A 144,179-nucleotide genomic window follows, 5' to 3' on the forward strand; every position below is an offset into this window, starting at 1 on the left:
CAGCAGTAGTGCCAGCGCACCAAACTGCTCATCCTTTACCAAGCAACGGAAGGTGCTTTTCCAAAAAGCATTCTTCAGCTGCCTGGGTCACACCTCTTCCGAATCACGCAGCACCGCAGTCAAAGACTTTGTAAGTACCGCAAGACCGAAGGCTTAACTTTATTACAGATTTGAAATACAGTTATACAGGACAAATGACAAAATGACAGACTTAATAAACTTCACCTCATGCACATCATCTTTATGCACACACACACTCAGAAGTTATTTTGACCCAACATGTAAACCAGCACAGACATCTCTTAACTGTTGTCATCGGATGCAAATGTTCCATTACACAGTCTCAGCCTGCGCAGCAGCTGTCGTGAACTTCTGGTGGTCGCTTCTTTGAAGCATTTGAGAGGAGAGTATGTTTAAGAGCCAGCATCATCTTGCATTCTATATCCCAAGCCTAGAACTGAGGGTATACAAAAACCTAGAGGAACTGTGGGGTTTGTCTAAAGTCACTATTTAAATATTCCCTGCAATTCAATTGTGAATTTAGGCTTATGGTGTACTAGCACAAAGTAACGCTAAGTTTTGTTACTTAGGTTGATTTATTTTTACTTTGTTGCAAAACTTTACAAGCATAGTCAGAATTCTGATCATATACTAATCACTTGCCTAGAATGAAAGAAAATGTGAAAATAGCTAAAGAAATGTATCTGTTTAACTAGCTGTGTTTAGAAACACAGTATAAGAGCTACCCAGGCTATTTTCTTTCCTGAACGAATCAGGAGCTTATTTAAACCGTATTCCTAAATCCATTCCCAACCAAGCAGAGATGAGGCTCCCATCCTTGGGGAGAACACAAGCCACAGAAATGATAGAAAACTGCTAATGGAGACCTCCGCCCAACTGATCTGAGTTAAAAAAAAAAAATAATACTATTACTACTACTACTAAAAATACCAAACAAACCCCAAACCATAAATAAGGAAACAGCTACAAATTATCCTTCCCATTTTAGGATTGATAACTTTCAAAATGGTAACTTAATTCTAACAATTATTCATACATTACATACATGTACAAGTATGTCCAATACGGTAAGAATTACCACTTTCCCCTGTTCTTCAAGTGGACTATATCACACCGGTCACCATGAGGCACAAAACACACCAGGTAATACAACGCTGTTGCCACTTACAACTTTATATGGACTCAACCACCTAATGATCATATCTGTGACAAGTCTAACTGTTGGCCAAGGATTGAGACAGCCCTTTCTGGCTTTGGCTTCCAGGCAACAGATCTGCTGAACTACTGCTCTCTAGCTGACTAATTACAACTTCTCAACCCTTGACAATTACAGGCCACAGATGCCATAACCTGGCAAGAAGTCACCATCTCTGTCTCACTTCCCGTTACCGTAATTCCCTGAGCCTGAATGCCTCCCCCCAGCCAGCCCTGCAGCTACTTCCCACGCTTGGGCATCCAGCTGCCTCACTATTTCTGCACGCTATGCCCCTTAATTTTGAAAGGACAAAAATCAAAGTTACAGTTTTTCATTATTGGACTTTAGCATTTCAGTTTAAAGAGAACAATTTTCTTGACACTTCCTAATTTGTCTAGTTCACCACTAAAATCAGAGTTGGAAGGTTATTTGTTGAACTTCAGTGTTTCAGGTCCTTTGCCTTCATTTTACTAAGAGTTTTCAACTGCAATTTATGGATAAAACATAATGGATAATGGTCATTACTCAATACTTTTTAAGTTAGAACTTGTTTCATCACCAGTTTCTCCTGGCATACCTTATCAAGCCTTAGAAGAGTTAGATGTATTTGTGTTTCTTTTAATTATTTGTAAATAGTTGCTGGCACTGACATTCTGAAATAGCCTCTTAAAAATTATGACAAACTCCTTTGGTGGCATACCCTGACAATCAGGATGAAATTATTTTTGCTGTGAGAGCTTTGTAGTCCAATTCTTTTTGCTGTGCCAACACTGACATTCAACCAGCCACATGGTGAGTTATTTCAGAGGGCAAAACTTGTCAGAAACTTAAAGTTCACAGTGTTTATCTCCTTAAGCCATCTCACCACAGCACCAGCAAGTGTCAAAGACGGCACAAGAGAAAGCTGGACTACCCACTCTGCTTTGCCATCCCGTATAAATGCATGCCAATTCTCCAGGAAGACAAGGCTCCCGAGAAGACAGATAAATGCTGACTTCATTATCCATACAGCAATATCAAGTCTTATTCAACCTATATTCCAAGTTGACGTGAAAAGCACAACACAAAACAAGAAATCACTTCTCAGTGGAATTAACTTTTATTGAGGGGAAAAAAGGTTTACATGTAGGTTTTTCCATCCATACTTTCAAAACTCCAAAAAGGACTGGAAACAAAACTTGTTTAATCATTATTGCAATACCAAAAACTTGGTGGTTTTTGTTGTTTAAATGAACAGCAAATTATATAACTAATTGCTACATTCAATAAATATTTTTTGTACTGCACCGATTAAGGGGAAATATTCAACCAGGTACAATAAAAACCCCTGGGTTTTTACAGTGCTATCTTCAAATGTTATCCACTGTGTAGCAGTCCAGAAACTTTATCTATAAAACAGCCTTAATTTTGAATGTACAAGGATCTATTTCTCCCAGTCAGTCAAATACCAAATTTTGCTCTAGCTCAAATAGTCTACACTCAAAGCAACTACCTGACAAAAAAAAAAAATAATAAATCCTCTGGTTCATGACTATCTAAGTAAATTTGTCATTACAGAAAAGGCTCAAGGGCGTTACTTGTTTATCAAAGTAATAGGTAAACATTTTAACAGAAAGATTAACGAGTTACTTGGAAATGCAGGTTTATATTGAAGTATCCAAGTGTGTATATTACATATGACATGCAAGCTTTAAAAATATCAATCCTCTCTTCTGATTAGTCAGGAGTCCAATTGTTTTTAAAAAAAAAATAGGAATGACTTCCAAAATGTATCAGCACTTTGGGTTCTCTATTTCATTTTGCTTAAGATGTTTTACTACACAAAAACTACAACAATTACAATATTTAAGAGTATTACAATAAGGAGGGATGGAAAATAGGAATACTTCAACTGAAAATATGTATATTCTAAACGAACCAAAGATTTGTAAAAGAGCTGGATGGAGGGCAAGGAAGGGAAGGAAAGCAGTAGGGAAGCTAAGATCTGAACTTTGTATTTAAAAATCATGTCCTCAACTGTAACTCTTCCGATCTTCAGTAGCGCCCTGGGGAAAAAAAAAAAAAGATGACACAATTACTATAAACTAACTGTACACAGAGCAACTCAGTTTTAATGTGCCCAACTTTTTAAATTTCACATTCAGAATTTCCATTGATCAATTAATACTAGTAACAACAACGTTTAAGCCAGCCAGATTCTATTTATTCGCTTGTAGTTACTTACTCGGACTATAGGAACGGGATCTTGATCGTGATCGGTATCGACTATAATAAGGCGATGGTGATCGTCTCCTTTAAAGGAAATTAAAAAAGAAACCCAACAACATCCATTATGAAAGAAGCCTTATTCACATCACTTCTACCAAACAGAACCATTTCCTTAGCACTGAAAGACTTGGCCTGCATGAATGATTTCAGCTTTATTTGGCTGTGGCTTACAGCTATTTAACAAATGCTTTTATATTTCTCTATTTGATGTGTTTAAAACTAAGATATTTCCAGACACAGAATTTAATAAACTCTCACTAGCCTTGCAAACACATGAAGTGCTTTTACAGATGCCTACAATTTGTGTTGAACAACATTCTCTGAAATCAGATAACTTTCAGAACAGTGAGATGGTTATGAAATGTCAAGCATTAAAAATCCCATCTACAAATAACCCCTTTTTAAACAGCACTGTGTGTCAGCTGTCCCTGGTTCTATATACAGCACGGAAAAATGAGTTCCCTTTCTATCTGTCCACTAGATTCGTAGGGCACATGCTCTACCTCCTTCAAGTAGGAAAATTAACCCATTACCCAACTGTTTACTGTAAAACCAAGTTCCATAAACACTGAAGATTAACACTACTTAAATACCACAAAACCTAATGTAAGGAGGCTCTAACATGTAGCAAGCACGTATGCAAAATCTTGCTACAAACTGAGTAACATCTTTTATCACCTAACTTTTCAGTTTTCCCAACAAATCCACTGTTCTACAGAAATAAAATAAAAATAAGGTACCTGTATCTGTAGTCATATTCTTCATATCTGTCATATCCTCTATCATACCCCCTATCATAATACGAGTCACGGCGACGACCTGCTCCACCGCCACCACCTCCTCCACTGCTATTAGAGAAAAAGCAAAAAAAAATTACTTTAGACAGCTACTCTTCAACTTAATTTCAATTGTTTAAGTTTTTTGTAAGAGTTCTTGTAAATCAGACACTTAAGACTATGCCATGAAACAATGAAACGTTTAAAAACACCCTCAAAAAACCCAGAAAACCCACCAGCAATTCGAGCCCTAATTCGCATTAAAATCAAAGGCAAATGGGCACCTTTGTATTTCAGTAAGCTAAGGATGCATTAACTGACTGTGCTAGATATATATTTTCAAAATAACTCCTGCAGCACTTTTTGATAAATAAACTACAGTAGGATTTAATAGTATAGGTGAACCACAGTAACGTGTTCTTTAGATTAATAACTTTGGGGTAAAATGCAATTAGCTTAACTCTAAAATATAAAAGAAGCATCGGTAGCTCTATTTCATCAACCAGACTCCAAACATTCATTTTATATCAATTTTAGTCCCATTACAGGAAATGAGTGAACTCCTTACTGTGTTGGCCTGCCCATGTAGATGCCTGGGGTGGGTGTATGTGCTCTCTTGGTGATTGAGTAATCCACCCGAATCCTCCTGCCATCCAGCTCCATACCGTTTGCATGCTCCATTGCCTGCAGGAGAGACAAGGAACAGGGACGTGAAACCTGCAACCTACTGGTAACTATGGAAGGCTATGTTCAAATCACATTATTTTCCATCAGAAAACTAAGCCCCATACTTGCTGAATTTAGACTGGTTACTAGTGCCCCACTGTGGCGAATGGCTCCTCTCTGTCCCCAGCCCCGTTTCCCGGCTCTGTTACAGGACTGCACTGGGGTGCCGGAGTAACGTGACACGCAATCCCTTCTTAAGAGTGCACGGTGCTAACCACTAACACGGTCACTTTCCCTAGACTTTCACCTTCTACCCATCAGAAAGGTAACCTGAAAGTCAAAACAGCTTTTTCCGAGAAGTGCATCTTTCTTACCGCCGTCTCTGACCCAGAGGGGACGGGCGGATTCAAAAGCTGTGCAAAACAGTGGCTTCCTGTAGGGTGCATATGGCCGGATTACTGCTAGTCGGCTGCCATTTCATGCTCTCCCAGCCTCCTGCCATCTCCCTTACAAGGACCTACTCCAGCAGAGCTTAGTAAAATGGCGGGTTCAGCCTACATGGATACCTAATTACAACCTTCCTCCCCACTCACTCTCACAATAGCAGCTCGCTAAAGCGATACACATAAGGGTCTGTGCTTGAGAAGCCCGTGCCTTCAGACCCGCCTGCAGCCCCTGCACACACTCACTGGGTGTTCCAGCCCCTGCTTCTCTAGTCTTTGAGAATCAATACAATGGCCTTTCACTAACTCAAAAAAAAAAAAAAAAAATCACAAAAATAGTTTTTTTAAAGGAGCACAGCATACTTTTGAGAATGATAAGCATGCAGCAGCAACTTTAAAAACAAAAACCCACAAAAACACACCACACAAACCCACAACCTTAAGAATTTAACAAACAGTTAATGCTGGACTTACAAGCTATTAAAATTTGCAAAGCAAAATTTTTTTGATCCTTTCATCAGCTGCTCTAGGATCTCTGAAATACTAGTGCACACCACTTAATTCGTGACACTAAGCACAGCATTTAGCCCAATACCCATTATTTTCATTTGTCATGTTTGGAGAAGAGACACTCTTGAGTTAGAGAACACAACCACTTTGCTATTATTAAAATGTGGGGAACAATGCACAACCTCAAAACATGAAGGTGCCTCTAAGCAAAGCTTCCCCACCCTACCCCTTCTTTTTTAAAATAATGAAACAAACAACTATTTAGAAAGGCAATTTTTTTTGCAGCTCTCTAACAGGAACCTTATTGAATTAACATACAAGTTATAGAGGAGGAAACAAAAACCTGACAGCCACATGATTGAACTAACTGTGATGTTCCCAAACCGGGTGACTGAATTATCACTAATCTACTTAACTACACTTAGTTTGTGTTTTAATAATGCTCTTTATATCTATACTATGTCGCCACCTAGTGAGTTCTGTTCCCATACAAAAATAAACTACATTTAGGTAACTGCAAGCCAGAACCAAAGCACATTTCAAGTCTTTCAACATACACTAAAGTATGTTTTGTGAACAAAACGTGATCCTTAGCTTTAGTTTTCTAGCCTTTATTTTTTTTTTTTTTTTTTTTCAAGTCCTGTTCCACAAGGATGATCTAAATGAAAATAAATCTGTGCACACATCCTAGGAACATATGTGGGCACAAACCTAAAAATGAAGGCTGCAAATAGCTGGCTGAAAAATTAGCTTTGTGATGAAAAAGAATTTTTCTGGAAATGCAGCAATATGCAAGGTGTCTTGAAAGGTATGGAATTTTCTGCTTCATGGCATTTTTATGTCAAATCAACAGCTTGCAGAGTAATAAGCTTAGCTGACAAGAAGCCACCTCAAATCCAGAACATCTGGTACATGTGTCTTAGTTAAAAGAACAAACACCTCTAAGAGGAAAAGTTCATTAACATAGGGAGCAGCAGAGAGAATAAGAACATATCAGCAAGACAGATTAATTGTTAATTTTGAGACTTAATCACTTGTTTTGGAAGTAACAAATATGTTACATTACAGTAGCTAAAGATTAGTTCATAGTTACCAGTCTGCATGAAACTCAAGATATTCTGGATATAATGTCTAATGACCTACCCAACATTAAAACTTCAGTTTTCTTAGCTTTCAACAGCTGTCAGCAATAACTGCCAACTAAAAAATTTAAAATAATAACCCTCTTTAATAGATATACAGACATAACAAAGCCTTTTACATTTCTGATGGCATCCCCCAAATGCAGAAAAGCCAAAACCTACAATGAGCCACTAGAAATCTAACAGCAATTGATAATATCATTCACATTCAGTTATTAGCAAGTGGAAATTCCTTCCAAAGAGGTTTTCAAATTCTCTGTATCATTCTTAATGTGCACATCTCAAGTCTTTGAAAACCAAGTACTTAATTTGACATTTTTAGCTAACAAACTTCTGCAATATCACCAAATACCCTATTTGAAAACCTGGTTTCAAACAAGATATATAACAGTATTTATTTTGTACAAAGGCTGTAAAAACATATTAGCGATTCTACTGATATTTCTGCATCTTCTTTAAAGTTAAAACAGTTTATAAAAAAAAATATCTGGATTTTACAATTTTGTTAGACTAGTATGTCATATTAAAAACGAATTTCAGTTTGCTTTTCTTGCTCTTTTGGGGTATGCATGAATGCTATGTTAAGAACATTTGAATGCCAAAGGGAAAAAAAATGGCACATTCACTCTAATAATGCAGAAGACGTTCTGAAATACTGTTCAAAAGATAGAAGTGTATTTTCCAGACCATCAAATGAAAAATTTTCAAGAGAAAAAAAAAAAAAAAAAAATCAAGTCACATTGAGGTTTAAGACACTCAATACCCTCTCAGGAGCTTTTAAGTGTCAATAGTCCACTTTCATTTCAACCTGGATTTTCTTCCAAATATCTGAATGTTGTTAAAAGACTTGCAGGCTTTTGCAAGACAACCGTAAGCAAGCAAGCAAACAGGATTCCTATAAACATGCACTATTAGATTCGGTTGCAAATTCTAAGGAAAAAATGACTTTGTAGGCCAGAATACACATCTACACATCTGCAGTCATAAAACAGAGAATAAGCATTGGGAATGGCACGGGTAATAATTAAATCTTAGATTACAGTTTTAAACCTGCAGCATTCCATGCCTAATAACACAACTCTTTTCAAATTATTATCTGTAAGGTGTTAGTTTTACAAAATAAACATTTCCTAAACTATGGGGTCACAGCCTTCAGTGGCTCAAAACAGCCAGAAAGCAAGCATTAAATTTAACAGATTTCAATTTCATTTGACATTTATTTCAGTATGTGGTGTTTTCTATGTGTAATAGCATTTAGGTAAACAAATTTGAAAATACTGAACTTTTAATTGTATGCACAACTTACACAGGTGACTGTCAGTAGTTAAGCAACCAAAGATTCACTGAAAGAAATTAAACAATCTTTCAGTCTGGATAATGTCACAAAGGGCAGCCTGGACAAGGCTGAAAAATTTCTGCAACCTGTACTGCAGTCACAGGGGAAAGGGTGTGGGGAGGAAGAGGGGAGAAGTGAAGAGAACTTGACTTGGCAGGGCTGTTGTCACAGACACTTTACACTTCTACTACGGAGTTCAAGATACCATTTGTATTGTACAGAAGATCATCAAGCCTTCATTTCAACTGCACCTAGCTGCTTTGAATTACTTTAATACCGTGACATCACTGTGAAGTTAGTGAAGTACAGACTGAATACACTTGAATAGTCAAGAGCAATTCATATTGGGACTCATTTTGAAAATATATTTTCATGATTTAAAAATAACTGTATAAGATACTGGGGGTTTTGTTCGCTCTTTTTTTTGGGGGGGAGGAGTTTCTTGTTTGGTTGGTTTTTTACCTGAAGTCCTTCCCATATTGTACTTAATGCAACCAATAAAAGCATCATCTCCACTGTATTACAGGTACAGCGTGGGATGAACAGACAGATTAGCTTTCCCCCTCCCCAGTAGACTGATATCACTAGTTCAGGTCTGCATTTAGGGAGGACATCTGAAAGGATATTCTGGGGAAAAAAAATAAAAATCTGATGGACAAAAAAAGAAATTAAGAAACCCAGCCCTTTACACTTACTGCAGTCTGCCAAGTTGAATTGAAGTGTCTGTTTCACCTTTGAACAAGAGTCAATTTATGTTCTCTAGTTTCAGGTTTTGTTTTTAAAAATATTAGAATACTGTTGTCCTGGTTTGAGTGACACAGGACTAACTTATCTTCTAATACTTGGGAAGGCTGCACTTTTAGAAGACTCCAGTATCTGAATTTCTGAAAATATTTACTTTGTACCAGCCATGGTATGTGGGTTTCAAGGTCTCAGTGTTTTTGAGCTTGCCAGGTGCAGGGATGAGAAGGAGCGAGACAAGACCTGAGCACTTGACCCAAGCTGGCCAACAGGATTATTTCACACCATGAATGTCACATTCAATATAAATTAGAAAGTTTGCTGCAAAGTTCTCTCTCTCCCTTGATGGCTGCCATCCTGAGAACTTCGTGCCCTGGTGCCAGACCCGTGAAGCCTTCCCTTCCTCCTGAGGCCATAGCACTTGCAGTGTCCCAACATTCACTGCTGGGAGTACACAGCTTCCTACTGATATAGTGGGCTGGGTACAATCTTTGTCTATTTGGTACTGGTATCAGGATCAATATTGGTTCTTCACTGCTATTAATGTTAATAATCTAATCTTATTCTATTATATCTGTTTATATTTCAACTCCTGGGTTTCCATGTTTTTTCCCCTGATTTCCCTTCCCAGGTGGGGAGGGGTCAATGGGTCATAGAATGATTGTCTAAACAACAATAAATTTTTATGGGTTTCTCAAACCATAACAAATGTCACTGATTTTTTATATATATATATATATATATATTAAATTTCTGAGCTTAAACATCTATTGATTAAATGTAAAGTATGCTTTAAAGAGAATAAAGAGTTTCAGAGTCAAGAAATACAGGATTTTAGAGAACCAGAATGAGTAACTGGATGTTTCTGCAAGTACTAGCAACGTCATGGTATTTCAGAGTCTCCAAAAATCTGTAACTTGTAATTCCAAGCATTTGAGACCTTCTTGTGTTCTTTTCTGTTATGTCAAGGGTCCCTTTTGGTACCACAAACAATACTTAAAACATTTCTTCAACAAGCTGCAGGAGAAGTTTTGGTCAATAACAATGCTTCTAAGCTGGTCCGCTTGCACCACAGATTAAATGCCTTGAAAATTAAAGTGAAAAACCCTGTTATTATTCTGGTGGTCTTTGGCATTGAATTATGTTAATAGTTCAGTTTGCCTATATAAAGTTTGTCTTGATTACTAACAAACACTACTTCAGAAAAGGGGCTCTAAAAGATGGTCAAAACTATACAGAGAATATAACTAGCATTAGAAAAATAGAAAATTCGGTATTGCCAACAGCTGCTGTAGCTACTGCTTCTCAGACAAGTTCTCGCTACAGACATAGTACATTCACAGTAGCATCAGTTTAAACAACAACTAATACTTCATATTCTGAGTTACTGAAAAGCTGGATAGTAGGATATGAAATTCCTGGTAACTGTACCAAGAATCATCTCCCTAGAACAACCAGCACTTTTTACTCATAACCCTCTCAATTTATTGTTAACCCTGAGATAATCAATCCCCCCACAATTTTTTTCTTTTTCCTTTCATCCCAGTACATAAAAGTTTGTGTTCCTCTAACCACAGGAAGAAAATCCTAATGTGATGGACAGAGGAATACACCCTACAATTTAGCAAAAATACTGCACAACTGCAATATTACAACACTGGCTCAGTGCCAGCATTGCCAATACTGAAAACTATATAAGAAAGAATGCTAATCCTGAGAAATAGGTCTTCAAGAGATGTTTACAGATCTTGCCATTTGCACAATGTTGCACATGTGGTTCTGAAGACTTAACAGAAGGGTGGCCAATGTAAGACAAGACACTGCAACACACAAGGCCAAAAAGCAGTACCAAGCATTACTTTGAAAAGTTTTGGGTTGTTTTTTTAAGAAAAACAACATAACTTCACAAAAAATGGAAACTTCTACACCTGTAAGAGAATACCCTTTCTTCTAGAAAGAGGTAGATAATACATAAGCTTTCCAAATAGGTTTTGAACAAGCACACCAAAAAACACTAGCACAACAAAAGCTCAGGTTTTCTGGACAAACAACTGTCAATCCTCAACATTTATTGTCTGCTATCGCATTTTGAACTAAAGACAGTGTCCATGACCATTTTTAATATGGGTCAGAACATAACAATCTAGCCAAAAGCTATCTTGCAAACACTAGACCACTGCAATAACAGACACTTGATGGAAAAGGAGCCTTCTGTCAGACTATAAATTTTCATCTCCATCTCAGCAGAGTTTCAAAACAGAGTAGAGGAGGTTCCACAAGAAATCTCCTTTGAAATGGATATGTGCACCCAACATTTCTTTCCCAGTCCTGTTAAGGCAGAATGATTGAAGCTATTGTGATGCTGTGGCAGCTGCTCTACCTAGTAGTTATCAAAAGCTAAATCTCTGATCCTCTTTATAACCAAGATGATCATAAGCAGCTAATGACAAGGCTGCTATAGTGCCATAATCAATCTGAAGTTCTGAAAGTCTAAAACAGCTTAAAAAGATACTTTCCTAAAAATAACAAAAGGGCAGTAGTAAACTACAAAGTATCACCTTTAAAAACCCACTATTTTACATTGTCTTTGGATTTCCACCTCACTGAGCCAGCTAACAATTCCGAATATCTTAAGCACCATATAGAGCTAGAAACATTGCATCACTTGGTTTCAGAATGTTGACACATTTTAACAAGCTCAATAACTGATTCAATTTGGAAGAATGATAACCAGTGACTACAAAGATCCTGAGGGATTTCAGCTGCAACAGAATCCACACAATACTGATACTGACCTATCTTAAACCAAGTTACGGAAGTTTAAACACAACTACTCATAATTCATTTGGTGTCAAATTTTAATATTAACGGTGTTTGAGAACATGTCAGCTGAGAGGCTTCCTAGTGTTACCTCTCTTGGAGGACAATAGTGAAGATAATGGGAAATATTAATTTTTTTTTTTTTTAGAGTTCTACATGTATTTAATCATTCTATGACTGCTTTAAGAGGGCTGGAATTTAGTTCAACATCTCATCTAGAGTTTTATATTATCTTTATTTGGAGGCTTAGGGTTTTTTGGTTTGTTTGGTTTTTTTTTTTTCCCTTTTTTTTTTTTTTTTTTTTTAGAGGAAAGGTATTTACTCAGAACAAAAGTAATTTAAGTGTCATTGCTCTTATGCATACTCAACTTTTCTGATTTGGTCTATCTTCCACACAGAGGATCACTTCATGTCCTTCAGTGTTCTCCTACAGAGCCTGTCAAAGTTTCACACCTATAGCTGTATCTCCTTTTTCTACACTAGCTGCCACTTATTGCCATCTCCAAATCTATCCTCAAGGCCCATGAAATCAAGTCAAATAAACAAGTTTTTCTCCTGTCCTCTTTGCCAAAGTATTTCAGTTATGTAAATTCCAAGCGTTGGGAGGTTTTGCATCCTTCCCCTCTCTTCACGCACCAGCCCATTGGGGAGAAAAAAAATAGGTTTAATTACATTCCCAATTATTTAAGTTCCTGCTTAATATTTCTGTATTTCTGACTGCAAGTAATATCCCATTTCTTTTTCTTTGCATTCCAGTTTTGCAGTATCTGTCAAAACAGCTTTATACTAAACAAATCACTTCATGCTATTTACACGGAACATTTTAAGAAATGCATGGTGTCATGCATGACCATTGCCCATGGCAACTTGGAAAAACCCCTACTTCTAAAGACATACGAAGTTGTAAAGTACACAAGACCGGCACATGACTGTGACAAAAAATACCGTGCAAGTATTTTGGATGTTAAATGTTCTACAAAAAAAATCACATTTTCAAAATCCAATGGAACTCAGAGTACAGAGAAATAAAGAGCTAAAAGTTAGAAGAGAGTAGGCCACTAAAGATGGATATACAGCTATCCACTCCATTAACTCCTCTCTCAACCTGTCAAAGTGACAGTGGGAAAATACAGAAGGGACAGGAAGTTTTCTGTCCTTTTACTTACCCCTATACACATATATACATCTACAAACCCTGCTCTTCCCATAAATTGATCCTCTGTTGTATCATACCAGAAATCAAAGATCAGAACTGAGTCTACTCCAACTCATCCATGAAGCATTTTTTTTCCCTCATTAAAATATCAACTAGCATCAGTTTTCATTTTTTAGCTACTGATAGTAGCTGTCACCCTCCCTTCCTTCGATGGTGAGAAGAATCACATCCAAACATTATGAATATACTTATCTAATGTAAACAGAATCAAACAGCAAATCTGAATACAGGCTGCTGTTCATATTCTTTGATTCTCTCCTTATAGATCAATTATACTAACAACCCAGTCCAGCTCTGAACAGCTATCTGTATAACCAGCAAAGTCACTGACCAAGGAACAAATCAAGACAAAACCCACTATTTTTCAAATGTACAATGACATGCTTTTAGAGAAGAAAATGGAAAGTAAAGAGAATCTTCAGAATTTTAACAGATACACAAACCTACTTTGAAAAGTTAACTTTCAAATTATTTTCAAAATACTAGGAGGCTTCTACACCTAGAATTACTTTCATTTCGAAGTAACAGACTAAAATCAAAGCACAATGCTCATCAGTGATTCAATACAGACAGCTCAATCAAAATTTGCCCAAGTATCTGAACATTGAACTAAAATGTTTCATCTGTTAAAAAGTGCCATGCTGTTTAAATAAAATATTCTAAATTAATCTCACTGTGAGAGCCTGCTAGTGAATACACAACATTTTGGGCTTTTTTTTCCCCAGAGATATTCATGAAGACAATGCACAAAGAGCACACCTGTTAAAAGTAGTAAAGCATGAATTTACCTCTTTAGAATCATCAATTCTCTCAAAATAAACGAAAGCAAATCCTCTTGACCGTCCAGTCCGTTGATCATAAACAACATTGACACCAGTCAAAGGTCCGTAACGGGAAAAGACTTCACGCAAATCTCTCTCAGTAGTATACAAACTGAGTCCAAACACTCCAAGACATGTATTAGGATCTGGGTTAGCCTGGAAAGACAAAGGTTCAACTCCAATTAAGTTTATAAAAACCAAGTTACATATTGTCATATCAAAAGTTATCAATTACTAAAAATTTTAATCCGAAGAAAACTAAACACACCGTTTATTACAAAGCCTACTACTTCAACAGTTATCATTCCAGTCATAAGATATTTTCAAGAAGCAACACTTTCATGACTTTTATTTTAGAAAAAAGACAAAGATGAACTTCTCATTGGTGAAAAACTCAGTTGATAAAAACTAAGCATTCTGATTACAGAAAAGCTATAGAGTAACAGGAACCTATCTTATTAATATTTCACATCTGAATCACCAACAAGCTGCAGACAATGACATACAAGTCTGTGCTAAGAAAAGGTCAGCCAAGCGCAACCACCACCTTCAGCTATTCTGCATGGTCACCACTGGAACTAAGGAGTGCATGCTGCCTCCAGTTGCACACACCAAATGCATTTGAGCCCCTAAGCACGGAAAGCTGAACTATAAAATTTAGCTTCTAACAAAACTTTGCCCCCCCTCAACATTGCCTACACAACTATACTGAAAGTCAATATTTACATTTGAAAGTTTATTTTGTGTACTTGTAAACTGGATGAAAATCACCAGCTTCTTTCATCTAGATAGTAAGAAGTGCCAAAGGCCAGTTCTGTGAAACTGTAATCCAAAAGTGTTCACACTTTTCTAGAGCGAGACTCGATTCTTTAACATGATGTGGGATACAGATCTACTTAATACATTTCACTTCAACTAAAGGAAGTCAAACATGAAATTGTACAATTGTACAAGGTACAATTTCTCTATTAGGTTCAAAGTTTGTCTACATTCCAGAGAGTTCATCTAATGCCCATTCCACTGTAAGAATTATTTCGATCAAAATTAACATTTTTTTCAGCTAAGCTTCTGGCACCTCTTATACTAGATGCAGCAATTTACAATGGCAGCAACAGGCACAGGGATTTAATGTTTCTGCTAAAATAATAACTGGAAGTTGACACAGCTGAAATTTGTATTTCAGTTACAGATTTTCAAAGCCACTGATGAACAGTAATTTATGCCTCAGAGCTTGCCTTTCAAAGGCAGCCTGATTCAAAGAATGAACAGGTTTAGATCTTCTGTCATGTTCTTTTCAGAGCTTTTGTTCAGGAATCCATTGTGAAAATAAGATGCCCAAACTACTCATATATTTGAAGTTTCTTTCTTTCCATTTGTCAAAGTTCAAACTTTTAAGACATGAATCCTCTACAATTCCTCATTATAGTTGAAGAGCACAAAAAAACCTGGCAGTTTGTAATTTGAAAGTTCTAATTAATACAGACTTAGGTTTCTTTTTCACTCCGCATTTCAGCCTATCTGATAATTCAGTGGCATTAACAGCTATACTTCTTTTATTACTGAAACTCTTAAGTCTTAATGAAATCTCTGTGTCTTTTAAATCATCGTTTGGACAAGTCCCTCCACACAGTACATACCAGTATTGTACTTTTTTTACATGTTTTACACTTAAACCCTATTACCTTTTCTGAGGCAAGAGAAGTACCAAGAATCAGTCTGCACACCCCAAGTGACAGTCCATCACCACTGGAAGGACTAAACTAACTGTGGAGGACTAAAAGACAGATTTTTATATTAGGTTTTCATACTGCCTCCCATCAACACACTATGCAAGCTCCCTCTACAAGATCAGACATGGTAAAATTGCTACAAATTTTCTTGGTGTCTTTAGGACCTCGCTATTTAGGGGATTCAAATGTGGTTGATTTGAGTTTCATTTTGACACTACTAGAACTACTCCTTACAGTTAATGTGAAATTTATTGTGAAGAGAATTTTTTCACAGAGTAATTTCCAAGGCAAAAAGACTTCTTCAAAGAGCAAAATATTCTAATATTTCCTAAAGTAGTAAAGTGGACTCATGTGGGGACTGAGGCAAAAAAAGGGTTAAGTGTGGTAGAACTAATAGGGAGGAATAAGCAGCTGCAGCACTGTTTTGGCAGACTATGAAGTTGTGTGAAGCTACTCCCTAGATAAGGAGGTGCTGCTCACAGGGAAGAGAGATTCCCTTTTCGGTGGGAACGTGATCTTTTAGAGTACATGATGGTGTAAACAAGTAAAGTAGAAAATTATTGGCCTTGGTAGAAAACTATATAAAGAGCACGCTTGCTTAATAAAGCTGATTTTGATTTCGATCTTGCATATCGGAGTCTGTGCATTTCAATCGCCACAAATGGTGCCCCAATGTGAGGCTAAGGAAGAAGACGACTGGAAATAGTTGTGGGGAAGGAGCCCAGTGAAGCTGAAGACAGCGGACAGAGCTGTTGACGGACCCGGATCATATTTAAGAAGACACCTGTAGTAGGTGAGCCACTGAGGACATGGGAGGGAAGTCTGGCTGTCCCGACAGCAACAGACTCATTCATCTTTCACCAGGAAATCTGCTAACCCTTTTGAAGTTCAGTTATTCCTGCCAATTTTTCAAGACATTAGATTTATATTTACTACATCATGATTCCACACTGGCAACAATCCACAAAAAGTGTTAACTGTGAACATTGCTTCACAACGGCTTAAACCACTGTACGTTAGCAATGGTGTAGTCTACTCTTGTCTTCTCTCTCACATTGGTATTATCTGGTCCTGGTGAGTCACTGCACCAAGGTAAGCTTGCAAAAAAAACTAGACTCTTTTTGACAGGTTTAGTAAAAAACTCAGAGAACTAAACCAGATTAAAACAAAAAGTATCAGGAAAGTACCCTGGCCCTCACAAAGGAAGAGGCAGACCTGTGTGTAACAGCACTAATTTAGATCTGCCTGAAGTGATGTGGAACCAGAAGCTAAGACACTAAAATGGACTATAAGGAAGGCCATAAGGAGAAATCTCTCAGAATGACACAAGATTAGTATCTTAGATCTGGGTTGGTGTACCTATACTTCCCTCCTGTCCATACAGGGATAATTCTCATTTACATTTTGAGAGGCTTACTGATCCTTTTCATAACTGTACATTTTTCTAGCCTATTAAGATTTACACATTAGCTAATAACACATGGGTTTATTTCTCCAATTTAAACCAAATTAATTACTCAGAGGTATAAAATCACAAGCAACCTTCAACATGATATGCTATATGTTATAAACAAATAAACAATCAAGAATTTTATTCTTTGGCTCCTCTAGTCAGTCTCATCAATACTGTCAGGTTGCAAGCACGCACAGAAAAGGTCTCGGTTTTGTGAAGGGTACATACACTTGGAACTGTAACAACAACAAAAAAAAAAAAAAAAAAGAGAAGGGAGAAGGGTTCAACTTCCGGAGCAGAGGGAAGCAGATGTCACCCCATCTGCACATACTGACTTGCAATGGTATGGTTTCCAATGAATTTCTACAACTGCCCTGCCAGTTGCAGGTCCAAGAAATAAGTGCCCAGGACAGATACTGCTGTCCTTCCTGCCTGCCCCCCCCCCGTTCCCGTATCCTCCAGTGACAAGACAGCAGGCCAAATTCAACCTGCAGGTAACCTGAACTACACTGATGCAGGCAGCAACCGTTTTGTTGATACTCAGCCTTGATGAACATGACATACTCTGCTGCCAGTGTGCCTTCTCCTGTTGGACATTGGAGAATGACTACGGCTCCTTCGACGACGGTATTCTGGCGTGTATGATCTGCTTCGAGAACGTCTCCTATGGGAATGAGAATGGGAATGGGATCTGGAACGAGTATAACGTCTGTGCGAATGTCTTCTGGACCTGGATCTTCAACAAAGAGAAAGCTTTTAGTTAGGACATACGCACTAATGTATTGAATTGTAAGCCTCACACTTCCTAGAGGAAAAATGTATTTTTGAGAGATTCTCTACAATTAAAATAGTTAAGTTTCTTCTACTTTGCACATCTAAGGATTATGCGGATCTCTAATAACCTGGTTGGTAGCAAAATTTTTAACTTTGTGAGTGTGCTTCTGGCTTACAGTAAGGATTATGACAGTTTTCAGGAAGTTGAAAGTTTAAACTTATATATATCAGCTTGGCTGCACACGTAACTAACACTTGCTCAGTGATACAGAAACCAGACATGCCACACTACAAAATACCATCTTGGCTGAAAAACGGAAACGTCTAGCAGCACTGCTAGATTTGTTAGATACTGCTGCGGTATCTAACAAATGAAGCTCATCTAGGCTTGAAAATTATTCAAGACCAAAGATACCCTGCTTAACTCCTCAAGTATTTCTTTGCAGACACCTAGCCAATGCTAGATGTTCAAGATCGGTTTTAAACAGCCATCATTTCATCAAAGTTGCATGATTTCATACAGGCATTATATCCTAACAACAGGTAGTTATCTGGCTAAACACTGCAAGAAGAGAAGCTGTAACATTAGGCTGAACTTCAGGAATTCAGAGCACAAGACTTCCTTTTCAGCTGCCCTGGTATAACTGTATAAACAGGGAAGACGGATTACTGATCTCCCCAAGAACTGGGGAAGAGGAACAACATAATACTGTGCAATTCCTCTTCCCCCTCCAGAGCTACAAATGCTGTTTTCTGGTTTCTCTCTCCATTAATGAAAGAAGGATGCGGTAGCTCTCTCCAGTTTCATGGTACAAAGGAAAAGAGAAGATAGGTAGTATAACCCAGGTAATATTTATTACATATTTAGAGGAAAAAAGACAGACATTCCTCCTCTACTCTGAGCAAGCTCTCTCAGAACTGAGAGCTATAAAACTCTGCCTCTGCACATACACACTTGGGCAGAGAGAAGGACAGCACTGAAAAACTAATTTAAATCTTAAAGCTCTCATAAATCAAGAAGCTATCCATGCCTAATTATCTGTAGTTATCAGATTTTGTTTTTAAGCCTCCAATGAAGGAACGTCAGGAAATTCCCGACGTAGCATTTTCCAACACTTCCAAAGCTTACTCTTTTTATCTAACCCAGACTACCTTTGCTGAAGTTCTCACTTCCCCCCCCGCCCCTCCCCCCAAAGGAGGGGTCCACACAAGAGTTCCCCCCCAAAAGATTTGGGGAGAAAAAGCATAAGATTTTACAGAATTGAGATGTAATCCCTTTTGAATTGAGATGCAATCCCTTTTCTCTCTTCTGGAAGAGATAAACCTACAAATTTTTGTGTGATTTCTACATTACTACTTCTATTTATATTACTTTCTCTATTCATACCCATGTTTCACTACTCATGGAATCCTTCCCCAGCTTTGTCCACTAACGTGCAAATTAATACAGTCCTGTTAATACATCCCAGAAGGTTTTTATATATCTATAAAAATATATATATAATTTTTATAACAAGCAGAAATCTCATTGATATACCAAAAGAACAAGCATAACCAGTAACACTGAATTAGCATTAATAACTTCCTGGACATACCTTGATTTTGATCTTGACCTAGAGTGCGATTCAGAATGTTTGGAAGCCCTCGATGGACTGCGAGATCCTGACCTGCTCTCCGATTTTACACGAGCAGGACTCCCAGCTGGAGATTTTGACTGGGAGCGAGACTCCTAACAAAAAAGACAGTATTAAAAATGGTATTGGTTGTATAAATGCCTAACTCCTAACATTTAAAGTACAGTAATTCTATTATATTGATTGCTCCTGAAAAACAAATGGTTAGGCAACACCCTCCAAAACAAATTTCATTTTGCTAACCCACTGTTAATATTGTATGCTTTCCTCAAATAGGTCCCTGCTTGAACCAGATCACCAATTCTCTATTAACTAAGTAATCATGCAAATTCATCTACAACTTGATCATACAGACACTGGAACATAAACCATACATTTACTTAACCTAGGACCCATTCATTCTTCCAGATTCTTTTAATTCTACTTCACTCTTGCTTTCTACTTTTCTTCATTCTTCATTGAGTTTTTCATTTTTCATACTTCGTGTATTCTTCCCCAATTCAAACAATTCATTATAGCCTTAAAAAAACATTCAAGTGCTTCTATCTGACCAATCTTCTGTTCAATTTTTTCCCCCATTCAATTTTAATTTTCTGATCTTTAATACTTTTCATTAGCCTTCTTTTATCTTGATTTATCTTCCACATTCTTGGAAAAAACTCTTCAATTTCTTCACGAACATTAACCTTAATGGAAAAAGAACATTTAGTATATTTAAGCACGTGGGGATTATAAAACTCTGCTGGAGTTCAGATGTTATCTACCAAATTGAAAAGCCAGCAGGTAAAGTGCAAGAAACTATTTTATAAAACAACTTTTTTTTAAAAAAAATCTTTAAAACTGTATAAGTGTCTATGTTCTAACAATGAGCTTACTGAGTTCTCAGTGTTTTACTGTATTTTCAAAGCTACCCTCCTCCCCTTTCAGATTTTTTTTGTAAGATAGATACACTAAAAACTAATTAGCACAAATATATTAAAGTATTGATAGCAATAACTGTGATTTCCCCCCTAAAATAACTATGCACTTTTCAATATTGAATATCCCAAATTCTACTCCTACACATTATTACTAAGACACTCTCAGTTCAACAGAATGGCCAAGGAATTCCAGTCAAACTCTATCTATGCACATACTTACTCACATAATACATGTACATAGATATATACAAGACAAATTATTTTTCTTCCTACTTTTTCTTCCTCATTGTTATCCTGTTTTCCTTTCATACAACTTAATCCATATAAACCAAGATGTATAATAGTGCAGTTCAAAGCAATACAATAGAAGGCAAGGGGGGGTTTTGTTTCATGATAATGCACACAGGAGAAAAACTAGGAAAACAAGCAAACAAAGAACAGCTTAGGATTTCCTCACATTTTATAGTCTACAGCATTTCTAGGGAGCTCAACTATATAAAAAAAAAAAAAAACAACCTCCAGAATAGTATGCTACATACTTCATAAAAAACATGCAAAATTCTTAATGAAAAAATGCATAGTAAATTCCCCTCCCATAAGTGTTACATTTTTATTTGCATTGTTTCTCCTCCTGCCTGTTCTCACAATGTATTACTGAATTTATTTCTTACTCCGCCTATGTCCAGAGTTGCATAGTACTCTGAGCTGAAGTTAGTTTCAAAGGATGCTGCCCTCGCATTTCAAGACAATAAATCCACTGGAAATAGAACCTGAGAGACCCTTTACTAACAAGTGTTACAGCTACACTACCTTTCCCCTTTCCCCTCAATAAAAAGGACACGGGACATATGGAGAATGTCACCTATTGGGATGATAGGCCTGACAAACCTATCAATGAAGGCCAAATTCAAAGCTGGACTGTGACACATGGACCACAGAATCAGGTCTGCATTAGAGGTTACCCTTATTAAGCTGGCTATCTGCTGATCTAGCTACCTGACTTTCACTGAAATAAAGGGATGTGTGTGCACTTAAGTATTACCAAATTTTATTTGGTATTTTTAGTTTTTACATTTGAAATTCACTCATCACTATAAAAAAATTATTTCCTTTAGACCTCCTAACATGCTTTTTAATTACCTCATCTTTGGTTTTGTACTTTTCATTGTTTGATAGCTTCCTTAATTCTTCCCTTTACACTTCATCCCCTACAATAATTACCAGTTTCTCTGGGAATTATTTCCACTTCCCTCCCTAGTAAAAGTGATAAACACTATAGAAAAATATGATGTGATATCATTCAGATTTAGAAAACATTCTTCAATAAAAGACAAAGAATTCACCCTCCTCAGTCACTCCTTCATGAGGATACTGCGTTGTCTATGCTTTTCACATTTGAGAGATCAATTCTTGAACAACAAGAACTTTGGAAACTTGAACAAAACAAAAATAAAAAAACACCAGATACTGCACAATGTAGAAGTACTGGGAGTTGCCAAAAATACCAAGGACCCAATCACTCCCATACAATGTAAAAGTTAACTAACTTAGTGTCCTTATCTATTCAGCTGAAGCATCTTATGACACCACCCACAGAGTTTCTAATAGTATCAGTTATAACAATGAATCTGTATTAAGTTGCCAAAAGTAAAAGTTACATCATTTCTTGTAGGTCAAGTCCTTTTGTAACTATCTGTCTAAGCGCTTTTAGGGGCCTGCACTCACAAACACACAACTTTAAAATTGAAGTGACAGAGGCGACTGCGTAAGTTCTTAAACATTTCAAACTTCCTCAAACAAAATCCCTGTAGATGTAAACTGCAGCTAAAGAGAGATTACCTGTTAGCAGTTGCATACTGTGGCTGTCATTGGCAGGCAATTACATCTCATCTTCTGATGCAACATAGATCACCTAGTTATATCTCCTACAGTGCTTCAAAAGGAGAGACTAAGGGAATCACAACAATCTGCAAGAGTTTAAGGACTTATGGATGACACCAAAAAAGTACCTAATAAGATTTAGATGAGCAAGACTACAGGCAGGGATTAAGAGATTCAGAGCTTCAACGAGTCACAAAGGGAGATTTTAAAGAATTTTCCTCCTCTGCTTTCTACTATAAGGAAATAATTAGCAAGCTATATCTTAGTCTATAACACAGACACACCCAATTGCTCTGCATAAACAATTTATAGCCATTCTGCGATATGAATGAGAAAATGAAATAGTTAACATTCTCTTAGTATATCATCTTTAACGAGAGAAAAGAGACATCTCTGCTACCCAAAGCATTAAAATATCTCAATTCTATACTAGTCTTTAAGCAGTCCAGACATTCTGACCTCAGATCCATCGTTATCACAGAATTTAATTTAACTACTGCTTAAGAGAAAAAAAGACTAAAATTTCTCTCTGGATCCTCAACATTTTCTTATCTTTCTGTTCTAAAGATCCTCAGTCATTTAAGGGGCACTAATAACACTGCATTTCTTAAACTCAGCTTCTCATCCCACAACTATCTTATAAAACTTCATGTATTTTAATGCCTTCTGCTTTATTATGCAACTGTCCAGTCACTGCTTTCACCCTTACAAACTTACAGGCAGATACTCACTGTTACCATGTCAAATTATCTAGATCTGCTGTCACTACAGCCTATAGGAAGATACAGTCAGCTAACTTCCTAACATTCTTCAGATCAGATTTCCCTTTCAAAACAAATGCTACATCTGTCAATAACACTTTTCCCCACAGCAAAACTAAAAGAAAAAAAAAAACACTAACAAAATCACCCCCCCAACCCCACAAAACAAACAAAAAACCCACCTAAGAAAAAAAATAATCTCAATCATAACAGCATGCTTCCTCAGAATCAGATGCAGTGGCTTCCTCAATTACATACCAGGAAATGGGATTAATGATTCACCAAGAAGTGGAACTTGGAGCCAAAGAAATTATTGTAGCTGAACACAAAATCTAAAGATGGCAGCTTCATTTACTGATTCTCTAGATAAGAAGACACGCAGCTAGAAGCATTTGAAGAGAGCACTGAGGAGTATTTTTCATCCTTTCTACCTTCTCTCTTCCCAGAAAAAACAACATGAAATTAAGTGGTATGGAAAGGATACCTCCCCCACCCCCCGTTATCTCATGATCACAAACCCAGTCATTGAACAACTACCAACAACTTTAGATGATCCAGCTGAGCAAGGTGTCAGTCATGTCAATGCATTTCATCCATACTGATACAACTGATGCAAGTTGTATCTGTCATTTATCTTCCTTGCATCCTTCAAAAGAAATGCTACTTTCCAATATAATTACAATTTTACAAGCATTCAAAATACTTCTATGCAGAGCAGAGTTGCAAAAGTCTTTAAGAAGCATTCTTTCAGTTTTCCACCTATCATGAGAGGGTATGATAAAAAACATGAGGGTGGGGGAAAGAAGACAAAATTGTTTTCTTTCATACCACTCTTCTGTCCTGAACTTCTGCCATGCTTTACCTCTCAGCTTACTATTTCAGAGTATGACAGAAAAGCCATGAAAATTTAGAGTGAGACACTAAATAAAAAGACTTGAATAAGCTTAAATTAGGCTTTCTATAGCAAAGCATGAGAAGTGAAATGGGAGGAAAAAAGTAACCATTAAATGACCCAGAAGTTTCATCTGAAATTCATTTAACCTTGTTAAGAAGGAATACCTATTACACATGGAGAGGGGGGGAGGACAGGGCAACAAGTAATCTAGCAATACCATTAAGCCAGCAAAATGATAGTTCAGGCTTTACAGAAATCCTGCTGAAAACTCCTGCCCAAACTCAAAAAATAAATTAAGCCCAACTTCATAAGGAGACAGAAAAACATAAACAGTCAAGAAAGAAACAGAAGTTCAGTAGCAGCCTACATTCACTGGACAAAACTGTCAATTTAGTGATACCTCATTTATGAGAAAGGACAAGGTTACATTTTAACCACTGTTTTGACAGGTATTCACCAACTTCTCCTGAAACTCGAAAAGAGAAGTTAAATAATTTTTGCTTTATACTAAGTTCTGTCACTCTATATGAAAAATAAAACTGACCCCTTAATTAGCTGTTCTACAAATATTTCATTAGTATACCTAATAAGCTTCTCTATAAAAAGCAACTTGTAAGTTGTGCTATCTGGAAGACAGATATATTTTAAAAGTCACCAACATCAGCAAACTTCATGCATTTCTCAATGACACTGCTCTGATTAAAAGAAAAAAAAAAAAGGAAAAAAGGAAGAAGCAGCTTCAGTAATAAACTTTTTGAAGTTACACATTAATCTTCTCACTGAGGCTTGAAAACATGCCTCTTCAGGAAGGGGTCTGTAGCCACTCCTTTATCACATATGGAATATAGGAAATGGAATTTGTTTTCAGAAGGAGCAGTCTTCCCAATTGACATGCAACTAACATGGTTGAATTTATTAAGCTTGATTAAAAAAAAAAAAAAGAAAACCGGACTTCGAGAAAAAGTCTCCTTTCCAACACTGGCCATTAGAAACCACAGGATGATCACAGCACTCTCAACACAGAACACCTGAGTGTAAGCAGACCATTGTGCTATATTTCAAAAGGTATGGAAAGCAATGTGCCTTCCTTTCCACACAGGTGGCAGATTGCCACTGCAGGAGAGGTTGAGTACAATAGTGAAACAGACTCCAACCCCAATTTATTTATAGCCAAAGAAATTATCTGGAAAGCTTCATGAAGCAAATACAAGACACATTCACAGTTAACCTAATCCAAAAGTTGCTTGCATACATCTGAACTACACACACTTCCTTCAACAAGATGGATCACATGCAAAATCATGTGTTTCTTGAAATGCCTTATTAGAGATCACTGTGAGATTTGCAGAGAGCAGGAAAAGGCATCATATTAGAACTCCAGATTGGTTGTCTTTCTTCATTCTATCTTTGTTCTGATAAAAAGTTTTATCTATTTAGCAAAACAGCACATTAATATTGGTAGAAAATTACTAAACTTTTAAGATTACAGAAATTAAACAATATCAGAAGTTAAAAAAAAAAAAAAATCGATCAAAGTTTCAAGCGGAGCTTCTAAAATACAGGTTTGTTCAGACTCCCAACTTGTTCACCGCTCTGGGAAACATTTTAATAAATTTGCATCACAGAATGCATACCAAATGAACAATCTGTTATTAAAAATAACTGAATAAATATGAAAGGGAGTAAGAGCTGCCTGTCACCTGACAGCAACAAAAGATAAAAAAGCCTCATTTGTCTAACCTGCTCACAAAGAACATTCAATGGTCATAAAATCCTACGACTTTTCCAAAATTCAGGTCACTGGATAAGAAGCACTCCTTAAAATCTTTTTTTCTTCTTAATGTCCATAAACTTAACTCTAGCACATCCACTATATTTCTAATTATTCTGTCAATTTCTTTCCATTAAATCACAATGCTTGCTTGAGGGGGGGATTTCTTCTGTTCAACCAGCCACATTCTTAATACAGAACTTGCTTAAGTTGAAACAAAATGACAGAAAAACAGAGCAGATGTTTATTAGTCTGAGCATATTTGATTAACATTTGCTTTAGAAAAAAAAAGTCAATAAAAAAATGGGTAAGCTCCAGAATTAAAAAAAAAACCACCACTCTACAATGTCTAAAATGATTTTACTCAACACTTTAGAAATGCAAGTTTTTAAACAGTGCAAATTATGCAGTCTCATTGGAAAGTTATTTCCAAAATTATTTGAAATTTCCTGTTCATATTAATTAACATTATCATTTTAAAATCATAAATTAGAGGCAAAACATATACATGGGCAGTAGCTAAATGCTGCTAAAATTATGCTTTTTTTTTTAAAAAAAATAATATTTCTGACCATATTGTGGAAAGACTGAAAAATTTAACCAAATTACCATTATTTACATATGAACATTTTTTTTCTTCACAAAGTGACAAAACAGGAAAACTCTTTCTAATTAATCTCTCTTTAAGATGAAACTTCATACTTATCAATAAGCACTTTTATCTTGGTATTGGACTTCACCACTACTTGCAAGAACTTTCATTGAAGCACTTCTGGGACAATATGCATCAACATGGATAGGATATAAAAGGACTTAAACTAAACTTAAACTCCCATACTCCTTTGGCATTTATTTTTTTAGAAGTACATCATGCTTCTTAGTATTTAAACTGAATGGGGAGGTAGGGGGAACTGAAAGGGTACTCAGTATTCTTATTTGTGGCAACTTCCAGGAAAGCAGGATCTTTACAAATGTTCTTCCAGTTTCTGCAGTTCTTTCTCCCATTGAAAGCTTATGCCATACTCTCTCAGTTCCACGTGCCTGCATATAGCAAACCAAAGCACCAAGAACCAAGAGTTATCTATCTAACCAATTAGGAATGTCACACTAAAGCCCCCCAATTCAACATGCCTAATTTTATGCCTGTGAGCACTTTCAGTGAAAATGAAATATAATTTCTTATTTCAAGTATTTAGTGTCAACAACAAAAAGCATTACTGAAGAAAAAAAGAACTGCTTACGAATGTTCATTAGTAGAACAAAAACCCTAAAACTATAAATTAATCAAGTACCTGCCATTATGTTCTGTTATAAAAAAATACCAGTAGGTACGACACTGCCACATGCCAGATTGATTGAGAAATTTCAGTATTAGGGAGAGAAAATAAGTTTTCCAAATGAAGACTCAACATAGTCAGCAGCTCTTTCCAACAGGTAAATTTTCCACCACAAAAAAAAAGAACAAGTCAACTGAGAAGTAGCAGTCACAGAAACTGCTACGTAGGACTCTTCAGATTTCACATACTCTCAAATATTATTTTACTTCTACATTTGGCAGAAAGCGGTGTGCAGAAATACTGAAACCACACAGCTCTATCAGCTTTGTAACATGAACAACAGATCCATCAAGGAACCTAATACAAACGTTCTGTGGATGATAAACCACAGTGGGAATACAGACAAGAAAATAATTTTTAAAAAAATCTTACTGTAAAATAAGAGACTGAAGTAAAGGACTTTTTTAAATAACAAAGCATATTTGTTGCTCAACTTTCTCGGACTTAGTTGGTTTTCCCATCAGAGATAAGTTCATTTAGCTGAACAGAGCTTAGCTATATAGCCACCTTTGTCCAAGCAATCAACACAAGAACAGATTTTGTTTACCTCACCTGAGGAACCAGCAGCAGTCACTGCACAGCCAGGTACAGCACTCAGCCTAGGGAAGGTTTTTTTACTAACACTACAAAAGAGTAGAATATCCTTCTAAAAATAATCACTGGAATACGACACTGCTCTTCCAAAATTTCATCGCTTGTTTCCCCAGGCAGTAAGCCTATATAACTGCGAAGCTGCTGTCACTGGTTCATCAGAGAAAGTCACCAAAAGGATGCTCAGGTGTTCCTCTAAAGCACCTCTTAAAGAGTGGAAAAAAAAAAAAAAAAAAACTCTGCAAAATTAAAAAAAGCAAATAGTGATGGAGTGAGGACAAAGCACACATTTCATTCCTGTTTCAAGCAGCTTCCAATTCCTGCTTACCCTGATCATCACTAAGAAAAAAAAAAAAAACAAACAACATTGAAAATGGAAGGGATCGGTCATACGTGTACACGAAAAAACGCAGCAATCCGAGGGAAGAGAGAAACAGGCCTAACGAGGTTACAAAGCCACAGCAGCTTGTTGAGAGAAAGCCTTCAGCTGCGTGATCAATGAGTTTCAATGGTTTAACAGCGAAGGCTGTACCTCCCCGATGGCTTCAGGAGCCATGGCCCGAAAAAGATCCTGTTTGCAGGCCAGCAGCCAGGAGAGGCAGCGCACCTCTCACAAAAGGACCCAGTCCCTCCTCCTTCAGGCGGGCGGAGGCCTCGGCTACACCGCGCGGGACCGCGCTCTCCCAGCCGCGGCCGGAGACGGGCACTGCCCGGGGGCACAGGGTGGAGGGGAACGGGGAAGGGCCAGGACAACAAGACGGCTCAGGACCACAGGAAGGAAAGAAAGTAAAGAGAGAAGCGGGGAGAAACGCCGGGCTACAGCGGCGCTCGAAGCCCTGTTCTTAAAGAAAAAACCTGAGCTATCAGGGTTGAGGCGAACCCGCAGCACCAGAGCTGAGGGCCCGCACCCGAACGGAGGGGGATGGGGACAGGGAGACGTGATGGGAGAGGGGAGCGTGTGAGAGAGCGGAGCCCCGCTCCGCGCTGGGCCAGTTCCTCAGCGCCAGGTCGGCCAAAAAAAAAAAGAGGGAGAGAAGGAGAGGAGAGGGAGGCGAGTCGCCCACGGCCCAGTCAAGACTCAGGCGCCCAAAGAAGCCATTTTAGAGAGAAGCTGCGTTGCCCCCACCCCCACCGGGCCGGAGGAGGAAGAGCGCCCGCCCCCCCACACCCCGCGTCAGGTCACCCCCTCTCAGCACGGCCCAGGTAGGGACGGCCACTCACCCTCCCCTCGAAGTTGTTCTCCTCCACGTCGCTCATGTCGGCAGAGTCCTGGCCACGGGGCTGGGCGAACGGGGACGCTAGTCCCGAGCAGCAACTGTACCCGCGACCGCTACTGTTGTTATTGTTCCTGTTAATACTACCGCTACCAGTATCGCTACCACCTCCCTCCCGCCACAGCCTCCCAAACCGTCTCCCGCAGCAGCGCAAAATGGCGCCTCAGCTCCGTCTGCGCCCGACACCGCGCGGGGGGCGGGGCTCGGCTCGGCCCGCCTGTCACAAAGGAGGCGCCGCCGGCGGGACAACGAGCGCGGCTGCGACAAGCTTCGCGGGGGCCCGCCGCGCATGCGCAGCACTCTCCCCGCCCCCGTGCGCGCGCGTGCCCCCCCCTCCGGCGTGAGGGGAGCCGGGGAGTGGGGGGCAGGTCACAGCCGCTCCCGGGGGCGCGCCGCCGCGGGAGCGAGCGGGATGTCCGCCCCGCCGCCCAGTACGCGGGGGCCGCCCCCCGCCGCTCAGCGTACAAAGGCAGCCTCTCTCGCCCAGCGTGAAAATGGGGTTTGCTTCTCATCTTTCACACTCAGCATGTTCCCCGGGGTTCTGCTTGTGCACCGCGGGAACGGATTTGAAAAAGTTAATACATTTAGGTCGCCGTTATCGGTGGTGTTTTGTTACAGCAAAAGGTTGCTTTTATTGTACAGATTTGAAAATGAACCCATGTGAGTCAGTCTCGAATACTTCTAGGAAACAAAGGCCTGAATTTTCACTTGGAACCTTGAGAATTTCCATTTCACCGGGATTTTGCTGAAAGGCTTGTCTTTTCTGCTCGACCACATCACAAGGGTTTCCCTGTACCCTCGGTGTCCTGTGCGCTCTTGGCGCCTCTTTCTCCAGCACGCACCAATGACTACAGCAGCTCACACCTTGCAGGCAGCAGAGGCTCAGCACCGAGGCCAAACAGGGAGTTCCTTAGGTCAGAAAATTTCCACAAATTATAAAACCGCTGGACTTGCTCTGCATGCACCAGAGAGCCAGGAGAGCGGCTGAAGACGAGCAGTCAGCAGCTGCAGATCGCCCTTTCAGAAGCAGCACTTTTCCCCCTTTCCCAGCCTCTTGCTTTTTGTGGTAGCAGAAAGCTCAGCTGCTGCTTCTGCCCCAGCTCTGCATCTCCCCTGTGCTTCTTCAGAGGCAGGACCTTCCCTTTGTGGCTGAAAAGCTGCTCTGCTCAAATTCCTGTGCTGGCTGAGGCTGGTTACCTTCAGTTCACCACAGTTGTAATCAAGGAATAACCAGCCTGAGTGCTCGTGTGAGTATTCCCAAAAAGGAATAAGGAGTTCAGAGGGTGATTCACAGGCAAGAGATGTTTCCCTAGAAATCAAATGCCTTTGCTACGTGAAGCAGGATCCCGGGGCTTTAGGCAGCAACCACGTCCCCGGCACTCGTTGCTGCTTCTTCCGCAGCCCCGTGCCACTGGGTTTCCAGCAGCTGCTGGGGTAGCACAGCCCCATTGGTAAGATTTCCCAGCGGAGAAGCCACATTCACACTGCTCGTCCATACACTGCTTGACTCACAGCTCAAGGTTCTAACAGAGCCTTGACGTAGGCTCGTCTTTATGGAAACGGTTCATACTGCTTCCTACCTGGACCATAAATGAACTTGATTATTTCTTGAGTCTATTGTAAATGGAATGCTGAAACTGTACATGCCAGCCTTTCCTTTTTGGTTGGTGAATCAGAAGTAAATCAATTAAAGAGTAAATTATCTCACAATGGTAAAGAAGGCAGTATCGGGGAAAGATCTTCCTTGTCTTCTAGGTTTGCAAAATATTTAATTTTGGTTGGAAGTTTCTTGCATGTCACTTACTTCAAAAGTTTTAGTCAACTTCTTAGCCAGTTCTGGTTTAATTATAATTAAACTTTTATTCCTAGGAGGCTGGCCTGAGTTTTAGCCTATGCTGATCGCTCGCTTTCCAAAAGCCATTCTGAATCCATGTCATAATCTGTCTTTTATACCAGCTCTACTCCATTTGGCTCCAGTAGATAGATTTGCTCATCTCCCTTTTTAAGTGTAACTTTAGTAATAAAGCACTTATTCTACTGCAAAACCGGACTGTTCTGGAATAATCTGGTTCTGATCCCAGCTGATGTTGCCTGTAATCTAATTCCAGGAACAAAAGGGAATGAGCATGAAGGGCATGCTTAAATTCTAAGATGAAAATCATTATCAGTCTTCTACTATAAGGTGGATCACTGAAAAAAAATGGAATATGAAGAACCCATTGAAAATACATAATGGTTACTAAAAGAAACCAACCAACAAACAAGTGGGGAAGGGAGGAAAAAGGTCAGGAGAATGTAGGACATGATATACTTTTTGTTAACATGTACGTATATAAGATCTAGCTACAGCCCACATTGTGATTCCAACTCCTGGGAGTTACACCAATATTAACGCACACATTCAAGATGTTTCATTATTCTAGCAGGATTTTTTCATTGCTATGATCTTAAAACATTCTAGCAATTCAACCTAAAATAAAAATGGCACTGATACAAATACCTATATTTAAAAAGTCTAATCAAGTTTACATTTTAAATTAAAAACTACAAGCTCTCTTCACCATTTTTTCCATAACTCTTCTGCCTTCACTGTTCTCTACAATAACTTCACCGTAGTTTCCTGGAGTACAAAGACAATAATTATTTGATATTACATTTCAACTTTCACGATTTATTCGTTAGTAAGACTGGAAAGTTGATCTGCATCTTTGGGAGCTTCTCTGCTAAATGGAAGATGGTTCAAACACAGGAAACTGCTAGATATGGCCTAAAGGATACACTAATGTGACATAATTATATATACTTCAAGCATGCCTTAGGGACCTTTTTCAAGCAATATTAATATACTATTGTAATACACTGTTAAGTTTAATGCAGTAGTGAGTACACAGTATTCACAATTTGGGGGAAGAGTGCACTTTGGGGGGAAAGGTGGGCCCAGATCAGACCTATTCCCGGAACTGAAAGAGTATAAACTACTGGTAAGGGATGAGGAGGAGAGAAAAATAGGAGTGGCAGTAAGGAAGGTATAAGGTGGCATAAGTTCTTATTGTCTCTGTATACAGATTAGAGGATTAATTGGTTAAGTAAGAAGGCAGCAGGTACACTAATCACAAAGCATAGTAATCAGAGTGACATTCTCTAGCATTACCATTAAGTAGTTTAAATATATAATGAGAGAGGAAATTCTTAATACATATTTGTGTCCTGGTTTGAGGCCCAAACCATGACAATATGAAAAGGACAGAGCAATAGCTATGCAAATTAATGTCAGAAGGACAGTCTACAGATAGTGAGCAGCACAGGAAAGGAACAAAGACAACATTGCAGCAGCAACCAATTTTTTCTTTTTTGCATTTTGAAAAGTAATACAGAACACTGTAGCATAGCAAGTTTTTACTCCTGCAGTCCTGAGCTTTATCTGTCCCTTGAAATGATCCTGAGAATATTATTACCCACAAATATGAGGACCATGTAAACACTGTCAAGGTTTGATTTTCATTTGTCACTGAAGAGAAACAAGGTGCTTGCTATTATTTTGTGATACAATTTTTATCACATATCTTGGATAAGTGGGAAAAGTATCACATAATATTGTGAGATGCACATTCATGAAAGATGGCCAAATACATGAGACCTTCAGGCAATAGAAATTAAGAATGTTATTAATAGTTGAGAGCTCTTGTCAACAGAGGGTACATTTATAATGGAGACAGATTTCTTAATACAACTTTGTGACCTCCACAAGCAAATCAAGCAAATCTTCCTGTGATTACACCATTGGCAGATTTCCCTTTCTCTCCCTAGTAAGCTCTAAATACCATATAAATTATATTTGCAGATATTACAGCTGTTCACTGCATGTCTGTGAAAATAAAGGATTAATCACTGAGCAAATAGTACAGTAATAAATGGCAGTAAATAGCTGCAGTATGTTTGTTATGTGAAGTCCATTTCAGACCATCTGTTTTTGATCTTTTCAAGAGGAAATCTTGATGAGAAAATATTCACAGAAATGGATGAGGTGATTCTGCTTTAGAAAGCACTTCTAGCAACAATTTTATTGGTGCTGCACAGTATACAATCAATCTATTTGCTCAAAGGCTTACTTATTAAGTATTTAAGTTTTTTTTTTCACCTGTCTTCATTCAACCTTGTATAATTTAGCAAAATACTTTTGTCCATGAGATCGATTGCATAATCAAATAAATATATCATTCATTTAATGCAGCTTCTTCTGAATTCTCTGTGGGAATACAGCCTTCTATCCAGTTCAACGTTTGCCTAATTTTCTCAAATTTAAATTAACTCTCAGTTGAACATCAATATTTTCCAGACCAATAAAAAGAGAAAAAAAAAACTTTTCCAAAATATGCTTGACAAGATTCTGAAATAAGGGACTGTAAACTAGTCAACATTAGAAAAGTTTTATGTGGCTGATTTGCTGGCTGACATGATATCACCTGCCAACAATTTTGTCTGTCTACTTAGGTCTAGGCCACTAACCCCTCTGATGTATCAGTATCCTTTTTTTCTGTTAGAGTAACAGATCTAAATGCTGAATTTTCCCGCATCTAATCCGTGTGGGAAAAAAGTCTGAAAACTAGAGAGGAGCAAGGTAGCCTCTGACACCCACTGGAAGGGAGGGAAAGGTGCAGCTCGGTGCTGGTGTGGAGGTACCGATGGGGAGGTGGAGCGGTAGTGGGATCAGCAAGCTGTCAAGGGAACAACACTTGCTGTAACTGTGTCTATTTTGCAGAGGATGTAATGTTGCAAGCAGAACCTTGTCCTACACCCACCTGCAACATCTGACCTGTAACCTGTACCTCAGCTTGCCTAGGTCGGGCAAATCCAGAAGGGATTGAGCTGGGGTGAAGAACAGATACTCCTGAACACTAGCAACACTGCTGCTGTTGAACATGCCCCTATGTTCACCTTTAGCCAACTGATACTAACTTCCTGTAAATATCACCTTGCAGGAAGAGCCTGAGGTAATTTGCCAGCGTAGTCCTATACCCACAACGGATTTTATTTAATTGACTATCGCGGTGGGAGTTTAAGTACTATCCCTGCCACGAACGGTCCAGCTTGTGCAGCTGCTGTTTACAAAAACAAGAGTGCGGTTGAGGGCAAACGGGCCCTGCACCAGAGCAGCGCTCATTTCTGAGGCCACTGTCAGAATTCACTCACGCCGTTAGAGGGCAGAAGCGATACCTTTCCCGCTTTGTACTTCTGAACGTAATCTTTACTTATGGATGGCAATGGGCTTTCACAGCTTTCCAGCTTTCCCGGGGGCGGACGAGGAGTCCGACGGTGAATGTTTCCGGGAAGGACTGCTAGGCCTGCAGTCACCTCAGTCCACGCTCACGCTCCCCCCCCCCCCCCCACTTCCCTCGCTCCCCGACAACACCCTGCGGCTCTCCCCACCGGCCTGGCGGCGGTCCTGCGGGAGGCGGTCCTGCGGGCGAGGGCCCTGAGGCCTGCCCTCCTGGCCCCGAGCGAACGGCGGGGGCAGCTGCGGTTACTGGCCGTGGCGGTTAACGGCTACGGCTGCAACCACCGCGCCTCGCGCTCCCGCCTCTCCCGCGCACCGCTGGTAGCTGGCGAGGCGGCGGGAAGGGGAGGAGGGAAGCAGCGCCCAGCCGCGCATGCGCCCCAGGCGGCGCGAGGCGGCGCAGGGGGGTGTGTGGTGTTGCGGTAGTCCTTTTGGCCGGGGCGGGGTGGGAGGGGGGAGAAAGGGGCGGGGTGTCAGGTGGTGCGTCGCGCCGCGAGGCGGGCGGAAGCGGAGGGAACGGCGCCTGTCAGACGGCTGTGGGCCGGGAGCGGAGGTAGCGGCGGGCTGCCGGGGGCGGGGAGGATGTTCTGGCTCCGCTAAGGGGCTGCCCCGTCCTCCTGAAGTACTGTGCCGGGCGGCTCATGGGAGCGGGGTGTGGAAGAGCTGTGCCCCGTGGCTGGGGAAAGGTCGCGGGAAGGCCTCCAGCGGAGTGAGAGAGGCGGAGGCCCGGCAGTCCGTGTGAGGAGACGGGGCGGCCCCGCCGGGCGGGGGTGATGGGGGAAGGAGGGGGGGGGAGCCGAGCAGTGTGCGAGGAGAGGAGCCGGGTACCCGCGGCCTGGCCGTGGTTACCAGGCGAACCCAGGTTTTCACTTCGCCTGAGCGCCCCGCTTTGTTCTCCCTCTCAGGTTTGCTCCCTGCTGCGGGACAGGTTCATTTTCCTTCTGGCTTCGGCCATGCTTCTCGCCCCCCACCCCGCCGGGGTTTGTGCAGCCCTTTAGCTTTCTCTTCTTCTGCCCCTTTGTCCTTCCGCAGCGGGTCGTGCTGCTGGGCTGCCTGAGCGCTCGGTGGTGCCTGCGGGTCGGTGTCCTTCCTGCTCTGCGAGCTCCGGCTATCGGTAGCGGCGCGGGTCCTTCTGGTGGCGGTGTTATTGCAGGCCCCTCTTAGAGGGGCTCGGGTGTGGTATGTTCTGCTGCCCGCCGTGGGTAAATGTTCCCTTCGGCTGGATAACCATGTTCCAGGGCTGTGATGCAATGTCCTTGGATGGTGAGGAAGCAGTGAAGGAAACAAGGGTTTTCTGGTTTCTCTCCTCATTTGCAGTGGCCTTCCTGTCATAAACTGTGACTGCAGTGACTCTGCAAGATTGATGTCTTTCTTGTACTGTAAGGACCTAACTTTCTCAAAGAGGCGAAGCATGCTTACAATGATGTGATGGAACTTAGAAGGAAGAAAAAAAATGTTTGTTTAATCCATATTCACGCAAAGGTGGAATTCTTAATAATGTTAGGTTAAGTGATTTCCTGGCACTAACAGGTTTGCATAGAATAATGGGGCAAAACATTTGTTTTAATTTTAGGAGATTATAAAATATGAAACAGTGACAGCAAAAGTTGTGGAATAATGCTTCCTTCTTACAATATAATAAAATTGGTTTTGTATGTAACTGATTACACTTTAACTACATTTTTAATCTTCCATTGAATTTATTTATGTAAATATTTATAACATGTTATCGCTACTTTTTTTCTGTAGCTCTGTTAATCATTCATTATTAATAAACTTACTTTTCAGTTTTCTAATCTAACATGATAGCATCCTCTAAATTTTCTTTTATGTATCTTGTCATCTAAAAGATGCTTACAGCTAGAATGGAATGTAATTTCTGTGTTTGTGTGCCAAAAAGCAAAGCAGACAGAGTTTTTGTTCTGTCCTGTGACATGATGTGCAGTTTAGATAAGGTTAACAACTGGGAATTTTTGTTCTTGTTTTGCCCCCTCAGTGGGTGAATTTGGGGGGGGACGGACAATTTTTCACTATGAAAAGTGAACTTTGTAGGAATTGTGACTTTTTTTTTTAACTGATCCTTCAGAATATGAACATGCTGAACCTAATAGCTAAGTATGCATGTGATTTTTTTTCTAATTGTAATGTAGTGTTTATTTTGGAGCAAATGTCACAAATTGGTGTTTCAGTCTCATGAGAATATCAAAGAAAGGAAAAAAATATGAAGATGAGAACAATATACTGTAAGTAGCATCTTGTTCTAGTGTCACAAGTGGAGCGATTGCAGTTTTAGATCAAATGTGGAAATTTATTGCTACCTTTGTTCCCTTTTTGACTGCTGGAGATACCCATGTGTATAAAGCCTAAATTATTCTGGCCTCTTTCTGTTATTGTATGTGTTACAATATATAATTGTTTAATAATTCATTTCAGGTACTTGAGAACTCCAGAGAATTAAGCAATTATTCTGGAATTCCTTTGGTCTAGTAAAAGGGTCTTCTTCCTAGAGCTTTTACAGTTGGAAGTAAAGGTCTTTTTTTTTTTTTAATCTTTTGTATTCTCTGTTTTTAGGGATTCCTTCTTGAAAAAGGTGTTGGTATTAGCTAATCACATATTGTGATTTAGCTTGAGGATTGGACATCATTTAACTGCCAAAAATATTTCCACTGGAGTTCATGATCACTTGTCCCTTTTCCAAGAATAGTTAAGGGCAGTAGTTCTTGCATCTTGCCCAAACTCTAAGATAGGATAAATGGATGCTGTCAGCTTAAATTGTCAGCCTTGTAGTCATATCTGAAGACTAGTAAGTGTCAAAAAGCCATTAAATTGATTCCAGTAGCTGTCAAAAATCTGCAGAGCTCATTCATACAAATGAATGTGTTTTGTTCTGGTACAAGTTTACTGCTAAAATGTAATTTGTATGGTATTTGTTATTTGTCAAGCTCTTTCACCTGTGATTGAAAACTTGTACCATTAGGTGGGCTGGGTTTCCTCAACTAAGCTTTACTAATAGTCCCCTAAATTTTCTTTTATGATTGTCAACTTATTTAAATTAACATTTGTCTATGTAATTTAAAAGAATAATTTTGGATTGCTCAGAACTAAATGGGTACTTTGCCTACATAAAACAGGGTCTAGACTAGAGGCCTAGATTAGAGGACTTAAAACTTACTCCGCTGAAATTGGTCTCTTCAGTAATAGCAAAGAAATAAGAGGCTACCATGATATAAATAATCCAGTTAAATTTCTGAGTACCTTCTAACAATAAAGTATTTTGTAGCGTACACCATTGTGGTGCTATGGTTAACTGCTGTCTGTCATAATCCTTACTATGCTAAGATAAACTGACAGTCAATCTGGAAATAATAAAAGACGTAGAAGAAAAGAACTGTCTTTAACATTTCCTCCAGTGTTATTTTTCTAAAATCTTCCTGGGAGGGAGTGTGAATCTCGGGCCTGGTCTGTATCGTAGTTTTACCACTGAAACATACTTTTGGTGGACACCTCAGTTTGAATTCTGCAGGTTTCTTGTAATAAAACCAGACAAGTTAAATTCTTCCTCTCTCCCCAGTGGTACAATCCCTTTTTTGGTACCATTCTACGGGAATAGTGTTTGTGTGGATGCTGCACTGTGTGTACATGTATGACCACTTCTGCAGTGGCAATCTCTCCATCATTGCAGCTGTCACTTTGCTAGTTGACTCCCCTTTTGGTTCTCTTTAATGACACCCCCTTTCCTTTTAGTTCTCTTTAAAATGTTCAGTGAAAATCCCTCCTTTCTCAGTAGCCTAAATTAATGAACTTGCAGATATGGCTGTCTGTAAAACTACCTAAAAGTAGCTATACATTATCATCTCAGAAGGAAGTTTTGGAGTCCTGGGGGCTTTGGACAGAGTGGTGCAAACACACGTATGAAATGTCACAAGGGAGTAGAGGTACTAGTTAGGAATTTGCAGGGGAGTACCTGACATAGCATAGCATTCAACTGCAATTAAAAAATTGTGGCAATCTTACCATGTAGTGAGAAACTAAGTAGGTACCTCATGTTCTGTCATAACTGTGGTTCTTATGAGCAAGGGTCCTACTGTGACCTGGATGGCAAGAATAAAGAAAAGATGAAGGAAAGTGTCCAAGACAGAATGAAGCTGAGATTATTATTTTTTTTTTTTAAGAAGCTGATATATAGATGTAGAAATGTTTTGAGGCCCAGATGGACCCAGTGGGAGGAGGGGAACTTCAGCAAGTATAGTATACTGTCCCCATTGATATATGCTTTCTTTAATTTTCTTCACAACCCTTGCCAAGTCATTTCCCCTCTCAAAATCTTGACTCTTGGCTGACTGCCCACAGGCAAGGAACAAAGAATTTCTGTTTTTAAATAGTTGGTTTATTTTAAAAGAGTTCACTGACAGTAGGCAAAAGGGGGGGGGGGAGGCACTGAAAAAAGGTCAGGATACTTTAAGGTATCAAAAAGTACTTAAGCAGACTCCTTAGACATAATGCAAAATAAAAACAATTGTTGGCAGAAAGTATAAAATAAAAACAATGCAAATAGGACTACTTGCATTCAAAATAGAAACAAGTCATCAGTATTTCTAAAATACTGAAATACAAAGATATTCTGGCATTTGGGCACTCCTGATTTTGTACCAGAGCCCCTGTAAACTTGATGCGTGGGTTTTCAAATCAAAGTGATACGTTTCTGCTTTCAACTCAAAGTCCAGCTACAAAACAAATTGATTGTGTACTGTTCTTAGAAGCCTGTAGGAGGTAAAACCGTTCCTGTTTTAAGATATGTTTGAGGTAGTTCCATCAGCTTGTCAGCAGTGACAATACCTGTCTGCTTGGTGAGCTGTGACTTTTGTTGGCTGAGATATGCTTTGGCTGCATTGACAGACAGGGAAGGGACTGGCAGGAGCGCACAAGATTTTTCCTCTTTCTTTATTGCAGCACTGCAGAAGAACAGGTATTCTTGGTAGTTACTTACCCATTTTTGCTATTCCCTTAAACCTCATGTCTTTCTATGATTTCACTTGGAACATCCATTAAAGGTATTCCCCTAAAGACAGGTAGCAATAAGGCAAAGGGCTATTTTTTTTTCCCCAGCGTTCCTTGGTAATTGCAAGTCTAGGGCACACAGAGGCAGGGAATGAAGGAATGTATGCTATGGGAGAAGGTACAAAGATAGATGTCCTGGAAAAAACACCAAACAACAGACAGACTCCTTTGGCAGTACATTCCAGAAGTGCTACAGAACTGCTAAAACCTGCAGTCCAGCAGCCGTCATATTGATAGGGCAGCCTTTTTTTTTTTTTTTCTTCCTTCCTCCAGAAATATGCCTTACCTGTTCTTAAGATGGCAGTGTGTTGGATGGTGCTGTTCTTTTCACTTGAGCCTAGCAGGTATTAATATAAATTCTCTCTTCTATCGGCTGATCTATGATGCAGTCTTGAAAGACCCTCAAGTCTCATCAGCACATAGGTATAGCATTTTGATGGGCTCTGTTGTGTCAGGCATTGCTGAGGTTTTGTCAATAGGGTATGCTTCTCTTTTCCCTGTCTGCTAGTGACATTTTTCTGTTGACCAAATTTTACAGCAACAATGATGGGGTTACTTAACAGGCTGAGAGTTGATCTTGTCAAAAGACAGCTCAAATGTGGTTTTGCTTGTCTGGGGACATGCATTGCTGATAATTGTTTGCTTCCCAGTAGAATATTCTGCTCTTTTATGGCGTTGTGCAGCTGTCTGAGTGAACCTAATTAATGAACCTGGGAACCAAAGGGCAGTGTTGGTCTGAGAAAGTCACCAGTATGAATGTGCCAGTACAGGAAAATAGTTTTATTGGCATCTCTTCAAGAACTCATGTGCTCTTAAAAATATGAGGAATGTGATTCTTCCTTGGGCACCAGCTTTAAATATTAATTATGTGGGTAAGATGATTTGTTAAAGAGGGTTTGTGTGATGTGTAGGAAGGGAGAACTGAAGTTTCTGTCTATTGCCAGGAATTGTGTTCCAGTGTAACAGGATATACTTAACTTCTTTGGGTGCCTCTTTGTAAGCTGCACTTCATGCAGGTTTTTTTCCTACTGCCAAACCGGTAGCCATCTGAGACTAAATTATCAGAATGCAAGCATCATTTTTGGTGTTCCAGAAAGTCTCAGCACATAGGTCCTGGGCATCTATGTGCTTATTTCATTGTCCCCGTCTTCAAAGACAAATTGGTCAGTGAATATGTTCTACGCTTTTTTTTTTTTATGTCAGTCATTCTTTAGACTTCCCATTTACATTGCTGCACAGCGACTGTGCCAATAGGTTTCCAAATAACATAGAACCAGCCTGTCTGCTCTCAGAGTGGTCAGTGCAATGTCTGCCAGCTGAGTGACCGGGATGCTCAAAGCTTGTTGTTGGAAAATCAGAAAACAAAAGGTTTTGGAGGTCGTGGAAGTAAATGGGCCAGGGGGAGCACACTCTAAACAGATGCAAAAAAGAAAACTAATAGGATAGAGCTGATAGAACTGTGGAAATATTTCCAGGTATTCTGTAATGCCCTGTGATTTTTGTCTTCCTGAAAAGTTCGTTGGCTATTGCAGGGAGGTATCATCATGCCGGTTTACAGCACAGCTTATTGTTTACTAATACAGTACCCTTACTGTACTGAGAGAAGTTTGCTGTCATGAATTTAATAGAAGTTTCTAATATAGACATAATTTTAGTATGATAATTTTAAATCCTTAATAATTTTGTAAACTTGTTACACTCCCACTGAGATTGTATTGTACAATTATTTTATAGTAATTATTAATGTCAGCTTTTATTTGTACTGTCCTAACTTCTGTCTGCTGTCTTCTGTTACAAGATTTTTTTTTCCCCCTTCCTCTGTAGTTGGATTCAGTCTCCTGTGACTATATCTGGCTTTTTTTTTTTAATCTGTCTTGATAAATCACTTCTTGTGTTCATACGGTTAATAATAATAATAATAATTGGTCGCAAAGCCAGACTTGCTTTTGAATTCACTGTGTCACGTTGTTGTTGATCATAATTTGGCAGTGAGGAACAGATAAGTATTATCATAGTAAGTAATAGATTGAGTAAAATTCCCATTTATCAAGGCTACTTTCTTAATATATTAGTTCATTGGAGACCTACATAGGTCTCTAGGGTATCATTTGAAGAACTACTGCCTCAGTATTTGGCATTCTGTCCTTCAAAATATGTAACCAAAGGGGTGACTTTATTGGATTGTATGTTAACAATACTATTTTCAGCACATTTTTATTGGCTTTATCCTTAAAGTCTTTTTGATCCATGAATGGAATGGGATTTTCAGGCTACAGTTTTCTCTATTCTTCAGCTCTTGTTGACTCTGTTTTGTTAATTTTTTGCTAAAGCTGCTTACTAAGTACTACAAAAATACTTGATGGGCCTGCTGCTTTCTTTTTCTCTTGGAAATAATCATCTTCATCTGTCCTGTACATTTTTGAAAACTAGAAGCTACACAGCATTCTGCAGCACAGTTTTAAATTTGCCCTGCTGATGTCAAAACCCACTTCTAGTGGTTTAGAAAGGCTGGGATCTCTCGGACAGACTAGAAAAATGATGACGAGTATGTACTGGTCTTTCATGAACTGACTGACTAGCAGAACTGAGAGTGCTGTAAGGTGTGTTGTAACCTTTTAAGGATTTGGGTTTGCCTTGTTTTCATGATACCTGGGGATTGTTTCAGAGGATGTACGAGACATTCCTTTGCCTTAGAGACTGTTGTATTTTTTTTTTGCATTACATGAATATAATCTTTGCGTTTTGCTGAGAATAAGTAAAGCAGAATCCGAGGAAGACTTTGCAATAAAAATCAAGTATGACGTTTTGTAAGTATGGGCTGGTTTCCATGGAGAAGGGACAGTACTCAAACTGAAGTCTACTTAACTAAACTACTGTTTAGTAGTTAAGTAGCATCAGAGATAGTAGAACTTTGCTTTATTACAGAACATATAATGGATTTTCTGTTGCGTTTTCTTTCGCCCTTGTTCCTTTCGTTTCATGCACTCAATGAAATGGCCTCTAAAAATGCATAGGAAAAGTGACAAGTACAAATAGTTCCCTTCATTTTGGTACACTTTACTCCCAGTTCCTTTGCCTAGTGACAGTATTTGGATGTTATGCCATTTGCCCAGCAGGTGAAGTCCTTGATTTCCATTAGTTTCAGTAGTCAGTGTGTGCACTGTGAATCAAATATACATGGCAAAGACGCAGTCTGCAATTCCTACTGCTCCTTGGCAGGAGTTTATTCAATCTGTTCCTCTTGGCTAGGACTCTTATCCTGGTTTGCGGTCTTATTTACAGTGTGATGGCAGAGTTATTTCCACTCCAAAACTCTGTAGTGATATCGTCTAAGTGCTTCAGGATGAGATATGGCTAGAGATCTGTGGAGAGCTGAACTTGATTTAAATTCTACAAGACCTATCTGTTATTTTTAGACAATTATTTTTTTAGTAATATAAAATATAGGCTTTTGGGAATGGGGGTTGAAACTTGTGGTCTCTCCTTGAGAGATACTGTTTGGTCATCTGAGCCATCATGTGAATACTGTACTCCTGGACCTCATATGTAAATGTTTTCCATCATATTTGATACTATTCAGGGATTATGTAGATGCGTAATGATGTAGGTGCAGTTTATGCTTTAAAGTCTGAGTCCAGAGCCATGGATTTGGCAAAGAGCTAGGGAAAAGAAGTTTTGGCTAGCTCATGTTTAGGGAGGATCTGTTTCAGGAAATCTCTAACCACACAATTTCAAATATTCATGCTGATACTGTAGAATATGTCTTTATTGTTTTCTCTCCTCTTTTATGTACTTAAGACAAATTTGTGTCTTAAAAATAGTTTTTTGGGGGTATAAGCACATTCTTTGAACAAAGAACATCCCACTGAATTTATAGTAGGATTTCAAATTATTGCATGTTGGCTAGCTGTCCATATGCACGGTCGTATCCCACAGTTAAAGGTGAACTAAGCTGTTCCTTATTCATTGACTTGTGATTGCCGCTTGCATTAGTATGCCCAACAGTAAAAGTAAGACTTCATTTACTGGCTGTTACTATAGGGCATTTTACACACAATAACTTGTTACTTTACAGCAACTTTGGCATTCAGGTCCTAATATTGTCCCTGCCTTAGGATGATAATTTTCAGAATAATTTAGATATACATGTTGATTTTAGAGCACTTTGAAAATTTGCCACTTGAATCAGTCGTGTTGGCCTGCCTATTGAGAGGATTATCTCAAGGGTGAAGGTAAACGGTAAGCGACAAGCACAACTCAGAACTCTGCTGGTGGTGACACTTGTGTTTGCAGCAGACTGTGGTGTGTCAGCATAAGGCTACTTGGACAGGTCAGCAGAGGCAATTAAAAATACCATGGAAGAGGAATTAAGTTTAGATGAGTGCTTAGTAGGATAAGAAATTCAGTCTCAATATTCTAATAAAAACAGACCTAAGTCCAGTGGGGAACTCTAGTAAGTAAATGTGTAACTTCAGTCTGAAAAGCACTTATGTCGGGTAATATGTGGGGAAGAATGGGGAATAAGAGGGAAAACATAACTCTTATGTAAAATGAGTAGCTTTATCCAGGCTATGTTAAATAATAGAAGCTCCCTCTCAAAAAAGTATTGAATAATTGGAGAAGTTTCAGAGGTGGCTGAAAAATGAAAAATACAAGGTATACACATGTAAAGACACTGAAAAGATCGGATTCATTTGAGGGGGGGAATTAATAAAAGTAATACATATGTAAATATACGTATCGATACATATATGATGAATCTGGAACACCTGCTGTTACTGTCTTATAACACAAGAAGAGGGACACATTTCAGTGAGATTTTTACCGAAATTTTTTGAAGTATGTTGAAATCAGTTATTGGGCATTCAAATGTATGCATTTATAACAAAGTGGAAATGGATTCTATGTTCTTCCCTAACAATTGCTTCACCTTAGCTTTAAAAATGTATTTCTGCTTTAAAAGCATGTGGCTTGAAGCCCTCAACTTCAATCAATCCATGTGAAAACGAAAGGTTTCTTTAGTCCTGCACTTTACTTTATACCCCCCCAATACAGAGCTCCCTGAAGATGTCTGGCTCATACTGCTTCAAACTGTCTGGACATTTGCTGTTTTACTGCTGAAGCTTTCCTACCATTTGTTTTTCTCCTGAAGCCTTAATTTATTGAGGGATCAGAATTGGCTGCTATGGTAAGACTTTTTTAAAGTGGTAGTAAAATGCTAAAAGTGGGTGTAATGCACCAGTTCATTTTGGTTTTATTTCTTTATTTATTAGCAAGACACATGGACACACACAGAAATATCTTAATGTTGTACAAAACTAGAAGAGGATGATGTCCAACTTTGAACTAACCAACCAACCAACAAATTTTGTTCTGCATGTTATCTGTTTATACTTGGCCTATGTTTCTAAGTGAGGATTAAGAATCAAGTGAATAATTTCACAAGATCTCTTCCTTGCGTGTAGATGTACATGTGTATCTCATCAAAATGTTGTGTCTAAGTGTTTTACAAGTCTCTTCTAGATATTGCATTTTGTTTGAAATGCATTTGGTTTTAATGTCAGTTCAAATTACGGTATTTAAAATACTTAAGGTGATTTGTAGAAGCACAGAAGTTTTTATTTTTGAAGAATAAGAATTGGTAAAAGTAAGAAAAGGAAACCTTGGAAACAACAGATGAAATACAAAAATGACTGCATCTCTAAGCAGATACAAATCCACAACCATTTGCTAGATTATGCAATAATACTGCATTTGGAAACTGATACTTGTCCTTGATCTCAACAATTATAGCAGTTTTGAATAACCAAGTGATATTTTACAAATTTCAGGAATCAAGACCAACTAAAACATGAGAAGATGTATTCAAGATGATCCAGCCAGAAGATTTTTCACTTCATAGAAATCTTATTTTTGTTTAATATGTAATATAATTTGACAAAGCCAAGTTCAATTACTTCTATTGGAATTAAGACACACCTGTGGCCTTCATCCAAAATGTTTCTAACATTTTCAAGAAAAAATATGTCCCAGAAACTAAGTATGTTTTTACTAGTTTTTGGAATCATTTGGGGTTTGATGTTGCTACGTTACACTTTTCAGTATCCAAGACGCCAAAGCAGTGCTGAGTTGCGTGGACAGATACTAGATCTAAGTAAAAGATATGTCAAAGCACTGGCGGAAGAAAATAAAAATCTAATGAATGGTGGCGGTGGAGCCTCTATGGCAGGATATGGTAAGAGGAAAAAAACTGTACTAGTTATTCAAATATTTTTTTTTCCTGAAAACTTTAGAGGCTTTTTTTTTAGATGCGTCACTTTAGATGCTTTTTTCTTTTTTAAAGTAATATGTACTGCTCTTTAAGAGAAAAAAACTCTGTGTTAACTGATTTGATTTTAGTTTATTCACTGAAGTTAAGATTAAGATGTGGTGCAAAATCAACGTTGAGACATGAGATTTTTGTTTTCCGGGAATTCTTTAGATATCTCCGGGTATATGACTACTGTTACTTACAGGATTAACAGTAACATTGTGCTTTTTCTCAATCCTAAGCTATTGAGGTATAAGCACGTGCTTGAAATGGGAATGAAGTTTTAGATTAAGTCAGTTTAAAATTCCAGATTCCTCTTGTGCCTCTTTGCAAACTTTCTGCTTTTATTTCTGTAGTTTTCTTCAAGTAGTAAAAAAAGCAGTGGAAAGCAACATAGTAGTTGAGTTTGCAGTCTTGAGAGTGCAAGGAAAGTATGAATTCAGCAGAATCTCCCCTTGCTTTAGAAGTAGCCATAAGATAAGGTCCCTTGTCTCTAGAGCTTTGATACTTGCTGCATTGTATCTCTCCATCTAATTTACCTGTTGACTTGATGAGTATGTGGCCAGTATCCACTGGTAATATATTACTAGAGCCTGTGCCTGTCTTCTAAAATACTGAAAAGATAGTTTGAGGCTATAGTTTTGAGATCTTTTTAGCAAAGCTATAAAAATGTCTTAATTTTAACTCTGGTGCCTCATAGCTTCTCTTGAGGGCTGCAATGAGCTCTAGTTAATCCCTTGGGGATTAGGTTTGAAGAAACTACCTGTGTTCTGTCATAGAGGAACATAAGGGTAGTACAAGGCTTAAAAAGAAATATTTTTAAAAAATATGTAAAGATGTATATTAATGTACTTTGACCCCTTCTTAAAGAATCCTTAAAAGGGTGTACTCTTCCAATTGTAGGGTGCCCTTTATAGGCACTCTGGTAAGAGTACAAAGAGAAAAAAATGTGTCTGAACTCTTTTTGCTGCTGCTCAGGAAAAAGGAGACAAGTCTGCGATGGCAAAATGAGCAGGAAGCAACCCAAGAGGAGGAGGACAGTATCAAAATATCTTAACCTTTAATTTTTTCATTCATTAAGTTAACATTTTTACCACAGCAAGAAACTACTTTTTCTTTTCTTTCCCCTTTTCTCCCCTCCTCCTTTTTTTTTTGTCTTCAGGGATTTCCTGCCTTTACTGTATAATTACTTTTCTGTGTAATTTGCTTTTAAAACCCCTTGTGTACTGCAGCCTTCTACTGCTGTATGAGTCTTACAGTGTATTTCCAAATGAGATTTGCCTTCTGAGGTTCTGTCTGAAATTTAATAAAAAAATTAAGTCAACTCTTGATCCTACATGCTGATCATCAGACTTACAATTTGAGTAGACAATTCTTTCCATCAGAATGTTGAGCACAGAATGGTACTACAGAGTACATGACCCACAGCATGATTGACAGCAGACCCTGCTCTGACTTATGTAAGAAGTGATAAGATACTTTTTCATAGCAGGTTTTCTGTGATATATGTCTGTTATTTAGAGGAAAGCTATTGAGGACTACCTTTTTGTGTTGGAAAGTATTTAAATATGTTCTGTTGCTGTCTGAGGCTAAAAGGTGTCATAGCTGGGTATTCTAGTGCTGTTGTCTAGATGAAATTTGAAATGCTGCTTTTGAGTAGTCACTAGTCTGCTGCTCCAACTAGTGGTTTTGTTCCTACACTTGAATATTTAATTTGCTTCATTCATTGTTTGCTATTATGGTGGTATCTTCCTTGCCTAAAATAACAAAGAAACGGTATTAAAGAAGAAGCAAACAGCTATTTAATTCTATACTTGTATACTAATCTGCACTCTTTCCCCAAAAGTATAGTAGGAAGGATAGCAAGTCTTAAGATGTAAATATGTTGAAATAGCAGTTCTTTTCCACACATAGTAAATAATAGGAACTAATTTGTTTTTTCCATTCTCTTCAGCTGATCTTAAGAGAACAATTGCTGTTCTTCTGGATGACATCTTGCAACGCCTCGTGAAATTGGAAAACAAAGTTGATTACATTGTTGTGAATGGCTCAGCAACAAATACTACTAATGGAACTAGCAATCAGGTGCCAGTAAATTCAAATAAACGTGTAAAACCAGCAAGCAACATTAGATAGCAAACAGGGCCGCTTCGTGTTGCTACACCTATGATAGGTAATATTTAAGATAAGCTTTTTATCTCTGGCTAGGGCAAAGCAGTAGTTGACTCTAAAAGAAGCATAAATCTATTCTGTTATACAATGTGCTGGATCTATGTAGGCCTAAATTATGTGCATAGGTTCTCAAAGCATTATTTCATTGCCTTTGAGCAGTACTTCTGAAGTGATCTTTGTTGTCTTTAAAGATATTTTGATATGATTTGATGTAGTATGCCATTTGATAATAACAATAAATGGAAAGCAATGGGGAACTTACCAGTAGGTTTCTGAATATATTTATTTAAGTATAAATAGAACATATCTTTTGGCTAGGTGAGCAGCATTGTAGCTTATTAATTTTTTGTGATCTGCATTAAGCTGAGGTAACTGAGAAAAACACATTTTTAAACAGATGTTAGAAAATGTGTATACTTAAATATTTTGTTACTCATTTACTAAAACAATATTAAATTGAAGATAGCATTGGCAGTAGTATTTTAAAATTGTGACCCAAAGAATGTCTTTATTTGCACTATCTGTCATAATAGCTAGAGAGAATTTACTGTATATTTAAGAAAATTATTATAATAGGAAAACATCCTAGGTAGTAACACTGTCCAGGTATATCTTTACGCTGGAGTTAGGGCAGTTAAGATTATCAAAAGCAAATCATAATCTGTGATATCTTAGATGACTATTTCTTACAAAGATATTTAAGTGTATGTATTTTGTAATTGCAGATAAGATTATTTAAGTGATGGAAATAAGTTTTGTATACGTGAATACTGTTTATTTTTATTCATTGCTGTTTCTTTTTAACTTTTTAGTACCTTGCAATTTGTGATGAGTATAGCACGCCATCTCCCTGAATTGCTTTTTTTTTTTGATCAGGAGGAAAAGCAATGAAGGGAAATGAGGTATCTCTGCATTTAACAGAGATATATGTACTAAGGGTTTCTTATCATGGAATATTTGAGAGCTAAGGTAATGTTTGCCTTATGTCTAAGTTAGCCTTACAGCAAAGTGAATTGCAGTGTGGATGCACTGTATTTCAAAATGTTACTGAAGTCATATTAAAGAGAAAGTGCCACTGAGCCTGTTTTTTAAAATGTACTGAATGTTTGGGGGGGGCGGGGGGGGGGAGGGGAGGGTGTATTCAGAGACTTTTGCCAAAAGTGTGCTGTGGGTGGGGGTGGTCTAATCCTATATTAAGGAAAAAAAATCACCAGTAAAACTAGAGGTGCTGGATGATATACCATCCAAAGTTATGTGGGTTTTCTTTTCTTGTATTTCCCTGCTGATATTCTGGACTGTTATAAAGGAAAAATACACTTACAACCTTAGTTAGTATCCAGATGATTTTTTTTTCTGTCACATTGTGTGTAAACATATACTCACTTCAATGCAGAAAGAGAAAAATAAATTTTTAATTGTACTTGTAAAGGCTCCTGTTCTTTTTTTCTTTAACAGTCTTGTCATTCTTGCTACATGTGCTCTAGGTGTTTCTGGATTGGAAAATTGTATGCCTCTGAAGTTTAGTAGTAGTCTGTCTGGTATTCTTCCTGCTTGATCACTGAGTTCTTTTGCTCTTGAAATTCTAATGCCCTGAAACTTTCCTCAGGTTAGAGGTGAGGGGAGAAAGAAATGAAAAGAAAATAAGCTGACTGGTTTAGATCTTTAAAGGTGAAGACTTCACTCTTTAAGCTACGAGTGAAGAAAACAGGTGCATAACTTATTTTGAATCTGCAAGTCTATCGACAATGTGAAGATAGGTTTTTATATCTATCTATCTATGCTTTTTATTCCCTGGGTACTTGATTGGTACCAACCAAAACCTTGATGGGTGGTGTCCCTTTGTGCTATAAACAGTAACATAAGTAGTTCTTGTGTGTGTATGCAAAGTCACTTTCTTTTCTTGTAAGCATATGCAAAGTCTTAAAGTTATTGAGGATTGTTAAAAAAGTGAAACAAAAGTCATAAGGTGAATATTTGTTACTGTGTGCACATGCAGCTTGCTGGGAATTTTGGAGACTGATATACTAACTTACATGCAGTTATGTTCTCCTCATAGTAATTCATGGTGCCGTTAGCAAATAGTTGCTTTTCTCTCAGGTTTCAGTGGTACAATGGCTCATTGGAATTAGCTTGTACTTGACAAATACCGAGAGAGAACTGCGAACTACCTATATCTCATAGCATAAATGTTCCATTCATGGATATAGTTGAAACAACTGTTTATCAAGAAGCGAGTTAAAAATACTCTAGTAGCATCCTACATCTTATTTTACATGAAACCAGCATTATTAGGGGTTGATACAGCAATACGTTAGTGTCTGGGATACCTCTTACCCCTCTTTTCATGGCTGGTCTTGTGCTGTCCTTTATCACCATGCCATGCCTCATATCTAGCACAGTACTACTTCCATGATTTCTGTGCCCCAGCAGTCCAGAGGGTGGAAGCTGAGCTTCATCCTTTCTGCTGAGATGACAGTACTTTTCAGAGTGGCAAAACTAAACTTCAAGTACGTGGACTAAGGAAAATTGGGTAAGGAAGGGATAAGGGGAGGGTCTCAGCTGCCTTTTCTATCAACAACAGTAGCAAGAAAACATCTGCATGTTCTGTTCTACCCTGCTGCCTCCTTTATAAGATATTTTGAGAGGTGTGGCAGCCCTGCAATGGCAGGAGGTTGTGTGAAGAACCCAAGGGCTTGTGAAAAAGAAGGAAGAGAGAGCCTACAACGCATGCCAGGTCCAAAACGCTTGATGGGATCACACCATTTATTTGTGTTGACAAACATTTTTTTAGATTATTTTTTAAGACATATTTAACTAGTATTTCTGCTGTGCTATAGTTTTTATGATGCAGCTATGTATTTCCCATTTTAGATGACATCACAAGTCCGTTCTCCCCTCCCCAACAGCGACCTGCTTCAAGTTTTGTGAAATACAGAATCTCCTTAAGGCTGGTTGGTTCTTAGGCTGGATTGGGTTTGTGTTTTTTTTTCCCTTTTCTTTTTCTTTGGAGGGCAGGAGGAAATATAGCCTCCCCATATAAAGAATTTCTGATTTGGGGGGTGGTGGTGTTTGTTTTGTTTTTGTTATTTAACGCTTTTGGTAAATTATAAGACTTGAGTTTTCCCAGCTGTAATTTGCCTAATGAGTGTTTACCAGCTGATTTCACTAGGTAAGTGGTAGTACTTCCTGTGCTTATGAATGATTGTTTAATGTAGGTAGCAAAAAATGTTAAAGATCCACTCCCGAAAAAAAAGTTCTAATGAAATAAAATGGAAAGAAAAGAGTGTATTTATTGCTGTCTAAACAGCTAGAAGCAGTGCAGGTTTCAATACAGCTCTCAAGTTCCACAACCAAATAACTCACAGGCAAACATCTTTCTTTGGGAAAATTGTTTTGAATCCCTAGTTCTTTTTGTTGCTTTCCTTGTCTAAATAAATAATTTTTGAATCTCACCATAGTAACCTTAATGTAATTAAGATATCCAAGCATTGTCTCACAACTGTGTGTGAAGAAGAAAAAGTACTGAGTGGTCCCACAGTAAAGAACCTTTGGGATGGACAGGCAGACAGATACTCCACTGAAACACGCTGAGATGGCTCTTAACAAGCTGCTTATTCGCTGTTAGGATCACAGAAGTTTGCTGATATGTTTTTAATGAAATAATTTAAAAAACACAGAAACATGGCACAAGGATGTAGAGGTTCTTGTAATAAGTGTGGTGAAACATCAGTATCCTTGGCATTCAGTGTGCCTAACATATTGCCTAGTTGCCTGTTTTTCCAAAGAACTGCTAAATACTTGTTTTTCATTAACACAATCATTTAAAGAGGCTGGCTAGATAGATCTAAATTCTAATTGAAAATATTTGCTGATGCAGAGCTTCCCAAACTGCATCGTGTCTGTGATGTGTGCAAGTTGCCTAAGTGACCAAGTGCCTCCTGTGCAGGTACATATTCTGGGAGTAATCACTGCTGCTGCGGCCCTTGTTTGTGGGAATGCAGAAGCAGGGTAAATTTGGGAACCTCTACACGAAGTTTGTTTAGAAAGATGTCAACATAAAATTTCAGATCCCAATTTATTTTCTAAAAGGTTTTTAAGAAAACATAATACTTCCTCAAAATACTCAAATTAATGGAACGAGCTAAATCTCTAAAACATTTTTACTTGAATGGTGTGGTTTTTTTAAAGGTTAGGTAGAGAGTGTCTATCTTTAACAATTAATCCAAATATAACCTTACCTGGGATTATGTCCTTTCATTTGTTTGTGCTTCAAAACCAATGCTGTCTGCTATCTGTGGGGTTCGATTTAATGTATTTGATAGTATGTAAAATACTTTTTCAAAGGCAAGAGTGAAACAGGAGACTTTATAGCAGCTAAGAAGGTGAATTTAGACTTTTGCAGTGTTTCTCACATAGAACAGACTGTTACTGAATGGATATTTCACTAAATCTCAGTTTGTCTGTGATGATGCACACGTGCATCTGTATCTGTTTAAATTTTTAATCTTGGTTATTAAAATGAGGCCCAAGTTAAAAAACCTCCCATTACATACATATATGAAATCACATCACTTAAGCAGCAGTGGCATCGCGTGCTATGGAATTATCTTATCTGTAACTGATCTTAATTACTACAAATTTTGCAACTATGTATGTCAGTACCTCCAGCAAAAACCTTTCATTATTAATTGATCCTTGCTTGCATATTCCTTGTGGCATTCATCAGCTTATTCTGTTCAGTAGATGTGTAATCATGTTCTGTTTCTCTGATAGCAAAACTGAAGAGAAACATGTTGACATTTTAAAATGCCTGTAAACTAGGGTTAACAATACGCAAACTTAATTTTTATTGCAGCATTGTCCTGGTTTGAGGCCCAAACCACGACAAGCATAATGTATGGTCATAGTTAAAAGTTTATAATAAGTGAGTACTGCTTGCACTTGCTTTTAAGTATATCAGAATATTGATAACAAATGTGGAGGGAGGAAACAATTTGGAAACTCTCTCCATTATTCTTTATGCCACTTCAATTCTTCCCGTTTTCGGAATAGGTAATTAGAGATAGTCATTGACCAAGCGCATAGAAATAGAATGACTAACTACTACTTCAAAATGATGACTTGAGGTCTAAAATATTTAAAAAGTTATTTCTAAATTATTTATTCTTGCATTAATAAAGTGGCTATCTTCAATTTACATAGATACTTCACTGAGACAAATTTTTAAAGCATTTGTCAAACTTGTAATGATTTTAAAAAAAAATGTAAAGGGTCACACATTTTATTGTTAACAGAGGGTGTTGAGAGAGACTGTCAACACCCTATGCAGCATTAAGCTGTTGCCTTTGATGTGTAGGCAGCACCTTAGGTCTCACAGAGCTGTACTGTAAGTGAGTGTCCATATGTTCAACCCACTTTGATGTGTTCAGAGATCTTGGGCCAGCAGTGTCCGTATGCTACATCACAACCATAGGAGGTGAAACATGCCATATGGGTTTCCGTTCCTTTTACTTACCTTGTGGCACGGCCTCTTTACAGGCTTTTTTTTTTTTCCTCCTGCTATTCAAAATTATTTGGTAGTTTACAAGGGAAAAACTTGTTTTGACTCAGTCTTTAATGAATATTATTTCAGATACCCGTTAACAATCTTTTAGAAGGGATGAGAGACAGGAGAGGGTTTTCTGAATCCAAAATTCCTCATTCCAGTCCTTATGCTATGACAGTAAAACAGTGGGTGCTTGAAATATCTCTATGAGCCAAGAACTCAATTTCTTAATTACAAAGTCACCTTTTATATCTGTTCCCAAATAAGTCTATGAGCACAAATTTGGATCCAAGCAGATACTGAGGTGCTAATAAGCTGAACGCTGTCTCTTTATCGCAGAGAACACTTGCTGTGATCAAATCCAGGAACAAATCCTCAATTTTTAAGATGGGCAGTAGTTCATAGGACAGATGCCCCGCAAAAAACTACTTTTGATTTTCCACTCAAAACCTTCACACTGACTGTTCAGAGGTAACCTGATACTAAAGTTCAACATAGACTAACACTTGTAGCCTTCACCAAAAGCTGCCCAATTCAGAAACATGGCTCTGCTCTCCAAACACAAACTGTATCTCAGAGCACTGTTTTTAACAAAGATCTCGCACAGATGAGGTATATCAACCAATGACAAAGGAGCTCAGCTCATTCTATGTGAACCAGGCTTCCCAGAGCTCTCCCCCATTTTATCGGCAGTGCTGGGATCTCTGGCACCAGTGAAATGTGCACACAGATAAGGCATCTCAAAGATCTTCAGTTTTGTGCAGCTCCTGTGCAGCAGCGTGTTCCTCAGTACATTCAAATTCCCTGTTGGCAGAGCTTCTTGTCCTGCTTTCAAGGTCCCCTTTCCCCATCTGTTTCTTTTTCGAAGTTTTGATCACAGGAGGAATTTTTATTTTTCCTGGAGAAACAGTCCTGACTGTGTTTTGTGGGGTTTTATTTTCCTCAGCTAACTTACTTGTAGTTGTATTGACCGCAGTAATGACTTGTGCCCATGTTTTTTTCTGCCTCTAAGAGGGACCTGTTCACATTGAGATCTCAGTGTGACAGAACCCACAGTGCTGGCTGTGCTGCTGAAATTTCTCATACATGTGGCGCAGCCACACAACAAATGCCCAGACCATATGCCCCATCACCTTATTTAGATACTGCTGGAAACCTGAGAGTTGCCCTGTTGTTTCAACTCTCTCTGGGGGATGTTTTGGCAAAACACTGCCTTGGTCCTTGTGACGTCTCTTTTCACCTTCTGCTTTGTTGCTGGTGGCTTGCCCAGTGAAAAACAATCTGGAGATTTCCTTGAATTGCTGTACCTTTTTTTGACAGGCATCTGTCAATTTTACTGTATGGAAAAGGCCTGCCTTCTTGGGTCTTGTTTTGCCCATCTGTGGGCTCATAGCTCATGCTAACACGCAGAGTACAATTTAAACATCAACTTCCTAAAGCTCAATTAAGGAAAACATAGTATGTCTTTTGCTCATCTGTGCAGTCACTAGGTGACTAGTATCTAGTATGACTAGTATGACAAATATCATCACTAGATGACATTTGTATCAAGAGGAAGTAGTCAATTTGCACAGAGAGTGCAGTACCAGAATCACAGAATGGTCAGGGTTGGAAGGCACCTCTGGAGATCATCTATCCCAACCCCCAAGAAATAGCAGCCTATTGACTACGGCCTTGAAATATAGTGGAGGAGTTGTTCCAACATAGTCAGTGGTGTTTGTGGCACAGGGAGGGGAAGTGGGAATTGCGGGTTGCCAATCTAAGAACCATCTTTGGTGACAAGTGTTTCCCAAAGTTGGCCTCCTTTTGTCATCAACTATGAACAAAACATATATTTTTATAATGGAAGAGCTTTCAAAAAACATCAGTGAGTTTGAGGCAAGATTTATGATATCAAGAGACAGCTTTCATGTTCTAGATGAACTAAATCTTTCAAGCCGTTCTAGATAAATGGCAACAGTATATATATATATTAGGATCAACAGCTCTGGATTATCTCTAAAACACAAAGATAGGGACCATCTCTGCTCTGATGAGTTTTACAGTTGAGCTCCTTGATGCTGTAACTGGGTCATATTCTTCACATTCTCTGTAGATTCCCTCATGCACGAAGAATGAAACTCTCCATAGGTCTAAACTCACCCATTGAGGTAACTTTGAGATTCAAGATCTACAATAACAAGTGAAGGGTTGGCATGGGGTGTTGCGAAATCCAGGGGAGGTGGTTTCTTTAAGTGTATACATTATGGAACAAGACATAAAATACATTATGCTGATCAAGAATTAAAGAATGTACATGGCTTCTGATGCTGTTTGATGTTCTTTACACCTGCCTCAATGTTAACTATTTAAGCTGTGTGTTGAAAAGTAAATATTTGGAATGCATTTGTTTACAAAGTCACCTCCTTTTACTTAAGCTAAAAATTAAAAACACTTGGAATAGGGAAAAAACATGGAGAAATGGTCATGCTTATACCAAAATTGTGTTTTCAGACATATCTTTTCAGTAAGCATTATACAAAGGCTGTAACTTCTCTTTGGTGTATATTTTTTTTGTCTAGTTAATAAACTGAAGACTAAAATTTTAAGACATGAAAATAATTTAATGTCTGAGTTATAGCTTTTCTTTTTGCTAGTATCTTTGCCATCAACTCAATCTGTAAAAACTAAAGAACCTTTCTTCTGCAGTAGGACCTTGTCTGTGAAAGCTAAACCTGAAGAAAGTCTTGTTTGCCATAGAGCTTGTCTGGTTTTCCCATTGTATAATTTGACCTAATAAAAGATACTACCTGTTCTCAATAAACTTTGCAAAACTAAACATGATCCACAACAAAGGGAAGACTTGTCACCTGGCAATAGTCAACTTGGTTATAGCTCATCAACATCGTTACAAACCACACCCTGTCTTTCTACCCCTAACAAACACGATATTGCTTGAATAGGGAATGAAAGCCAAGTCATGCATGATTTTGTTAGCCTTTTTTTTTTTTACATAGTACATTCCTGAAACCTTTTATTTGTGTACAGCACACAACAGCAGAATCAGAAGCAAATGGGGATATATAGGCACGGAACTGGTGAAAACTGGTAACTTACAAGATTTGCTTATTTAGCTTGAGTGGCAATTTAAAGGCCAAACAAGACTATGGCAGCAACTGGAGCCTGAGTAAGCCTTACTGACACACACTGATTATTCCTAGTGGGACTGAAGTGATGGCAGTCCATTTACCTTCCAGGAAGATAGCCATGGGGCTGTAGGATAGGCTTGCTGTTTATGTACAGGAAAAAGGGGTAACTGAAAAGAGGAAATTCACTCTACTGCTAGAACCAAGTGATCACAGGTGACAGCATTAACATGATTAACGTTACTGTTGTTGAAAACTTGGGCCTCTGAGCTAACACCTAGTAGCAGAACAAATATATACTGCTTTGCAATGAAGAAAAAACCAATCCTCACTTAAATCACACCACTCAGGAGCACCGGCACATGGTGACACAAGACTCATACTATGACCTTTTTTCAATGCAGTGGTATCACCTGAGAGCAACTGGAGCTCATCGCAACTGTGCTTCTGGAGCAAAGGCTGTTTTGGGTTTTTTTTGAGTTCAGGCAGGCTGGAAGAAATTTTTGTAGGTAAAGAATACACCTGCACTTTATACTTTGCCAGGACATCGTAGAAGCATTCCTACACCCACAACATACGTCTTGTCTGGATTTGGCCTTTCTGCGTGCTCCAACCTGGGCATGCAGTTGCAGGGCAGCGAAGGTGAGTTGTCAGGGTCTACGTACAGTGATCTACTGCAGGTTCCCTGTGCCAGAGGAGGTCCTGAGCTCTCTCTGTCTCCAGCTTGAGCATTCCTGAGGTTTCCCTCCCTTACATCTGCCAGGGAGTCAACGACCAAAGAAAAACACCCCATCAGAAACGCAGTACCATAAGGTCTAAATAGCAGCAGCTGCTGAGGATGACGTAAGTGCAGGTGCAGAAGACAGGAGGGCTTGGGGTGGACACCCTGTGTTGGGTGGTTGGTTTTGTCGGCAGCTGTGTCAGTGCCCATTCGGAGGCACCGCACCTCTGCGTGCGCCTGTGCCCCAAACACTGCGGTTCACCGGGGGTGCCTTCTCCCCGCCTTATCACGGGGTGTGAGGGGGGGGCTGACCACCCCCTCCGCGCCCTCCCCAGCCCCGTGGGGGCTGTGCGAGCATCCACGCGGGGTTCGCCGTGCCGGCCCGGGCTGGCACACAGCTGGGAGCCGCCGGCACGTTTCTCCGCCGCCCACCTGCGGTGCAGGTGCGGTAGGTACGTGCCGCTGCGGGCGCCCCGCCTGCCTCGCCCGGCGCTCCGGGCAACGGCGGCGGCGGGGCCGGGCATGGAGCGGCTGCAGGTGGAGGAGGCGGCCCTGGAGGAGTACGCGGAGTACCGGCGGTGAGAGGGAGGAAGGAAGGGCCCGCCGTCGCTGTGGAGGGGCGGTGCGGAGCGGGTAGCTGGGGTAGGGGCCGGCCGTTTTCCCTGGGGAGACCCCGGCGGCCCTCCGAGCGTCTCCCGCCGTCCTGAAACCGCCTATTTCGGGATCTGCGGCGGCTTCGCTGTGCCACCACCACCACCACCACCAACCCTCCCCCGCCGCCAGTCGTCGGCGAGATGGGAAGCGGCCTAACTCCCTGCAGGTGCTCGAGGGCACATCTCCGCCGGGCGTCTCTCCCCCGGGGCCTGCAGCAGCAGCGGCGAAGGGGCAGGCCCGGGGGACGCGAGCCCTGCCTGCCTCACCGCTGCGAGAGCATGTCGTGAGAACTGACTGTCGGCCCGCGACATAGGGGGTCGTTTCACACTCCCAGGCCTGTGTTCCTGCCCGGCGGCGCCTCTGCCTGATGGCGGGCGAGGGGCTGCCCCGCCGGGAATGGCGGGCTGTTGGGCCTGCTGAGTTCGGCCTTGCTGCCTACGGGGGCCTGCCCTCCCCCTCCACCGTGGCTTGGCTAATCTCGTCGCTCCTCTTGGAGAGGCGATCTTGAGGAAAATAAAACGCGAAGTTCCCGTTGTACGGGAACATGGTCTCAATTTCGCTTAGGAAGACCTTGAGTAAAACGTCAGAGGTAGGAGGAGGCACAGTGGTATTTCGTGTGTAGGTAGTTGTGGATGGGTCTGGTAGGTGTCAGCTGGATTGACATGCAAATGGCAGCGATGTACTGACACGTTATTCTGGTGATGTACAGCCCTGGCAATGTACAAACCTACAGAATATTTGATAAAGAATCACTCATTCAGTATGCTTTGGCACACCTGACAAATAATGACTGAAATATTTACAGACATGAATAAAGTAACCTTCAGTATAGTTAAGTGCTGCAATTAAGTCTAAAACTGTATTTTACAGATTTTACTTGTTGTCTTCAGTTGTCTCCATAAATGTAGAATTTGGATGCTGCTCTGGAGATCCAGTTATTTGGTGACTTTGAATTTGAACATAATGATAGCTTAAACAAATGGGCCTGTCCGAGGTGTGGGGTACGGCTGCTATGAACTTTATGTACAGAGGCTAGCATAGTCTTCTTGCAAAGTAGAAGACAGCCTGGATGTATTGTTTGTTAATTGGATGGCAGTGTGGTTACCTACTTGCAGTTGAGTAATCTTACTCATACTAGGCTAAGATTAGATAACCTGATACAGGGCTGCATTACAATTCAGTCTGGATGGGTGAAGTGACTTGCCAGAGGTCATTCAAGCTGGCTGGGTACACAACCCTTGATGCCCATTGTTTTTTCTGGTGTATGAAAAGAACATTTGCTGTATTAATTTTTTCCTTGTCTCTTACAGCCCTGGTTTTCAATACATCAGAGCAAATTTTTTTAAAGGAGCATCATTCACAAAATTTCTCTAAAGATCAGCTATAGTTCTGTTAAATGGATATCACTAGAACAGTATTATGAAAGATTTTTTTTGTGTTTACAGCAAAAGCGTTGTTATGTATTATTTGTAAAATATCTTGAGAAAGCTACTTTTATTGTCTTTGTTTTCTTCTGGGTTTTTTTTATGACATGCGTACAGAATTGTAGGTGATGATGATGGAGGAAAGTTCTTTACCCCTGAGGAATATGAAGAGTACAAAAGAAAAGTATTACCAATTCGGTTACAGAACAGGTTGTATGTGAGCTGGAGATCACCAACTGGCATGGACTGCAAGCTTGTGGGACCGGAGACACTGTGCTTTTGTACTCACCGGTAGGAATCTTTTCATTTTTTTTTGAACTGTTGTATTTTTCAAAACCAGGAAAATGTAAAATGTTTCCAGATACACTACAATACAGTACAGGCAAGTTACTTTAAGGTCTAACTGTTGAGAAAATTAGGTTTTAAATCATGAGAACTGTTCTTAAATCTAAATCTCAGTACATTTTTTTAGACCAAAATGATTTTGTAGTCTTCAATAAATTAAGCTTTAAGGCACGAGTTATTGTAGATCAGCTTGATTCTGATTGTGCTGTAAAAATGAAACATGAGGTTTTGTGATATTTAGGTAATGATTTGATGTAAAAGCACCTGATGTTATACATATGATTGAAAATTAACAACAGTAATATAGTTAAAGATACTTCAAAACAGAACTTGTAAGATAAATTATAAGCCTTTCAGTTAGTTTTCTGATGAATACTAATAAAGCTATAAAGGTTACTATTTTTGCCTGTTTTAGGTATAAACAACACAAAACGGACTATGAAGTGATTCCCGAAGACCGTCCTATTTGTGTGCCTTGCAGAGTGAGCCGTTGTCTGTGCCAGTCCTATCACTATGTCCCTCTAAACGGCACACAGCCCATCCGATGTAGATGCAAACACTTTGCTGATCAGCATAGTGCAGCACCTGGATTTTCATGTAACTCTTGTAAGTTACTGACGGACTTGCAGCATTCTTTGCTAGGAAACGTAACAGGAACAGCATGTTAGCGACATGTGTTCTGCCCAGAGTATTAGGTATGTGCTGATCTCATCACTGATGCGTATTTTGGTCCTTGCAGAAGGATGGGAAATGGGAAGGAAGATAGCAGTTTTTGCACGGGTGAGTTTAGAACAACATCCTTAGCTTCTCTGAGTTCTGTGAAGGAGCATAAGTTTCTGAGTGATTTGGTTAGGCACATACAGAGACAGCCACCTAAAGTTAGGCTGTATGAAAGCACCCCATTTGCAGTTTGTCGTTTCCACTGCTGTATGCACATGACTTTCGTACTTGAACTTGGTAGTTTGAGAGAGAGAAGCGTTGATCTCTGTTACTCTATTGCCTGGTTGAATATAATGTTAATGTATTTTTATATATTTTCTCTACTCAATAGGAAGTAGTGTTCTGTTCTCAAATAGTGCTATTGTTAGCACTCTTAACAAAGCAGCTCCCAAGCATACATATTGTGGGTCCAAAAATGCAAGCAGAAGGTTTGAGAAGGCATTAAGAGGAAGCTTTTTGCTCCAGTTGTTCGAGGTTATTGTAATGAAACAGCAGTAATTATTAACCATAGAAACTAAATAATGCATAAAGATGTTTTAGTTTGAAACCTCAAGTTACTTAAGCTGAAGATTTTTTTGTTACAGTTCCATGCTGTTAGTAAATTTCTTTCATGAAGTCTGTCTAATTTGTACAGGAACAATCACAAACAGCTTTTCCTGGATGAGAATAATATCCCACAGAATAAAACGTAAAATATTTATATGACAGCGTTTTGAGAATTTGCGTTAAGTAACGTGAAAGTCTTAAATGTGCAATTGGATGATTCAGACTGAATCCTTAGAACACAGTGTTTTTAATCATTTACATTATGCAGTTTTTCTAGCATTTCTCAAAAATACCTGACACTTCTGAGGGCTTCAAACATTACACAGAGAAGTGCCAAGACTTGCTTGTGGTTTGGACTTGTGTTGTTTTAATGTACTGGTGTTAGTCTAGCCCAGTGCTGTATGAATCTAATGTGATAGAGAAACTAAAGGTGTACTGTCTTTATAATTGAAAAAGTATTGCTGTTGCATTTTATATATTGTATATACTTTATTCTGTATCCAAACACAGAGTAAGAACTCTGTTACTGAGGAGTACCTAAAATGATATGTAAAATCCTTTAACATTTCCAAGAATGTGATCCTTGAACATATTACACAAGACAAATAAAAAAACCCTTGGTGCTCTGCAAAATGAACTGTAACTGGGAGCTGGAAGCAGGGTAATGCGTATAATAAAACATTTTCAAAATCAGTTCCTCAATTTCTTGTTCACATCATTGCTTCAGCAGGGCTTTGATGACAGTCTTAGCTGTAGCTAGGGCAGATATATCACTTCACTGTGTGTTTCTGAATGTCACATGTCATTTGTGTAACTATTTCAGTTATATCTTGTGGCTATGTAAGCTTAAAAAAAACCCTGAAAGTCAGTCTTATGGCACTCTTGCATAGAACCTATTTTGCTGTTGCCGCAGCCTCTGTTTACTACCCAGATAATTTTGCTAATTTTAAAAGATATTTAAATTGTGATTTGTATCATAAATTGCTATTTGAAGTTTTCTGGCCATGCAACATTGGCACGTGCTGTACACATTTGGAAATGATACTGCCAAAATGCTGGTGTTACTAATGGCAATGGCCACAAGTTGCATCATAGGAAATCCAATTAGGTATTAGGAAAGAAATGTCTGCTCCAAGGGAAGACCAGCTGTTGTGGTTTGGGCCATGTGGTTTGGTCCTCAAACCAGGACATCAGCATTGGTCCAGGCTGCTCAGAGAGTGGAATCTCCATCCTCTGAGGTACTCAAAACTTGACTGAATGAGATCCTGAGACTGAACGACCCCTATGATCTAATCCCCACATTCATCTTTTCTCCTGTTTTATACAGCATTTTAATGTCACGATGAAAAAAGGCTGTAAAAGGTTTCAGCAAAGATAGCTGATTGCTTTGCACCGGATCATGTACATGCTTCCAAATAGAAAGCATAGCTGGATGCTTTTGCAGGGAAGGAGCTCTAGTTTTTGACAAGATCAGTTTAGGGGAGCACTGCTTTGTCTGCAATGAAGTATAAATTCCGTTATCATCTCACTCATTGCACTTATTTATTTATTAGGTTCCAAGTGTTTGGGCTTTCATAGTTGCTTTACCTGTGCATGTGGTCAGCCAACATACGCTCATGAAACAGTCGTGGAAACTAAACAAGAGCGCTTAGCCCAGGGAAAGCCCGTGGGGCAGGATGTTCCTTATGCTGCTATGGGAGGACTGTCTGGTTTTAGTTCACTAGCAGAAGGCTACATGAGACTCGACGACAGTGGAATAGGTAAGTGCAGCTGAACTGAGATGAAATTTTAATCCTCCCAACTATGTACTTTTGAAAAGTAGTAATTCAACATAGATTTTCAAAGTTCGAAGGCAAACTGGATCAATAGGAGCAGGACTTAAGGACAGATCTTTTTACTTTTTCCAACAGTCCTTAGGTGTGAAGAGACCACTGTGACCATCTTGTCCAACTTCCTGTAGTGAATTGATAAAAGAACTCTTTATCAACAATTCTGATGTTCAGCCCAGTAGCTTCTGGTTGAAGTGGAGCATATCTTTTAGAAAGAACTCTGTAACTTCTGTTTTTCTGTTACTTCCATGTTATATTTGCATTAATCCTTTAGCCTAATACTGCCCAGGTATCTCCTGGTTATACAGTTACAGCATTTTTTTTTCCCTGAACTCAAAGGTTAATAGCTGTTCAGCATAAGAAAAAGAGGTCATTTGTAGAACTTTGTATTTGACAGGCATGTTAGTTGGCCTTGATACCTCTGCTGCTCTGTGATTTTGTGTCATTTAGTAATGGACACATTTTGTCCTGAAATACCATTTTATTTATTATTGCCATGTACTCATTATTTCTCTTCTAAATTCTGACCTGGTTTCATGGACTTGCATGAAGTTTAGAAACTATAACATAGCCATAGTACTTAAAGAAACAAAGCTTTTCATTTCTTTTGAAGCCATCCTCTGTCATGCATTTGTTAACTCAAGTTTATGGGGTCTGCACTGCATGTTGTAGATATGAATCTGTAGCCTTGTTTTGACCCCATCATGTATGTTCTTAATATATCTCACGATGTTAATTTTTGTTTTCATTCAACTTATTTTCTAACAGGGGCTCCTTCTGCTGAACTTTTAGAATCCCCTGTTACCAGCATGGATCATCCATTTCTAAAAGCATTTCAGGGACCTTCTGGTTCTGCTCAAAACATCTCACAGATAGCAGGTGCTACACTAGTAGGATAATACTGTTTTACAAAAAGTATTTAATATAGAATTAATTTGTTTTAGTTATGAGTTGAAGGATGCTTAGGGCTAAAATCAAAGTTAACAATTGAAATGAGTATTGAAGCCTTGTTATGTGAAAAGTTAGTACAACATTCGTGTACTTAAAGTGCTTAGAAAAACTGTTTTGTTACTGCTTGTTATTTTGGCTCATGATGTCCTTTTTAACTTTAATGATTTTTTTCTAGCATTTGTTATTGTCCCCATTAATGGCATGATTTATTCATTGGATGAGTTTTTTAAATTTTTAATTTCTACTAGAAGCTCATTATATCTGAATGACTCGTACATATTCAGTGTGATCCTGTGAAACTGCCTTCTGCCAGAAGGTCTTTCCTGCATGGAATTATGGATCAGTTATGCTTATTTTATGTCCCTTATTTAGTATAAGAGTTTAGCAATTAATGTAACTGTTGAACTCCTCCAAGGCTATTTATAATAGCTGCTAGCCCAGACTTAAGAAGGTTACTCTTTGGTCTCAATTGCTGAGGTTTGTTACTTGCCTGTAAAGGTGAGTTCTCATTTTAAATGTGTTTTGCCAACTGTAAAACATAACTAATGGAATAGCAAGTATAATTAATGAAAAATGTTTTGAGTGTTTTTTTGTTTTTTTTTTTTTTTCAGGTGGTTCTAGTGCCACAAGGCAAGTATCTCATGGAAAGCATTTGGAAGGTGATGACATGGCTTCCTTTGAAAAACGTTATCAAGAACGGGCAAGTTACTACATTTATTGCTTAATTCAAATATATTTTCACAAGAGGATGTCTAAAAAAGAGAAATGTATTATTTAAGTGGCATATAAATGCATTATATAATTTATTCTCTTCCTGAGAGAACACTAGTATCTTAAAATAAAGTTTTAAATACAATTGTGAGCTATTCCAGGATTTCAGAGGTCAGTCATGTCTGGAATGGTATTTACCTTAACTGGGCAGATTTTTATTGAGGTAACTCTCCATTACAGGAAAAAAAAAATTACTATCTGACAAAAAGAAACAACAAAGTAGACTCACAGAAAATCCCCTCTGACATTTAGGAATGTGGGTTTGCTACCTCATTCATAAAAATTTATGATGTTCTTTTCCTTACAGATGTCTGTGTAGTTGGGCTAAATCTGGTGTGTCTTTCTTAGGTGATCTGACTCATCCTCTTAGAGGTGCCTCCTCGACCCCACTGACTATCTTAAATTTAAATGCCCTGTGGTGTAGGTTACTTAGATGCTTAAATACACATTAGCTCCTTAGCTTGACCATCTCATCTGGAAGTATGTCTTGACTGTTCATTAATTCTTTTGTAAGGCAACATTGGATAATTAACATCTACAATCTTAACTGCTGTTATGCTTGCTCCTTGCAACAAGGTGTTTGTTAATGAGAAAGCTGTTCTAGCTTTGTGAAATTTCAAATAATTTTCTTTATTTTGGAAGGCATCACAAAATATGGTGAGATGTTACAAATATAGTATCAGTTTATAGGAGAAAACATGTTATCAAATCCAAATCACTATGTTTCTTTTCCCCCCTAAGATTTTCCTTCCTTTGCAAAAGGTAATAGGAATTTCAGATACAAACCTCAAACCTCCAAATATGGAGAAATGTTTTAAAATGAGTTCCTGCATAGACCAACAACAGAATTGCTTAGCAGTGAGTTCACTTGTAGACATCCAAATCGGGACTGGGGGCTTGCTTCCTTTTGATTCTATTTTATTGGGGGGGAAAAAGCATGTTAAAAACATGATTTTATTTTTCCTTCCATTTTTGATAGCAACATGCTATCTTATGTGAGATGAGATGCAAAATTCCGTGCATCCGTTTTCACTAACGTAACAATACAACTGTTGCTTCTAAAAAGTTGAGAACAACTGTTGCTTCTAAAAAGAACAGATTCTTTGCTTGGATGAATAGTCTTACTACAAAATGGCAGAGTTAAATGTATGTGTGTTTGTAAATCATACCATGCTATAAGAGCCTGCTGTGTAGAAAAATCTTATGAGAAGAAGACATGACCTTATGGGTCAGCGAGGAGACACTGAAACGGAGGTTTAGCATCTACCTCAGCAACAAACTTCCTATGTGATTTTGTGCATGCTGCTTAGTCTGTGTCTATTACATGTCTGTAATAAAATTTCTTTACCTTTCATTGACATAAAGATAAAACCGTGACGTTTTGTGAGGCACTTTGGCCTCAAGGGATACATAAATACCTAGATTGCTATTATCAGAGATAAAGGCATTCCTGGTTTGAATAGGGGAGGAGCTGCAGAGCTGTGGAAGTGCTCCTTTGTCCTATGATGCAAAAGTAAGCAATGCTGGCTTGGACTAATAATGATCTGTAGCTCTCTCCATTGCATATATCACTCTGGTAAATTTATGACTGGATGAAGAGATTTAATATTGCATTACTAGCTGACTTGCAAATTAATGCTTGAACCACTGTTGGTGTCTTTCTTTGTTACAGCTGAAAAAGGAGAAAGCTGCTAAACGGAAAGAGAAAAGTCCAGTGCCATCAAAGAAACCATGAGATTAATAAAGAAATTATAAGGCACAGTGTTAATCGTTGTATTGGGGAGTATTTTTTCGCTGTGCCTACCTGCATACTTGCATTTCTTTATTTCTTTATTCTGTGGTTTTGGTCTATTGCTGAAATTAATTTTTAATTATCTTGTTGTAATAAAATTGGTACTTTAATCAATGCATTTCTAATCTCCAGAATTGTTGCACAGATATTCCTTTGAGAATGGAAAATCATATTTAGGGATTTACAGAACTGTTCTTTAAGATCTGAGAGAATAAGCATGTATTAAGTATTACATTGTAGTAGGGCAAAGAAAATCTGTCCTATTCTTCGACTTTTATGACATGCTTTCTTTATTTGTAGAGCCCTTGGAACTCATCTTGTTCATGGATTTTTACTTGGTGTGATTTGTTCTGTTAATATTGACATTTTAATCTTGTCCTTAAATCTTTTTTTTCTTTCTGTTGGTTTCATCGCCTTTACGTAAAATTCAAACATACCCTCCTCTCACACTTCTCTAGGTTCTATTCTTGACAATGTATAAATATTTTTTACATGTGAGGTTCTATACGCATGTAAACCCAGTTCCACACATACTTACTGGCTACTTGAAAGGATCCCACTTGTATGCTTTATCGCAGATTTCCCTAGGGATACCATTCTCCCGATTCTGTTTGTCTGATACTGTCCATAACAATGGTTCTATTACACTAAGCTTCTGAAAATGTTAGGTGGGAATGGATATGCTATTTATTGGATGTAAACAAATAATTATATAGTGTTTGATACAAACTTATTTATCCAACAGACACTCTTTCATCATGTCTAATCCAACATGGGCTGAGTCCCTCAAGAAGGGAGATGTGCTTTTGTATTCTTTGTCCATATTCACAGCTGTGGCAGCATATGTTGTGCTAAAGGTATGGGACGGTAAAATTTAAAATTTGGTAACTTTGTGTGGTGGTTTAAATCTGCAAAGCAGCACAGCAAGAACTTGGTACAGAATACCTAGCAGAGGCTGCAGTTTAGGAGACAAAAGCAGAGCCTGAGCTAAGTGTTTGTCTCCTTTGAAAACAGAGAGGTGTAAGTCAGTTTGTCCTTAAAAATACTCGAAGATGTCTCTTGGACAGAAGACTTTTGAGGTGGTATGTTTGTACTGAGACTTTATAGCAAGAGTTGGGAGAAGCTTACAAAGCTCTGATTCCCGTCAGAGAGAATGACTCTATGTGCCTGATCAGCAGAAGGAAAGAGGTGAGGTCAAACACGTTTGGTGCAGGGCAACTTGCTTTTTTGTTCATATATCAGCTGTGGGAGGGAAGGAGAGTTCTTGGGAGTGCATGCAGGTTGTATGGTGACTGATGGAGGGGTCTGGAATCCGAGTGAGAAGGGAATGGGAGGCTCAATTGCCCAAATTCAAAGATTAAAAAAGGCCATTTACCTTAACTCTGAGCTATACTGCTATTACTACAGATACCAATCACAGAGGTTAATCTGTTACTTAAATGCATAATATAGCAAAGTGTCTAATTAATGTTTTAAAAGTACCTTTACCTTTAAATTCTACACTGTAACATACTGCTTCAACTTAATAAAAATATTAATTTGAGCTCCCTCTTCTGGACATAATAAGCAATCATTTCTACAGATACGTAAGTCTTATAAGTAAATGGGGATTTCACAACAGAATTACAAGAAACAAACAAATGTAAATAACATTGTTAAAAAATGGGTAAATATAGAAAAAATATTTTTATTTCAGCCTTCAGAGAGGTTATTACAAACTTGATAGCAGTAGTTTATTCTACTTTCATATTTATCCCCGTGGCTACACCCATTAGGTAATGCAGTTCCGGAAATGTGTGTATTTCAGAGGTGAGGTTTCTCACAGCAAAATATTGTTAAAGACAGAGGTTTTAACAGTTACAAAAAACACTTGTATTTTGTGTTTCTTTTTATACTGATAACATAACTTTTTACTTTTAGGAAATAATGTATTGTGCTTTTATTGACATTTTCAGTTAAAAATACTTGTCAGTTTTAAATTCAGTCAAATTCAGTCTTACTAAACTGTACTTTGATCATCAAAGTAAATTTTTAAAAAATTTTATTCTGTGCTTAAACTTATTTAAAATATCCACTTAAATGATACTAAAAAGTTATTGCATTTCTTTCATTATATTTCTTTTTAGTTGTAAAATGGGTGGGATTATAAAAACATCAACTGCATTAAATATTACTCAGGATTTGTGATCACTTTTCACCTACGTTGATGATATCCAAGTAAAAGAAACTCACTTTCCTTACTAGAAGGTGTAGTTTTGAATTCTTTGTATTCATGTAGTACTTTTTTTGCATTATTTTAATTTATATCTATATGTGAGAAATTAGGTACAATATATCTCCTAATGTTGCTGGCTGTGAAAACTGATCACTGATGTCATGTCTTAAGTGAAACTTAACTTAGCTGGAATTGCTTTTATTTTTAGCCTAAAAAAAAAAATCATCATTTTGTAGGATCAAAATTGCAACTTCCAATTCTATTGAAAAATCTCTTTATACTGCTGTTAAGAAAATGTCTGGAAAGGTAAAAGCAGAAACCAAATGCTAGTATGTTTGCTTTAAAGAGTGGTCATTAAATAAAGAGCTCAGTTTAACACGTACTTGTTGATTGGTTTATTTTCCTGAGAGCAGTCCTGAACTTTGAATGTAATATCATGGGACAGATAAGTTATTGGTTCATCTGTATGATTTATTTGTGGGCGTATAACTGTCATTCAGCTAGACACATTAACTGTTTCTGACTCTAATCCAAGGAACCTCCCCATCCCTGGAGGTGTTTAAGGCCAGTCTGGATGTAGCCTTGGGCAACCTGGTCTAGTGGGAGGTGTCCCTGCCTATGGTAGGGGGAGTGGAACTCAATGATCTTCAAGGTTTCTTCCAACCTAAGCCATTCTATGAATCTGGCACAGGAGAAATGGTTTATTGTCATACAGAGTGTGCTCTGAGCTGGTAAAGTCTAATTGCGTAGGTCTTGGGCAATGCTTAAGCGCTTCTAATTTTTTAAATAGCTGGCTTTCAAATCAATATGTTGCCATTATTATACCACTCCTAGAGGGTAGAAGAGCATTTTTTCACTAGTTTTAATCATCCTATGGAAAGGCTTAGATGTACCTTGGCTGTTTATGGTAGTAGAGACTGGTCAGTGATCCTAAGTGGAGGAGAAGGGTCTCCTTCCCATTCTGTGCTGCCCTGATACTAAATATAAAACGCGTCTGTCTGTCTCAGGTTTGGGAGGAAGGGGAATGTGATGTGTGAATTCACAGCCAGTAACAAAATCCGTGCAGAATTGCTTTGTCAAGTTGTCAGTGTCTTTACAGCATGTTGTGCATATTAAACAGTTTGCAGGTCTTGTGTCTGTATGTCCCAGGAATCTGTAGCGGCACTTTTGTTGTAGCCATATACCTTAAGGAAAGAGACAACTTTGTAGGTGGTGAGATTATTTTTTCTTAGCACAAATATAATTGAAAGCAACAACAAAGGTTCTCCAGTCTAAAAGACCTTGCACAGGTCTATGTGTTAGGGTTTTTTTTTGTGTGTAAGAAAACTTTTGTCTAGCAGCCTACTCTTGCTTTGGTGCCCTTTGCATTTGTCTTCTGGCAGAGTAGCTCATTATTTGCTTTACACTGGTTTTAGCTCTAATTTTACATTCACTGAACCTGTGTGGTCATCCCTGGCCGGGCACTGAGCCCATGTGCTCCTTCAGTCACTGCCTGAGGGAAAGTCCCAGACTCAACACTAACGCATCACCTGTGCAACACTGGCACCCCTGCCTCCCGAGTGGCTTCATCAACTTTCATTTTTATATTAAACAAGACAGGAAAATATCGCTGCATGTGAAACCAAAAGATGACCACTGACACATCGCGTGAAGGTAGTGGGATGAGCACGTTCAGAGGGTGTGTCGAGGTTGGTGTTGAGGATGTCATCAGCGCGGGGGCCTCCCTGCTGCTGCTTCGCTTACGCTTCAAACCCGGGATCCACAAGCACTGATCACCACCATTCTGTGTGAAGGGCGCATCTGGGCATACAGTTACAGTTTTGTAGGAAAAGCCTGGTGCCTACGAGCTTCCCAGAGCATTCAAGAAGGCCAAGTGCAAGGTGCTGCACCTGGGCCAGGGCAATGCCAAGCACAAGTACAGACTGGGAAGAGAGTGGCTTGAGAGCAGCCCTGAGGAGAAGGACTTGGGGGTGTTGGTTGATGAGAAGTTCAACACGAGCCAGCAATGTGCGCTCGCAGCCCAGAAAACCAACTGCATCCTGGGCTGTATCAAAAAGAGCATGGCCGGCATGATGAGGGAGGGGATTCTGACCCTCTACTCCACTCTGGCGAGACACCACCTGGAGTACTGCATCCATAAGAAGGACATGAACCTGTTGGAGCGGGTCCAGAGGAGGGCCACGAAGATGATCAGAGAGCATTGGAGCACCTCTCCTATGAAGACAGGCTGAGAGAGTTGGGGTTGTTCAGCCTGGAGGAGAGAAGGCTCCGGAAGACCTCACAGCGGCCTGCTAGTATCTGAAGGGGGCCTACAGGAAGGCTGGAGAGGAACTTTTTACAAGGGCATGTAGTGATAGGACGAGGGGGAACGGCTTCAAACTGGAAGACTTAGAAGATATTAGGAAGAAATTTTTCACTCTGAGGGTGGTGAGACACTGGAACAGGTTGCCCAGGGAAGTTGTGGATGCCCCATCCCTGGAGGCATCCAAGGCCAGGCTGGATGGGGCTTTGGCAACCTGGTGTAGTGGGAGGTACCCCCTGCAGGGGGGTGGAACTCGATGATCTTCAAGGTCCCTTCCAACCCAAACCACTCTGTGGTTCTATCCTACACCGGGTGGGGTTGTTCGGGCTGAGGTACGCGGCTGCCCGCGGGCAGGAGAGGCGCGGCCTTCACTGCGCAGGCACAGGGCGGGCGCACGGCCCGACCCGCTGCCGCCTCACGTTCCCCGCTGAGGGAGGGGAGGTACCGCCTGGGCGAGCAGCCGCTGGCGGGGCCGCGGGGACGGGCGGCGGTGCCCGAGCAGGCGGTCACGGCGGCCGCATGCGCAGTGCCGGCGGTGGCGGGTGGCGGCAGGAGCACGTGCGGCCGCGGCGGGGCCCGTCGCCCCGATCCTGCCCAGCCGCCTCAGGTAGCACCGCGGCCGCTCGGTGGCGGGGAGGCGGTACCCGGCCCCTCTCTCTCGGCTGGTCCCCAGGGGCGCAGTGGGGAGGTGTGGGGGGCCCTCCGCTGCTGGCGGGCAGTCGCGGCCCTGCCAGCCTTACGCTGGGCTTCTACGCGAAAAAAAAGTGTTTTTCACTGAGGAAGCGGGCTTCTCTTCCTTGGCGGGGAGAAGGGCTGAGGAGAAGCTGGGGTGAGGCGGTGGGGGAGCGGGAACCCGCGAAGCCCTTAGGACAGGGACAAGCACAAGGACAAGCCGTGTTGGGCCTGCGAGGCAGGTATCCTATCCTGTGCAAAGGATTTTTTTAACTATCAATGCCGTGTGATGTTTCAGAATCGGTTGCCATGGATGGAGGTGCAGAGCATGACAAAGGTAATGTGAGGTGGTTTGAAAAAAAAATGTTCGCCACACAACCTATAATCTTCATTTAAATCACACTCGAGAATAATTTAAATATTTTCTTATTTTTCTTTCCTTCCAGTTGAAGACATTGTGGGCTGCCATGTTGAAGATGCTGTAACATTTTGGGCACAGGTGAATTGAAGAACTATTTGATTTTAACTGAGGTGTTTAATCTTACCTCACACTACACCTTCCCCACAAGTTTCTACAGAAGTGAGAATAATTGATAACATCGGATCTTGGGGGAAAAAAAAAGTTAATGTAGATTTCAGAATTGCAAGTATTATTGTGCCCTTTTAAACTGAAATTAGTTATTCTTTCTGAAATGACAAAGAGTTGTTTGTCATCATTTGAATGGTAGCTGGCTTTTTGAATATTTGGTAGGCCAAAAAATAAATAAATTGAGAGTTAAAATACTTGCTGTTGGCTGAAGAATACTGTAGGAGGCAGCTGGAGCTCTGCTGGGGGTGATTTCCCTGCCCTCTAACAGCTGAGCGTTTGGGACAGTTTCAATGAGGCTTGACATGGAGATGGTTCAGAGATGCTAGGTCCTTTGAAATTTTGTGTAGATGGGCAGGGGGTGTGAGGAAAATTAAAAACCTCAAAACAGTCAGTAGTTTCCATTAATGGGGAGTGGTGGTGCAGCATGGAGAGGGGAAAATCCAGGAGTACCAAAGCTTGCCTTTTCTAATTTTTCTGGTGGCTAATTGGTGTGTGCATATTAGTCAACACCTGTGTAGCTTTGAGCCAGTTGGAGGAGGTAATGCTGCTTTGTCATGTCCCCAACAGGAATTTGGGGAGGGGGACCAAACTTTACTCATTCTCTTTATGGAATAGCTTCTTCTAATAAAGAGATTTTTAGATGTAATAGTCATAGGTAATTCTGCTTTAGATTCTTACCCTGGCATTCTGAGACTCAGTCACAGTGTTTTATTTAATATTGTAAGTTACAGAATTTAGGAGTGTACTTCTAAGGTTAACAAAATGTTTAGTTGCAGTAGTGTTTTCTTTCCTGCTCTGAGCTCTGGATCATTTCCTTTGAATTAGGAGTAGAATGTTGCCTAATAAATGCCATGTTACTGAAATTGACCCAGTCTTACAGTGGTTCAGATACCAAGTTGTAACTGGCAAGGCTCTGCTCTCAGCTGAACCAAAACCCAAGTGTTGCATGTAAGGAGAACAGGGGGCATACCAAAGCTGTTGTTTCATTGTATTAAGGAGAGAAAGAAAAGAGAACACCAAATACACACTGAAATTTGTGAGGAAGGATTAATAAGTAAGATCTGCCTAGTGCTCACAGAAGCTGGTTATTAAACTGTTAAAAAGGTTCATTGCAAACTATTTCTTTGGTGTACATTACCTGCCCCTGATATGTGTAATTAATTTTTTGAAATAAAATGAGACCAAACTTACAAGTGCAACTAAAATCATGAAGATTGAAAGCTTAAGGTGGGGCATTACTTGTCTCAACAGCAGTGCAACTGTTTTGATTTAATTTTTGGCTGTTAGAATCTATCAAGCATCTGTTAAAAGTGACAGTTAATAACTCATACCTTCTCTTCACACTTCTTAGAATGTCAGTAGATGTAACGACCTCTTGAAATTAAGTTGTGCGCTGGCAGAAGCTTGTCCTCAGGCTAATGCAGTTTTTGGCAAACCTGATTTTAGTAAGGTGAGTAGGTTGTGTATATGTGGAGTTTGTTTTTCAACTGGATGTAAAAGCCTTAATTCTGTGCAACCTTTTTTTTTTTTTTTTTAATTTTCTTGATCTTTGATAATGCTGTGGGTTATATTCTTTTAAGGTCTTGTTAAGAACTGCTGGCTTTCCTAAAGAAAAGGCTTATTTTGTGTGAGCAAGTTTAAATCTTTCTGAACTTCAGACTTCAGTTAAATTATGCAACCGTATGTTTTTTTTTAACACTCAGGAAATACTACAAGAAGGTAATATGCAGAATGCTGAATTCTCTTTTGTTGTCTGGTATACATTGTGGGTTATCTTTAACAAGAGAGCAATGCTTTTTGAGAGAAGTGATTCTTTGCTCCATCTCATGAAGTGTGGAAGATCTTACAAAAGCCTGTAATGTTAAATGCAGTGGACAAAGTACTCTTAGGAAGGTAACAAGAACATACTTACTAGCAGTTCTATAACAAGCATACGAAGGGCGATGACAACTTTTGGTTTTGTGTGTGAACTACTGATGGATTATTGCAAAGTAAGGTGTAAATGAAACGATTTGTCTGAACTGTTTCTGTGTGCAGGTAAAGGACCTTCTGCATTCCTCTTGAAGAAAATGCACCAACAGCAAACCCAGCATGTTTGCTGTGTGATTGTCCTGTTCCTTTGTTGGGCTTACTAAGCCATCGGTGTCAATAAAATGTTGTGGCAACACATTAACAGAAAAGCCATGAGAACCTGCTGTGTAAAATGCTGGTGTTTTTCTAGTTGCAAAATTTTCTTTGAGCTATTGTTTTTCGAGTAGAGGATTATGTTTTTGAAGCATTAGCATATATTGTCATGAGAGATAGGATATCAAATGTATTAGTTTTCATACTGCTGTTGGGGTAATTATAGGAGAGTGTGAAAATAAGATTTGTAGTGTATTACAATTACCACTTTCAGGTATGCTTATATTTTCAGAATGCTATTATTGATCTTTTTTTTTCCTAATTTCCAGATTTATGGTGGGTGTTTTTCTGAAGATGGATGTTGGTACAGATGTATGGTACAGCAAGAGATCAACAGTGAAAAGGCAGGAACCATTTTTAAAAAGTCTTTAATTGTGTGTCACTTCTACATGCAGGGTGATAGGAATAAATTCAACTCCTCTTTTTGAAACTTGCTGTGTGAATGCATTTAAAAACAGTGTGAATATACACATGGGACACAAATTCAGGTGACCTGTAATTTTGAAAAATGCTGATGAAGAGACTGGCAAAACATGACGTACTTGCGAAGTGCTGTTTGTATCTCTTGATAAAGAGATTCACAAGTGGTAGTTAACGTTGTTATGCGATGTAGTTTAACTTCAAAACTTCTGAGTAGTGAAAATAGCAGCCTTTTGTGACATGTTAGCACTGATGCAAATGACCTGAAAGAGTTGTTAATCATCATTGGGTGACTGATACAGAAGGCTAGTAGTTCCTGTTTAAAATGATAATTTCTAGACAGGCTGGTTGGCATGGAAACATTAGGTTGCATATCTGTCCATTGAAGAAAGTCTTCTACATTGCTGCTTAATTGTAGCCCTTAGAGGAAAAAAAATAATTGCCAGCAAAGATCTATTTTAAAGTTTTGCCGCTAAGCTTTTAGACAGGTGCCAACATAAGAGATTTCTCTAACTGTTCCTTCCTCTGAAGGGTGTCTAGGCGTAGTACGGATGATTCTGATCTCTGCAATGTGCATGTGTGTTAAAATACTTATATTCTAGTAGTTGTCAGTGCATATTTCTGTAGGAGGTTTGTGTAACCTCTGCTGTTTTATGTTTTATATTATTGTTGCAGTGTCAGGTATTGTACATTGACTATGGAAATTCTGAGGTTCTGAATAGATCAGACATAGTTGAAATTCCACCAAACCTGCAATGTCCAAGCGTTGCCAAGAAGTACAGACTCTGGGGACTGCAGATACCAACTGATCAGAACTTAAACATGTTTGATGAGGTGAGTAACAGATTTTTGAAGCATTTAAATGATGGGATCTGTAACAGATGCTGTCAAATATCAGCACAGTGTCACCAGGAGGAGTCTTGTAAGAGCTGGATGTTTAACCGTGAAGGCAGGTCATGCTGGGAAGGACTGTCTGATCTGTTGGCCTGGACATACCCTAGAAACTAAAATGGTTTTATCAAAAACGGTTCAGATCGTCCTGGGAAGTGATTTTTAGAGTACACTTTTGCCATCTTCAGAGCCTCAGGTCTATTTCTGACTGACCTGAGTTCTTTCTGGTGGTGAGGAAACAAGGTACCTCTTTGTCTTTCCCTTCAGAGGGAAAAATAGCTCCCTTGGTCACAGAACTTGCAATAAGTTCACTTATGTCTGTGTGCCTGAGTAGTGTACAAACTTTTGGTCAAGAGAGGGAACAGCAGGTGAATGTGAGCGGTAGTAGGAGCTCTGTCATCCTTGACCAGCAATGAATGTGAAAGGCTTAGGAGCTGATGCCAACAGGACTGGTAAAAGTTTTGAGCCCTATTGAGTGGCACTGGTGACCGTTGGTAGAGTTTTACTAGTGGTGGTCTCCCTTTCTGGGGCACCACTCATTCTACAGTCTCAATGGCATGCTTCTTCAAGGCTTGTCACTGGCACTGCCCGTACTTCACCAGCTGAAGGCTTGGGAGCAGCAGTTGCTGGAGGAGGAGGCAGGAAGCAGCTGTCCTGCTTGCCTTGTATCCCTCTATCATTTAGAGGAGATCCGGAGACCCTCTGTATGGTCTTGTCCCTGTGGTCCTATTAACATTTCTTAATGTGATTCCTTAAGACAGGTGAAAAATCTCCGTTCTCAATTCCCCAGGGTTTTGTTTTGTTTGTGTGGTTTTTTTTTTGGTGTGGTTTTATTTTTTTTAGTTATTTATTTTTAAAACAGTTCTTGTTGCTTGAAATAAAGCTTTATTTGCTTGCTTGCTCTCTGTAGCTTTCCTGTCCCCACCTGTTCCATTCTTAATTTTTAGCAAAACCAGCTTGTTTTCAGAAGCGGTGGGGAAAAAAGAAAAAAACCTTGTTAATAAAAGATAACTTTCTCCCAGATGTCTGCTGAAGGTCTTGAGTGCATTCCCCAGTCTTCCAAAGCTATTTTTCTTTGATGTTACTGATGAAACTGATAGCTGCCAATTCTGGCATTTCCCGATTTTTAAATGGGTAGTTTCAGTAGGGTAGATTTCCATAGGGTAGATACACATCATAATTCATTTGTCGCTATGTTCTGTTTCACCTGCTAGACCACTTATTGAAAGGGTGTTAAACAATGTAATAATTCAAATATTTTTTTCATATTATTTTGTATAATACTGTTAAATAGTTGGTCTAGTATCCTCTAAAAGACTTGGATAACCCAGTTGCCAACTTCTGTTGAGAGTTGATGGGACTTTGGACTTCTGTCACTTAAAAATGATACTGAATTCTGCAAAGCTGAACATTAAGGGTAAACTATTGGTGTTGGATTCTGGTCTGGCATTGACAGTGATTAGGTCAAATACAGTTGTAGTTGTACAGATACAGCATTGTTTCAGAGTAGATGTGTTAAACATAAGCTTTACCTGTGCAGCTCTTTGGGTTTTGGTCTTAAACATGTCCTCTTTTTCTTAGAAGAAAAATGGCTGATTTTAGTTAAAAGTATTCAGAGTGTTCAGTACACAACTTCAGTGTATTTTTATTTTATAGGGAAAGAAGTTCTTGAGCAGCCTAGTTTTTGAAAAAGAAATAAAAATACGTCACAAAGGCAGGCACGAAGATGGTACCATTATTGCCCAGGCAGAATATGAAAAAATAGATATTGGAGAAGAGGTGGCCAAGGCAGGGTTTGCTGAAAAATGCACATCTCCAGGAAACACTAAAGATGCCAAAGAGAGAGAATTAGATGTCATGCAAAACCAACATCGGAAGATAAAAGTTTCGGTTCCACTGTGGCTAAACAGGTCTGATCATGCACTGTACAGCATCCCAAGAAGGCGCTGTGACCAAGTAGCTGCCAGCACAAGGAATCAGAATTTTACTGGAAACCGTGCGTTTGCCCCAAGGTAAGGCAGTGGGATGTCATAGAAAACTTTGTATGTGATGTATTGTATGATCTGATTAGCTTAGTTGCTGGGATGTGGGTACATGAGAAGATGTAGGGGGAAGTGAGTATCTAAAATACAAAGTTTGATTTCTGTCTTTCCAGCATCAAGTAATACTGGTACTCAATGGAAGGGAAGCATATGTGAGTCTGTGTGTTTGCGTGTTTGTGCGTGCTGTGGAGAGGGGAATTAGGACATTAATCTGTAAAAAAAACTGTTCATTAGTGTTGTTGCTGGTTGGATAGCTTGCTCTTTCTCATTTGATTTCCAGACACAGACTGTCTTTATGTATCTTAATGCAAAATTTTGAAAAAGAAGGAAGAGGTAGGAGGTAGTAAGCAGAGGAGAAGATACCGTAAAGCTTAGTTGAAAGTGGAGGTTGCAGGACATCAGGCCTGTAGCAGATTTTGCAGTGATAGACAATGCAATAATGTTCATTTTAGCATCTGTGTAATTTCCATTGGCTTGTCCTTAAGACTTTCTGTAGTTATCCCCTATTTATGTACCTCTTAACTCACTGGGCACAAATGTGGAATGTGAAAGTACCCTTACGTAGCAGGACAAACATATTTTGGTGATTTATTTGTTTAGGAATGTAACAATGTGTGCTTATAAGAAATAAAGCCAGCAATCACAGTTTGAAGTAAGGTTTAGGGGATAAAGGTGTCTCTGCAACTTGTAATTACATTGACAAGAGATAGTGGTAAGTTGGCAGTTACAGTTGTTGTCAGAAATCTTTTTAAAGAGACTTTTCCTACAGTTGCTAGGATTGCCATGGCAACAGGCTGCTGAGAAAAATGTTTGTGGGTGGGAAAGATGGTACTTGGCATTCAGAAAGTTGAGATGGTGTAAGAAATAATGTTCTCAAAAAAACTTGTTTAGAATTTGCTAATGTTCCATAATTTGAGCTTCTAGAACATTTTAATGAATCACCTGAGGGCACGCCCTTTCACATACAAGCATGGTATCCAAATCTATTTTACAATTAAATCATTTATGCAAGTCTGTGCTATTAACAAATACTAATATGAAATGAGATGTTCTTCAAAAAAATATAAATTTATAGTAAAGAACCTCATCCTGAATTATTTTGATACTCTGGTCTGCCCTGTTTTCTGAGTTAGAGATATGCTGTGAATATGATTTTAAAGAAATAGCTTTTTTCTTTTTCTTTTTTTTTTGGTGGAGCACAGTGTTGAGATACTCTTGTGTACAAAGCTATCCTGACTGGCCTGAGCGGCTGGCAGCTAGCAGATCCTCTATTTCATTTCTATATATTCTGATGTCCTTTAACATTTTGCACATCACAGGCGTTTTTGGGGTGGTATGCCTGTGAAGGAAATTGAGAAAGAAAGAAGCTAGGTTGTAACCAAAGCCATGCAGGTGAGGATGAAGTTGATATGAGGTCTAGTGGAGCTTTGGTACTATACAGTACTGTCACAATACTCTGAGACAGAAGGCTTCACATCACTCCTCTTAGTTATAAAAATAACTTCTGGGGTATAGTTCCAAAACACTAGCCTTAAAGTGCTTTGGCTTATTTAGTAGATAGAAGATTTGGATTACAATGGACTTTGACTTTTCTGGGTCTGCAGTGTGGTATGCTAAGATGTTTTTTGGATGGAAAATACTTGGAGTTAGTGAAAACGTATAAAGGGTTTTCTTCAAATGATGTATTTCTTTCCTTGGTGATATGTAACAGTCTTTGTAAAGACTGGCGTGGAGAGGGATACAAATTCTGAAGAGGTAAAGCATGGTTGTGCACGTGCTTCTGTAGTCTTTTTGATGTGGCATTCTGTAGTCATTACTGAAATTACAATAGTATGAAAGAATGCACATTATGTTTTGTTGGGTTTCTTTTTTTTTTTAAAATTAATTACTCTTCATTCATTTTTAAAAGGGAAAAAATGCCAGCTTCTACCTCAGTGCCAGACACCAGGTTGGCACAAATAAGACCAGATCAGAAACTGTCCGAAGATAAAGAAATTCTCAGACGGGAGAATGTAAATCTCTTGCAAAGGCAGAAGGAACTAGAACTGAAGGTTAAACAGCTGAAACGTGAACTTCAGGTATGTGGAAATGTGAAAAGGATGCTTCTCTCCTCATTGCAAGTATTTCTGACAATGCTTCTGTCCTAATGTTTCATCATACCCCAGTTCAGCTGTGCACTGTGGTTTGGAATACAGAAGGATTAAACTGGTTGAGTGAAGACTTGTCTTGCCCTGGTGCAGGGAGATGCTGTCAGTGTGGCAGCACAGATTTTGCAGTCCAGGTTGGACCCAGGCTCCCCTTGGTGTGTGTACTGGCTTGCCACTGTGCTTTATGATGCAAGTGCTGGTTGTAATAAGGATGTAATCCTTGCCTTTTTTTTTTTTGCTCACTTAGAGGGGAAAAACAGCTTTCTGTGTGTGGGGCTGAAAATTCTTAAACATCACAGAATCATAGCAGCTGTGGAATTTTAGAACTGGATAGAACTTGCTATTTCCTTAATTGATGCTTAATAGAAAAGGTGCTTGTATTTCTGTGCAGGGGAAGTTCCTACCACTGTCTGAGAAGCACAGTATTTAGTAGTAGTTACTGATAGGCTTAAAAATGCTGTGAATGGTTTTAAGTGTGATAAACAGCAGTAGTAAGAAGAGATTGTGTGAAAGGATGTTATGTTTCCATGAATTCATAAAAGTGTTCTGCAAACTCTTATCTCTACAGATAGGACAGGAAAAGCTGCTGTTGTATAAATCCCTTTGATACCCCCCAACCTGAACTTGCACACAGCTGTTTCCTTTTTCTTTCTTGTGGAATAAAACTACTCATAACCAGCTTTGCTACTCGTTTATCTCTACCTAGAACATCTGTGTTTCTGCATACACTAACCTGTCATTGCACAGATTCTCCATCAACTGAAGATACGATGTTTGTGCACTTTTATGCAAACTAAATGAACAAACAACAGAATACATGTCTGCAGCTAAGAAAAAATACTTCAATGCAAGGAATTATTAGAAGCATTTCTTACCCATAGTCTGATTTTTTAAAAAAACTGTTTTCTACAAATTTTAATTGCTTTTTTGTGTTGAGTGCAAGCAAACTGCTGTAAAAGAAAAGGTTGGGGATATAATTTTAAGTAAGAAAATAATTTGCTTCCTGCTGAAAACACCATGGTAGGCAATGTTTTGTTTTAGAAGGTTGATGTGTAGTGGTGGCTTTGCCGAGTACTTAAAAAAAAACCAAACAAAACCACTCTGCAGTCGTGAGACTTTGGATGCTCATCTGCAAATACAAAACTATTTAAACCATTCTATGTTTGTTTTTTTGTTTGTTGGTGGTTTTTTTTTTAAATGGAATATGTAGTGAGCCTGAAAGGCTGACAGCTTTTAAAGACTGTGTTTCATTACTTGAAGTAGAGTTTATAAAAGCATCTCTGTGGTATGAAAGCAAGAGCTTTTAAATTTAGGTTGCCCCTTGGGGAATATAGCCTGTTGTGGTGTATGGGCTTGTTTTGGCTCAAGAATATTCCTTACTTTGTCTTGAGAATATTCCATGTAGGAAGGTCAGGGTGGTTGTATGTACAGCAAGAGTTCTTGTTTTGCTGCACCACTTTGAGTTGTGGTGGTGATAAGAGGAAGGAGTTCTATGAGGTCCTGGACTTGGATTTCCCTGAATTTTTCAGCAAGGAAAGAAAAAATTCCATGTTGTCTGAAGACCTGCTAGCAAGTGGGGAGTAATTGAAGAAATATGCTTGAACGCAGCACTACTGAAATGAGAAGAAGGAAATGAACCCTTGGGAAGCTATTAAAGAAAATAAAATTATTCTCATTGGTTTGTATGTCTTTCTAGGCATTTTGTTAAGTGTTTTGAAGAGGGCCAGCTCTGTGCATGTGTGCGTGCATGTGTGTGTTTTGAAAAGACTAAACTGTGGTCTGCATTTTAGTAACCCTGACTGTCTGTTGTGAGTATTGATCTGTCTTTGCCTCTCTGTTGAAATGCTGCTCCAAAAATGATAAATAATTCAGAGAGAGAAGGAAGCATCCAAGAAAACTGCTGAAAGTTTTGAGGAAACCCTGGATACTTACGTTGGAACAAAAATGAGAAGTTTGGCTGCTAAGGTGAAGACATTGAAAGAAGTTAGGTATGTGTTGTTTTTTTTTTTTTTCAATATCATTACCCTATTTCTCTCTTCAAGTCATGCATGCTTTTTTGTTTCCTAAAACTTTTGTTTTGTTAATTTTCTAAGACAAACATGGTGTTGTATACAGAGGGGAATACTTCCCAAAAGCAAGGCTGAAACCTGAGCTTTTTGGAAGCTCACATTGGAATTTGTGTTGCCTGCTTCCCAGTGTTTGTCAGGTGACTTTGATTCACTTCTGCTCCTTTACGGTAGCTGTTGCAAGAAGGGCTTTCAATTCCATCTTCAAGGAAGGTGCTAATTAGTAAATATAGTTAGTTGTTTAACTGGGTAGTCAGAGTTCCTTGGGTACGTGTGATGCTGTGAGAGGTGTCTCTTTTTAGTCCAAATTACCCTTCTGGTTTTGGGACTGCATTGGGAAGAAGACTTGAAATAGAAATGACCATCAGCTCCTTTAAGAAGGAACATATATATTGAGGTATGTGTTCATGGAAGATAAATAGAAAAAAAAATAGCAAGACAGGAAATAGCACAAAATGGAAATTAAAAGCAGGAGAGAATTTCCACGTACAGCCCCATCAATACTGAAGTGTAATGAATGTATTCTTGGTCCTTCGTCAAAAAAAGATTAATCAGCTGAATTAAACAAATTGCTACTGGTACCTTTTGAAAGAAACTAGGTTATTAACATGGCAGGTGCTATCTCAAAATTCATATGTTCCAAGGGGTCTGAATAACATTGATTTTTAGACTGATTAGGTTCTGGGAAAAAAAAATCCTGGTAAAATGTTGTTTCCTCCTTACAACTTAGGCACACAAATAAGAACAGTCACTCTAGAGAGCAGCTCTCACAATCCATAAAAGTAGTTACAGAAGAATGCCTCGCTGTTCCATGTTCCTTGGAAAAACTGCAGAAGATTTGGACAGAGTATGACTTGGCTCAAGAGGGGATTCAGTTATGCAGAAATGTGGTAGGTTGGAATTTTTTTTTTTTCTCGAGCTATAATTTAACAGTTATTTAACAGTTATTGACAGAGTATTTTAGTCTTATAAGTGTAGCTGAATAGCGTGAGCACAGCATGGAAACATCTGTCCTTTGCTAGATAATGTTGGAGGCTTTGCTACCTTTGTCACAACTGATGTATTCGTGGAGTGTTATTTTTTGATTTTGTGAAGAAGTATAAGGAAATCAGCACATGATAGCTAAAAGGTTTCTGTTCAGTTATAGAAACCGCTTCAGCTGTGCAGCTGCAGCGTCTGTCTTTAAAACCTTTTGTTAAAGCAGCATGCCACTACTTAGAATATGTTTCCCTCGTATGCGAAGGCGTAGGGAGGCCGGTATGCAAATACGGTTGTATAGGAAGATGGACTTGTATAGAGGAAAGCTGCCATCTAGTGCAACTTCTCTGCAACCACAGATCTGAAAAAGCCTGCCTGGGTATGTAGGCACGGCTGTGCTGATAAGGATGGTTATGTACTGCGTCTCTGGCGTGCGGCCATACTGCTTTTGGGAAGGTGAAGGTTCCCCGGTCTGTGGTGGGCATTATGGTAAGGAGGGAAAGGATGGTAGTTGTGCGTCTGGGAGAGTGACGGCAAATGTGTTGTGACTATTTTCAAGTATAACCTTAAACATTTAAAATTAGTTTGCTTAAAAGGTATTGCTGTGTTACATTGAATTTAGCAGCTCATGAAATGGACTAGAAAATAACGAACCATGAAGAAAACCCAAGTAAGCTCTGTTGTTGCTTGTGCAGGGAAAAGTATTAAAATGTCTATGGCACAGCATACATTTGATTGCTGTGGGTGAAAAGAAGTAGTTTTTAGTAAACAAAAGAAAGTCAAATGTTTAAACTTCACAACGTTAAGATAAGCGTGAATAAGCAGATGATGTTTTAGTGTTGCATCTTGTATAGGGGAGCAGCATGTAGAAGAATAACTAGACTGTGAGGTGTCAGGAGCCAGGGCTGCTTAGGGATTCAGTTACACAAGCTTTCCTTGGGTGAATTCCTGATCCCGTGTGAAATAGTAGCAGTTGTAATTTTCTGGAGATTACATGGGATGGTTGAGCTCAAGTGGGTCTGTAAGCCTTGTTGAACAATAGCAGACAAGTTTTCCTCCATCTGCTGCAAAGCCATCTTGGAACTTGTTTTCACCCCCCTCGTCCAGTTTTGCTTTAACTCAGTTGGGCTGGGGATAGAGGGAAAGAAAACCCTTAACGTGGACAAGAGTGAGGACAGATGCAGATACAGTGGTGTGACTGGGGAGTCTCAAAGTGTTTATTCAATAGAGGAGATGGTTAGATGGTTGCTTTGGTGTCATTCAGGTGGCAGTGTGAGTGGGTTGTTGGTTTGGTTTTGCTGTTTTTTGCCTTTTTTTTTTTTTTTTTTTTTGAGTTGCCAACCTCAGCAAGCGGCTTTCGTCCATAAGAAACATCGTGAAAAGAGGTTTCATTCTTGAAGAGTGCTTGAGGTGGAGTAATTTATTGGAATATGTTTGAAAGTCTGGACATTGTCACCTGTTTCAGTTGTGAATGACTAACAATGAAGTCATGTCTGCTTGATGTGTTGTATTGTGTTACGGTGCCAAAATATTTGAAATACTGTTGAAATGAGCTTACAGCACAATGCTACTTCTGGTAGCTTCACATGTGTTTGTGTAGCCCTCTGTTTTGTGTTGACACATGGCTTGAAAACTAGTTTTGTTCAGAAATCAACACTACCTCTTGGTCCCCCCCTGCCCATTCTGACATTGTTCCTGGTTGCCTAAGCTACGGTGTAAATTAGTGGTGGCATGAAATCTTAGGACTTCTCAAGAGCACGCAGTTGTAAAAAAAAAAAAAAAATCCTGCTATGTGAAGAGGGGAAGTTGTCATGGTAGTGTCACCAATATTTTAAATGGGGAAAAATAAAGACAATGTGAGTTCTGCTTGATGTCGGGTACCCCCCAGAGTGCCTGAGTGCTGCAAAGGGTATGCAAGTGGGAATGTGTGTGGAAGTGTAGAGCTCCCTGAAGAATTAATTTAGTTTTCAAGATGAATTGGTAGCAGCTGGAAGCAGGGCATCTCAAGGGTCTTATGGAATTTAAGTATTTTGAAGGCTTTGATAGGTGAAGGGTACACAACAAGAGTTTTGGTTGCATCACGCTAGAGCTACAGTACCATAATGGTTGCGCTGTTTTAATGCGCAATGTAGTGACTTATCTTTTTTTTTTTTTCCCTGAGAATCATTTGGATTTTTAAAGATCTATTTTATGTGCTCTAAGATGCCACAGAATCTTGGCTACTGTATTTTCAAATACAAGAAATGTCCAGGATGCACACAATGAAAGGGTGTGCTTGTGTCTATGCTTTCATAGTTGGTTTATGTTGGTTTAACTGGGTTTGTCCTGGATACTGTCCCAAAAATGAAGGTGGGTGGCTGAAATATTTCTTAATAAGGTATTTATGTAATCCATTCAACAAATGGACCACTTGGTGGATAAAGAACTGGCTGGATGGTTGCACTCAAAGAGTTGGGGTCAACGGCTTGATGTCCAAGTGGAGAGCAGTGACAAGTGGTGTTCCTCAGGGGTCGGTACTGGGGCCTGTACTGTTCAACACCTTTGTCAGTGACATGGACAGTGGAGTTGAGTGCACCTTCAACAAGTTTGCCGATGACACCAAGCTCTTTGGCGAGGTAGACATGCTGGAGGGGAGGGATGTCATCCAGAGGGACCTGGACAGGCTGGAGAGGTGGGCCCAAGCCAGCCTCATGCAGTTCAACAAAGCCAAGTGCAAGGTCTTACATCTGGGTCGGGGCAGTCCCAAGCACAAATACAGGCTCGGCGGGGGATGGCTGGAGAGCAGCCCTGAGAAGGACCTGGGAGTGCTGAGAAGCTCAACATGAGCCAGCAATGTGCGATCGCAGCCCAGAAGGCCAACCATATCCTGGGCTGCATCAAAAGAAGTGTGGCCAGCAGGTCAAAGGAGGTGATTCTGCCCCTCTACTCCACTCTCGTGAGACCCCACCTGGAGTACTGCATCCAGCTCTGGAGTCCCCAACATGAGAAGGATGTGGACCTGCTGGAGCGCGTCCAGAGGAGAGCCACGAGGATGATGCGAGGGCTGGAGCACCTCTCCTATGAGGAGAGGCTGAAAGAGTTGGGGCTGTTCAGCCTGGAGAAGAGAAGGCTCTGGTGAGATCTTATTGCGGCCTTCCATTACCTAAAGGGGGCCTACAGGAGAGCTGGGGAAGGACTTTTTACTAGGGCATGTTGCGATAGGACGAGGGGAAATGGCTTTAAACTGGAAGAGGGCAGGTTTAGATTAAACATTAGGAAGAAGTTTTTCACTTTGAGGGTGGTAAGGCACTGGAACAGGTTGCCCAGAGAAGTTGTTGAGGCCCCATGCCTGGTGGTGTTCAAGGCCGGGCTGGACATGGCCTTGGGCAGCCTGGTCTAGTGAGAGGTGTCTCTGCCTATGGCAGGGGTGTTGGAACCTGATGATCTTCAAGGTCCTTTCCAACCTAAATCATTCTATGATTCTATGTCTTGGAAAGGTAAGAAGATAATCAGTGAACTAAGGTAGTATTGTGGCATGGTGTATATGAAAATAACGAAGATGGTTCTTCTTGAGTGGAAATCCTTAAAAATACGCTCAAAACTAATCACAATTTGACGTATATTCTGTGTCCAAATAGGAAGGTAGTGGTGCTGATCACTTAACCAGCTCTCCTATGAAACATGACTGAGAGGGTGGCAGCTTTACAGATGAAAAAACAGGGATAATCAGAAGTTCCCCTGATTGCAGCATAGGCAGATACTCATAGTAGCACTGTGTAATACAAATTCTGACTTCTCAGACATTGTAGATAATTTTTTAAGGATGTGTCGTTTAATTTATGATTTTGAGTTAGAAACGTATTAGAGACTGTAGTGTACATATTCAGCATTTTTAGTGGCAAGGATGAAAAAATAATCATGCCAGTGTCGAAAAAGGAGGAACTCATTGCTCATTATAAAAAAAAACCAAAACAACAAAACAAACAGGGGGAGGGTGGGATAAATAGAGAAATAGAGCAGTTTAATGAGGATGCTGATACCAGAACTAATTTCAGCTGTTCCATATACTGCAGAGTAACTTGAACCAAAGGGAGGTAAAAACTGGGGCCAAAAGTAGAAATAGGCTCCAAAAATGGATCACAACTTGTCCATGGAGGAGGATTAATTTTTTTTTTTTGTTACCCTTCTTACTTATGAGGTCATTAAATCACACTAAAGCCAGAGTGCATTGATAAGGTGATTGCAATGTACATACCCTGCTCTTATGGACTTTCATAAGCATTGCTATAGTTATCAGAAACAAGATGGTAACCTAGCTTGGCGTTTGGTATGATTGAGTCTGGTGGTTGTTTGTGGAGTGTTTTTTTTTTTGTTTTTTTTTTTTTTTTTTTTTAAAGAGGTATAAATGAACCAGACACAAAATAAACTAAATTTTGTAGTCTGAGAAACCTTTAGCATGTTCCAAAGGAGTTTAATTCTACTGTCTGGTGTTGTGATAAGCTTATGACTTTGTAAAGCAGACTTAAAATACTGCCCATGTCCTTAATGCTCTCTGAAGTTATTGTTATTTAACAGGCATTATCTGAGCCATGAACTGTCGCATGTACATGATTAAATGGCAGACATTGGAAGGATACTTGTCCTGTGGCTCCTGAGCTGCCTGTAGAGTTCCTGGATTGTCACTTAGTCACATGTAGACTGATAAATTTACTCTGGTGCTTGAACTGGTATTAATTGGAGTTTGGTTGCCTAGTTGAATCTTCTACTACATTAAGTCTCTATTGCTCTAGTTTTTGAATTAATATTCTGCAGGAATCTTGTCTTAAAAAGGAATAAGGACCCCTTGTCATAAAGAACACTTTTCATGCAGTGTGTTACAGTATTCTTTTACAAACTAGCTTGTCTTATGCAGGAAAAACAGCAGGAAGTCTATAAAAATTGTGTGTGCTTTTGGTCACCAGAGATGCCTAAAAAGTGCAGAAGTGCCTATTAAATCTTTTTGTTGTTGTCGTTTCATTTTTTTAAGTGAAGCATTACATTGTGTTCACCTATGGTAGAACTTAATTCACTGATTTTTATTACCCAGCCCGCTAATGTCTAATAGATTGCTAATCTAAGTTTTAAAGCAGTATATGCTGCATCTTGGGGTTTTATTTTTAGTTGGAGTTTGTCAATCTTTCGGTTTCCAGCCACTGGATCTCATTCTGTCCTTGTTACAGGCAAAAGGTTTCTAGTCTGTCTTCTGTGGATACTTACAAACTCTTGATTAAGTCAACTTCTAAGCTTTCACTTGGTAAACTAAATTTAAAAACTCTGACAGCCTGTGTTTGTGTACAAATATTTATATTGCAGATATATTTGTTATATGTTACTTGTTAGTAGGAAGTGTTTATTTGACTGTTCTTTGTCTCCATGTGAAACTCCTATTAGTGCCATGGTTAACTCTTCTGTTGTTTTCTGTTTTCTTTACTAATTGCCTTCCACATTAGACTTTCCAAGACACGTTTTTTTTTTTTTCCCCCAGTGTGGGGAAGAAAGCGCATGTCAGGATAGTGTGTTATAGCTACTTGAGTTATTTTACTTTTTATTTTTGGAGATGGATATAGAAGGGAATAGCAAATCTTTACAGCAGGTCTGTAAAGCTGTAGTTTGGTCTTCCATGTTCATAGATGCTTTCATATTTCTGCGGGCATGTTGGGTTAAATTGCTGTAAAAAGAACACTGCAGACATGCTTCTGAATAACTTGCTTCATCCATTTCAAAAGGTTTGGTTTTGGTGAGTCTGTTAGGTGCCTTGTCCGATATGACTGTGGGGTTCCTCTCCCATTAGCAGCATTAATCCTGCCAGTCCTCCAAGGGAAACTGCTTTTGTTTCTAGAAAATTATCTTTAGTTTAATAATCCTATTGTAGGTAATCAGCAGGGATTTTACAGGTCACCTGTCTTTCCTGCTAGAAGGCAAGGAAAAAATTCGTAAAAGTTTTTTTTTTTTTTTTTTTAATTTTATTCTAGAGTATTCTTCTCCAGCAAGAAATCTTTTGTGGTCTGACTTTGTGGATATAATTTGGCATGTGTGGAAGTGTGGATACTCCAAATTCTAATTTCTGTACTACAATAAAAAACTGCAGGACAACAAGGACATTTTAAGTTTACAACAGCAATTAGGAGTCCCACTGTTATCAATAGTCCTGCAGAAACTGTTTCTTTAGTTGTCTGATAATGTCATATTTTTACACTGTAAAGGATGCTGTATTTTTGCAAGGTAGTTGTGTCATAGTAGTAATTTGCTTATTCACTCATTCCTAGTCAGGCATGTATTGTACTATTCATACTTTGCAGGGATTAATGCTTTTCACCTTTCCACATTGTGTATGTGGCGTTTGGGTGTGAGTTGCTCACTTTCTTTTCCTTCTGCGTAGGATGAAATAGATGAATTGATTGCCAAGAGAAATGAAGTGCAGCAGAACTTGTATGCAGCAGCAGAAGAATTAATTTCAGAAGTGGATCAACTGCCCCTCTCTGAGCGCTCAAGAACGTTACAGGTAAGGAGGTTGCTTTTGTCAGTATTGATTCTGAAACACACAGAACCTGTGGAGGGTGTTTCTTAATGTTGAACATTTTATAGTTGGAGACCTCGACAGCAGCAAGTGAAACTTTAGATAACACTTCTGAGTTAAGTTGTACATCTGACACCTGTAGTTCTCAGTGTTACTTGTGATCCTGGTCTCCTAGATGTTTTGTTTCTAGAGGCAAGTTTTCTAGATCCTGGATTTGAGCAACAGCTTTTCTCTTATGGGACTATATTTGGTGACTAACAAGACTTCACAAAGCACAGAATATTTACTAGAAGGTAGATGTTAATGAGAGAACCTGCAGTTAAAAAGTCAATGCAGTTATCCTGCAAATTGTAGTGGATTTTGTGGTTGGGTTATAGACCTTCCTAGCCCTTTCTGTTAAGGTCACACTGTGTAGGTTGGAATAGTGTAGCAAAGTGTAAAATACTTAAAACTTTTTTTTTTTTTTTTAAGTTGAGAGTTAAACACTTCAGAAGCACGTGTTTATACCAAGAGTCTCTCTCCCTCCCAGCCGACCCAACAACAGAAAGGGGGGAAGTAGACAGGGAAGAAGCCTCTGTAGAGGCAGTAGGAACTTTTGAAGAGGACTTTACCAATAGAAACACTAAGGTGGTGTTTCTGGCCTTTGCTATTAGAAACAATGTCTTTTCTTCTTTTTAACTTCAGAAATACTACTTGTTTTTATTTTGACTGTGCAAGTACGTGTGGAGAGAGGGAAAAAGTTGGCAATGGTTTGACATCTTGTCTGTACAGATTCTAGAGATGTATGAGATTGGGTTCTTATGAAAAATCACCATGATTACAGGCTGCACGTAAGTTTTTATAAGATTGGAACAGCATTAGTAAATCAAAGCATTTGAATTTTCATGGAATTAATTACTCGATTTCTAGTGAAATTATTTTTCATTACCATTCAAAAAAATGTTTTGATACACTATTTTTTGGTTCTAGTCTGATACACAGGTTGGTGTCTGATTAGAAAAGATATTAGATGGGTAGCATTTCGTGGCTTTCTGTCACTGGAGCCCATGTGGATCCTGCTTCTACAGATAGAGGAAAGTTATGGTGTGTAGTTGTATGTGGGGGTTTTCTGTTTTGTGGTTTTTTTTTTTTTTTTTGGTGCATGTTTAAAGGTTATGCTGTGCTCATCCACTAGGTGGTAGGCATTAAGCACCTTCTGTAGGATTGTACTGCAGTGACATTTTAATATTTTTTTGAAAATATTTGGAAGGGTACTGAAATGGTGCTAGGTGTGTTAAGTGAATTTTGTGCTTTAGCTTAACTGTGTTGATGGTCCTTTCTTGTGTTAGGAGCTAGAAGATCAAAATTGTTTTCCCAAGTACGAGAACAGAAATAAGTTTTTACCAAATATTGGTGAGAACCTTGGTTGCAATTTTATAGAGCTGAAGAGGTCATGCTGTGCTATTCTAGAGAAACAAGTTATTTTTCCAATGTGTCTCAGAAAAACAGGAGCTTGGTAGCTAATGCCGCTCTCGCTGAGGCTGTGTGTTGCAGCTTCTCTTCTGCATCCCACATCTCTTCTGTCTTACGTTTTATACCTTCCAGTGGGAACTGTTGTTGGCCTGAGGTACAGACAAATTCAAGCAGCTTCTGCCACAGCTGGGTCCAACTGGCTACGACCAAAATAAACAGTTGGTGAGCTCCATGTTTTCCAAGTGATAATACTGCATTGGTTAAGAGGAAGTCTGAGAGTGTGGGTGTCATGGTTTAGGCCAAAATCCACTACTGGGGACCTGAGGGACCCCAGATGGGACCGACAGATGCTCCCCTCTACCCCTCTTCAAAGAGAGAGGCAGAGGAGGAAGAAGAGACTTATGAGTTTAGAAGGAACTAAACTACTTTAATGAAATATTAATAACAAAATAAAAAAAAATAATGAAAAATATACAAAACCGTATCAAGCTCCCGAGATGACAATCACGTCACCGGCTGGCACTGGGGCAGCCCCAGGCTGGACTCAGTGACGGACGGGAACTGGATTCTGGATCTGGATTCAGGATCGGGATCACAGGCAGACGAACAGAGTCCTCCTCGGATGTTGGCCATTGAAGGAAAAGAGCTGACCCTTTGATCCCTCAGCTTTTATACTGAGCGTGAGGCAGATGGGATGGAATACCCTGTTGGTCAGGTTTGGGTCACCTGTCCTGTCCGCTTCTCCCTGCAGGTGGGACCCCACTATGCTTTTCCGCTTCCTACCCTCCAACGTGAAAAATAACAAAGTTGGTTGGCCTTGGCTGTTATGGCAATAAGTATAAGCAAGAGCATCTCTGCATACCGTGCCTGAGCATCAGCTATAAACAATTGGTCTTATCACTCTGAGAGAGTGAACACTGTCTGCACAATATGCAGTTAATTTCAGTAGTTAGAGAGGCCTAGCTAAGAAGCAAAGTTACTGAACAAAATTGGTTCTGTTTTACCTCAAACCAGGACAGTGGGCATATGCATAAGTTACTCTAAAGCAAGCTAGAGTGCAGTTCTAACAGTTGTCAGCTGTTCTGGGTTAGCTGTGTGTAAGCATGTTTCCTCTGCACCATGCATTGTCTGTAATAGTCATGTAGACCACTGAGCTGTCTTTATATGGTAACTTGTAGGCCTTCTGGAGCCTTCTTCTGTATCCATATGCTGGGGAAGTTGCTAATGCTTCAGGGAAGTGTGTTTAGTGTGAAAAATAAATGGGTAGAAATAGGCTATAACTTACGGACTTTTTCCTTGAGGACAGTCTGATGGAATGTATGCAGATACTCTTGTGTTGTAACTAGTGCTGCTGTTTTTGTGAACAGGATGTGGTATTGACTATGAAACCGTTACTGAGCAGTTTTCTCAGTTCTATTACCCACATTTGGCTGCTGATTTGTTTCCTCCCTCCTATCAGACTGTTGCATTTGAACCTGGCTTCTCCCTTGCTGTGCCATTTTCTATCCGTGTGTATCCTGGTGTATTAAAATCCAGCTGTTCAAAAAAGAACATGAGAAATATTTGTTGTGCACTTGAGTGATGTATTAGTTAGTTGTTATGTGAGGAAATTCTTATGCTTATGGCCCCGATTTGAACTTTTGCTGTACTGCGTCTGTAAAGCTGGGGCCTGATTGTGGCGCCACCGTGTGCAATTCTAGAAAATTGGTCAAGCTCACTTCCTTACCTCCACAGTGCCTGCAGTCCTCAGCAAGGGGAGTTCATTGCTGGCCTGTGGTGTTAGTGTCAGACAGTCTGTTTTACTTTAAGTTGCATTTGGTTGCTCATGTCACCTGTTTCAAGTGTCTGAAAGGCTCCTGACAAAGATTAAAACCTCTCTCAAGAGGAGTAGAGAGAGAGGTGTTTTGGCTTTTTTTCTGCATCTACATGACCTAGGTGGTGTGTGGGAAGGTCTGTGATACTTAAATGTTCTGAGATCTGAGAAAAGAAAAAATGTGAAATGCTGTATGTAAACAAACTGTCAGCAGCCTTTTGCAGGGTTTCTTTAGTCATCTCGTTTGGAATGATGTAGGTAAGTAAAATGATGGATTTTGAAAGCTGAAGTATGATATTTATTACAAAACCACAGGTTCATTCAGTCAAATCCCACTGTTTAGGGAGAATTTTCTCTTTCAAACTAGAGCAAATTGCCTGCAAACACCAATGTAACTCTCAAGTATTTTTCAGCATGGGACTTTCCACCCAGGTGCCAGGAAGGCTGCTTTCTGTCAGGATGTTGTGTCCACTGGTAACTGACTGATACATTCCCCCCTGACCCCTCTTGTTCTTCGGGTCGTTTGACAGGTGGCCCTTTGTTTAAAAGTGGTTTCTGTTTGCCCTGAACTTTAGCCTCGATGCTTTTCCCTTACCTGTAGCACTTCAGTTTGTTTTCTAATGCAAGTCAAAAGGAGGTGGACCCTGTGCTTCATATACTTGCAGAATACTTGGCTTTTAGACTGAAATAGAAGTTTCCAGACTGTAAAACTTGTTTCAGAGGGCCTTCAGGTGTCAGACACACAGATAATTGCTGTTCCATTTAGGAATCAATGTGATGAGAAAGGTGCATCAGAAGAGATTTGACTAGTGACTTTTGATGAGAGGGGTCAGTTCAGAAGCATTCCTTGAATGTGTGGCTGCTCACCTTGTTTCTTAGTACAAGTTCACTTTGTTTTCTGAATTTGAGCAGTTCTATGAGGAGCATTTATAAATTGAACCCCATTTTGCTCTTTATCCTGATGAGTATGACTTTAAAGTCCAATCCGTAGGGAAGAAGAAACTAGAATATAAATTACTTTGTATAAGTTGTTAAGGGTTTCGCGGTGTCTTTTCCTTCCATGTTTTGAAGGGAAAAATCAGACTTTATGATCTCTCTGTGAGATCCTTCTCTGCATTACATTTTCTGGTAGACATACTGCCACGAGATCTGAGAGGAAAGTGGAATATAAAATATACTTCACTGGATATAGAAAGAGGCCTTTGTAGTAGAAATAATTCTATGCCAGCAGGTAGTGCTAACTTTTTCTGTGTTAAATGTCTTGATTTTTATGGATAGTATACAGTCAGAAAATTCTTCTGGTTTGCAAACCTGTTTTTGTTTGATTCACTTCATGCACAGGACCTGTCTGCTTCTCTGGAGATGGTGTATGGTCAAGGCTCTGAAGCAGATGACTCTGAGGAGGTATTTCAACAGTTCTTTAAATGGAAGAGTATAAAAATGAAGAAATTAATTTCCATCAGAAATGATACAGACACAGCTGTGCAAATTCTTGCTGACTGGTTCGGTGGCATATTGAAGGTAAGGTGAACAGTCAATCCTTCCTGTTGGTGAAATGGTGAAGTATGTCACTGTTTAACCGAGCTTGTGAAGAGTAGGCATTAGTAGGGACAACTACCTGTGGCAGGGAGATTGTGCATATGAGCAGTGGTGCCAAATGACAGTGCCTCAGTACAGAGGGAAAGGTAACGTGTTGAGGAACAAAGTGTTGATTTATCTTTGTTCTTAGGGTACCTTTGTGATGAGACAGACTTTATGCTTTCTTATGAAAGGACATCTTTGTATAAAGATCAGTACTGTTATGCAAGTGTAACTTGTATGGGTGTGCTCGTGTGACTGAAATGCTTCAATTAGTCCTTTCAACTACCCTTTGGATAGAAGGACTTCAGATTTTGAAAGGTTCTAGTTCATAAATGCTGCTGAAAGAAATTATGAAAGATCACTGCAAAGATGCAGCCAATCTGACTTGACGTGATCTAGGTATAGGTTGTAGACAAATATATAATGGATTTTTTTTTTCTCATTGAAATGCTGAGTGTGGAGAATTTGTGCAAATAAATTGTCCACTTCTATTTGCATGTTCTGCAGTGTTTTCTGGAATACCATTCTGATGCTGTGTCTCAGTCTAAGTAGTAGGTTTGGAGCATTGAAGTTGAGTGCTTTTTATTTGTCTTAAAAGGAGATGGATGGTAGAAGTCGGTTACCATCCATTGAGTTCTGCTTGTAAAGAAAGTGCAAAGTAGGGAGGTAACTTTGTGGCTTTCCTGTCTCTGTGCTTAATATCTATGTTCTCACTCAGTTTAGGATTCTTAATCTTCCTAGGAAGACACTAAGCTGCTCTCTCTCCATTCTTGCAGGCCCAGCTTCCTTGATCTCCTTCTTGTTGCACTTGTGTGTAAACATTGTGAGTTTGTGTCAGCATGTGCCCATATGAATTGTACATCATCCACAAGGGTCGTGTGCTTTCATAGTGAATAGGTTTTCTGCCCTTGGGTTTCATAGTACCCAGAGCATTTACCGTGTCCAGACGCTGTTATGAATAACAGTGTTCCCTGACCTGACAATAAATGCTGTTGAGCAGCAGTGTAGGCTTGGTGCATGTCATGTGCAGTATAATGTTAATTAATATAATTACTTGCAGATGTTTATAATCATGTCAGTTATTAGAGGGGGCAAACAAACCTGCAGGTGGGTTTCTGTAATTGCTGGGTGCAATTCAGGGTGCTATTCTGCATATATGAAAGTGACTACAATTTATTAGTGTAGTCATGAACTTTGATTTACCTGCTTCAAATCTGAACTTTTCCACAGTTCAGAGAGAGAGGAAACGAACAGAGTTTTGGCATGGGTAGCCAAAGCACTGGTAGGTAGACCAAGGAAGAAATTTTCATTTATCCATCTTAATCATTTCAGTATTTGATATGCAGTTATTCTGTTGCAATTTAACTTCTAGCTCCTTTTTTAAAAAAGTGTGAGCAATCGTGTAGAGCAAATGCTGCTTTGAAATGTTTTCCCTCCCTGTATTTTAAATAGGTATTCCTCTTTCTCTCTTTCTGAATCCAAATTAATCTCGTGTATCATTGATCAGAATCTACAATAGGAAATAGGTCAATGAGAGACAAGGAAATTTTCAAAGACTAGGCGGCTTTTTTCGAGTATGCAACTCCAGGCTTTGGCAAGCAACATACTGTTTGAACTTGCAATGTTGAAGTTTTTATTTTTAGTTCCTTTAAGATTAAGGCAATAAAATATTTTCACAATCTTTAGTGGAATGTGTGTGCTTGATAGGTAAATGGACAAGGTGAAGTTTGCAGGTTTCTAATATGACTGTGTATCTTGCATGTTAAATACAGGATCATATTTTCATTTTAGTTCTGGTTGCCAGTGCAGTATCTCTTTTTCTGCAGGTATGAGTAACAAAACATTGTTGAAGACAATATCCAGTGTAATGATAAGCCGATCTTACCTATTTTTCTCTGTCTCCTTTTGTATCTTATATCTTGAAGCTAAGTTATTTCTGAATTCTATGAAAAGACTTAGGGTTTCGTGATGAAATCTTTAACCTTATTTCACACTCGATAAACTGTGAAATGGATGCCAAGATGTGTCTTTATCTCAGGTAGTACTATATAGGAATGGAAAGCCCACTTGATAGTGAAAGTGCCATATTGAGCATATTGTGTATCACTTTGTGGGCAGCACACATGTTGATTTTTGACATAAAACTCAATAGGAGAAGGATTGGGATTCTTACTGTTTAATTTTTGGTAAAAATCAAAATGAGATTAGGAAAACAAAACCTGATCAAGACAAGAATCAACTCTTCTTGCCTGGTGAATCTTAACTCTGTTAGCTCTAGAAATTGCTATATCACTCAAGAGGGAGGCAGTTAGAAGTGAGATCTGACACAAATCCAGATTAGATTTCCAGTAGTGCTATAACTCTGTATTTCTTGCTTGTTTTTGCTGTCTGCTTGCTAACTTCTTACTTTCAATTCTAAGGCTACTTATTTTTTTTTTTCCTCTTTGGAGTGTTTTGACCTGATGTCAGAAGCATCTTCAGATTTAGAGAAAGCGATTGGCAATGCGGATGAAATTCTCAAAAAGGTTGAGTTGGCTATTTGTGAAGAACTGGATACTGACTTAAATGTGAGTTCTAATCATGCCTACTGTGTCATGACTTCTATATATTTGATTTCAGTTTAAAGCTTTTCTTAATGTATCAGATGAGATCATTGCTACAAGGCAGCATTTTTTTTTTTTTTTGTGGAAATGGTTAAAGTCACTCAGGTTGTTCCCCAGAGAGAAGATAATATGTTTTCCAGGCAACAGACAGAGGACAGCTTTGGGTTGCAGGAGCTTAGCTGTGTGTATGACTGGCTTAACTAAGAAACACTGGGAATATTGGCTCTTCCCTCTCTTTGTGCAGAGAAGCTTTCTTTGAGCTGTACTGAGTTTTGATGCCTGTGTTGAAAATACAGGTGATGAAAAGTAAGTTTCTGTTTAAAATAATGGGATTACCTCTCTGGGTGAACGTGTATGGATAAATTTACTTTTTCCAGTTGTAAGAGATGAGTTTTTCATCACTTTAATTTTGCATGGGACAAGTGTTCTTGCCTTACTGGTAATCTTGTGCTTGTGTTAGCCTTTTTCTCAGTTATTTACCTTTTCTGGTAAATAAGCTTTTCTGGAGTCCCCTTCTCTGGAGATTTTCAAGACCCGCCTGGATGCAGTCCTGAGTAATGTGCTCTGGGCAATCCTGCTTTGGCAGGGGAGTTGGACTAGATGATCTCTAGAGGTCCCTTCCAACTCTGAAAATTCTGTGATTCTGTGATAAATATTTCCTCCATTCTCTTTTGCTAATTCTTTGAGGTACTTGCATTGTCTCTGCAATGAGAGTTTCGGCTGTGCCAGAGAATGGTCATGTCAGCAAAAGTTGAACCTGTCCTCTAATGTAGCATCATATTAACAACAAACCAGTAGTTTGGTCTGCTTGTGACTGCTCTTTGTGATAGAACCAGTGACTCTCTTTTAGAAGAATGGTTGCATGCTTTAATGCTTCATATCCTTTATATCTATTTAACCATGCTATCCTTAAAAAAATTTCTTTCATAGTATGTGGAATATGAAATTGGACCTCCACAGAGAAGTGCCAATCAGTTTTATTGTATTGAAACTGTTGGATGAACTGTGAGACTTGCTAACTTCCCTTTTAGAATCTTTTTAAGAAGAGAGGGAAAAATCTGAGAAATTATTTTTTCCATTAACAATGGAATTTCTCAGTAAAGGTTTTACATCTTAAATGTTGGTGTGTATAAATGAGGAACGACTCTCAATCTTTAATCTCCCTCTGTGTCACTCAACCCAGGAGCCTGATGAAGCAGAGAAAGGAATAATTATGAGCGCTTACAATAAAGTCATACATAACGTTCGTCAGGAGCAAAGTATGATTGCTGTCATACAGAACAGATACTTGGCCAGTGTTGAGGTGAGTTCATGCCTTATTTATTTCTGTTACAGTGATCTATACTAGTAACTCTTTCTGACAGAATTTCTTTTTGAAAGATGTCCTCTTATCTTTTTGTAAGGTAGTTCCAGGAGAATATTAGTGATGAGAGATTGGTTGGGTTAAAGCTTGAGAATTGCAGTTGTTCATTACCTCAGCCAAGTCTTCATTTTGGTTAAATACAAAGATGCTTTTTTAAAAAATAAAGCAGTAGAAACTGGAATCTCTGGATTCATTACGAGCAGTATATAACTTAAGGGGATTGAGCTTTAAGTAGAATGTTGATTTTCCAGAAAGTTGTTAACGTAATTAAAATGAAACACAATAAACTCCCTCTTCTGTGGGGAAAGATCCTGAAAAGATTAATTCAAATAGGCTTCAGGCAGTTTCTCTAAAGTATTGGACTAAACCAGACTAAAATAGAATGCTTGAACACCTTCTGATTATTTTTATTTTTCCCCTTTCCTCCTAGTTCAAAAAACAGGCTGAGGAATGGCTGAATAGAAGACCCAATATTAACAACTTATTATCAATTAAGAAAACTGTGAAAAGCTTAAAGGCTCAGTTAAGGTGGAAGCTGGTTGAAAAGAACAACTTTGAGGAAGTATGAAAATGTTACAGTGTTGGTGGTTTTGTCTTGTTTTTTAAATGGGTTTAGAAACACTTAATTTTATCTATTCTGAGTAAGTGGTAACTATATAGAACAGTTTGTGTTTTCTGACCTAAATTTTGCCTTTAACTGTGGAAGTTTTACAGGCCCCCAAGACCAAGGCTGAATGAGTTTAAAAAAAAAAATAAATTGGTACATGGCCACTTCTCTCTTTCAGTCCCCAGCTATGGCACTGTGCTTTTAACTAAATCCCTCTGGTGATGATCACTATTCACAGCATGAACAGTTTTGTCCAGTTCTTTTTACTGTGCTGGTTGTGTGATTACTTTTAAGTTTTTACTTTGTTAATAATGCGTGTACCTCCCCTTTGGTGACAGGAGTCACTGTCTCTTCTAGTTCTCAGGGTTGCCCACTACCCCTCAGAGAAGTCCAAACAATGTAAATATTACCCTACCTTCAGTGCTGTTTGGTTGCACATTTAATTATTCTGGTGATGCTTAAGGAAAAAAGAACCTGCATGTGTCTCTCTGAGCATTGTAAAGGGGCAGTAAGCTTCCAAGAGGGGTTTAAAATGAGACACACTAATGAAACCCATTGGGAAAAGGATTTTTGAATAATGAGATGACATGAGGAAAATGCCTCTTAGATTAAAAAAGTGAATGAATTATGGAATCTGGCATTGCTGGTAGATGAATGATCTTGCTGTTGTGATTATATGTGATCAGCTAATTAAAAAAAAAAAGCTATTTGACATAGGAAACAAGTAGGCAAAGGGCTGGAATATTTGGTCTGTCACATAAATAAAGGGAACACCTTTCTTGGTGATTAGGTTTTATGGGATTCTCTTGGGTTTCCAGGAAGGAGGCTGAGTAAAATACGGATTTGAAAATATGTTCAACTCCAGAACTGTGATATGGAAGCTGTATTTTAATCCTGATACAGTAGGTTACTGTTGTTTGGTACATTAGCAGAATGAGAATTATACACTGACTTTGTTATTCCTAATGCAGTCTGATGATTACAGTGAGTTTGAAATGACAGGAATAAAAGAGGAAATTGCTCATCTGCGAAACAGGGTTCTTCAGGAAATATCCAAGGAACAAGAAGAATATGTAAGTATTAAACTACTTGGGCAACTAAAATAAACCTGTATGATGCACAAGTGCATTTCAGTTCCTTCCATAAGAGGGTGAGGTGATGAAAAAAATGTGAGCTGTAGTTCTCAACCCAGAAGAGCTGCAGGTGAAAGCGTAAGCTCAGTTGCTGAAAAAAGACTGTATTTCTTGCAAGAAGGCGAACTGTTTCCTTATGACTAGGTTAAAACAGGCTTTTATGCTGAAGTGAAGGAGATGACCCTTTCTCTAAGTCCTCTATGCAGAGGGAAGAATTGGAAACCATTGCCTTGTGAGTGAGTAGAAAGGCACCAGCATTTGTGGTGGTGATATACCTACCTGTGCAGATGTAGCATTTATGTGTAATAGTTACATTACAGCTGTGTGGGGTCTGGAGATGCATGAGATGCTTGCCTGGTCTGTGTTACTGCTTGATTTCTATCTTCCTCCTCTTACCCATAGTGAAGTTGTTTTCCTTTGTTTAGGCCTACTAAAGCCTCTTGTAGAAAAGATGAAATGTTTTCCATGATAGTGCATGAGCTCTTTGGGGCCTTAACACTACCCACCCTCAGAGCTTTCAAAAATCTGTCCATATTGATCTGCTGTATTCATGTTGTGTGGGGTTGCATGTGTTGGTTTTTCTTTTTACTGTTTTTCTTTTTACTTTTTTCTTTATTTAAAAAAAAGCAAATGGTAGTCTAACTTTGATGTTGAAGGAGGTACAGTCATGGTCAATGGACATTTGAATGTTCTGGGTATATATTGCAAATGTCAGTGTATATTTATATATGTCAGAAACTAGTGACCTGAAGCTGTGGGCCTTGTTTCCTTTGTTTAGGAGAAGCTTACATATTTGGTACACAAATGGTTCCCTGAGTTACCACTTCTTTATCCAGAAGCAGGAATTCTAAACTATATGGTAAGCAGAGATTGTGTCTGAATGCACTGTCAGTTACTGTTTCGGGCACTATCAAGGCTCTGCACCAACAATGCTCTGAACAGTCTTTGTCCATTTGGGGGTCATATACCCTTAGTATTGTTTGTTGTGGTCTTCCTCCTTCTCCCTCTCTTCTGGGGGATGTTTAAGGAATGCATTTCATTAGCTGCCTCATTATGGCCAGCCTCTTGGTAACAGATGCTGTAACTTTTTAACATGTCGCAGCTGGTTTTGAGCTTTGCTGAGTTGCTTGAGGAAGAGGAGGGGTGGTCAAAGCCTCTGAATCTTACGAGCTGTTAAATGCTGTGTGCTTACCCTGGGTGCTTACCCTGGATATCTGCGTGTGCATCTGCTTCAGAACTCTGGTGGACTTCTGACACACAGCCTGGAGCGAGACCTTTTGGATGCTGAGCCCATGAAGGAACTGAGCACGAAGCGACCTTTAGTGTGTTCAGAAATTCAGGGCCGGAAGGTTCTTCTAAAGGTAATGTTGGCATTGGCTTTCAGTTAGTGCTGCAGTTGAGGCCTTGGCTTGTTAACGTATTGATTCTGAACAAACTCTGCTGTTCCTTTCATATCGCTGTGTTTAGCAGCCCTTTTTCTGATGACAGATTTTTTTTTTGTCAGGGCCTGTAGAACAGGAAGCATTGTTTTCCTTCTGGATTGCTTCTATATTGCTTACTGATTTTTTTACTTCTTTTGAGGACTGCTGTAGTGAACAGTGCTTCCCCTTTACTGTCTGTTCTTTCTGGTATCTGGTGGGCCTTTTTTCCTGTTCATTAGTCCTGTCTCTTTTTGCAGATGCTGGTTTGTCTTCCCGATCATTTCACTGAGAAATTTCAAGAACTGCTGCTTTTCCCTTGTTCTGCTTCTCTACCAATCTGCTAGTGATTGGGAAACCAGAGGATGTAGTAGTATTATGAGAGGCATAGTTGCAAAAATTCTTGCTTTTGACTTGGCTTATTTAAATTTCAAACTAGAGATACACTCCCTGTTTTGTTGGTACAGACTTTCTAAGAGTTAATAAGAAAATATGGGAACAGTCTATGACAGTCGGAATTGAATTTTGTGTTAAGTGGAAAAGGAAGTTATTTGATAGCATCTAACAATATGCATTTCTTTATTGATAAAACTTTTTTTTAATTAATGTTACAAGCATTAGGAGTAATAGCTTTGGTTTTGTTTTTAAGGGATACTCTGTAGACGTAAGCTCAGAAGCCAAAGTGATAGAAAGAGTTGCCAAGTATCACAGAGCCTGGGATCAGCGGAAGGAGAAATCTGGATTATTACAATTGTTGTTTCTTCTTTTCTGCAAGGCAAGATTCAAATTGATGATTTCTGGTTTAAGCTGAAAGACTTGCAGTTGCACCTTTAAGCTTTAACATATCTTAAGTTGGAGCACTGAATAAAAAAAAAATTGTATTTCTGAATTTAGATAAACGATCTACTTATTAAACATAATGAATTGATTTATCACACATCTAGTGCATGTTGAATTTCCCAATATTCCTGATATTTGAAACAATCTTTTTTTCCTTCTCTTTTTTGTTGTTGAAGTCTGATCCTTTGGTGTATTTAATGGTCCCGTACTACCCAGGAGCAAGTCTAGGAGCTTTACAGGCTGATACACCTTTAACTTTAGAAGTAAGTATAACTACTTAGACTATCAGCATTTGATTTTGTATGCTTTTGAACTGAACTCTTATTGTTTTGCTGTATCTTATGGTGCTGATAGTGTTTCACCAGTGTACTTCTTCTGGTAGCTGATAATGACTGTACAGAGTTGCACAGGATAGCTTGACTGGTATTCTTAGCATTGGTCAGGCAGTAGTTTATAACTTTCTAAATGAGATTTTGCTTGGATACACTTTTTTCTTTTATTGAAATTAGTGCCTCAGCTATATTACTAGTACATTTTAAAAGTACCGAAGTTCAACATATGGGGCGTTGGACTAGATGATCTCCATAGGTCCCTTCCATTCCTGACCATTCTGTGATACTAGATGTTCAGGGGCAGGCATTTCTGTATTGAAGTTTTAGAGGACTCCTGTGTGTGTAATTTTTTTTTTTTTCCCTCTCCTTCCTCACTTCATCCCCCTCCTTTTCCTTTCCCTCCTCCCCACACAGTGTGTAGGCAGTTTGGATAGTCATCCGTTCTCAAAGAAGCAGTAGCTAGAAGCCAATACAGTCTTTAGTTCCATTTGATGACTTGGTGCTTCTGTTTGCTGACTTGGACCTACTTGTTGTTTTTTTTTGGGTTTTTTGCTACCATATTTTTACATGTTAGTGATTTGTTATTTGATGACTGCATTTTTTTTTTTTTTCTTGCCTGGCTGTGCAAGTCGTAATAATCTTCCTGGGAATTAATCAATACTTAATAAAATTGAATTGGCATGAAATTTGAATATGTACAACCCTTAAAAAAAAGTTTTAGTTCTGGATAGAAACTTACTTGATATTGTGCTTTGTTTTTTCCTTTTCTATCTTTGTATAAATACCCAAATTAAATCATTAGGAGGCATTAAAAGTGATGAAAGGAGTGGCCCAAGGTCTACAAACATTGCATGGAGCTAATCTGGTACATGGATCTCTGCATGGAAATAATGTTTTTGCTGTGAATCGAAACCAAGGAATTGTTGGAGACTTTGATTTCACAAAATCAGAGGTAAAAAAAAAAATCCTTTAGTGACTTTTGGTCAGAATCATGTATTAAAACAGACAACCGTGTTTGCAGTTTAAAAGATTTATTCATAAACATTGGGCTTAGCAGTGAGACTCCTGTTTCATATTCTGAACAGGTTTGGGCAGTTGGAGTCTTGTTAAAATTTTTGTAAATGCAGTCTAGTCTTGGAGGGGAAAAAAAGAATTACTGAGTGTGGGCTCTGGTTAAGGAAAACAGTGGAACAAAAAAGAGAAGTTGCAGTAGTTGTTTGTTGACTGTCTGTCTTGTATATTTAATGGTATTCAGCATCATCAGAGGACTCACGTTTGAAGAAGGGCAAGTCAAGCTCATATGAAGTCTTTGCCTTTCTATTTGATAGGTAATGGGGTTCTAGTATGTATTTTAATCTGTCACGGTATTTGGTAAATTAACGGGATTTAACATGTTGCGTGCATGTACCTGTATTTATGTGTACTTCTGATTTATTCCTCAGTTTCTGTAGTAAAGAATTTCATAGTTGTTCTTGGGGAAAATCTAATATTTTTTAAGAACACAAGCTACTTTCTTACTGTTCATTGTGTTTACATAGCAAAGTCTCCAATAATGGTATCTCTTTTGTAGTCACCTTTTGGCTTTCTAGACTCAAGTTGTTTGAGCTAAAACATTTTTGTGCTAGAGGTCTGCTTCGTGCTTAGTTCTGGTAGTTCTGGTATGGAGTAAAATCTACCATCCCTATTCTTCTGTTAGTTACAGATGATAGATGTGTCACGTTATCTCTTTTTTTTCCTTTACGCACCACTTTTTTGATCAGTAGAGGAGGATTTCACATTTCAGACTGGGTCAGCACAGAACTCTATGGTAAAGTTGCCTGACATATTAAAAGGGAGAGGGAGATACATCTGCTTCAATGTGCCGTTGGTCTTGCTTGAAATTACAGGTATAATTTTTTTCTCCATAGGAACAGCGTGCTGCTGCAAACACTATGGTTGTCAGTACCTTGAGCTTAGTTTCTCCTGAACTGAAAATGGGACAGCCAGCTTCTCCAGCCTCTGACATGTATGCTTATGGCTGCCTTCTGTTCTGGGTACGTTACGGCTTGTGGAGAGTTTCTAGTAATATTATGGAACTGTAGCAGGCTTATAAATAGCAATAAACATTATCTCCAAGTTCTATTTTTAACTATTTTGGCAAAATAAGTGTTTGTATTTTCACCTGAGTAGTAAGCGTGGAACGAATAGGAGTTATGATTTTGAGCAGAAGACAATGCGTTTTTCTGTAAAATATACAATGTAATTTGTATAGTAATATGAACAAAAAGTATTTTTTTTCCTCACGTTGTGTATTTTCAGTTCTTACTGCACTTCCTATTTGTTCCTTGTGAGCCTTCTTTTTCTTCTTGTTTTGTGACCTTGCCCCTGAGGAATTACCCAAATCAAAAGAGAGGGAAGAGGAAGGCAAAGATAGGACATTCGTGTATTTTGTTGCTGTCAGTAGTGCTTAGATAAGTGTTTTGTTTCTTAGTGTGTGTTATGCCAGGGAGGAGAAAGCAATCTACTTTCCTGTGTTAGGTGGTATATTGTACATCATCTCCTCCATCTCCTTTTTGTCTTCTCGTACTGTATTGCTGGCTCCCCAACTTATGGTGTCGGTGCTGTGTGTTCTGAATGGGAAAACTACAGAGCTCCCAGACTTGAAAAGCCACAAACTACCCAGCAAGTGATGATGTTTGCAGGCAGTGGTTTCGCATGAGTGCTTGATGTATTGGAAGTGGTTCACTGAGTACCAGTTGGAGCTCCCAAAGTACATGGGAGTCTTAGTGGGAAATGGTGTGGCAGTTCCATCAGCTGCACAGTGGTGGCTTCAGTAATCCCTTCTGTGCTGTAGCATCTTAAAAGCACTTCCTAAAAGAGAAATAAACTGCAAGTTGATAGGTAGCCACTGTCAGTTACCTGGGCTGAGAAGATGAAGCTGGTTCATATAAAAGTCACTCTTCATTATGTTTTATTCCCAATTTAGGAAGCAATTGCTTAAAAATATGTAATTTTTCTACTGGAATAGATGAATTAAAGTGTAGCTTAATATCTTAGAAGTTTATAGTAATGTGGTACACGTTAGTTAGAACACTTTCAGTACCGCTACTCAGATCACTCAGATCTACAGCTGTTCTAGAAAAAAGTTTTTTACAAGTGACTTAAAAAAAACAGAAACAAAGACAATTTTACAAATGGCTGGCTCTCCTTGAAGGGAGTATCTGGGATGCAGCAAAGACTGGCATTCTTCTGAAACCTCATCCAAGTTTGCCAGCTGAATTTCAGACTAATCTACATGTAACTGATCTTCAAATGGGTCTTGGTGTTGTATTGGTCGTTTGATGGAAAATTCTAGCTCAAGTGTTAGTATTATGTTCAACAGTTGCCAGTTTCATGTTGGGCATTTGAAACTGTGTTCTCCCTCATTAAACAGCAGTGCCACTTCTAAAACTGAGACAGTGGTTTTCCAAGTTCTCTGCTGATCTGTGTCACGAGCCCAACACAGACACTGACGTGCTTCCTTTTGCTGTCTGTGTAATTGTTCAGAATAGAGGCATTTTCAGCTTAACATGCAGGCAGGGTTTTGAAAAATGCTGTACTCGGGCATGGTTCTAGGCAATAGTAAAGACTGGGGGAATTTTACTTTGTATATGGGTACAGGGTTCATGTTTGTCTGTTGGAGTGCGCTTTTACCCCTCAGCATTTCTTAAAGAGGATTATATAATTAAAGGTACAGCTTGGACATGGACTTTGAGTCATATTTTTAAAAGTCTATTTCTTTTCACCTCTAAAACTTTCTTCTGCTGCTAAATTTTTTCCCCTTGTTTCTGTGTAAGGGGAACTTGAACCCCTTTGCATGTTTTACCTTACTGTGAAACTAGGAAAAAAGCCTTTCCCTATCATTTTCCCATAACAATCCATTTTCCCTTGAAACCTGGAATCTCCTTGACTGATGTTTGGTTTTGTTAAACTAAAAGGAAAAAAACCCACCAATGTTATGCATTGTGTATCCTTTATTTACAGCTTTGTGTTCAAAACCAGGAGTTTAGCATCAAAGAAGATGGAACACCTGAGGTGGATGTGGTTGTCATGGTATGTTAATTGTCAGATGAGGAAGATTAGACGGCTCTTGTTTAGAGGTGGTTAATTGATATTTTTATTGAAGTCAAACGTTGCATTGTAAGTTCTGGGTTAAGAAAATATTCTTAATTGACTATTTAGATTAATTCTAAATAGCATGCACAAATAAAATGATGTTTGAGAAGGTAGAAAACCACAGAGTTTTCTTAATATTTAACTCCAACCTCGGGAGGAGCAACTTCTTCACAGGTAACTATTAATTGAATGACATCAAGTTTCAGACTTGAGGAATAAGTCACTGACTTTCAACCTCAAAGGAGGCATATGAATTGGGAACCTATCTTTTCTGAAGTCAGTGAAGTTGACTTTGTTTGTCCGTCTTCTAATGTAATGATTGCATAGTGCTTGAGCATTAATAAAACAGCCAAATTCCATTTTAATAACTTAAATGCAGTTGTAAAAGTGTAATGTGCCCTTCATTCTTTGGGGTTTTTTTTTGTGTGTGTGAAACAAACTTTTTTCTGCCTTGGAAACAAATGCACAGATGTAAGTGCACCCTGCATGATACAAATTTGTGTTGCTGCTTTCATTCTTTCTACTGTCAACGGTTGTTCTCTGTCTGCTGTATTGCCAGCAACTGTTGTCACCTTGAACTCTATTTTAGGTCCCCTTTTTCAAAGCTTATCCTTGCTCAGTGTCTCAGTGACTCTGAGAATAAGAAGTAGACCTGTGTGCCTTAACGTTTCCCAACTTAGGTCTCCAACTTTGAAGTTGATCCTTTGCTAACTTACCTATTTCTTGGATGTTAATCATAAGCAGATAATCTTATGGCCTTCTCTCTGTGTGCCTTAGTTACCTGAGCACTTGTCTTACCTTGGGTTTATTTTCTTGTGTAATTCTCTTTCTCATAAGCTTTCAACCTTCTGGACAGGAGTTAAGACTTTTTTTTGCTGCCTGCTTTCAACCTCTTCTACTTTTGCTACAGGTGATTCCTTTTCCTCCTTATAACAATTGGAATAACAAATGACTTGCCACCATATATAGTTTAAAGAAATTCACTGTGAGGTTTATGGACCTTTTTCAAATCGTTAGCCTTCGCAGACTAGTTTTTGCTTCATACTTTTTGCTGTACTTCTGCCTGTCTAGTTACTGAGTACTTTGTTCTTGTCCTGTGTGCCTCCCATCTCCCTTGAGTGGATTGCCATTGTGTTTTTTAATTGGTATGGACTACTTCTCATACCATGCTTATTCTTTTGATCTTACATTAAGAGAGATCTTACTGCTTTAACTAGATTTGAGAAGGCCATGAAACTCCTTAAATCAAGCTTTATACTGTTACTAAAAAACCTGCAAGCAGGTGACTCTGTTTAGCTTCTAAGTGAACTTTTAGGTTATGGATAGAATTGTCTAAGGACTGTAGGGAAGAGGTAGAGGTTAATCCCCATATTTTCCAGAAAAGTCAAAAATACTTTAAATGGAAAAGTAGAAAACAAAGCAGTAGAGTTGCTGCTGGTCAGATAAATTTGGGTTGTTTTGTCAAGGGGAAAAAGAAACCCAAATAATAAATCCCTTTTTATTGGTTATACTTGTGTATTAATGATTTGCCTGCTTTGTGGAGATAACTGTTAAAACATGGGGCTAAATTACTAGACTTGTGTTTATTATGAGCTTAGTGTGTCCTGTTTACTGTGTTTAGGTTAAGAAACTGTCATCATACAGTACCAGACTAACACAGCTGTAGCAGTTCCAGTGTCCAGGCAGGGTAGCTTGTGTATCACTGCATAACACAGTACTGTAAATAATCTTGTTTTATTAGATGACTCTTATCCTCTACAGTATGTCTTTTAATAACTTCATTTCAACAGTGTTCTCTAGTGATGAAAGCATTGCTGATAAAGCACAGGACTGTCTACCAAATCCCTCCACAAATTTATTTCCAGTGTGACACTACCATGGAAAATAAAAGAATAAAACACAGCATTTGAGCAGGGAGGTGATCCTGTAAATAATATTTCTTATTGCTCATAACAGTTGTTTGCTTTCTTATTCAAAATTAAATTAATCTCATGAAACATACAATACTATAGGAAAGAAGATCCAGTACTTCATGATTCACCATTAGGGCTAACTAGGGTGTTTTAAATGTATTCCACAAAACTTGTAGAGAACTGTCTGCCCAGTGTGTCATTTAGGATCGTGCTTAATAATCCACAGACACTGAAAAATTAACTTGGTCTCATGCATAAGAGAAACTTAATTCTTCAAGGAAGTAGAAAAGATTTCTTGGGACATTAAAAACAGGAGTTGGTTCACTTCTGTTTTCCATAAAATTTCTGCTGTGATAATGTTTTACAAATAAGGTCTGAAGTACGCAAAGTAAAGTTTAAATGGCCTTTTCAGGGTATTATACTTCTGTGTTCTTCTGTAGCAGGTATCTTCTGAAGTGCAAACAGCTGCCTTTATCTCAAGGACAATTAATGAATTTAGCCATTATGGTTCATTACTGATGCTAATAATTCATTTTATAGCTTTTTGTAAGAGTAAATTTCTCTAACTTTTTTCCCTGATGAAAGAAGCAGCGTGTGATTTTTGACCTTGTCAGGTGATACAGTTCTGATCAATACATCATTATTGGCAGTTTTTAAGGATTCATGCTGGATACATGTGCAATGCACGTGCACCAACCACCAAAGTCCACTGGAAAGCAATCTGTGCTGCCTGTAGTGCACATGAGGGTTTTACTTTGAAACGTAATACTAATAAATATCTTTCAGCTGTTTCTTGGGGAATCTTTAGACCTCTGGCTGTTAATCCTTGTCCCAGTTCTTGGGGAAAATCGATTTTGCTTTTAAGTGCTTTATCTATAATCAGCTTATTCAGAATTAATCTCCATGCCCATCTGCAGGCTCTTGACAGACTGGTAATTTCCCTTCCATCTCAGTCTCGTGCCCAGAGGAATTGCACCCTTGCGACTAGTAAAATTCTTGTTTTCAGCAAATGTAAAATCACCACAGGAAAATAATGTTAAGCTTTAAAACAGGGATATTAATGTTAGGTAACTGTTGAGGGAAAGCAAAGTTTAGAGATCAGATCTTTAGCTGCTCATTTAGCCATGCCAAGGTTCAGTGTTCATTGTGTTCCAGCATCCAGTTTTACGTATTAATAAAAAAAAAATAAGAGCAAACACAATGAAGTGAAAGTAAACACGATTAAATGTTGTCCTACAGCAGTATTCCTTATGGAATCAATTTTCAGTTTCCTTAGTGCAAGAAGATGGTGAGAAGGGGATATTTGTTGTTGACAGACTTTTGATAGTATCATGAAATGCGAATATACAAGTACAAAGCTTTCCAAGCTCTTTAAATGCTCAGACTTTCTTCACTTTTAATTTTGCAGAGGAAATGCGTAGTCAGGGTTTACTCCTGTATTTCATTGCATGTGTTTGGATCTTCTTAACCTAAAGAATTTCCTTTGAGCATTTTAAATGTTTTATAAACATTTAACAATAATTTATGCCTGTAAAACCAATGGGTTTTAGATCTCATCTTTTCACCCAGATTTCAGATTATTTGGGGGAGTGGCTAATTCTCCAGAGTCACTTTGGTAATTAGTGGAAGAGTTGGAAATTGTCTGCTTGTTTCTGTCGTCAAGTTTTTGACTAGTTGCGTATGTTCCTTTGCATCACAGTGATTCTTCTGTCTGGGTGAAATGGGGATAGGTGAGAGGTGTCTTGTGCTTTGCTGTTTTGTTTACCCTGGTCAGAGGTGTTGCTGGCTTGGAGACTGTGAACAAGCAAGCCTTCCTATGGAAAGATTCTGTTCCCATTGAGTTTTGGTAACCTAGATCTCTAGATCAGCATTTGAGATTGTCTTTCTTGCAGTGCCCTTGTCCAAATCCAGTGTGTGCTCTTCCTCCCTCAACAGCTGATGTTTATACATATGTGTAGCAGCTGTGTTTTCGTGTTTTGTGTCTGGAGTCTAGCACTGTTAATATGCTAAGCATTTAGGCATGTAATCCCTTCTGATAAATCCAAAGAGCCAGAGTGTAAGTGATGGGTTAATAGCAAAATAGCTGCTGTTGATTTAGAGCCTGTTACTTGGGTTTTCTTTTTTTTCCCCCTGTGCTCTTGTAGAGAGATAAAGCAATATCACAGAAGTTAAAAGACGAAGTTGTAGAAGGTGAATGGCACCTGTTCTGTTCCTTCTTAGTAGAAAGATCAACTTCTTTATTTCTCTAATTTATAGTAGTTCAGTGAATTGATGTCTTAAAATACTGTAACTCACGTTCTGTGAAATCTGCTGGCACCAAGGTTCACAGACCTGGTGCTGAATGCTTGCTTTTATTTTGTTGATATTGAACACTATGACTGTCAAGTGTTGCTGACCATTGGGAATGCTACGGTACAATCTTCTGTAAGGGTTTTGGGCCCTAAGCACTTACAAGATGTCTTCATCAAATACTTGGTTGTTATTTGTAATAGAGTTTGTTTTGCTTACTGATGAAATTCTTCTCCCTCTGTTTGTAGGATGATAAAGTTAAATCTCTTCTCCTGAATTTGTTCTGCTGTAACAGACTGACAGCTGAGCAGGTGCTGAAGGATGATTGCTTCCTCGCAGTTGATGCAATTCCAATTTTACCACAACCAGGTGAAGAGCATGAGCCACGAGAACATGAGTCTGAGAAGACAGATGAAAAAAAATATCCAATTAACTGAGGAGAATGGAGCAAACCCTACTCAATAGATGAGGAACCTTTGCATCAGGTGTTTGACTGGGACTTCTGGTTTTGTTTGGTTTTGAAATCATTGCCCCAATCTGAAATCTCAAAATATAAAACGTTTGGTAGGTGCAGTCGTGTTTTGTGATTACACAATCTTCACTGTGTTTTAAGTACATTTTATTCTAAGTAAGTGTTTGGGGATGTCAGTGTGGTGTTACTGACTGTGCTCTTTGTCAGCCTTTTTCTTTGTCCATTATGTAGGCTTTAAATTTACAGAGTAGTCTTGTTAGATCCCAGAGAACTTTAAGATGAAGCTTTAGTGACTTGTTTTTGTATCCAGTTTTCTGTTGCTGCTCTTGATGTGATTCCAGATAACATGTTCCTCGCAAAGATGCTCCAGGGCATTACCTTTTTGCTGGAGGTTTTTTTGTTACTGCATAGACAAGTTGTTCCTACAGCAACTGCCTTCAAGATTTAAGAAAAAAATTAAGAAAAAAGTACTGCTTTGGCAACTGGTAAAGGAAACGGAAAGCAGCCTACCTCTTTTGTCTTTCTGCATTTGAAAAATGCAATTAGCTTTCTAGAGAGCAGGCATCCTTCTAGTTGCAATGCTGCTGCCAACCAAAATACTATACACACATTTGCAAAAAATACTGCTTATTTGCTCTACATAAGTGTATGTATATCATCTGTTCTTAAACATAGTTCACAATAGCTATAAAGGTCTGATTTTCTTGAGCAGGTTTGTTTGCTTGCAACACTTTGCCGTTAATGTTACCGTTGAAAGAGTTTTGTCAGCTCTTTATTTTTACAGGAAATTGTTGCTTATCTTTGTGAAGGTTTTCCTTTCTTCTCAGAAAGAAACAGATCAAAATGTGCAGAGTTGCTGTAGCAATATATTTAGCCTCTGGGTGTTGCTCTTGGACAGTGCTGTTAGCAGACTAGTATTTTGTAGAGGAATTATTGAAGCTGCATGGTGTCGGATGAAGAATGTAAAAATGCAGTATGTAATGGGCAAGAAGCAGCACCAGGGGAATTGGGGAGCCCTCAGGTACAATAATACAGTCCACAGTGGATAGAAGATACCACCTTGGCAGATCCACCTCTGATACTAGACTTGGTTTTCCATCCTTAAACCAATTAGTTTTTTATATGGTATCTAGTTTTTTAGCATGTAGGGTGCTTCATCCCTTTTTCGTTAAATGATAATGATTTTTTAAGTTATGAAATGTATGTATAACCAATGATAGCAAAACCTTTGTTAAAAATATTTTTTATGTAGAATTTTTGGTTAATGTGATAAATATTTTCATTACAGAAATTACAGAAGAGTAATACCTTGTTTTTTGTCAACGAAATAAACAGTTTAGCAGTTTTGTGGGATGCTTTCCAAATACTGATTGCAGTCTTTCACTGTTAATAAAAGGCTAACTTTAATTGGAATTAATGTTAAACACTGAATAGAGGTTAGAAGGCTAATCTGATGGTTTGTGTCGTGCTATGTCATGTATATTAGAATAAATTTTTGCCCAGTTTTCCTGCTCCAGAGTCCATGCAACCTAAAGTGTACTTCTTAAATCCCCAAATTGCTAACCTTTTTGGTTTTCTGAAACGAGAAGTCTCTTGATTAAAAAATTGCAATCCCTTCAAAATCTCTTCACCAGCTGTAAGTAATACAATTTTTACATGTGGAACCTTGTATGTGAGATGGATTTTTTTTTTTTTTTTCCTAAGCTACAATAAAACTTCTGAAATCTTTTGGTACATATGAATGTGAGGGTATGAGAAAGCCTTGCCATTTGAATTAAATTGTTGATTACAGGCTTAGTGTCATCAGTTCTGTTTGTTTCTACTTTGACCTTTTCTATGGTAATTTTGTAGCTCTGACTTTCTTTTAATTTCTTACTTGCTGGAGGCCTTAAGAAAGTAGGTTGCTTCAGGGTCATGTTGCATAGCTATCCTGCCAAAGCAGAATACTAATCCATGATAATGGACCGCCTGCTGTTTAGTTTGAGACACATGTTTTCCAACTGCATCTCTTCTGGCTAGAAGACAGGTACTCGAAGGATAGAGAAAGGAGGTTGAAATGATCCTGTAGGCACGGTCTGTCTCCTTACTCACTTGCTGCTGCTTCTAAGAAGCCCAAATGAAACTTACCTCACCCTTCCTTGGTATCAGTGTTATGCAGTTTTGAGCAGTGTCCTTGCATGGACCAGGTCAATGGGGGACCTTCAGGGGCTGAGTATTCCTTCACTGGGATGTAAGTAGTTCAGTTGCTGTCATGAGCCCAAGATGTTCATATGTTCTTATGGTCTCTAATGGTAAGCCTGCAGTTACAGGTCTTGGTGCTGACAACTTCCTCTCATGAGGACTGTTACCTTTGTTACTTGTTCAGATTTGTGTTCTCTCTCACTCTTCATCTTGGTGTCCACCAGTCGTGTGTCGGTATCAGTCTTGGCTTTTGCTCAGGATGTCATACCCAAGGCAGCTACTACAGTTGCCTTCTAGGCTGTAGGTCTGGTAACAAAGTCGCCTAAGAAGAAATGCTTTCTTCAGGCACCTGCAAACAACCAGTTCCTCTGGCTCTACCTAACCTAGCCTGCAGACCTGGCTGGTTTTCTTTGGGAAGAGGAGTTCTTTCAGCAGTTTGGGAGAACATCAACATTTCTTATCTCCATGGTTTGAGTGGAGCTGTGGTCACTACTCCTTTTTGAATGCTGCACTTCTGGTCTCTTATGGAGACTCTTGCTGTTCTGTTCATTGCCTCTTAATCTTCATGCCCATCTTGCCATCCATAATAACTGCTCCCTCCCTCCCTAATACCTCCATTAGTATTTAACACTTCTGCCTGTGTGGTTTAGAGAAGTGTGGTGGTTTTTTTTTTTTTTTTTTTGTACTTCAAAACAGCTTTCAGCTAGTACAGAGTCCTTACCAGCACTCACTAGTATTTTAACAATTTCTTTTTTCCTGATTGTGGCTGCAAGTTTTTATAGCCTGCAGGTTAAATTATACTCCTTCATAGGCAACTGCCTCAAGGACTTCCCCTAAATGGCCAAAGATTTATTTCATCTGCAGTCACTTCATTTCCCCAACTTGCAAGGAAATTGGTATGAATTCATCCTAATTTCAAATCGGGAGTCTATTAGCTTGCAAGTTGGTGGCTTTATAGACCATGGTGGATGTTTGAGAGGCAGATCTTCATTCGTGTAGTTTAAAATACTGGTGAAAACTTTCCTCAAATTTCTGGGTGTGTGCTGTCAGGCACTAAGATTATGCCCATGCCACACTTCACTTGCAGCTTCTGCAGCAGATGTCTTGAAATGTGCATTTTTCACAGCAGACACACCATGGCTGGGTAGACTGGAACCAATAGTCAAGTTGTCCTGTCCCTTAGGGTTGTGGACAGATCTGCTGTTAGGACATGGAATTCTGTTCCCTTAGTGCTAGCCTGCACTGTGGTGGGGGCGCATGGGCCTCGGGTGTTGGATTTGGGTTTTGGCAGCTTTAGATTCAGGGGCTGCAATACAGCAAGATCACACCGTGTAGAAGCATCTTCATAAGTTAAAAACATTTGGATTGGAATGTTTTTTTTTTTAATATATTTTATTATCCCTTTTGTCTGGCATCTGTAAGTGTTACAGCTGCAAGGTATATTATCAATAGGTGGGGAGAAACAAGATTTGCCCTGCTGCGTGAAGATGTCATTGGTTTGTATTTGTTAGGCAACTGCATTGCCAGTATCTAGTTAGCTGCCTCAGGCCTATGGGTGGGACCCCCCTTTCCACTTGCTGTACAGCAGAGCTGGGAAAGCTTGCCAAAACCCCCTGACATGCATTTCTTCACTTGTGAACTTCCAGCTATTCAACTTTCCACTGCAATCTTAATGATTGGTGGCATGGTCAAGCAGACTGGCTCTGTTCTGCATCATCTCGACAGTCCCAGTGTTGACCAGAAGTTTATGGTATCCTGAGTATTACCAGTTTAATCTGTCAGTTTAGCAGCCCTCTGGCTTCTTTGTGATCTCCTTTTTCAACTCTATGGCCTGGTGTTTCAGCAGTGCCCAGAGCTGTACTGCCTGGTGTCAGTATACGGGATACTGGCAGACTTGACAGCTCTGGAGAAAGAGTCCGTGTTTGAAGTGGAAGAAGATGGTGCATGTGAGCCTTGGGGCTTTGAGATGCAAGATGCTGTTCCTCTACATGACTCAACAGCAAGTTTTGCCCTTACCAGGTGTGTCATGGATTTTCTGTTCTCCCAGATGCGGCCTAGGATGCCTGTGCTGTTAAAGTGCATGTTATGCCCTTGTAGTCAGTACCTGGTTGCATGTAGTTAGTTCCAAGGGCTGAGAGAACATTTATAATGTCCTCTCCATCACTTACCGAGTCCTCCATGCATTGCTGCAGCTTTTCTTTCTAACCAACTCTTCGGGAACTTTTCTTCTGTTCCCTGTCCTCACTGTGGTAGTAAGGTTTCTCTTGCTCTGCCAAGGCAGGAGTAGACTAGGCACAGAGGCAGTTCTTGAAGGAGAATATGAGAGTTATGTACCCAGTAGACAGTCTTTCGAGTGTCTTGAGATTTAAAAGAAGGATTTTAAGTAGTAATTAGCACACTTAAATTTTTTTATGCTGTGTTTGCATGAACTGTGGTAAATTGAAAGCTGTGCAAGTCCTACCAGCTGAAACACAGAACAAACACGCAAGAAGCCTTGTGCAGTGTCAAAGTCACATATGACATGAGTGTGTATAGCCAGCACAACTTGGAGAATTTCCAATTCGGAGTCCCTCGGGAGAGAAACCAGGAGAATTCCATTGGAGCAGATAGATTGAAGATGCTTTCATCCAGCTACTGTGATGAAAGCTGGGTGTATACTCCAAAGTAAAAGCCTGCTGACCTTGATTTCAGGGGATGCAGATGGAGGCTGCTGGAATTAGAAGGTGTTTTATTTGAAAAACTGTTTGGAGTGGGTGGTGTTTTTTTTTTCTTTGTCCTCGTAGGACTTTGTTTAAAGTTGAAGTCTGCTGTTGGGAAATGCTGATCTGTTCCATAGCAACTTTTCTTCCTTCTCCTAATTTAAGATAACTGTCAAAATGATTCCGCAAAAGCAATGCCAACTTCTTTTTGAAGGCTGGTTGTTGCCAATGTTCATCATGTTGCGGGTGTGCAGTTGTCGTAAGTTCGTCACTCTGCCTGTAATTTTTATCCTCTTTCCTTGCCAGCAAGAGGTGGAGCTGTTCATTTGTTCTTCCAGCTGTCAACTTTCCTCTGTAAAGTTCCCCCCCCCCCAGTTGGTACCTTTTGTTTGTCTTTTTTTAAATTCTCCATTGGCCCAAGGATTGGCTACTGTCGCTACATGTTTTCTATGCACCTTTGTGTAAAATTGTTTTGTAAAATGATCAATTCTCGTACTTGCATACTGAATTTTGTAGTGTCTGGATACGTTTCAAGTTATTACAGAATCATAGAATGGTTTGGGTTGGAAGGGACATTTAAAGGTCATCTAGTTCTGCCCCCCTGCAATGAACAGGGACATCTTCAACTAGATCTGGTTGCTCAGAGCCCTGTCCAGCCTGGCCTGGAATGTTTCCAGGGATGGGGCATCTACTGCATCTCTGTGCAACCTGTTCCAGTGTTTCACCACCCTCATCGTAAAAAAATTTCTTCCTTATATCTAGTCTGAATCTACCCTCCTTTAGTTTAAAGCCATTACCCCTTCTGTTGCTACAGGCCCTATAAAAAAATCTGTTCCCATCTTTCTTCTAAGTACCCTTTAAGTATTGAAAGGCCACAATAAAGTCTCCCTGGCATCTTCTTTTCTTCAGGATAAACAACCCTAACTCTCTCAGTCTCTTAGGAGAGGAGATCATCCCTCTGATAATTTTTGTGGCCCTCCTCTGGACTTGCTTCAATAGGTCCATGTTCTTCCTCTGCTGAGGACTCCAGAGCTGGACACAGTACTCCAGGTGGGGTCTCATGAAAGCAGAGTAGAGGGGCAGAATCACCTCCCTCGACCTGCTGGCCACACTGCTTTTGATGCAGCCCAGGATACGGTTGGCTTTCTGGGTTGTGAGTGCACGTTGCTGCATCATGTCCAGTTTTTCATCCCCAAGTCCTTCTCCATAGGGCTGCTCAACTCTTCCAACTGTTACTCATGCAAGATACTTCTTGACAGTAATAACTTCTGTCAAAGGAGTGGGGGAGAGGCAATCCTCTGACAGTTCTTGTATGCCATCCTTTTCCCAATGGTTTCACACAGAACATAGAACAAGTTTTTTGACTAGGATGGTCTGTGAACCTCTCCTCTGGACAGGACATGCGCAGTCATTACCTTCCCAGATGTTCCTCCTTCTTCTTTTAATACTGGAGAGCATTGAAGAATTGAGGCTTGTTTGGGCAGGTCATGCTCTGCCATTTGTACCTGGTCATGTAGGATGCTTAAGGAGCAGGAAAAAAGATGCGTGTGACTGTGGCTAGGGCCACAGTTTCCCATGCATCTCATGAAAGAAACATGTCAAAGTTGTTCTTGTATGACAGTATGTTTACATTAGTGGCCTTTTCCTAATACTCATTTGAAATATTTTTTTAACCAGAGCTTGATTTTGTTGTATTACAGTGATATATCTCCAAAGCTGTTAAATTCCTGGGACATCTTTTCCCATCAGGGCCTCATCATAGTTCAGTCACTGTGACTCAACAGCCTTTGCATTTCAGTAGTTAATTCCTTACATTATCACTATTGTAGAAGGCGAGAATGGTTTAGTGCTGGTGTTCTTTTGGAGACACTGTTGTTTTAACACCAGTTATTATACTGGTGCCATTTGCAAATAACAGGACCGCTAATGTGCATAAACTGTGAGGCTGATTATTTGGCTATGCTGTAGTGATTTGTCGAAGAGCAGCCTTTTTTCCTCCAACTTAATAATAGGCTTCCAGCCTCGTCTGGATGTGTGCTGTATCTTGTCCCACTGTTTTACTAGGGAAGCAGCTAATCTTTAAAGACGGGATGAAAAACCTCACCCTCATTTATAGTCATCTGCTCCCACTTCTGGAGGCGGAAGCGGTATGGGGAACTCGGGGAAATACTTGATACCACTGACTTGGTTTTTGAACACTACTTTGCCTTTCCTGGGTATTTCTGCTTCGGTGAAAGTCTCTCTAAAAGACAGGTTTTGATAGGAAGCTTAAGAAATGTGCACTGAAAATTGTTCTAAGCAGAATATCTGAATAGTACTTGATAGTGTCTGTACACGCCACCCTATACACTATTTCAAAGCATAGGTGGCAATATTATTTCCTGCTGGTGCTAACTCTACAAGAAGTTTCTGCTTTAGTCCTTTGGAAGAACACCGTGGCACTAAACAACCTGTTAGTGCTGTTAGATGGGCCAAAATGCTGAACTTGGTTTATTGAAAATGTAAAACATTTTCTGGTCAGAGCGTACTGACAGACCAGCATGTTGTGTTAATATCTTAATACTATGCCTCAGGGCATTTATAAAGTTAATCTTTTGACATTTTTATTTGCTTTTTGGCTCAACATCACGATTCATTTTTTATCTTTTAGAAGTTCCATTTATGACTGTCATTTAATTGATGGTAACTACAAATTATACTAGCTGCAAAGGAATACATAAAAGAAATGCAAGTAGTATAATTTGGAACATGGTAATCTTAGTAGCCTGAGTCATGAATTTCATCATCTGCTGCAGTTAGTAGCATTTTATGATTCATAAGTCTATTCGTTTCTTTTTTTAGTGTGTCATCAGATAAATAGCTCAACAGTAAGGTAGCAGAATTGTCATGTCTCACCCCAGTCGTAGGAGAGAATGCAGGTTTGATTGTTCCTACCTATACATAGTAAACCTGTCCCTCTGACCTCTTAAATCTGCGAAACAACTTCCCATGCTTCACTTGAGCACTTGCTGATTAAGCCATTCAGATTATCAAATGATTGCTACCTCAACCTTAAATTTATGCTTTGTTCAAATTGTTTTGAAATGCATTTGTTCATTTGCTGAAGGTGACCTACAACCATAGATCAGTGCACAGACACTTAGAGGGATCCTGGGCTGACTTAAGCAGGAAGCAATCAACATTAGCTTAATGTTAAGTCAGTGCTTCTACAGAAGTACTGTCAGGCCCTTGAATGGTTGATTTCTCTAATTTAATTAGAGAAAATGTAATCTTTTAATTACTCTTTGTGGGTTCACTTTCAGTGTAAAATCTTCAAGTGGTGTGATTTGTTTTGGAATGTCCCCTCTTTTTAGGTACCATGCCAGCAACAGTACCTGCCACCTACTAACTTCATTCTGAAGTTTGAAAAGCTCTCCAGAAAGGATCAGTCTTTATATAGATAGGTAGGTAGAGATAAGTTACTAAATCAGAACTTGCATTAATCAGGAGAATGAATTTGCTCTAGTAATGCTTTTTGCTTTTTCAGGAACCAGTGTGGTACGTGCAGTTTATGACTAGCATCTTTGTACCCATGGTCATTCATTATAAAACCAGTATCCTCAGTTCCTGTTAAGCTTCTAGGTTTGTGCTAAGGTGAATGTCATATAAGGTTCAAGTGCTGGGGTATTGGCTGTAGGCACAGGCTTGAGAAAGTAATGATATAATCATAGTGTGCCACTAAGAGGTGGCACTTTTCACTGAAACATACCTTGTTTTTATAAAATGCTTGCAGGCTCCCCTTCTGCCACATGTCATTCCGCTGTTCAGGACAGATGAAACTATCCTGTACATGTATGCATACCTGTATGCATTGTGGTGTTTGTATTTAGATTCCTCCAGGGCTGCTGCTTCCCAACCTTCATTTCATTCACACATGTCTTTTTTCTGAGTGGCTCTGTGAATAAGTGGTTCAACTGTGCCATTAGAATTAATTCTGGAATGATCCATGAATTTTCAGCCGCTGTTTAATATCTCTGCTTTTTCCATTGTTCTGATAAATCTTAGTATGGTAACTCACATCTGCGTAAGTTGCTGTGCAAGATTGGGTCACTTCCAAAGAACATGCAAAATCATGTCTTTTGACCATGCACTGATTATCCTAAGTAGCCTCAAAACCAGGTTAAGTTAGCTTTAGCAAGTTAAATGCCAAGCAACTTCAGAGTAAATCAATTGGAGAAGACAGGATTTTTGGAGACTTAAAACGTTTCCAGTGACCTCAATGCTATCTGTCTTTTCAGTAAAATAATGGGGATACCCTTTGCCTTGGCCAAGGTACTTTTTCCAGACTTGGACATCACGCATCAAGAAAGAATAAAAACTCATCAGAGACAGTTCAGGGAGGAATATGAGAAAGTCAAAGGTCTACAAACCAGGATCTATGAGCTAGAAAAAAGACTTGGGTAAAGAAAGGGTGGGTTTTAAGTGTTCAAAGAGGTAAAGCCTAGAATAGAGATGAACAAAATGGAGTTATTACTACTTCTGTCCTCTGGGGATTAATGTGTTTATTTTTACAGCAAAGTTAGGATTAGATATTAGGGAAAGAAACATTCTAATTCAGCATAGTTAAGCACTGGAATGTATGGCTCAGGGAGTCTTGAAACCTCCAGTATTCTAGTGAGATAAGCCAAACTGTCTGGCAGGAATCACACAGGTATTGTATTTTTTTTTTTATATATCACTTTGCCTTAAGCCATCGCTATTAGGTAGGTTGGTTTCATCAAGAAGAAATGTGTGAACTTGGAGTGCCTTGAATTGGGTAAATTAAAAGGTAGAAACCTGGGTCAGAATCTCTCTTTTGCAGACGGTACGGAAAGGAGACCTAGGTTAACTGCATGCAATCGAGACGTGTCTGCAGTTCCAGGCCTAGGAAGCTTTAAAAGTGTGTGGCCTTTTCTCTTTATTGGAGGCTGCACACATGACTTGCTCTGTACTGAAGGCTGCTTGACATCTGCAGAGACCTGCAGCACTCAAAGTAATAGGTTCTGCCTGCAAGGATGACTTCAGCAAAGGCTTTATCAATTGTAAAGTCTTGTTCAGTACATCTCTAAATTCATTTTAAGGCATTTTAATTTGTTTTATACAGAGGCCTGTTGTCCTTAGCTAGTTGTCAAATGCATTGCTGCAAGCAGGAACTGTCTTTTGTGGCCAGAATGTTATGGGTATATGATTAGTAAGATACCGAGCTCTGTTTGGATACAAGGCTGAAAACACCCACGGATGTCTCATCCTGTTGGGAAACATTCTATTTAGAGTATACTGCCTATATGTCTAATTTGCCATGGGGGAATAATTGCCAGATAACACACCGCATGCTGGTGGATTGTCGTCGGGCTGAGCAGGATGCTGCATTTACATCAGTATTCATATGGGACCCCCCTGCCTCCCAAAAAATCTGCTTCAAATTTGGACTGACTTTGTCCCTTGAGAGAGTTTACCAAAATCCTATCCACTGTTTTTGGTGGTGTGGGTTTTTTTGTTTGTTTGTTTTGTTTTGTTTTTTTTTTGTTTTTTTTTTTTTACAAATGGTACCTGATAATGAAAATGGATCTTTCTGTGCAGGTCGTCATTGTCATCTGCTGTTGATTGCCCATCTGCTGTGCTTGTTTGGCATATCTGCAGCAGAAGTAGTTATGATGATCTAGCCACAGTTGCCTTCAGGTGGAGGAATAAGCAGCAGAAGGAGGTGAACTTCTGAGAAATACACCGCCTGCTTTTGTTCAGCTCTCCCTGGTAGGAGTAGTATTAAAAAAATATTAATACAGAGTATGATGCAAGCAGACTTGTTTTTTAAAGGGAATGATGTGCCAAGCATTCTGGAAGAGATTCAGTTTGCAGAATGTTTAGACCATTAGCTCATACTGAATTTTTGCTATCAGCCTGTTTCTCAGGAAGCCTGACATCAAAGGTCGAGTGGGAATCCTGAGCCACGAGAAGGTAAAGAAACCCACCTCACTCTTTGCACTGATTAAATTGAGTAAATAGAAACGGAAGTGTCCCTTCTTTCAAAGTTCGCTTGTTGAGACATTCTTGGCAATGAGCATTCTTCTGTTCACTGCATCCATGTAATCAGGGTAGCATTTATCTTGGAAGAGTTTTCAGTCATTTGATGTGATCCTAGAAATCGATCTGAGTTTAGAGTATGTGCCACTGTTCTAAGTCCACCACAAGCAGTGAGCTCAAGGTAGAGACTAATCTCTCATATATCTCACAACTATCTGTTTCTGAATGTGCAGCATTTTCCCACCTCATCAGAAAGACTTTACATCAAGAAGGTGCTTAAGACTGAGTCTAAAGGCTTTGTTGAGTGGAGGTGGATTAAAACAGCTGTCTTTAATGTTTTGGTGAACTTGGGCCAGTGTCACTGTTTCCCCTGCTGTGTACTCAAAGCTTTGCAACTCCTGTGTGATGGGGAGCCCTAATGCCTAGCTAGCTTCTATTCTGCTTTTTAAATCAACGTGTTGACCTAGGACATGTAAACTTGATTGAGGGTAAAGGTGTTAGGGATGTTTTGATTTCTGCACAGGAATGGCGTGCATGTTGTGTTGCTCACCCAGAGTGGAACGGTATGGGTGAAAGCACGTGTGCTACAACATTAATTTATGGCTCCAGTAGTAATTCCCAAATTACATATGCGCAAGAAAGACTGTCATTTCCTAGGAAATATTAAAGTTGATTTCTTCTGAATATATAGGAAAGATGTAGGTCTAGTATAGATGCATCTGGGATTTGTGTCATGTGAATTTGGTGGCTCTTTGTTAGTTGTCCAGTGTTTCTTGATGGGAACTAAGGCTGAAATGGTATTATTACAAAGTTTCTTGTAGTCTTTTAAAAAAGTCAACTGAAATGGTGATGGAACTTTATATGCCTTTAATGGAAACCAGGAAGAAATGTGTTTGGGATGAGAGGCAGGAGGCATCATGTTTAGGGCTGAAAGTTGCCTCCTCTAAAGTTACTGCTGATCTAACTGTTACCATGTGGTGCGTGTTGACATAAGACAGCCTTCATCAGGTACGGAGAGGAGATCTGCATTATTACATGGTGTGAAAAAAACCCTTTTGTGATAAGCCAAGCATTTGAAGAAATGCATGTAAAATCAAAGGGAAAAAGGAAACATGAAGCTACTGTTTAATTTGGGGCAGGTTTCTGAGAGTTTGCTCTTTGTGAAAGTGGAACTTAATGGACTACTGACCTGGTCATATTTTAGATAAGTGTCAGTGTCCTCTTCAGATGAGGTTAATGGATCAGTTCACATCAACTGTGCAGTTTCTCACATGCCAAGGAAGGTTCTGTCCCGTGCAGGAGCAGGGTGGAAAAGAAGTTGTTCTGCTTCCATTAATGTAGTGATTGATCTCAATCTGATTTTCAGTCTGCAGTTTGTGCATCTTGTCTTGCTTAATCTTGTCTTCTGCTGCACTGAATCCCTTGACCCCACTGCATGTCTTCTGGGTATTTTTCCTTTGAGTGCAACTTTACAGGGCTGTATCACTTCATATGCTAGCAAGTGGCACAGAAGGCTTCTCTGTTCATGTTCAGGTGCTACTCAAACCTTACTTTCTTTAACAGGTCACTTAAAGGATGCAGAACATTCTAATTACAGCATCAGGCCTCTAGCTTGCCACCTGGATCCATGGTTCACCTGCCCCACTTGTCAGAGATTCAGTTTCTCCAGATGCTGATACCTTTAAAACTTTTTCTGCAACAAGTGTGTAAAATGTCTGTTGGAAACTATATTTGTAGTTGTTGATTTTCATGCAGGAGGAGAGGTTTGCATCCTCATACTTTCTCAAAGTGTTGCTGTGTGAAATAAGTGCAACATCTGGGGGTTGTTGATTAAAAGCCACGTTGTATGTGTGTGCGCACGTGCTTGCATTCTTTTTTGTGCTGTGACTCAACTCAGTTACTCTTCTCCAGGAGTCAGTAAATGTTAGGGCAAAGCCTGTTTGTATCCAAGATCTTCGTCTCCTAACTCTGCTGTTGACAAAGATACAGAAAGGCACTCAAATGTATCTAATCTGAAAGCTGACATTTTAGTTTAATATTCCCCAAGATGATGTGAACAACTCGGGGCATGCCAAAGCAGACCTCACAACTGTCACAAGTGTGTGGGTAGACAGATGTATGATGTATCCATGCTATGAAAATAAAAATAAAAATAAAAGTTTGTGATAAATTGATTTAGCCAGCGTATCCATTTATGTGCTTGCTCTCCCTGACTTAGGCTCTGCTTGCTTGTTTAAATACTAGGCTAACAACAGACACTTAGAACCAGCATGTCACAGAACCGCAGAATGGTCAGGGTTGGAAGGGACCTCTGGAGATCATCTAGTCCAACCCCCCTGACAGAGTAGGTCACCTACAGCAGGCTGCACAGAACGGCGTCCAGGCGGGATTTGAATATCTCCAGAGTGGGAGACTCCACAACCTCTTTGGGGAGCCTATTCCAGTGCTCTGCCACCCTCAAAGTAAAGAAGTTCCTCCTCATATTAAGATGGAATTTTCTATATTCAAGTTTGTGCCCGTTACCTCTTGTTCTATCACTGGGCACCACTGAAAAAAGACTGTTCCCATCCCCCTGGCACCCTCGGTTTAAGTATTTATAAGCATTGATAAGATCCCCCCTCAGTCTTCTTTTTTCTGGATGAAAAAGACCCAAGTTCCTCAGCCTTTCCTCATAAGAAAGATGCTCCGAATCATCTTTGTAGCCCTTTGCTGGACCCTCTCCAGCAGTTCCCTGTCCTTCTTGAACTAGGGAGCCCAGAACTGGACACAGTACTCCAGATGTGGCCTCACCAGGGCAGAGTGGAGGGGAAGGATGATCTCCTCTCCCTGCTGGCGACACTCTTCTTGATGCACCCCAGGATGCCATTGGCCTTCTTGACCACCAGGGCACATTGCTGGCTCATGGTCATCCTGTTGTCCACCAGGACTCCCAGGTCGCTTTCCACAGAGCTGCTTTCCAGCAGGTCAGCCCCTGACCTGTACAGATGTATGGGGTTATTCCTCCCCAGATGCAGTACTCTACACTTGTGTTTGTTGAACTTCAACAGAATTACAGAGTGGAGGAGGTTGGAAAGGGCCTTTGCAGTCTTATCCTCCCGGTCAAAGCAGGTTGCTCAGGACAATGCCCAATTGGGTGGTGAATATCTCCACCAACAGAGACAGCAAACCTCTCCAGGTAATCTGTTCCAGTTTTTTACCACCTTTACTTATGTTTAAATAGAATTTCCTGTATTTCGGTTTGTGTCCTTTGTTTCTTGTCCTTTCATTGGACACCCCTGAGAAGAGTCTCGTTCAATCTTCTTTACACGCTCTCTATAGACTGATAAGATCACACTTCAGCCTTCTGGTCTTCAGGCTGAGCTCTCAGCCTCTCCTCGTGTGGCAAATGCTCCAATCCATGTAGCCATCTTCATGACTGTTTGCTGCACTCGCTCTAGTATGTCTATGTCCCTTTTGTACTGGGGAGCCCAGAACTGGGCCCAGTGCTCCAGAGGACTCAGTGGTGCTGAGTAGAGGGGAAGGGTCATCTCCCTCGACCTGCTGGCAATGGTCTTTCAGCTGGCACAGGCAGGTCCTTCTCCCTCTGCCCCAGTAAAGGGAACATCCCTGACAAGATGCATGGGGCAAGGTGTTTGAGTGTAGTGTTGTGCACCTGCAGAGCTGTGTGGTTGTGTAAGTATGTTGCATGTGCGCATGGTGTGATTTTTGGTAACTGCAGGCTATGGCAGCAAGTAGGAGTCTGAAAATACTTGATGTAATTAAACTGTAAGGAAAATCTTTTTTCACATGAACGACGAAGGATGATGTATGGGAACTGCTGTGGGTATTTCAGTGGGAGGTTTGGGTGCTTGTAATGAATCTGAATGCAGAGATTTACAGTAATGTTTTTCTGTGATGTCCATGAGAAATTAGGCTAGTGGCCAGACTGAGCAGCACCTACAGATAACAAGTTCAATGTGTGTGTTTCAAGTCCAATCTGGAGCTGCTATTGGCTTATACACAGTAAGACCCTGCAATCACATATCTCTTGTTTTCCGTCTTTCTTCTCCCTTCGCTTATTTTTGTTGCCCTGTTATTTCACCTGGTTTAGAAAAATCGGTGCAGAAGGTTTTTGTGTGTGAACTATCTGTGTCATAACAAAGCCCAGAGCCCAAGATGCTCTGGATGCTGCCTCAGTCCAGGCAATACATTACTTGCTGCACAGGTACTGAAAACCTCTGAGTGGTTGAATCGGTAACTGTACAGTACCTTTGCCTGCTAGCTGGAGGAGGCTATTTATTCCCAGTGCAATTCAGCATGTCACCTGTTTGCTTCAAGAACAGTGTTTGCTTTCATGATGGATCCTATTACCTGTGAGAGAAGTGGAGATAAATTTTTCAGGCTGTATCGCTAACCTGGAACAAAGATTTCTAATAAACCAAGTCTCTCCAAAGCGTATGTCACTTAATTTTCTTTACTGATTTGTTTATGGAACCAGCATGGTACGATCCTGTTTTTGTTGGATTTTTGTTTGGTTTTTGAATGTTTCAGGACAAAGGTTTGCAGAGTCTCTTTTCTGTTTCTTACAGTACACCCTCAACGCAGTATTTTAGCACTTCTTAAGGTGCATATCAACACCTTAAACCTTTAAACAGTAGTGCTTTTTATACAGACAGCAGAAATGTTTGTATTGATGTTTTCCTAAAAGAGCCTGTTTATGACTCATGCATCTGTATCTTTAGGCTAACACGCTTAAGGCTGCTGTAAACTCACTAATTGTCCTTAGTTATGACACTGTCAGGCATGCACAGCTAATCTCTGCAGAAAGGCACCAGCACTGCTGACCCTGGAGATGACTTGTTTTGTCGGTTTATTGCCGCAGAACCTGCTGACTTAGAAGCCAGATGCTTTGCACCTCGTAGAGCAGATGATCGTTTCTGAAATATTTTGAGAGCCAGATGCTTTTGCCAAAGGGACTGCTTTGAAGGCATATCTTATTTCTATACCAAACCAATGGAAACACATTGGCTTCCAGTTGAGACATTAATGTCTTGGGTGACAAATCTTGCGTCTAGAGTCCTGGTCTTAAAGGAAAGCAAATAAGCCCAAAGTCATAGCTGCTTGTGGAATGGGAATCCCATGGCATCTTAATTGTCATGGTTTAACCCTAACCGGCAACCAGGACGATGCAGCCACTCGCTGACTCCCCCTCAGTGGGATGGGGGAGAGAACCAGAAGAGTAAGAGTGAGAAAACTTGTGGGTTGAGATAAAGACAATTTAATATGTAAAGCAAAAGCTGCACACTCAAGCAAAGCAGAACAAGGAATTCATTCACTGCTTCCCATCGGCAGGCAGGTGTTCAGCCATCTCCAGGAAAGCAGGGCTCCATCATGTGTAATGGTTGCTTGGCAAGACAAATGCCGTAACTCCAAACATCCCTCTTCCTTCTTCCTCCCTCAGCTTTACATGCTGAGCGTGACATTATATGGTATGGAATATCCCGTTGGTCATTTGGGGTCTTCTGTCCCGGCTGTGTCCCTGCCCAGCTTCTTGTGCTCTCCCAGCCTACTTGGTGGCGGGTGGTGTGAGGAGCAGAAAAGGTGTTGGCTGCTTAGCAACAACTAAAACCACCGCTGTGCTATCAACACCATTCTCATCCCAAATCCAAAACACAGCACTACACCAGCTGCTAGTAGGAAAGTTAACTCTATCCCAGCCTAAACCAGGACACTAATGAAACTTATTCAGGAGTTGTGGTAACTGCAAGCACTTAATCCCTGGTTTTCAGCTCACTGGGAGTTGTGTCTAATTCTGTATCTGTCTTCAGCTATCTTTGGCAGAAGCTGAGACTGGATGGAAAAAAGTGTCTGCTTTTTGGAACTTCTGAGGTTCTAGTCTGGGATCCATCAAGTATTCCTTTTGCTGCACACTGAGACAGTGGAGCGGATCCTTTCCACTTATGTTTTCTGTAGTATGTTTTTTACAGCCATCAGTTGATGCTCTCAGGTGAAGAGCCCCAGTCTTTCCACTCTTCCAGCCTGCACACATCCCAAGCACTTTCCTCTCTAGAAGGCATGGAGTGCATGCTAAGGAGGATCTGAAAGTGAGATTAAGGTACAAAACTGTCATTTAATGTTTGAGGAATGTGGACATGTTTGTCTATGGGTCTTGTGTAATCGCTTCTGGATGGTAGTATTCTGTCCTGCCCAGTGCACTGTGAGAGTTAGTGCCAAATAGAGGTTTTTGGAGAAGAATGTAGGAACTAGAAAATGTATCTGGGAATTGTTTAGAAAGGTATGTTATTGTAAGCTAAAACCAAGCAAATGGAGAGGAAAACAGATTAAAGCTAGATAGAGACCCTAAGCAAGTAGCTGTACTGTTGAAACTAAGGGCAGACTTGCTGTTATTTTAAAGTTAAAATCTCATAACAGATTTACTGAGAAGGAGCCACTGTTTTCATTGTAACTGGGAGATGGGTGTCGAGTCTGCACAGAAGAGTGGAAGACACCTGACACAGCTGCTGCAAAGGAAACGTCAGCCGTCTGTTGGCAAGAGGTTTTAGGATGTGCCTGATGAACCTCTGGGTAGCGTAACTGTTTCAGGACAAAGCCTGTAGTGAGCTATGTGAATTAACACTTTTCCATCTCTAAAGAGTACAATGCACTGTAAGAATGCATTGGATGTGCTGTCCTAAGTGATTAGTGTAGAGTCAGCCGTGATGAAAAGTAGATTCAAACTGAAATGAAAGTGGAAATTTTTCTGTGAAATTTCTTCTCTGTGGCCCGTCTGGTCTGTTGGCTGCATTGCTCGCTGTGGCATGTGCAAAGCGTCAGTCTGTTCCCATGTTATACTGCTGCCTTCCCTTCTGTAATTGATGCTTTCTCATAAAGTACAGAACACAGTGTCTTGTGTGCTTTATGACTAGTCCTCATTATTTCTTTCTATGTATTGCTTCTGCAGTTTAAATAGAGGCTGACACCCCTTCCACCATTGTGTGTACCTCCTGCTTGAATAGTGTCACAAGGTCAGTATGTTATAGTGGTGGATTATTTCCTTCCAGCGAGGGATGAGGTTTCCTTGCAGAATAGGGTGCTATGAATGGGGTTTGTAACACCAGGAAGATATTAGTTTTTTTTTTTTTTTTTAAGGGTTGCTTTTTCTGACACCTTTCACAAAAGAAGCAGGAAGAAAGCACATTTAAGGACAGCATTTAATAATCTGAGTTGTTTTAAACAGAATTAAAAAGGTGTTTAAGTTCTTTACAGTCGGATTTTTTTAATATAACCCACCTACCACAACTGTCTTTGCAAATCCAGCACCTGCTCTGCTGATTGAGTTAGACTTCACATTCTTCTTTTGAAGATTATATTATTTTCTTAGCAACTTACCTAGGTCAGACATCAAAGCAGTCCAAAACCCATCCCAGATGGGGTTACCAACTTGACCTTCTCGCACTGAGAAATCCACAGATGGGATGTAGTCTTCCTTGTTTTTCCTTGCTTCCCAGGGGACCTAGCTGTTGCCACACTTCACTTATTTTTTTGATCTGAGGCCTCACTTTGTTCAGTGTATGATGTCTTTCTACCAGCCTTAGTTGATTCCACATATCACCAGTTGCCTTCCTTTCTATTGCAGGTTGGGTCCTGGGGATTTAATCTCCTGATTGGAAATGTTAACAGGGCCGCATGTGCTAATATAATTACTGAGGTTTGACATGCGAAAACAAACAAAGCCCCCCATAACAATTAAATGGTGGTGTTGAAGCTCTCCACTCTTCTGCTGAGTGGTGAATAGCAGGAACAGTGGCTGGTTCATACAGGTTGAGAATCTTGCTTAAAGTGAACCATCACCAGCACTGCTGTGATAAGCACCATTCTTCGGTGCTTAGTCCGTAATTTTTTATTCTGAAGAACACAGTCCTCAGAGGGCAGATGGGGAAGTAGGGGGAGGGTGGAATGACCCAGGAGACTTGATACTGGGCAAGGGTCCTTTCTGCCTGTCTTTCCTGCCAGTTCAGTCCCACTGAGTGCCAAGTCTGTGTTCGGGTATGGTTTTGCTGAGGCCCAAGTGTTCCCATTGTTCTCCAGCAGATACAAATGGAGCAGGCTTTGAGTGGTCCCATCCGACGTGAATTCTACATAGGAGCCTACTGCAAAGGGGGAATTGTGCTCTTCTGTCATGATCACTGAGAGACAAAGCTGAGTGTTCTTCACTTTCTACAGTGTCCCAGGGTTTGTGACTAGTGTATGAGATGATGAACCAAAGCTGTGAGGTTCTCGTTTGGGTCCACATGCCATCGGTGGTGCAGATGTTATTCATGGTGATCCTTTGCTGGGACTTACCAGTGTTGGTTGGGAGGCCAACTTCAGCAGTGCTTTAGATGTTTGTACTCGGACTTCAATGCTGAAATTGCTTTGAAAGCAGGAAAGAAATGAGAGGTGACTCCTGTTAATGCAGCTGTCATTGAAAAGAAATCATCTGAATTTTTGTATAGGTCTCTTGGCTAAGAGGGTGCTTGAAGTACCTGATGCTTATTAACCTTCCTACTGTGGAGAAGTAGATAGGTATTTTGAGTCCAATATCTTACTATTATATTTAAAAGAAAAATAAATGTTTTTTGGTAATACGTGGGTCAATCAAACTCACTGACAGACCAGTCATCTCATGACACTTTAATAGTTGCTGTTTCATTATGAAAATAAAGAACTCTGTGCAAAGCCTCCTTCTATAAGGAAGGGCACATACATGTAATTATAGGATGCTTTTGGTGTTTAAAAAAAAAAAAGAAATTAAATGACTAATACATTTTGCTGGTGAAACTGACAGCTGTAACAAACCTGCTTCTTTCATCAGCTGTAAGCTTTTATCCCTGCCTTGTACTAATGAATAAATCATCTTATTACATAAAATTGCATTCTAATTGCTCCTGTGTCAGTCTATTTCAGGTTAGGCCTAAGCAGTAAGGTTCCCTTGATGCCTGGGTTTTCTCTTTCTACTTGACTGCTGAGCAGTCATGTTTACAAATGCCTGGGAATGGACTTGGGGAGGAAAAAATGGGGAGGGAACTGGGAGAAGGCAGGAGACAAAGGGAGAGAAAGGTAAGAGAGGATTTGAAGGGGATAAGGAGTGAAATGTAGGAGACACAAGAAAAACCTGAAGGAACTGTTGAATGGAAGAACCAAATGAAAAGCGCTTGGAAAAGCTAGTGGGATGTGAGTGGGAAGAGAGGGAGAATGAGTCAAAACTACGGCAAACCTTTTTGTGTTAGGCCTTGTGTGGAGCGGCTCGTGGGAGCTCATAGTGTTGGCTAAACAGCTGTGGCCATTTTGTGTGGCAGGAGGTTTTCTGTGAGCTCTGGCAAGTTCTCATGGTCTAGGTTCTCCTTTTCCTCACTTAAAATCTTACCTGGAAAACATTAATTAGTCATTTAATACTATAGAGTGAGGGGATGTATCCCCCCACCCCTCCCTGTCATCAAGTCAAACTATCGATTCTCAGATAAGAGCAAATGGCAATTTGGGTAGGCTTTGTGTGAGTTTTTCCAGATTAACTGTAACTGAATGACTTGGAATTCATCCTTCAACTACCAACAGGCTGTATCAGCTCTTATATATTGATTTTGCTTGGCTTGATTACAAAGAGGACTGAGAGCAAGTTAGACTCCCTTGAAGAAAACCAAGTGCATCTGTATAGAAATTGTGCAACTTTAATTAATTTGGGTTAATAACTAATTTAATTGAAACTTCCTGTTGTAGAGAAGGTATTTGGAAATGATTGTGCAGCTCCTAAGTGACTGATGTAATCATTTGCAAAACGGAAAGAGTTGGACTTTTTGTTACTCTTCTAAGATGTATTAGAATGGCATCTAGAATTTTGCTTCTGTTAATTTTGTAATACGAAAGCAATCTTGCCTACCCCATTTTTTATGAAAGACTAGAGTATGACTAGGAGCATGCATTATAAGCAAACAAATCTGGTTAACTGAGGAAGCACGATCCTTTGTTTTAAGACTGTTTGCAGTTCTCTTTTTTTAGGTTGTCTATAAAGTAGATTTGTCTTAAAATCCTGGCAAATGGAATAAAAGCTGTTGATGCTGAACATTCAGAACCCTATTTTCTACCTGGTATTTCTGGGTTGTTTTGGAGAAAAGGTGGGACATTTCTGACATCCCTAAATTTTGTTGACAAAAGTGATAACCAAACAGAAGTCTTACAGTGAAGAAAAAAAACCCTTTGGGCTGCCTTTCTGTGGCGTAAAATAGAAGCGGAGCTGATAATCCTTGCATTTTTTGTTTGATGAGTCCCAGCCTAAGAAGGTCCGTATTACTGTAACTTGTTCTGAGAAAGAGTCACTTTGTAGAGGCTGCACAAGGAGTGTGTGGCATCCTTCTTTTTATTTCAGGTTTAAGTGTGGAAACAAACTGGCAATCATTTGGTTTTGTTGGGAAAAACGAATAGGGAATTCAGTGTCTGTTCCACCACTGCGAGGCAAGAATAACCCAAACAGATGAATAGAAGTAACTCCTTGATTACTTTTTCTGTATGAATACAGGCAGCCTGGGTTTAGCATAGACCTAAACGCAAAGGTTTGTTACAATTCCAAACTCAAATGTTGTACCAAGAGTTTCCCTTCAGTCTAATTGTCACCATGAACATTACATTGAAGGAACATTGTGATTTGCAGTGATTGCTATTAAGGGTTGCTTTCGATTAAGAGTCTTTCAGAGAAAGTGGTTACTATTTTTGGTGCTGTTCCTCTTCGCCACACTCTTCTCCCTCCTGGTACTTGAGGTACCTCCTGCTACCCATTGCTGTGATGTGTTTAACACTTTCAGGTGACTGGACTGCTTCGTACCTGTTCTGAAACTGTGGGATTTCCAGGGAGAGGTTAAAACTGTTGACTCGTGAGAGTGTTTAACGCAGTGTCCGTGTACCTTCTGGCATATTTATGTGCAGTTGGATTGAAGGATTCATTTGCACTGACTGCACACGCGGTCCTCCTGAAGTTTAAGCAATAGGAGTACTTCACAAAGGGGCATTAATTACCATGGGGAATGGGGTTGGCACACTGAAAGGGCAGTGGCGATAAGTCCTGTTAACAAGCTAGGAAAAAGGGAGTAGGCTACGATATTACAATATGCTGATTCTGACCTGTTATTTGAGGCTTTGGCCAAAAGCAAATGAGAACAACATATAATTAATCAACAAAGGATACTTTAAACCTTTAAAAGGAGGAGGGGAAAAAAATATTTGGATTGATAATGGCCAGAACCAGAGGTTAAAACCAGAAATGTGATAAATGAGCTGTGAAAGAACAACATGCAGTGAGAATGGGTTAAATTAGTGAGAGAGACTGTATTGCCGGTATAGATGTGGTCAGATACCTGTGTAGGCAAGACTAAGGAAATGGAGAAAATGGGAGAAAAACGTTTATGGCAGACTGTAAGAAAATGCAGCATAGAGGGTATTTTGAGGGAATTCAGATGGTTAAACATGAGGTGGTAAGTTTAGACAGATAGTGGTGCTGAAGAGATATCTTTGAGAAGGATAACTTCTCCAGGCTCTGAAAGAGGGGGCGGCAGGTGCTGGTTGTGCATGGGTAGAATCAGCAGAAAGAGAGGATGCTGAGGGTCTGCAGGGTCCTGAACATCACATGAAGCACCAGAAAAATAGGAGCGGAGGCATGCGCTGTGGGCAAAGATTGATTTCAGGAAGCAGTGGTACGAAGGCTGAAAAGTCAGTCTTTGGAAGAGGCAGAGATCAAGCTTATCTCTGTACAGTGTCTAGTGAGAACTGTGGCTGGACACTAATGTGCAACCACAAGACCGCTGGTGTGTCTAAACTGTTGTGGTCACTTTTGCCATGTGAAGTGAAACTGAACTGAATGCACAATAGAGAGGAGAAATCTCAGACTAGAAGGCACGTGTGTGAAAACCAGCTGTCTTTCTGGTGCTTGTCAGTAAAACCCCTGCCATGACGTCAGGAGGAACAGGGTTTGTTCCCAGGTGCTGATAAAGTGACTAATTTGAGGTAGAATCAAGCCCATCTTCTGTTTTCCAAGGAAAACTCAGGAGCCGCCCTCTTTTCATCTCAGGTTTCCAGCTTCAACCAGTTCCTTGACTGACTTACAACATGTCATCTGCAAATAAGAAAGTGCTCTGTTGAGTTTGCAGCGGAGTGTTATAGTGATGCCAAATACTTAGGTTAGGTCTACCCTCCACATTTTTAGTTGTTTTCCAAAGAGTGTCTCTTAGGCTTTTTAGATTCACTAGCACTGCTTGTTAGTAATCTTAGGGCTTTGGGGTTTTTTTTTGGTTGTTGTCCTGTGTTGCTTGATTAAAGGTCAGATCGAAGCGAGAGGTCTTATTGATTTCAAAAGTGCTAAGTAGAGATGGTAGGTTTTTTACCCTCTGTATGAATGCTTTTCCCATTATAAGTCGATGGCAGCACATGTCCAGGCTGTAGTGTGAGCAGACCCGATCCTGGGCTGTCTCAGCAGGACTGAGTCAACACGGAGCCAGTAGCAGCATTGAGACCTTGGTGATTATTGAACAGGAGGCGTCTTGAGGTGTATGAAAACTACCGCCGTGATAACATAAATGGGGGGAAAAAACAGACCTAAGCAGTTAATGAAACGGAAAAAAAATAGGAATGGGAACAGAGATGAATTGGTAGGACTTTGTTAAAGCACTTGTAAGAAACAAGCTGCTAGGTCCAGTGTCAATGGGGCATGCATTAAGTGGACTGAGTGGGAAGTTAATAATAGAGGAGACTGGTGTTGCTGAGAAGAGCTCAGTCTGCTCTTTGTCTTACAATTCATTGAAAGGACCACAGGGTCATTTTTTCTGGAGATATTTTTTCTTAGAAAAGAAACTGTAAAGCTCTATGATTGTCAGATCAGGTACACCAACAGTTACTGCCATTAAACATGGGGTAATGTGTAGTCAGATCACCGTAGGAAGTTCCGATAACATAGAGTAATCAACCAAAAAAGCAGCTTAACTAATGGTCCGTGCATTTCAGTTGCTTATATTGAGAGCTCTAATAAATATAAAATTTGTAAGTTTACTTCTGTTAAGAGATCCCAGCTCATTAAATGTGCAGCACCCCAGGAGATGCTTTTTGTTCAGCTCACCTGTGTAACAGGCTGGCGTGCAGAGCAGCTGCTGTCACAGACCAGTAGCTGTTGGGGGGTGAGTGAGGTGTGCTGTAAGGGACTCCTGGGAGAAAAGAGTCTACTGTTGTAAATCTGAATTTGGGGCGAGAAACTCATAAATGTTTATTAAAGGGTTTTGGGGGGGTGGGGCTGTATGGGATAGTTACAGAGCTGATGGATGGGGTTGGTTTTGCTGCTTGTCTTACTTTCATTGGGTGCTGTGCTAGTTGTGTTTTGTTTTCCAAAGCTGGAGTCATACAGTCTGTGTGTCAAAGTTAAGCATATAATGATTTTGCAGTACTTTGCTGTTTTATGATCTCATGTTTTCCAGTTGCCCCCTGCTCTCTACTGATGTTTTATGGATTTTCATATTCTCTCTCGTTGGCCTGTGAAGACAAGCACACATGAGGGCAGGAGCCTACACTAGCAGCAGTGCTTTTGTACGTAATTAATCCTAACCTCAGACAGCATCATGCTCTTCCTGCTTCAGAGGCTTTTCATATGCAATGGGTCTTGTGTGTCACTAGGGCCAGAGTGAACCAGCCTTGTGTTCTACACAAACAGAAGAGAAGTGGTCTGGAGAAGATGAGTCCTCAAGAATAGTGCGTAATGCAGATCACAGAATCACAGAATGATCGGGGTTGGAAGGGACCTCTGGAGATCATCTAGTCCAACCCCCCTGCCAGAGCAGGGTCACCTACAGTAGGCTGCACAGAACTGTGTCCAGGTGGGTTTTGAATATCTCCAGAGTGGGAGACTCCACAACCTCTTTGGGGAGCCTATTCCAGTGCTCTGCCACCCTCAAAGTAAAGAAGTTCCTCCTCATGTTAAGATGGAACTTCCTATGTTCAAGTTTGTGCCCGTTACCTCTTGTTCTATCACTGGGCACCACTGAGAAAGGACTGTTCCCATCCCTCTGGCACCCTCCCTTCAAGTATTTGTAAGTATTGATAAGATCCCCCCTCAGTCTTCTTTTTTCTAGACTGAAAGACCCAAGTCCCTCAGCCTTTCCTCATAAGAAAGATGCTCCAATCCCCTAATCATCTTTGTAGCCCTTTGCTGGACCCTCTCCAGCAGATCCCTGTCCTTCTTGAACTAGGGAGCCCAGAACTGGACACAATACTACAGATGTTGCCTTACCACAGATAGTCAGGGCCTGTCTCATACAAGCATCAGCAATATCCTATGGACATGTGCTCTGGCCCGGCTGACCTGCATCCGAGTGCAGGCGCAGGTCATGGCAGCAGCATAGTTCCTGACTGTGCATGCATGCAGAAGGCATGTTGCTGTTCCTGCAGTGTTTGCATATTGCATTAAAGTAGCCTGTGTCCTGCAGGTGGCATCTATACTGTTCATTTGCAGATCCCTTTTTGTATTGCAATGGTTAAAAATGGTGCTGAATTTTGTCTTACAGTGATGTAATCAGATCAGCAGGGATGAATCCTTGAGGGAGACCGTAGTCTATAGACTGCTCACTCTTTGGAGCTGGGAAGGTGCTGGAAGGTGGCCAGCCACGGTGTGAATAACTGTAGTGCTTATGACTGTGAGCAGCCTCATCAGTTCAGTGAAAATAGTGCTTGCCTGGGTGGGCCTTAGGGCTTATCTTCATGCACAGACGCAATATTTCGAGACCTGCCTTCCAGGGCGTTTGGCGAGGCCACCCTGAAGGCTGAGCTTTAAAAGACTCTCTCTGTGAGGCTTTGGCTGATCTCCAGGGTTTTGCTTCCTGCTGGCGGGGGCTGCAGGTAGTGGGTTTTGTCCAGTTCCTTTTCTGCTGGTGGACGCATTTCATGATCATTCTTTCTGGTACACTTTTGCAGCCTCTACTGCTTAAGGACACAGGAAGGTGAAAGTGAAGGACAAATGAGATGGATGCTGAAGACAATGGGTCAAGATGAGAGTAAGTCAGACAGCAGAGGGAGGAGGGAGCAGTAGATAGGAAACAAGATGGCAGGTAAACATCCTTCCTTGCCTTCGTTTCAGGTTTTCCTGGTTCCCTCTTGCTGAGTCTGAGAGGGGCAGTCTAGTTTTGGGTTGGGCTTGTAGCTGAACCATTATTTGTAATGCTTTCCTGCTTTTAGTTTGTTTCACACACTTAAAAAAAAAATAGGCCTGAGACAAAATAATTGATCCCAAATCTATATTTGGACCTGTAATCCCTTGATTAAGACGCCTGCTGTGAGGCCAGCCGTGTCACCTGGAGAAGTCCCTGGGGTGGGATAGATGAGCTGGCTCTTCCTGAAACAGCATTTAGATGGGTATTTTGGTTTTGAAAGCCGAACTGAAATCAAGGCCCCTCTTTCCCCCTCCCCACCTGTCCGAGGATGGGCATGCCTGTCCTACCTGCTTTGTAACCGTGGTCTGCATGTGTGCCCTGACTGCCATTTCAGTGCTTTCTTTTTTTAGTAACTTCAGCTCAGTTACTTGTGTTTCACCTCATCCTGGCATTTTTGAAAGAGTTGGCACTCTTATACAGCATGCTGCGTCCCTTCTCTTTTTTGTTTTGCTTTTGTACTTTTTTTCCTACGTCTTAGAAACCTACTCATGTGTTGACATAGCATCCAAGCAAACGTGCCCTACCGTTCCCCGGTAAGAGGCAGTGTAATTAATTCCAAAGACCTTATGCTGAAAGAAACCTTTGCCTTCCTCGGAACAGTGAGAGCTGTTCAATTATACTGGAAAGCTGCATGTGGGCCAGGCGGAGAGACCCCCCCACTGCCCTCCCAGCACTTTCTGAAGGACTGCTGTATTGTCATCTGACAGAGTCACTCATTTCCAGTTAATTGGCTTTTTAAAGGGCATCTATAGGACCCAAATAACTCCTGGCATACTGTTTGTACCGTTGACCTGCCAGGTTAGCAAAGGTTAGACTTAATTGCCTCATTTATGGCTAATGCATTCCAGTTTTGCTGTTGCTTTTTCTCCAAGGATAATTGCTCAGACCTGTATTATTGTTTCTGAAATCTTGATGAATAAAAACAAGGGTCCTGCTTTGTGGATAGAGATGTTGCTTTCATCGGGGGAGGCAGAGGACACGTAAAATCCTTAAGTTGAGGAAGTGACCACGTACGTGGATGAGAGGTTGTCTGGGTGAGCCTTGCTCAGCCCTTTGACCGCTCAGATTTCCCACTGCACTCCATCGGCAAAACTCTGTGTGGTGCATCTTATTGCAATGGAAAGCAGTTTTCAGGCAAATTGAGTCTGATGCCGCTCTTCTCATCCTGTCTGTGGACAACATATGCTCTGTGGATACAGGGGTGGTGTAAGGGCCTCTCATTTTGGGCCTCTGCAAACACACTCCTCTGGCCACAGACTGTGCCTGGATATCCCTCTGAGGGGTGTTTTAGCTGGTGCTGAAACAAGAGGAGACACAAAGCACCTTCTGGGTTGGTCTGGGGTATAAACCCGTCATTCCTCTTGTGCACTCTACAAAATTAATCCTGACGTTCATACAAATGCATTTCATATATATCTTGTGTATGTCCACAAATTTTGGCAGGGAGGATGGAGCAAACCTATGGGAGCATATGCTTCAGTCTCATGGGAGTAGTCACACACGTGTACTCTGCCCTTTCTAGCACCAGGTGGTGTTCCTGTTTTGCTAGGAGTAAAACAAAAGCTGCAGCCTTCAGTGCTTCCATTGCAGTTTTGTAAAGCCAATGCTATACACACAATTGTGTTTTCTTTTTTTTTTTTTTTTTTTTTTTTAATGGTTAGGGTAGTTCTAGCAGAATGTTTTGAATGAAAAGCTTTTGGATACAATTTCATGGCTGTTGAGAGGTGACCTACTCCCCAGCTTTCCTTAACCGTCTCCCTGAGGTCACTGAGCACCAAATCATGGCAGCCAGGGGAAGAGCCTTCTGTCCCTGGCATCCCAGGGCACCCTGAAGCTGCCAGCGGTGGGGATGGGGTATAGGTTAGGTGTTCATCCATCGTCGGCTTCAGGTGCTCAGAACTCTGCATCCAACTTCACACCAGTGACAGAGGTGCCAAGTTGTCAGGTCTGGCCTCCTCCATAGCCCAGATTGAAAGGCTTCCCTGGATTAATTCCCATTTGATTAAATCATATCCTTTAGGTAAAGAGCTGGTCTTGATTGACAGAATTCCTGTGATAAACATACCTCTGATGTTCTCGTGCACACAGTGAGGGGGATTCATAACATTGCTGTAAATGCTTTTAAACTTGGGAAAGGACAAGCTGCATGTCAGCATTAGTGTCTAATGTGCTCAGGGGGCATCTTGCTCCTTATGGTGTTTCCCCTGTGGGAATGGTCACACCAGTGGCACCAGTAGCAAGATAGCTGCTTTATTCTGTCCCTTATTTATGGACCTGAGCAGGAGCATCTGATCCATTGGGCTTTTCCATCTGATCTGTTGCCTCCATGTGCAAGTGCAGGAATAGCTGTTTTGCTGACTTGCAAACTGTGAAAGAGCTTGAATGCTTCTTACCATGCTGGTGCTCAGGGTTGCAGAGTCTGTGCAGAAGTAGGAGAGCACTGGGTCTGAAGATTAACATTCAGTCTGCAGCAGTGAGGAAGCTGGTTCAGGGGACAACATCATGCTGAGGTGCCATCTCTTGCAATAGATTTTTGGGAGCGTGTGTTTGTGTTGCACAAGACTAACAGCGAAGGTAATTAAGGAGACAGTTTACTGTTGGATGTGATGGATCTGCCATAATTTAAAGACAGACTAAATGTCTTTATAAAACATGCATTGTACTTCTGATGGAAGCAATGTGTTTAGCACTGGAACTTCTGGTGTGAATGTCTTCAGGGAAGTGTGTTTCTGCTGGTCTTGGGAATAAATCCCTGAGGAAGGCGCTCAGAATTTCAGTTGTGGTCACTGGCAGCATTTATAGAAAGGAAGGAAGGAAGGACACATGAGCAAATAAAAAGCAGTCACAGATCCTAGTGAACATTGGATTTCATATACAGAAATGTTTAAGAATATTGCTTACTCCATTGGCCCAAATCTAAGCTCTGTTTCTTTCAAATCACCTGCCTTCCTGAGGAGAGAGTAACAAACCACATAAACAATTGGTTATTTTTGCTGTGGAAGTGAAGGTGGTTGTGCCAGTCTTTAACCACTTAGTTGTCGGTCTCAGCATGAAGATTGTTTTGTTCACATTGAAACAGGAATTTTGTGCTTCCTGCGAAGAAATGCAAAGCTGACTACAAATTTTAAGAAGGAGCTCCAAGATTTTTAAAGACACTTAAGAGACTGTTTATATAATCCTTTGTTTTACTGCTTTATTTAAGCTTGTTTTATGGGAACTAGCAAAGATCTTTTTGGTGTAGTTTGTCCTTCTGGAGGTTTCAAGCCAATGTGAAATAACCCCCCAATTTTTTAAATGGCTTTGGCAGAGCGCACGTGGTTTAGGTGCTGTCCTGAATGAGGGAAAAATTGTATTCGCGATCTTGGCATGCCTGGTTAAAGGTGATGTGTGTCCTGGGAGACACGGGTTAATGGGGATCCCCATCTCTCTCGGATGTGTCCTGGTGAGTAGCCTTCGTTGCACAGTCGGTTTGCTCTCATCAGGATGCTCAGCCTGGGGTGTGTGCATGCCTGCGACTGCTTGTGTTTTACTCCGCTTGCTCTGGATGGCTGAAATGAAGCCTGAAGATCAAAAATGTGCTCTCCCAAGGGTACCATCCCCATCAAGTCTGAACACACATCAGTGAAAGGCCACAAAAGGAAAAAGCCAATCTAATAAAAACATGTAGCTGCTGGGACCTTGATAATTAAACACCTGCATGCAGCAACTGTAAGACTAATTACTGTAGTCAGAGCAGCCGTTCAGGCACGGTTGTGTTCAATCAGTGCCCTCAGTCTTAGCAGATGTTTAAAAGAAAACAGCACACTGCTCAAAATCCCACCTTCACCCACCGCTGGCTTTGTGCAGATGAACCCTTCAGCTTGTTTTATCTTGCTCTTCATCTCCTTCTCTCCAGGGCCTAATCTCAGAAATGTTGTTTGACTTTGGATGCTAAAACCTACATATCGAGGATTAAATGTATGCCACAGAGATCCTGAAATTGTATCCAATACTCATCTCACTCTTGCTGAGCCCAAAGCTGTGAAGCTACCTGCTTATACCACTGATGATTTAAAAATGAAGAAGAAAGAAAGTACAAACACTGTAACTTCCAGACAGGTAGTAAAGGAAATGTATTCAGAAGCAAATGTTACGGTTCTGTGTGTTTATTCTTGAAATTATATCTTGGGATTCTGTGCTGATACGCAACACTTGGATCACTGATTTGTATCTTTGGTTCCCATCAGGCTGTACAGCACTGGAAGAAGATATATGTGTGTTTCTGTGAACACTGATCAGTATGGAGTTGCATTGAGGAGGACTGGAAGGATCATCTCTGTGGTCAGATTTAGATGACCCACCACTTGGGTGCTCTCCAGAACACAGAATCATAGAATGGTTCAGGTTGGAAGGGACCCTAAAGATCATCTAGTTCCACCCCCTCTGCCATGGGCAGGGACACCTCCCACTAGACCAGGTTGCTCAAAGCCCCGCCCAACCTGGCCTTGAACACTTCCAGGAATGGGGCATCCATAGCTTCCCTGGGCAACCTGTTCCAATGTCTCACCACCCTCACAGTAAAGAATTTCTTCCTAATATCTAATCTGAATCTACCCTCTTTCAGTTTAAAACTGTTACCCCTCATCCTATCGCGACACTCCCTGACAAAGGATACCTCCCCATCTTTCCTGTAGGTGCCCTTTAAGTACTGAAAGCCTGCTATAAGATCTCCCCAGACCCTTCTCTTCTCCGGGCTGAACAACCCCAGCTCTCTCAGTATGTCTTCACAGGAGAGCTGCTCCAGCCCTCTGATCATCTTCATGGCCCTCTTCTGGACCTGCTCCAACAGGTCCATGTCTTTCCTGTGTTGAGGACTCCAAAGCTGGATGCAGTAGTCCAGGTGAGTTCTCACGAGAGCAGAGTAGAAGTGTAGAATCACTTCCCTCAACCTGCTGGCCATGCTTCTTTTGATGCAGTCCAGGATGCAGTTGCCCTTGTGGGCTGCAAGTGCACATTACCAGGTCATGTTGAGCTTCTCATCCACCAACACCCCCAAGTCCTTCTCCTCAGGGCTGCTGTCAATCCGTTTTCCATCCAGCCTGTATTTGTGCATATGGGATTGCCACGACGCAGGTGCAGTACCTTGCATTTGGCCTGGTTGAACATCATGAGGTTCGCATGGGCCCACTTCTGAAGCCTGTCTGGGTCCTTCTGGATGGCATCCTCTCCCTCCAGCTTGTCAACTGCACCACACAGCTTGGTGTCGTTGGCAAACTTGCTGAGGGTGCCCTCAATCCCACTGTGCATGTCACCAACAAGGATGCTAAACAGCGCTGTTCCCAATACTGACCCTTGAGGAGCACCATTAATCACTAGTTTCCTCTTGGACATTGAGCCATTGACCATAACTCTTTGAGTGCAACCATCCAGCTAATTCCTTTTCCAGAGAATGGTCCATCCATCAAATCCGTGTCTCTCCAATTTAGAGACAAGGATGTCATGTGGGACAGTGTTAAATGCTTTGCACAAGTCCAGGTAGATGATGTCAGTTGCTCTTTCCTTACCACCAACGATGTAACCCTGTCACAGAAGGGCACCATATTTGTCAGACATGATTTGCCTTTAGTGAATCCATGTTAGCTGTCACTGATCACCTTATTTTCCATGTGCCTTAGCAGAGTTTCCAGGAGGATCTGCTCCATGATCTTGCCAGGCACAGAGGTGAGACTGACCTGTCTGTAGTTGCCTGGGTCTTCCTTTTTGCCCTCACCAACACTGATTATTCATGGTTTTACTTGAGCTTAAAGTTTTGACTGAGCAACAGGAGTTCTATTTGAATTTGCTGTAGCGAGGCCACTGCTAAACAAAACCATCATGAGAATAAAGAAAAACTTGGGGGCATTACTTGAAGGGAAAAAATAAAATGTAGGGGAGAGCAAAGAATAATGTCTTTGGGTAACTGGTGCAATAATACTTCATTTGGATTTTTCTTGAGAGAAAATGTCTACAGCTAGAAGATGAAGAGGACCTTTTTTTTTTTTTTTTGCCTGTTTTTGTTTTTGGTTGTTTGTTTTAAGATTACCAAATTGAAACTCTAGTTTGCCTGTGGACAACCAAACAGATTATTTTTCCCTGGGTATTTTCATACTTTGGAAAATTGCCCAGTCTTCAGAAGTGCAGAATTTTGTGGCCAGACTTTTGCTCCAGTCCTACAAAGGTGCTCAAAGTGAACAGAATAATCATTTGGAGTCTAGCTGCAACAGTTTAATGGTTTAATCCCAGACCAATGATTCTTCCCTTTTATTTCATTCCACAAGTTTGCTGCCTGAAATGCCTCTAAATGTTGCCTAATACTAAAAAACAAGGTGAACTTAAGCGTCTTGTGTGGTATTTTCATATGACTAAGAATATTCTGTAATAAACGTGTGGTCTAATTCTGTAGACTACAGAGCAGCCCTTCCATTAGTCTCTTCCATCTCAAACTTGTTCTTTAGGTTTGGAGATTTTTTTTTTTTTCTGTGCTGCAGAAAATATGATCATATCAACATGAGGGGGTTTCCCATCAATTGGATGCTATATATAGCTGTAACATTTACCAGATTTCACGTGGTGAAGCACTGATGCCTTCAAAAGCTTCAATGGAGCTCAGTGTTCCTTCTGACAGAAGACGTTGAAAGGGGATTTATTCTAGGTATTGATGATAAATGTAATTTGCACAATTAGGCATCTGTTTTCAGTGTGGGGACATGCATTCCTGGTGGCTCCACCCTGTACCACTTCAGAACCTTTAAAATGTATTAAAATTAAATCCTTGCATGTTCTCTACTTAAGTGCCACTAAGTTTGCAAAGACTTTATTAAAACTCTCTTAAGATACTTTGCATTT

The 144,179-nt window shown here is 39.9% G+C and overlaps 4 protein-coding genes across 4 annotated transcripts; 3 read left to right on the forward strand and 1 right to left on the reverse strand.

The window, feature by feature from the left end:
* Window positions 1-2,296: 2,296 nt before the first annotated feature.
* Window positions 2,297-29,144, reverse strand: TRA2A (transformer 2 alpha homolog). Its single transcript, XM_082499302.1, has 8 exons — window positions 28,924-29,144; window positions 19,508-19,641; window positions 17,703-17,874; window positions 13,923-14,111; window positions 4,829-4,944; window positions 4,225-4,332; window positions 3,441-3,508; window positions 2,297-3,261 (listed from the first exon to the last, which is right to left on the reverse strand). Exons 1-8 carry the CDS (start codon window positions 28,957-28,959, stop codon window positions 3,251-3,253), a joined length of 834 nt encoding a protein of 277 aa, XP_082355428.1. The 5' UTR covers window positions 28,960-29,144; the 3' UTR covers window positions 2,297-3,250.
* A 5,604-nt stretch (window positions 29,145-34,748) lies between these two features.
* Window positions 34,749-48,880, forward strand: CCDC126 (coiled-coil domain containing 126). The gene is made up of 4 exons (XM_082479844.1): window positions 34,749-34,804; window positions 44,365-44,497; window positions 45,141-45,544; window positions 47,574-48,880. Exons 3-4 carry the CDS (start codon window positions 45,307-45,309, stop codon window positions 47,753-47,755), a joined length of 420 nt encoding a protein of 139 aa, XP_082335970.1. The 5' UTR covers window positions 34,749-34,804; window positions 44,365-44,497; window positions 45,141-45,306; the 3' UTR covers window positions 47,756-48,880.
* Window positions 48,881-57,704: 8,824 nt separating this feature from the next.
* Window positions 57,705-66,157, forward strand: FAM221A (family with sequence similarity 221 member A; the record flags this gene model as incomplete). Its single annotated transcript, XM_082499049.1, has 7 exons — window positions 57,705-57,760; window positions 59,378-59,551; window positions 60,021-60,211; window positions 62,425-62,631; window positions 63,469-63,579; window positions 64,263-64,351; window positions 66,095-66,157. 7 exons carry the CDS (start codon window positions 57,705-57,707, stop codon window positions 66,155-66,157), a joined length of 891 nt encoding a protein of 296 aa, XP_082355175.1.
* Window positions 66,158-71,682: 5,525 nt separating this feature from the next.
* STK31 (serine/threonine kinase 31) lies at window positions 71,683-111,170 on the forward strand (the record flags this gene model as incomplete). Its single annotated transcript, XM_082499155.1, has 23 exons — window positions 71,683-71,740; window positions 71,850-71,902; window positions 73,344-73,442; window positions 74,446-74,520; window positions 75,272-75,430; window positions 77,144-77,499; window positions 79,439-79,619; window positions 81,549-81,664; window positions 82,473-82,632; window positions 89,118-89,240; window positions 93,862-94,041; window positions 96,552-96,668; window positions 97,888-98,007; window positions 98,498-98,629; window positions 99,646-99,747; window positions 100,586-100,666; window positions 101,043-101,168; window positions 101,875-102,000; window positions 102,242-102,328; window positions 103,200-103,349; window positions 104,305-104,430; window positions 106,400-106,468; window positions 110,982-111,170. 23 exons carry the CDS (start codon window positions 71,683-71,685, stop codon window positions 111,168-111,170), a joined length of 2,985 nt encoding a protein of 994 aa, XP_082355281.1.
* Window positions 111,171-144,179: the final 33,009 nt, after the last annotated feature.

This window comes from Vanellus vanellus (assembly GCF_965231255.1).
Source record: "Vanellus vanellus genome assembly, chromosome: 2".
Lineage (NCBI taxonomy): Eukaryota > Metazoa > Chordata > Aves > Charadriiformes > Charadriidae > Vanellus > Vanellus vanellus.

Excerpts from the sequence above, each read along its gene's own strand:
- TRA2A (XM_082499302.1), bottom strand. The coding sequence starts at position 28,959 with ATGAGCGACGTGGAGGAGAACAACTTCGAGGGGAGG. Across the intron at positions 14,112-17,702 it reads GAAGGCACACTGGCAGCAGA|GCTAACCCAGATCCTAATAC; the intron begins GTATGTCATGTT and ends TTGTCTTTCCAG. Across the intron at positions 3,509-4,224 it reads GAATATGACTACAGATACAG|GAGACGATCACCATCGCCTT; the intron begins GTACCTTATTTT and ends TTTCCTTTAAAG.
- CCDC126 (XM_082479844.1), top strand. The coding sequence starts at position 45,307 with ATGTTTCTAACATTTTCAAGAAAAAATATGTCCCAGAAACTAAGTATG. Across the intron at positions 45,545-47,573 it reads AGCCTCTATGGCAGGATATG|CTGATCTTAAGAGAACAATT; the intron begins GTAAGAGGAAAA and ends CATTCTCTTCAG.